Below are 144,179 nucleotides of genomic sequence, written 5' to 3' on the forward strand. Positions count from 1 at the left end.
AAGAAATTCTCACACATGTTACAGTTTCAGAACTCCTTGGTTAATGAAGAAAATCAATTAAAGGTGAAATTTGGATGTTGTAAATAGATTCAATTATCTACTATGCATTTTTTTCCTTGTTGTGTATATGTGTGCACGTTCATATGTGTTCAGGTACACATTAGGTATAAGTGTGTGTACGTGTGTTCATGTATGTGGAGGCCAGAGGACAACCTTGGGTGTCATTCTTCAGATACTGTTCATCTGTTTTTCAGGAACTTTCACTGACCTGAAAATCACCAATTAGACAAGCCTCACTGGCCAGGGAGCTCCATGGCCCTGCCTGTCAGTGCCTTTCCGCCTCTGGTGTTAAAAGTGCGCACCATGACTCCAAGCGTTTAAAATTTTTTTAAATTTTTTTTATTGACAACTTCCATAATTGTAAACAACATGCCATGGTAATTCCATCCTCCCCCTACTATCCCCTTTGAAACTCCACTCTCCATCATATTCCATCCTCCTCTCAATCAGTCTTTCTTTAATTTTGATGTCATCATCTTTTCTTCCTATTATGATGGTCTTGTGTAGGTAGTGTCAGGCACTGTGAGGTCATGGATACCAAGGCCATTTTGTGTCCGGAGGAGCACATTGTAAGGTGTCCTACCCTTCCTTTGGCCCTTAAATTATTTTTGCCACCTCTTCCACAATGGACCCTGAGCCATGGAAGGTGTGATTTAGGTATTTCAATGCTGAGCACTCTCACTTCTCAGCACCGTTGTGCCTTCTGAGTCATTCCAAGGTCATTGCCATCTTAAAAGAGAAAGTTGTCTAACCAAAAGTGAGAGTAGCATTAATATATGGGTATGAACATTAAAAGAAGTGCTTACTGGGCAGTTTTGGGAGCATAGTATATACATTTAGCCACATAGCAGCAGATGTTACACCCCCAGTGTTATGACTACCCCTGATGTAGATTTTCAGTATCAGGAATGTATTCTCTCCCATGGAGCGGGCTTCCGGTCAAATCGAAAGCAGTTGGTTTCCTCCACAACAGACCTGCCACTATTGTACCTGTTGGCTCATTTGGCCTGGCTGGCCAAAAATAAGGTCTGCAGTGTCCACTGTTGAGTATCTTCACTAGTGATTTTTCTCTCACACATTAAACTGCATGCAGCATGGCTTTTTCGAGCTTTCTGCCATCTGGTCTACATGGAGGAGGTTTTCAGCTCAGTTCCAGTAGGGTTTCTCAGTGACCTTGTAGCCCAAGTATATTGAATCTTCAGCAATAAGGCCTTACCATCTATTCTTAGTGGGAAACCCAGTGCCTTGGCAATGGCTTGTAATGTTTTGGGGGGCATCAGGGACCTCCCTGGCCAACAACTCACTGGAAAGTATCCCATTCCTTTGACTGAAAATTTTCTAGTAACAATCTATGGTTCCTATGTGTTCCATTGTCCAAAAAAGTAGATTTCCATATGACTTATTTAGATCCTCTTAGATTTCAATTAGCCCTCCCTCCACCTTTCCTTTACTCAATCTCTTCCCCTGACCTCACTTAGGCCTTTTCACCCCCATTAATCTGTTCTTCTACTTACATATATACAATATCATCCTATTAAGTCCCCCCTCCCTCCCTTTCTATTCCCTTTACATCTCCTTTCTAGCTTACTGGCCTTTGCTACTGAGTTTTCTTCCTACTCACATAGAATTTGTAGCTAGGATCCACATTTGAGAGAGAACATGCAGTGCTTGGCTTTCTGGGCCTGGGTTACCTCACTTAGTATAATCCTTTCCAGATTGATCCATTTTCCTGCAAATTTTATAACTTCAGTTTTCTTTACCGCTGAGTATAACTCCATTCTGTAAAAGTGCCACATCTTCATTATCCACTCATCAATTGTGGGACATCTAGGCTGGCTCGATTTCCCAGATATTGTGAATAGAGCAGCAATAAACATGGTTGAGCAAGTATCTCTAAGGTAGTGAGATAATTCCTTAGGATATACACCTACGAGTGGTATAGCTGGGTTATATGGAAGATCTATTTTAGCCATCTCAGGAACCACCACACTGATTTCCACAATGACTGGACCAGATTGCATTCCCACCAACAGTGTAGAAGGATTCATCTTTTTCCACATCCTTGCCAGCATTTATGGTCATCATTATGGGTTTCTTTTTACTTGTTATGTACACAGCGTATATACAATCATGATGGTACCATAGTTAGCCTTCTCTTAGTCCTCCCCCCCTTCAAAAGGACCCTCCACTTTGGGGAATGTGCAATGTTGTGCATTGTGGAGTTAGCCATCAGTTATGGGTAAGAGGCAATGTCTCTGTGCATAATGTCCCAACATGTGGCTGTAACAATCTTTCTGCCCTTCTTCCATGAATTTCCCTGAGCCATGTTGGGTTCATTTTAGGTCTGCTTCAGTGACGAGGTCTTGGGACCCTCTGTGTCTCTGGACATTTGTTAGTTAGGAGTTGAATGTTCTCTGTATCTATCTCTTTCACCCTTGTGCTGGTACCAGGTTTACCAAGAAAGCAACGCTCTTATGTGTGTCAAGGCAAGTACTTTACCAACTGAGCTATTTCCCTAGCCAGTGCTTTCATGCTAAAGGCTCAGCTCAGTATCCCAATGAAAGAAAAAAAAAAAAATCACAACAGAATTTCACAAGGAAGTCACAACTGAAGTAAAAATCCATGGGCATATGATTCACCTTGAGTAAAGTCTGAGCCATAAAAGTTTAAAAACCTGTGAGGCTGCCCAAAGACTCCACATGGAGAAGACTGTTCTCTAAGAATGCAGAACATGGCTCACATGTTGAGGCGGAACTCAGGCCTCATTCATATTGCATTACTCCTTTGGACAGTGAATGTACAAGATTTCAAGCCATAAATAATTCACTTAAACACCCAAGGATATTCTAAGCATTAGGGCTGTCCTTTTAAATAAGCTCAAACCTGTAAAAATTTGCTGAAGGCAGCCAGCCATGCCCATAAGCAAAAGGTGTTCTTTAATGAATTCTGGGGCCAGCAATAGAATTGGAACAACTTATGAAGATGAATGTCATCCCTGGAGATGAGGGGTTTTCTCATGCTCTTTCCACAGATTTGGAAGCACCTGGAAACCTCATCCTGTATCTTCACAAGAGCTTCTAGAACAGATCTAATGCAGCTCATATCTAGCTTTAGAGATCTCACTGTCTAGAACTGCAGATTTATAATTACAACAGGTCTCCCTGGCCCTATAGGTTTGTTCTTACCTGTTTCATCTGATGAGGCGGAAGGAACTGACACAAATTCTTTTTTTGGAGGTGGGATCTTCAGAACTTCTATCTTTTCTTAGAAAATGTCAATGTGTTTCTCAACTGAAAACAATGCCTCTTCATTTGGAGCCTGTATGCCTCAAAAAGATTCCCCAAATTAAGAGGATTCAGGGCTATAGAATCATGCCATGTCTCCTTGGCCCCAGAATTTGTTCATCTGTTTGGTCATCTCTGAAAGTCTCCAAAAATAGGGAATTTATGCATTATATTGAAGCCCAGAACTGTTGCAGGTCTCTTTGTTTAAAGTCAGATTAGCCTGAACCCCCATAAATTCCCTTTCCAGCCCAATTTGGGTGTATGTATGTCCTGTTATGATGTGCAGCTATCTTTTGAATTATTGTGCCCTAATTACCATGAGGGAATATTTTACTTCATCAGACCATGGGAAACTTCTCAAGGAAAAGATGTCCCTGAAGGTCACTAGAAGTATTAGAGTCTAAGATGGGAATATTCAGTGCTCTTGTGGGGAAAGAAGGATGACTGGTTGGCTTCTTACTATAAAATGAGCACCAACAGGGCTGGAGAGATGGCTTAGCGGTTAAGCGCTTGCCTGTGAAGCCTAAGGACCCCGGTTCGAGTCTCGGTTCCCCAGGTCCCACGTTAGCCAGATGCACAAGGGGGCGCACGCATCTGGAGTTCGTTTGCAGAGGCTGGAAGCCCTGGCGTGCCCATTCTCTCTTTCTCCCTCTATCTGTCTTTCTCTCTGTGTCTGTTGCTCTCAAATAAATAAAAAAAAAAATTAAAAAAAAAATGAGCACCAACAGTCATTTTTCAGTGTCCTAATTGAGTTTACTGATGACTGTGAAGATCTCAAACTTGGCATTAAAAAAAAAAAAACACAAATAAACCTACATGTGGTTGGTGCTGTCAAGAGTTGGATTTAGGGCTGGGGAGATGGCTCAGTGTGTAAAATGCTTGCTATGCAAACAAGAAGAATTGGGTTTGGATAAAATATAAAAATATCAGATAAAATAAAAATATCAGATGTGGTGAGGTGCAATTGGAACCCCAATACTAGGGAGGCAAAGACAGGAAATTTCTGAAACTCACCAGCAAGTTAATAGTCCAGTGAAATCAGTGAGCTCTAGGTTTAGTGAGAGATCTTGTGTCCAAGAATGAGGTGGAGAGAGATAAACATGCCTACTATGGAGCTCTGGCCAGCATATGATAGCACTTGATGCATACATACACGTAAACTACCACATACAGATACACGTAGTGGTAGTTTAAATTTATATGCATGCCTTCATAGCCTGAGTTATTTTTTGATTAAGATTAAGCTTCACACTTCAGTTTCCAGTAGGTAGAGCCCTGTGGGAAGAGGTGTGTCACCAGGGGCAGATCTTTAATCCAGTTCTACTAAGTGTGTCTTGAGGAAGCTGGTTGCTGGCTGTTGCTTCTGCCTCACTGTCATGGATGTGATTAAGTTAGCAAGGTTCCTCTGCTATGGTGATGCTTTTTCTGGAATCTATAAGCGAGAAATAATCCTTTTCTTCCCATAAGCTGCTTCTGGACAGGTGTTTGTCTCAGCAATTAGATGGTAACTGCAACACACATGTAAAAAAAAAAAAAAGCAGGAGGTGGTTCAAACTGAAATTATAGATTGTATACTAGCCAAATCCACAGAGAGGCTGTCAATATTCAGACCTCTGCAAACTTCTATTAATGACAAAGTGGGGGAATAAAAGACCCATGTATATCAACTGCTAGATTCAGTGTATATTACTGAAATGCAGGCATTTTCTAAGTGAATGTAAACCAAATCCTTACAGAACTTTAGGCACAGAGATGGGTTATGAGTAATATTTCTTTCAATCTCAGAGTCTGTTAAAAGTATTTCCGTATTCCTTGTATCTCTAAAACACATAAACAACTGAAAAAAATTCCACGTATTCAAAGGGCCAGTTGCATGGGGAAGTCAGCTCCCATGTTCCTGAAGAGGGATCTCCAGAGAATTTACTCAAGGAATAAGCAATGTAATAAATATTTATGTGCTCTATAATTCATATGATGAAATCCTCACTCCAATGTGAAGTATTAGGAGGTAGAACCTGGAGGGGGGGCAGGTAAGTAAGTCATGAAGGTGGAGCTATATGCAAGCATAAATGGGATGAATGTCCTTATAAAACAGATGCCAGGGAGCTCTCTTATCCTGTTTCTAGAATGTGAGATACAGGAAGTAGGCAGTGTGCAGCCAGAGGTTCCTCAACAGAATTGGACCATGCCAGCACATTAGTGTTAGACTTCCAGCCTCTAGAATTCCAGAACAGAAAGACCATTCAGTTCTTTAGAAGTCATCCAGTCGATGATGCTCTGTTATGGCAGTCCAAACTAAGACAGCACAGCAACTGCCTCAGCACACAGAGGACATCTATGTAGTAAAGCCCGAGTGTCTTTAGGAACTGAGAGTCTGTTGAACCATACTCCAGTCCTGTAGGTTACTGCTGTGGGGTTAAATTAAGCATAAGCTGATAGGTTCTCCCTTAATAAAGGCCTTTCAGAGAAACTATTTTTTCACATTTTTTGTAAAATGAAAAAGTCATATGTCTACTATAGTAACATAAAATAAAATACACTTATGAAATAAAACTAAGCTTCTTCCCTACTTCCTCCGCTGATCTTCATGGATATATGCACACACCAACATAGGAGTTGTATGTAGGATTTTAGGGATTTTATGTAAACGATGTTATACAACAAAAATACACACGTTCAAGTATTTCGGGTTTGTTTTTATTTACTTTAAAAAAAAATCAATGGAATTTTTAATTTTTTGGATTTTAATCATTTTTGAGCATATATTTTTTACCTCTTTCTCCACTCTCACTTCTACTTAACTGTTTTGTTTTCTTCTCATTAAGAAGTTAAGGGCCTTCTATAACAACCCTCCTTCCAGCACCTCTTTTCATAGTCTCTCCTGTTTCTATGACAACCAGGACATTGCCTTCTGAGGGAGTTCTTCCTTTAGAACAGGTCACTCATTCTCAGTGTTGCTTCCCATTTTATTTCTGGTGCTCTCATCTACTTTTGGGCTTTAAATGCCATAACTGCACCAATATTTCCAAGTATCCATCTCTAGAGCAAATCTCTTTTCTGAACATAAGTGTGCCTAATTGCTCATTCCAGCTGTCCACTTGTAGATTTGATAGGTTGCTCAAGCTCACTATGTCTATTCCTCAAACCCCTTCTTAACTTAGTTAGTGTTTTTATCAGGACAGCCTTGTAGTAAGCTCTACAATCTGGCATATACATGTTCCTTCATTGTTAGTTATGAACAGTTTCCTTAGGTTCTACTGAATAATGAGACATGTGCTCACGTTAAGTTTACAAAACTATTTTCCCTCTCTTAGAACCCATTTGGAGAATGAGATCAATATGCTGTCAGCATGGAACACAGAGAGACCTGACTGGAATCCAGAAGAGAACAAGACCCCAGACAGTCAGCCCATCTAGTACTGAAAGGTGCTATATAAGTTACTGGGGAAAGTGGCCAACATCTGTCCAAGCAAACTACTCAGAAGCAAAAAACCTGATGTGATGCACACACAAGTGCAATAGTGCCACACAGCTTCTGTGGGTAACCAATAGCTTTCTGATTAGCTAAGAGTCATGCTCAGTGGAAAGGAACCCATATGTGGAATTGGGAAACAAGTCAGAATCATATTCAGACAATCATTTTGCCTTCCAATATTAAGCTCCCTCTAGTTTTGGGCTAAAAGAGGTTTTACACCCACTAAATTCTCTTGAATTTAAAAATGCTTATCCCATTGAACCTGTGCTGACTTCACTCTCTATTGAAGAATCTGCTTCTCTTTTTTAGACAGGAGTGGGACCCACAGAGATAAACTACCCATCACACTTGCCTGGCCCCAGCTGAAATCACAGAGGAATTGGAGAGATGAGAAAGATTTCTGCTTTCTTGGTGAACCTGATAATCAGCGCCACATTAAGGAGATAAGACACTGAGGTCACTCAATACCTACCAAAGCAGAGATCCAGAGGCTTCTAAGAGCATATCACTAAAGTAGACTTAAAACACACCCAACATGGCTCAAGGAATTTTTCAGAAGAGGTGCTGTAAAGATTGTTAAAGTCACAAGTTGGGACATTATTCCCAGAGGCATTGCCTCTCCCCAATAACTGACTGTTGCTCCCACAATGAACAACCTACAATCTCCATGGGGATAACCTGTGACCCAATTGAGGAGGGCCCCTTTGGAAGGGGGGCAGGGATGAGGGAAAGGATGGTACCAACATGTGTTGTTTCCATACTAAGTATGTCCATAACTATTAAAATAATAAGCAATTAAAAATGGGATTTTTAAAGTTTAAAAGAGAGATGGCTTAGCGGTTAAGCGCTTGCCTGTGAAGCCTAAGGACCCCAGTTCAAGGCTCGGTTCCCCAGGTCCCACGTTAGCCAGATGCACAAGGGGGCACACGCTAGACGCTTGTTTGCAGAGGCTGGAAGCCCTGGTGCGCCCATTCTCTCTCTCTCCCTCTATCTTTCTCTCTGTGTCTGTCGCTCTCAAATAAATAAAAGAAAATTTTTTAAAAAAAGTTTAAAGAAATTTTAAAACAAATAATTTGCAAAATATACCAGGACAGTTGATGCACTTATGTTCTGCATTGCAGTTCCCTCTTTGATACACATAAATACCTCTTATTTAAATTCAAGCTCAGTCGTGAGTATATCTATCACATTTATATAGGAGCACCTCTCTCTCTCTCCTCTCTCCCATGTGTGGTGTAGGGGCAGAATTCTGGTCAGATACCATGTCATTCAGGTTTAGATATTTGAGTCCTCATAACATGTTTGAGTTTGGAGTGGTTCATCTATAGAAATGAGCGAGTTGAACTAACCCTCCACACTTACTGTGGTCTGCAGTGCAACAAATGACACAGTCTTCCTGTGGGAGACAGTTACAGACATATATCCTACACTTGCCTTTTTTTTAATGAGTATAGTATATGTGGTACAGCATGATGTTGCACATGTGGTAGTCTGTGCTCTAATTCAGAGGACAGAGAAGAAAATCAGGTATCTTTCCATGACTACTCCGTTTGTTTTCTTAATAAGGAGTTTCTCCCTGACTGTAAACCTCATGCCAGTGCTCCTATACCTATCTCAATCGCTTCAGCTTTGAACAAAATCTTCCTTAGTATCTTTAGTGTTCAGTTCTTTTAAGACAAAAGTTATATGTTTTCCACCTTATCTTTTTGCCTTTATTATTTTCTCCCTTCCATTTTATTACACAATTTTCTATTCTTCACAAAGCTTTAGCTAACTGTCATTCTCTTGCCCCACAAGCTATCAGCTGTATCTTGCTCACTTGGTATTCAAGGTTTCTTTCTAAGGCTTACTCTGAAACTCAGCTCCAAGGCTTACAAGTAGAAAAAGAAAACAAGAATCCATTCATCACTAGTATTCTAAAAGTTTATTATTTCAATGGAAGACAACTGATATAACAGGAGAAATATAGCTGATAAGAATACATAAAAGGTTACTCTCTTTAATAATCAAGAAATCCTATCTTATAACTACTATTTTTAAGCTATCAAGTTGATAAAGCTTAACATTCAGGGTTATGCAAAGTAAATGTCTTTCAATGCAGATTTAATATTATCCCCATTTTACTTATCAAGTTTGTTTAAAAATGCATAATCATATTTTCAGGAAATTTTTTTAACAAAATATTTAAGAATGTGCATGGATATTTAGCTTCAGAGATAAGTCATCACAGTGTTGTCTTTATTAGTACAGAGAATTCTATGATTACTAATAAAAACTTAAAATGATACAAATAACAAATAAATGTGAATTAGCTTCAGCTGTTTACTGTGGAGCACATAGGTAGAATGGCATTGTAACACAACATTAATTCTAAAGGATCTATTCTAAAGCAACATGAACTTTAAGAAAGCATGTGCATGCTTGTACATGTGTCTGTACATCTTTATATCTGGGATTTCAATGTATTTTCTTCTGCTGCTTTGGTACCTTCCAGTTTACCTTCAATATTTGCCATTTTTATCTTCTAAAAACAGGAATTGGAGATAGTATTGTTTACATTTCAAAGGTAAGGTCTTTCTCCAAGGCTGATACATGATGAGGAGATGAAACCTAAGTAAAGGAGGAGCTGCCTGTTTCAGCTTTCTATTTTTCCTTTTTTTAATTATTTTTATTTTTTAAAGAATTTTTGGTATTTTTATATTTGAGAGTGACAGACAGAAAGAGGCAGAGAGGGAGAGGGAGAGGGAGAGGGAGAAGGAGAGAGAGAGGGAGAGAGGGAGGGGGGGGAGAATGGGCATGCCAGGGCCTCCAGCCACTGCGAACAAACCCCAGATGCGTGCGCCCCCTTGTGCATCTGGCTAACGTGGGTCCTGGGGAATTGAGCCTCAAACCGAGGTCCTTAGGCTTCACAGGCAAGCACTTAACCACTAAGCAATCTATCTAGCCTCCTATTTTTCTTTTTTTTTAAGTTTATTTATTATTATTTATTTTATAGTAGAGAGAGATAAAAAGAAGAGAGACAATCAGAAAATGGGCATGCACTAGGGCCTCCAGCCACTGTAAAAAAAGCCCACATATATATACCACTTTGCAAGCAAGATGGAGTAAATAAAGAATTGGAAAGTAAAATAAATTTATTTTTCCATTTTAACAAACGATATAGTCATTTGAATATGTTAGAAAGACAATCAAAATAAAAAATATGCTAAGCTCACCCATCAATATCCCTGACAGGGGATAGATAGCCTTATCATTTACATGCTTACCATCCAGACTATTTTCTATTCTATGACAGATGTGTATACATAGTTTATATGACTTGAATCATTGCATACTTATTATTCCATAAGCTTTAATTCATTAAAAGGTAAGTCACTTAAGTACCACATGTTCTTTCTCTGGACCTTTTGCCAAACTAAAGCTCATCAATGTGGGTCTGAATGTAGAATAATTATTGCTTGGTTATGGGGCAACGTGGGTGGAGGAGAGGGTAGAGAAAAGGCAAGTGGATTTCATCAGAGCACCACATGCATGCATATAAAGGACTTTATTAACATGTACAATTTGTGTATGATAAAAACAATCATACTGGGTATGGTAGTACACATATGCAATTTTGCCATTCTGGCTGAGACCAGAGATAGTAAGTTAGAGGCCAGCCTGGCTCATATAATGAGAACCTGCCTCAAAAATCTAAGAACACTTTTTTTTTAAAGTCATAAAAATAGTTGATGGATTACTATTTTCTAATGAAAATGTAATGACAGCAGGAAAAATCCAGATAAAAATCTGATAAAATTAATATTATTTCAATTTTCATTGTGAGACTTGAGCTCACAGTCTACCTGTAGTAAAAGATGTTCAAAACTCTTCTACCTCAAAGACGCCCCTGTGAGCACCTTGTGGCTTGTGCTTACTCCCTGTATGTGTCCTGGCTTAATCCCTGTGTGTTCTAAGCATCTGGGAATCAACATCTGGGAAATGTGTAATAAGCATGTTGTATTTTTCTTACAGTTCCAGAGGCTTGCTGGGAAGTCCTAAATTAAGGCATTGGCATCTGACAATGACCTTCCCAAAGCATCATGACATGGTGGAAGGGCAAACAGTACAAAAGGGGGAAAGCTTACTCTTTTCAAATGGTGTTAACCCTGCTTGTATACATCTGTTTTCTTTTTGTTATTGTTGTTGTTGTTATATAACAGGACACATGCAATGATTTTAATCATCTGTCCCCCATAAACTCATGTGTTTTGAATGTGTGGTTCCACTCAGAGCAATTTTGGAGGTGGACTCTTGCTGGAGGAGGTGTGTTGCTGAGAGTGGGCCTTGAGGTTTATTAGTCCCTGCTGTGCCAATATATTACCTAGGCTCACTCTTCTTTGCTATTTTCCATGTGTTGTGGCAGAGGTGATGCCCAGCCTCTGCTCATGCCATGCTTTCCCCTGCCATTATGAAGCTACCCCTTGAGACTATAAGTCAAAATAAGTTTTTCCTCATACCAGCTGCTTTTGGTCAGATGCTTTATCCCAACAACAGGAAAGTAACTTATGGAAACTTATGGGTAACTTATGGAAAACTTATGGGTAACTTATGGAAAGAAGTTTATTGGGTTCCCAATTCTGGAGTACTGCATGGCCAGTGGGTACATCTAGGAGGTGTCCCATGCTATGCCATAGTGTGGCAGAAAAATGAAAAGGCAACTTGATAGAGAATAGACAAGACAGGGGCAGGGTTGCCTTTGTATGAAATGCTCATCCAAGAACAATGTCACTCCTTTAAGAAAGGCTCTAACCAGCTTCATGACCTAATTGTTTACTGGCTCCATCTCCCAACACCATCAAAAAAACAATCAAAGTGACAGGACATACTGTACTCAAACCACAGCACCACGCGCAAGGGCAGAGACCTGATGGCCACTTACCTCTCAAGGTCCTATCTCCCAACATCACCACATGGCAAACAGATTTCAAGAAGTATGTTGGAGAGGACAAGCATTTAAACTACAGCTTGCCTTTATTATTTCTTCACAGATGCATTCTTTCCATTCCAGTAGCTCCATAGATCTTAGCTGCACTCAGCATCAACTTAACGTAAAACTATAAGCTCCTGACTTCACATAAGGTATGTGCTTCCAAAATACACTGATGATAGGTTAGAGATTTCCCTTATAAAAGGAAGAAATGGGAGAGAAGGAAGGTTTGACAGGTCCCAAATATCTTAAAAATCAACAATAATAATCCAACATATTAGATTATAAACCTTGATAATAATCTTCTTCAATTCCATATTCCATGTCACACTGTCAGGACACACAAGAAAAGGATTGTATCTTCAAGGATCCTGGTGGCCTTATCCCCAAGACTTTTCTGGGTGCAACCCACATTGCTCTTAGTGAGGTTAGGTGCTAGCAGCTCGTCTGAGTGGGCTGTACATCCTTGTGTCCCCACAATTGTGGGGTCCCAAAGGTGACCCTACGTCTATACCTCTACTAGACATTACTGTAATGAGGGCCTCCCTTTGGCAGCTCCAAACCTCTACAGAGGCACCTGCCTGAACCTCAAGGCTCTCTATAGCATCCTTTGAAACCTTGATGGAGGAAGTCATGTTTCTACAATTGTACCTTGTCTACCTGCTCAATTAGCATCATGTAGACACTACTAAGGTTTACTGTTTGTTTCCTCCAAAGTGTTACCAAGAGCTGCACTGGAACCACTTGAAACTGCTGAGGAGCTCTGCATAGTAATAGAGGGAGCACAGTCCCACAACAGCCCTGGGCAGCAAGCCCAGTGTTGTAGTTACGTTCTCACTGCTGGGATCAAGCACCAGGCCAAAAGCAGCTGATGAGAGGAAAGTTGATTTTGGCTTATAGTCTCAAGGGAAGGTTCATGATGGTAGCAGAAAATGTGACATGAGCAGAGCAGAGTCTGGACATCACCTCTGCCTTACCAGGTGGAAAACAGCACCAAGAAAGTGAATCAAACTCTGACAAGAGGAAGCTGGCTGTAATAAGCCGTAGCCAGCAAGGTCCTCCTCCAAAACTGCCATCACCCAAGGACCAAGCTTTAAACACACATAACTTTATGGGTGACCTATGATTCAAACCACCACACCGGTGTACAGTTGTGTATTAGTAACCCCCTTGTTGCTATGCCCAAATATCATGAAAAAAATCAGTTCATGGGAGGTTTTGTTGCAGCTTAGAACTTGAGATTGCAGTCCAGCATAGTGAGAAGCCATGGGAGCAGGAGCAGGAAGTAGTTGGTCACCTTCAGTGATGAAGCAGAGAGCCATGAAAGTTGGTGCTCTCTCCTTTGAGTACAATCCAAGCTCCCAGCACATAGAATGATGCCATCCATAGTTAAGATGAGTCTTCCCACCCCATTAACCTGAATCAAGACCGAGCCTCACAGGCATGCCAGAGGCTCATTTCCTAGGTGATTGTACTTCTGTCAGGTTTGACAATCAGAATAAACCACCTCACATGGGAGGCACCACAGGCCTGTCCTTGGAAACCATTTTGCCCTCAAAGCCCTGAGACTTTAGTCCATTGCTTAACCATCCTTGGTTTATTTTCTTGTAAACCTTTCATTCTATGCTTAGTCTGGCTGGGAACTCTCAAAATCTTTATGGCTTCCATCCCTTTTTAATCACAAATTCCATTTTCAAATCATGTCTCTCATCCCAGGTTTAACACATGCAGCTCAAAGAAGCCACGCAGCACCCTGAAGCCTTTGCTTTGGTATTTTCTCTGCTAGATGCCCAAGTTCATCGCATAGTTTCTGTCTCCCCATAAGTCCTGGGACACGGACACAATTCTGCAGAGTTCTCAGCTTTTTCCTAACAGAGGTTGCCCTTCTTTCAGTTTTCCATACCTTCTTTCTTATTTTTCACTTGCAGTCTCATGAAATTTAACTTTATCCTTCATAGTTCTACCAGAACTGCATAAAACCAAGAGTAGTGAGACATTCACCTGTAATCCCGACACATGTTTGATGCATTTCCCTCAAAGCCTGTAAAGCCTGAAGAGCCCATCCTTGTAATGCCTGTCAATTAAACTTCAAAGCTCACTTGATAGCTGTGTACATTGAGCACTTCAATTTGTACATGAAGCTCCTGGGAACTGAGTGAAAATTCAAATTCTGATTCCGTGGATGCAAGATAAATTCTAAGATTCTGCACATTAATAAGCTGCCTGAGGCATGCATGAAGCTAGTTCCCAGGACACACTTTGAATGACAAGAACATAGAAATCACTGATTGATTATCACTGGATAATGGATCTTTACTGGAAGAGGGTGTGTGACAGCGGGCGGGAAAGCAGAAGAGCATGAGTCAGGGATAGAAATCCCCCAGACTGCCCTGCCGTGGAGGAGCTGGTGACCTGGGACTGAGCTGGCAAGCAAGAACTGAGGGCCTCGTGTTCCTTGGTGTGCCCTTCTGCAATGTCATATTGAGTTGATTTTTTTAGGGTGATGCTTTTAGTATACATTTTTTAGTCTTAATGGTTAAACATCCTACACTTGATTGAATTTCTCTAAATGTATTTACTTTAAAATGTTAAATATTTTCCTGCGGAGAACACATTTCCAATAGTTGCCATCCCAACAAAAGAAAATAGAAAATGAAATTACCCCATGAAAAAGTAACGTTGCCTCTTTATAAGGTCAGATGAATCACTAAGCAAAGAATGAAACTGAAATAGAGCTATGAATCTGGCCACTAGAACGTCCCTTCTATGCAGACATGGGTACTATACTTTTCTGCCTTAGGCATTACTTTTAGCAGAATAAACTCTTGTTGAATTTGGATTGAGGCAGATTTTTATTTTGTTTCAATACCTAGCTATCAATTGCTGGGAGGAGGCAAAACTGAAGTGTGGTTTCCTGTGTGTTCAAGTTAGTTAGCGATTTTCCTTAACAGGTAGAGTCTAAGTGGAACACCCAAAATCCAAAATCAAGCATTTTGTATAAAATATTATTTCTTAATAATCTCTAACTAGTAAACTGCAATGGATAAAGTTTAAAGGGCAAGCAAAGGAGGAGGAAGGGGAGGTGGCAGAGATAGGTGGCACTAAGCTTCTCAAAGTCTCATTGGGACCATTCTCACTTTCTCAGTCTGGGATCCGCTGTGTTTTGGAAGCAGCCAGGCAATGAAAGTTTACCTTTTTCCTGCTGCCCGAGTCCTGTTGCTTTTGATTCTTTCTTGGGCAGATGTGATGTGATTCGTTCTGCCAACCCTCTCCTTTGAGTCTGCTTAACTTGGGGCACACTGCTCTCATCTCACTCGCAGGGCTGCCTCTGGTTGAGTGCACTTCCTCCTGCCAAGAGCATGTCCCCTCGGAAGCGCAGGCCCGTCATCTCCTGACAGCTCACACTCCCACAGCCAGTGCAGCTCTCCTGTCTGGGGGTCACATTCAAGACCCTGACCAGCATCCATCAGCAGAAGTTCCATCTTACTGTGACAGATCAAAAACGCTGAGCATGCCAATTAAGAGTAAAAAAGGGCAGAGCCATAGAGGAAAGATCTAGCATTTTCTTAGATCACCTGTCTTTTCCTAGGTTGATGGTTTTCCATATTCTTCATGGGCCTCTCTAATTTATGGACTAGACTGGTCCTTTCCCAACCAGAAACCAATTTTATGTCTGTCTTATTTCCTTCTGCTGTCCCTGACTTTTCTGTTTCCTATAATTTTCTCTTCTTCAGCGAAAGGACTGGTCTATACTTGCTCGAGATGATTTCATATTTGCAATAGAGTAATTCCCTTTCCCCCACATATACATGCATCAGCCTGTGCACTCTTTTCTCATCGTTCACTTGATTTTTTTTTTCCTACTCCACCCATGTAGCTAACAACTTATTTTCTAAAGCTGGAAAGGGGCTTCAGTAGACAAAGCCGAACAGATGGTTAAATTGAGTCGCAGCTAAGCTGGCTTATACAGGGTTATTTGGGAGGATGCTGGACAACCCACTTTCTAGTTGATGCGCAGTTAGTTCTACTTCACAGCTACATCTCTATGCTAGCCATGTTTTCAAGTGTCTAATTTAAGATCTAGAGAGCTTCCCAAGTAGTCTACTCTTTCATTCTACTGTTCCTCAGCTTCCTCCTTCACAGAGTAACAACTTAGAGCAGTTACACCTCATGGTGTAGCCATGAACAGTAAGGATATCTGGGTTGGCTATGTTGATTGGAAACTTGATGGGATCAGAAATCAAGTACATTACAAGTCTGTGGGTAGCTCTGGGAGAATATTTCCTGGAAGAACTAACTGAAGGTGAAAACTCTTCCCAAGGTGGGTGGCAGCTTCCAGTGGTTGCTCAGACCTAAGGATGAAAAGATTTAAAGATGTGAAGGGACAAGCAGTACTGAGTTTGCTCTCCCTCTTTCTCTCCTTGCTGGTGAGTGCATCTACCACGTTGTTGCCTTCCTTTGCAGACATATGACTCCTGCTTGCTAAGCTGACCACTGTGGGCTCAAGACCATGCAGGCTTCAGTGTCAGATAAGGACTGCTGAGGCACCCAGCCTTATCTTTGGCTACCAAGTTCTCAGCCTCTCAGGCCTATAGCCACTGATGGATTAACCAGCCTATACTGTGTGAGCCAATTTAATAAATTCTCTCTGTCTCTCTCTCTCATATATATAATTTTTTTTACCCTAATTTTTTTTTTTTTTTTTTTTTACCCTATCAGTTGTGTCCTGGGCAGTTCTGACCAGTACACTCATGTTCTCAACCCTGACACATAGTGAGGTCTAACTCACTAATTACTTTCTAAGGGCAAATTGTTATTCACAGGAAACAAAATACTTCACCAAATAAGCTACAGGCTAATGTTCTGCCTAAACTGAAATGTGTCCCATGGTGGTTTTTTTTTTTTTTTTTTTTTTTTTGGTAGACCAGCAGGATGCCAAATTTCCTTTTCCTCAGAAAGAAATACAAATATTTCCTACATACCTAGTCTTATAAACCAAAGAGTAGTTAATTTTAGAGTGCTAGAAGGACATAATTTGAAAACTAATCTTTCCCCTAAAAGGATAATCCGCTTGCTTCTGAGAAGAAGAGTGTTGCCATGGACCAGGGCAGTATAAGCACTGGAGTTTACAAGCCCTTCTAACAGAGAAGCATGCATGTAGCCCTATTGCCTCCCAGCTTCCAACGTGTGCCAGAGACAGGTTACATGCAGGCATCTAAATGAATAAGCATCTTTTCAAGGTAAATAAAGCAGCTGCTGGTCACCCGGGCCTGAGTTGGTGTTCATAAAATCTGCACACAAATCCAATTTGTCAGAATCAAGATCCAAGAAAATTCATCAAATGTGGACACTAAATAAACCTAACAGAATTAAACTGAGAGAAGAGTAAACCATTTTCCACATTGCAAAAACCTATCTGAACTTCCAGAAAGTCAACAAAAGCAGTGCATGGGAAGACAGGCTGAGAGTCTGACAGAAGAGCAGCGTGAGCTGTCTAGGCATGAACTGTGTACAGGCTCAGAGTAGTCATGGCTCCACTTCGTTCTGTATTAGTCAGACCTTGCCTGGAGATGAGGTTCCAGCAGGGACAGAGACACAGTAAATCAATTTAAAGGAGGAAATCAAAAATGAAAAGCCCTGGGCTGTATTATTATAAAAGGAACCAATGACTCTTTAGGTTTCTCTCTGAAGAAATCAGCCTGGGATATAAATTGAGTTTAAGGTCAGCCTGAGTAAGAATAAGACCTCCCTTCAAAAAAAAATTGAAAAATATCATACTATTACTCCCATTTTACATTCAGGGAACCTAGGTGTGATGGCTAGTCTTCCATATCAACTTGACTGAACTCAGAATCCACAGAATTATATCTGTGCATGTATTTATCAGGGTGTTTCCAGAAAAGGTAAACTAAGTAGGGAAGACACTCAAGTGTGGGTAGCACCATCATATACGGGCAGGGGTGCTAGAGTGAATAAAAAGGTTCATATACGGGCAGGAGTGCTAGAGTGAATAAAAAGGTGAAAGCAAGCTGAACTTCAGCTATCATGTCTGTTTTGTTTCTGTGGCTGAAACATGATCAGCTGCCTCATATCTTACCACCATGCACTGAAAGTATCCAAAATGAACATATTCTCATTTTGAACTAACATCCATTTGCTGTCAAGGTGGATGGCTAAATATTTACACAAATGACCCGTGGATAACTTAGGAATCCTCATGGAGAAATTAATACCCTCCCAGGTCTGCATTCCTATAAATAAGTACAAGTACCCACAAAGATGCCTTCCTTCATGTCCTGTAATTGTAAATTAACAATTGTAAATGGCAATTTTTGTGACCTAGGGTTACATGCTTTGATGCCTCAAGTTGCCTTCCTTCATGCTTCATTCTTTTTGGTCCCGAAACCTTTTCCAAACCTACAATACTTTCTAAGTAACCACATCATTTCACCCTGCAGACTAAGTTCCTCACATATTGACCTTGTGATCTTACTGTAATATCTTCATGAATAGCTTCCTGTTCTCTAACAGTGCTACTTCCCTGACCCTAGGTCTATTCCCAGACCCAAGTTAAGGGGCTTCACGTCAACTTCTTTAACAGCTAAGCCATCTCTACTGTCACACACGCACACAAATTTATTTGCAGAGGAAGAGAGAAGAGGGAAGAGACAGACAGGAGAGAGAGACAGACAGACAGGAGAGAGAGAAAGAGAGAGAGGGAGGATGTCAAGCCTTCAGCTGATGCAAACAAACACAAAACACATACATTGTGCACCTGGCTTTACATGGATACTGGGGAATTGAATTGGGTTGTCAGGCTTTGCAGACAAGTGCCTTAACTGCTGAGCTATCTCTCCAGTGTAAATTTTTTAGTTGAAAGCAAAGACAGACACACCTACCCACCAGAGAGAGAGACACACAGAAAGAGAATGGGCATGGCAGGGCCTCTAGCCACTACTGCAAATGAACTCCAGATGCATGAGCCACTTTGCACATCAGACTTTGCCTGGATACTAGGAAATGGAACCTGAGTCCTTAGATTTTGCAGGCAAGTACCTTAAGAGCTAAGTCATATCTCTAGCCCCTTTTTATTTCTACCTCTGGACCTCCCCACTAAACATGCCCATCTGAACCTCAACACTGGATCATTTTCATCCATTTATTGCTTCTACATATGGGTTGCTGATGCAGCTGCTGAAAACCAAGCATCCCTGAAGACTGATGCCCCCATAAATGCATGGAATCCAATCACAGCCACTCTGTCAATCCGCAGCGCTCAGCAGTTCTTGCCCAGGCTCTCCATCATTCCCCTCAGCCATTTTTTTTCTAAACTGTCACAATTTCCACAAGCTTCTCAATTCCACCTATCTTAGTTTTGAAAACAGCTTGCTTTCTTCTTCATTTCTAAAACTTCCAAATGTACCCCCTCATTCTCAAAAAAGTAAAATTCCCTTCCTTTGCAGATCTGAGTGGACACACCCTGCCTTCATATTGCATGTGACCTTTCCTATGACGCCAATTCTATTCTCTATATGTACACGAATATACATATATTTTATGTATCTCCATGTACTACACAAATAATTTATGTGATCACATGTACCTTCTCTTTGTCTGGAATTTTATTCTATTAATATACAATTTCCATATTCTTCAAACTTACTGGCTATTCACACTGTTGCTTACACACACAGAATTCCTCTTACTACAGCTACATGTAACAATCCTGTGTGCAGCAGAGTCGGGGGTAGAACAGAGTGAAACATACTGTGTTTCATTGGTTTAAATTCTATTAAATATTCTCAGATAGCTATCATTAACATTTGATTCTTTTTTAGATAAACTAACACTTTCTGAAAGTATGGCATCCCCCAACTGCCCCATTCATGCAAACACTCCATTTTATTGTTTCTTTTGTATTTTAAGGTTAATCCTGTCTTGCCAGCTCTGAGTGCCCTCTGCTGGCAATACTGGAGAACAACATGCAAAGAGTTCAGTCTGGGAAAGGGAATATGTATTTATATTATTACATTAGCCATGCCTAATGGTACACAGCTGTAATCCCAACAGTTGTGAAGAAGAGGCAGGCAGATCAGGAGTTTAAGGTCAACACCATCAGTTTGAGTCCAGACTTAGCCACATGCAACTCCTTCAAAACAACAAAATAAAATAATAAAATAAAACCCACACACAACAAAACCCTCACTTTTCATAGAGCAGAGCCTACAACTTCAGCACTCAAGGGGCAGAACAAGGAGTTTAAGGACAGCCTGGTGTACACAGCCAGCCTCTGTTTCAGTAATCAACAAAAACAAAGTAGGGAGGGAAGGAAGGAAGAGCAGGAGGGGAGGGAGGGAGGGAGGAACACTTTGTATTTTTGAATGACTGTGCAGTGTGTAAAATGCTTGCACTACCATTATTACATAATATCAGCAACATGTTTAAATATTACTCATCTGTTTTCATTGGAGCTGATGTAGATAACAGGTCAGAGCTATTCAATAACCCTGAGCATTTCAAAAGTACCTAATTTAGGCTAGACATTGTGATGTACATTTGTAATCCCAGCACGTGGAAGGCAGAGGCAGGAGGATCACTGCAAGTTCAAGGCAAATCTGGTCAATATAGAGGGTCCCAGGCCAGCATGGATATATAACAAGACTCTATCTTAAGGAACTAAGTGCACACACGTACACACAAGCACACACACAACACACACACACCACAGGTGTATTGCTTGGCTGTATTGCCAAAACTCAAAAGTACTTAGATATAATTAAGACTATAACATAAAGTACATGCCACATTGGAAGATTTACAGTGGAATAAAAAGTCAAGGAGAGGGAGGCAAACAAGCTATGACACTCACAGCCATCGAATTACCAGTTCTATATCCATTACATGTTGGACCATATTGAATACCTTGTGTTAAATAAAATGTTTATATCTCCATTATATTTCATATATATTATAGCTACAAGAATATTTCAAATTACATATTTATATTTGTTTTGTCAAAAATACTGTATTTCTAAGGTATAGAACTATATAAAAATGCCAGGGTAAATAGCAAAAAATGATCACTGACTGTTCAAATCTTCATGTATATTGAGAGAATAAAAATACTAAGATTGAGAATCTACCAAGAACTCAAAAAAAAAAAAAAAAACAATTAAAAAAACACTCCAAAAGTGGGACAGAAAACTAAATGGGGAATTCTCAAAGGAAGAATTACAAATGGCTAACATGCACTTAAGGAAATGTTCAATATTCCTAACTGTTAGGGAAATGCAAATTAAAAAAGCCATGAGATTCCACCTTACTCCACTAAGGATAGCAAACTTGTCTTCCAGTAAGCTTTCCTCATTCCAGAAGCCCACTCCTTTGCAGGAGCTCTGCTTTATTTCCTTCCTTTAAGCCCTATAATCATTATCTCTGTAAACCCTATAATAAATTCTCTAAGCTCCAAAAAAAAAAAAAAAAGATCAAATAATAACAAATGTTGGCGAGACTGTGGAGAAATAGGAACACTCATTCACTATTGGTGGGAATGCAAACTGGTACAACCACTGTGGAAATCAATTTGGCAACTCCTTAAAAGGATGAATATAGAGTTACCAAAAGCTTCTGTTATTCCCTTACTAGGCATTTACCCTAAAAGCTCCACATCTCACTTCAGAAATATTCACTCAACCATGTTTATAGCTGAATTCATAATAGCTAAAAACTGGAATCAATCCAGGGGCCCATTATTGGATGAATGAATAACCAAGATGTGGCATATCTACACAATGGAAATCTATTCAGCAGTAAGAAAAAAAAATGACACATTGAAATTTGTAGAAAGATGGTCAAACTTGGAACAGATCATTCTAAGTGAACTCGCACAATCACAGAAAGACAACAGTTGCATGATTTCACTCATCTGTGGTTCCTAACCTGGATCAGCTGAAGTTGCTGACATAACTGAATAGCATCACAAGGCCTAGACAATAGGGAGGACAGGGCTTGGAGGAAGGGAACGAGTGTGTGCGGGACACAAAACTGAGCATGAATTGAACTGGTACCATAGAATTCTATATCCTGAAAGTCAGACTAAGAGCTGGACTCAAAAGGAGCACCTGAATCAAAGGGCTCTGGAGAGAGTAAGACAAAACGTAACCTCAAATTTCTCCTGTTTCTCTTTCTTCTCTGGCTTTTTCTTTTTTCCCTTGGCACTGGCCTGTAATTCCCTGTACCAGGATGTAGCCTATATCCACAATGAGCTGTTGATCAGAGAGATAAGAGCACTTGATTACCCACCAGAGGTTAATGGTAAGACCCTACTGCTGAAGACACCAAACATTGTTGGCATGGACCATGGAGACACCTGGTTGCAATCTAGAGAGCCAGTCCCCAATTAGTCCCATCTAGTGCTGGAAGGCACTACATGAGCTACCAGGGGAGAATGGTTGACATCTGTCCAAACAACTCAAAGTCTAAGTGACTCAAAAGCAAATAACTTGTCCTGATGCTCACACAAGTGCAACAGTGGCACACAGCCATGGTGGTTAACCAACTACTCTTGGATTGGCTAACAGATCTGCTCAGTGGAAAGGAAACCGTATCTGAACTGGGAAACAAATCAGAATCATAGCCAGATAATGCTTCTGCTTTCCATTGCCAAGCTCCCACTAATCTTGGGCTACAAGAGGGTCTATACCCTTTTAATTCTCTCTAAATTAATAATGTTTATCCCAGTTAACTGGCACTTACTCCACTCTCCATTGGAGAATATGCTTCTCTTTTTCAGATGGAAACTGGACCTGAGGAGATAAATGACCCAGTATGCTCCAACCTGGCCACAACTGAAAGCAGAATAACTGGAGAAAGGAGCAAGAATGCTGCTTTCTTAATTAAGCTGGTATCAGCACAAGGATGATAGATACTGAGGACACTCAACACCTAACAAACCAGAGATCCAAATGTTCCTAAGTGCCCATCACTGAAGTAGACCTAGAATGCTCCCAGCATGGCTCAGGGAATTTTGCAGAAGGGGGGCAGAAAGATTGTTTAGAGCCACAAATTGAGACATTTTGCACAAACATTGCCTTCCCTCCCTCCAACAATGCATGATCCACAATCCTAATGGAGATGACCTGCATCTCCAATGAGGAAGGCCTTTTCAGAACAGAGACAGGGAGGAGGTAAAGGATGGTACCAACATGTTATGTTTACATACAAAATAGGCCTATATCTAATAATAAAAAATACTAAGATTGGGGAAGGACATGGTTCTTTTGATGAGTTATTGGTGTGTTCAGTACCTACCATTTACCAGCTCCCTTCTCTCAGAGAGGGGAGATGGTGAGAACTTCACTCCTCATTTAAAATATACTGAGAGCCATCCATGGGCACCTATGTGTGTGCATTGCTTGTGCATGCGTGGTGTACACAGAGAGAGAAGGGCAGCTGGTCACATGGTCATTGAAAACACACAGAGTAGTGCTTGGGGAGTAATGGCATTTCCAAACTGAGTCTAGGTAAACAATACCTCTTCTTCCAGACAAGGTAGAAATGATCACCTGTGAATGGGTTAAGAGCTCTCAGTTCCTACCAGAAAGGTAAAATCTCATCAGAATATTTTGACAGACTAGACAATAAGCTTTCTTACAACAGAAGTTATTAGGGCAGGAGAGCTTAGGAAGTAGCAGCAATAGGATGGTAGACGGAGACTGGACATGGACTAGTGGAGGCTGAAAGGGCAGAGACTCCGGAATTCACAATGAAAGGTCCCCGGCAACGTGGGAGGAAGGCAGGGGAATGAAAGGCCCCAGGACACTCAAGAATTGACAAAACTGCCAATCTTCCCAGCCCTGCCTTCGCAAAACCTACAAACAACCTTTCTACTCATCTCTGGATCTGAGTGGTGTGCCTGCAAATGCAGTATGCATTTCTATCTACAAATACAACCCACAAATAAAATGGTCAGGGAAAGCACTACTTGTACTCAGGTGGCTTCCAGTCCTTTCTTTATTCTCTGGCTACTGTTTTGTTCATTGACTCCTCAGACCTCAACTAGGACTTTGTTCATTACGTGTAGGTTGCAAGACAGTTTGAAAAGACTTTCCGAGCCTTCCTTTATTGCCCTCCATTGATTTATTCAAGAAACTTGCACGCTGAGGTCCCACTGGATAACCATCTCCAGTCTATCCTTCTCTACATTGAGAAAATTCTGAGAGATGGTTCATGTATCATAGAATCACCCAGGAGCCAGGGGTTGCCAAAGGTAGATTTAGAGTTGCTGGAGTGTGGAACAGTGGATAACTTGCTGCTTCCCCAGTGCCCTGTCCAAATAGCTCCAACTGTAAGAAAAATATTACTCCATCCTGTCAAAATCTGTGAGTTTAAGCTTTTCAACACTTTCTTTTGTTCTAGTAATATATTTTTTTAAGTCTTTATGGTGACCACAGCTTTGAGTAGTTTCCATGGGACATTTTTAATACTTGACTGTCAGCATTTGTGTATCATATATTGTGTTTCTTAATACTTGACTGTCAGCATTTGTGTATCATACACTGTGTTTCCTATATAGCATCATGCATTTGGGCTTCTTCAGGCCAACAATTTTGCATCTTTCAGTTATAGCACTGAACATAATGACATTTAAAATTGCTAGAGAAAAATTTTAGGTTTAAATCCATCATTTAAACCTGGCTTACTCTTTGGCCCACCTTTTCTTCCATCATACTGATATGTCTTACCATCCCCTTTCTCCAACTACATATTTGGTTGTGCAGTACAGCTCTCTGGATGACCATACACGGACCCAATTCTTCCATTTTTATCACTTGTAGTTCTCATTAAAGACTGTGGAAAGTTCAGATAACGCAACATGCTGTTACTGGGAAGGGAATGGATAAGATATCCTGGGTTGTTTCCGCCCTCTACAAACAAGTCATGATGAATGTGCTAGACCAGTGGTCACATTCTCTGGGGTGTAATATCCCTTGGTGGGCTGCTTTCCAGGGTCCCTTAGCTTCAGTGTTGTGGGGCATGTGCAAGTGAGCCTTTCTTTACAATGGCATTTTCTCTGAGCCTCAGGGTTACAGCCATTCATGTGAATCTGTAAGCAGTAAATTGGCTTCATGTCATTTGTGTCTAAAACTGTGCTGTGTCTCTGGAAACACTGGGATCTGTGCTCAGCAAAGCAGCTGTGCTGGTGCTTTGATATTCTCTCCTTCCCTGTATATTTACCATGATGATTCTGCCCAACATGTCTCACAGTCTAGTAATAATTTACCTCTTCCTCACTACTGAAGAAACTTTTCCTCTATTCCCAAATGTTTTCCTATGTTAGCAGCACAAAAGTTGCCTGGACACTTATTGCAAAGTCTAGGGGTAAGGGAAAAGGAGTACAAGTCAAAAGATGAGGCTTGTCTTAAGAGGAAGACAGTTAATTCTTAGTTGCTGTGTGGATTTCTCTCCTACAAGAAGGTATACTGGGGCTGGGGGAGGGAGACCAGGTGACCTTTTAGCAACCAGGTATGGGTATTGGAGAGAGGACGAGAGCTAACCAGACACGAGGAACCAGCTCTAGCGACAGGGGCAGCAGGGTTGAATGCAGTCTTATACCTCTGTGGCCTTAGGCTGGGCCAGGAGTAGTGCGACAGCCCCACATCAGTGCCCTAGGATAGTGTGATGTCAACTTGTCAGGAACTAGAAGCATGTAAGAGGCAAATCTCGGCATGTCTGAAAACCACACTTGCAGATTAGGTTGAGGTTGAAACACCCACTCTAAAAGTGATCTGCACTATCGAGTAAAAAGAAAAGTGAGCTGAGCACAAGCATCCACCTCTCCGCTTCCTGACTGTGGATGCTTGAGGCCAGGTTCCTCCCATGCCTTTCCACCATGATGGAATACACTAACAAATTATAAAAGCCCTTTCTCCTGTAACTTGCTCTCATTTTTTCCATCGCATTTTCTCATCACAATGAGAAAAGTAACACAAGATGGTGTGTCAGCTCATGAAAAATGGTTGTAGATTAAGGAGGGCTAGAGGAAGTAGGATTTTCATCCATACAATCAAACCCAACATTGCTCTTCTAATGGGACAACTGACATAGTGCTAGGGTATTTTCATGCTCCATCAAACCCTGATTGTTTTACTTTAGCTACTGAATCCCAACACCAGCTGGCATTTACTTGGAATTGGATGCAATGAGCTTTTAGAGATCCTTCCCACTGTCTGTACAAAGATTTAATTATACAATATACAACACTGACCTCTGACTGTCTTAAGGGTTGGCAAAAATGCCCACGTTAAAAAAAAAAAAAACAGTTCAAGAATATAAACAAAAGAAACATTTTTGGGTAAAGAAAAGTACTCCCAAGGACCATAAAGTTGTTGAGTGAAAACCCAAGGCCATGGGTGGGGTACTTCTGTTATTTAAGGTGACCTCTGGGCCTCTACAAACCAATAAAGCTGTTGGTTGTATGCCAGAAGTTGATATACAATCCTATTGCTGAAGATCATGTTTTGGCTGCAGAACATGGATTAATTGGGCTGAGACAGTCTCCCTCCTTACTGGCTGGCATTTTAAAAAAATTTCTGGGAGGCTGTACAAGCTGCTGATTTGTCACTGGCAACCCTACTCAGTTAGACACTTTGCTCAGCACCTCCAACGTATCATTAAGATGTGTCTGCTGGTGTGATAGTGGCACAAGTGTTATAGTCACAAACAACTGCATTCTGATTGGATTGGATGTCTTTTCCGTCAGAGGGAGTCTGTTTAGTACTGTAATCCAGGACAAAAGCCTGTGCCTAGGGAGGTCATAAGGTCCAGTGAGGACTTGTTAAACTGAAATTATATGCCTGACCGATTGCTTCCTAAACATATGTGTTTATAACAGATTATTGCAGATATCAGATATCTTGGAGAGAAAAATCTTTTATAGTGGTTCTGTAGAGACTTCTAACTGGTTGATCTGCTGAGAAAGTGGCCATTGCAGTGGCATCAGGTCTGCTTGATGCACAACAATGGATGGAAGAAAAAATAAAACCAGGCACCTGTATCATCCTATCCGAGGTTCAGCAAGACTGCAGAAAAGCACATGGAAAGAATGTAAGAGCCAGAGAAAGGGTTGGAATGTTGTATAGCTATTTCCTCTGAACTGAAACATTTCTTTTGAGGGATTCAAATCTCTAGTACTCACATAAAGTCAGGCACAAAACATGGCACATGAGGTGTTTTTGTTTGTTTGCTTTTTGTATTTTTTTTTTTTTTTGCAGTGGCAAGAAGCCCTGGTATGCCCATGTACTCTGTCTGTAATAAATATAAGAATATTAAAAAAAATAATAAAGGGGCTGGAGAGATGGCTTAGCGGTTGAGGAACTTGTCTTTAAAGGCTAAGGACCCATGTTCACTCCCCAGATCCCACCTAAGCCACAAGGTGACGCATGCACAAGGTCACATATGTGCATAAGGTAGCACATGCATCTGGAGTTTGATTACAGTGGCAGGAGGCCCTGGCATGTCAATTCTGTCTCTCCTTCTGTCTCTCAGTCTGTCTCTCTCTCTCCTGCTCTCTTAAATAAAATTAAATGAAAAAGCATTTCGTGTTAATTCACTGAATGATAAAATATAGTGAAAATGATACTACCCAAAGACTTATAGATCCAATGTAATCATTATTAAAACTCCAACAGTTTTTTCACAGAAATAGAAGAGCTAATCTTCAAACTGATTTGGAATTACAAGGCAACCTCAAATAAAAAGCCAATTGTGTCAAAAATCTGCTTCAAGAGAATTAAAGTTCCAAGCCTAAATAATGTGGCTAAGAAGATAATTGCCACAGAACTCTGGGTACCTCAGTTCAGATCCTGGTCCAGAGAAGAAGTAGAAAAGCTTCTGCAACCCCACTGTACCTATGACAAGAAGGGAAGTGGATACAGGGACATTTCCCAGTAGTTTGTAAACAGAGGATGAGCAGAGAACAAGGAGAGAGCCTGCCTCAAACAATATGGAAGGTAAGGCAAGTAGAAAGGTCTCCTCTGGCCCCTATATGTGTGCTTGGCACATGTACACCCATATTCATATGCACATGCCAAACAAATGAATACAACCCTTTAAATTCAAATTAAGTTACAAAATGATATATTAAAATGATACCTGTGGTGGTTTGAATAGATGGCCCCCAATATATTCAGTTTTTTTTTAATTGTTTGTAGTTTGCATCTACAGCCACCTGGCTGGAGGCAATGTCACTACTGGGTAGATCTTAAGGTGTGGTGGTAGGTTTCAGGTTTCAATCTAAAGATATGCAAACTGTGCCTAGCAGCAGTTCCTGAAGTGTGCTGTGCAGTGTGGCTTTTAGCTAGTACTTCTCTCTGAGTGGTCCTGCGAAGGCAGGCCAGCTTCTTCTGCCATTAGGGAACTTCCCCTGCATCTTGTAAGCTTCAATAAATCTCCCTTCCTCCATAACTGTGTCTGGTCTGGAAATTCATTTCAGTGAACCTGAAGCTGTCTGCTACAATACCCAATATCAGAAACTTCCGCTTCTAGTAAAAAGAAACGTACATATTCTTTTCACATCTTACCAATAAACACAACTAAAAAAATTAACAGTGTATGCAAACGCGAGAATAAATAATAGACAAAAAGAAAACACAGGCTTTTAAAAACCAAGAAACAAGATGGTTTTCATGCATTTTCTTTTTTCACATATACATAAGATTAGAACAAAAATACTTCACTAAAAATAAATAAATGAAATAATTCAAGATGTGAAAATCCTAAAATCCCAATGCAGTAATACAAGAAGCATAAAATACAATATAACTCCTCCAAAAAATTATGACCCCCCCCATTAATGGCCTCCAGTGAGAGGGAATTAAGACAGAATATCAAACAGAATTCAAAAGAATGATCATAAGTATGTCCAAATAAAATAAATATCAAAGGAATCAAATAAGAAAAACTCTTAAAGGAATCTCAAGAGAATACAAAAAAAAAAAAAAACAACAACAAAAAAAGCTGATGAAGTAAGGAGTTGAATACAAGAGATGAGAAATAAACACTAAAAAACCAATCTGAAATACTGGAAGTGAAAAATACAATAAATCAAATTTTTAAAATCTATATAAAGCTTCATAAATAGAATGGAAAAGGAACAGGACAAAGCATTTTAGCAGAGATCTGGATATTTGAATGATGAACAAGATAAATTAATACAGTATGAGTGGGACTTTCATGACACAAACAATGACTATTACAAAGAATCAAATCTCAAAATTCTGAGCACGAAATGATTTCAGTATTTTTAGCAAAATCATGGAAATTCTCAATATTAGGGAATGACATAATAATACAGCCATGGGAGATATTTAGGACAGCAAACAGACCAAACTAGAAAAGAACCTCCCCCACCATCATGACCATAGCTCTACAGAAAATACTTGAACAAAACCCTTGGAGTGAAGAGAAAAAAAAGTATATGAATGAGGCCACAGGAGTGAAATGAATAAAACAAGTTTGAATAATAGCTTAATGTAAGAGTAATAAGTGAAAGACCAAATGCTATAAAATCAAGAATGACAGGAATTAATACACATCTTTTAATAGTAACTCTGACTATAAATGGTCTCAATTCTCCAATCAAAAGACAAAGGCTAGCAGAACATTTATCTATCAAAAAGCAAAATTCTTCTGTTAGGTACCTCCAGGAAACATCTCTGTCCATAAAAGACCAACACTATCTTAGGGTGAAATGATGGAAAACAGTATTTCAAATAAACAAAGTAAGGTAACAGGCATAAATGCTTGAAAATCTGACAAGACAGACATCAAAACAACCTAAGCCAGAAGAGATATAAAAGGTCACTTTATACTGATTAAAGGAACAATTTAACAGGAGGATAATACAATTCTAAAAGTATACACACTAACCATGGATGCAACCATTTTCATAAAAGAACACTACTACAGAGATGTAAAGTCACAGTAATCCCAATGCAATAGCAGTAGGTGACATAAATTGTTAGGTCATCCCAAGGAAAAAAAATAAACAAAAGCATCTGGATTAAATGACATCACAGAACAAATGGACTAAAAACACACATTTATAAGACATTACAGAATACATGTTCTTTTCATGAGCACATGAAACCTTCTCTAAAACAGACCATTTACTAAGGAAACAAAGTCTTAAACACAAAACAGCAAAAGTGAAATTATACTTAGTCTATCTGATCACAGTGGGATAAAATTACTAAACAACGACAACAGAGATTATAGAACACACACAAGCTTAAGGAGAGTAACAATACGCTCCTGAACAACAAACGGGTCATTGAAAAAAAAAAAAAAGAAAATCAAAAAACTACTGAAATCAAATGATAATGAAGACACAGCATATCAAAACCCTTAAACTACAATGGAGGCAGTCCTAAGAGGAACCCTTAGAACTGTACCTGCCTGTATGAGACAGCTTGAACAATGATATACCAGAAGGCTTTGGAAAAAGAACAAGCTAAACCAAAATCAGTACACAGAGAGAAACAGTTAAGATTGGGGACAGAAATTAATGAAACAGGAACAAAACTGCAAAAAATAAATGAAACAAAGATTTAGTTCTTTAAGCAAGATCAACAACCCCTTAGTGAAACTAACCAAAAGACAGAAAAGATTTGAATTAATAAAATTAGAGAAGAGAGTCATTAATGATTACCAATGACATTCAGAAAATCAAGTAGCTATATCTTCAAAACATAAATGCCAGTAAATAATAAAATATAAAAGAAATGATAAATTTCTAGGTATACATGGCCTAACAAAAATGAACCAAGATGAGGTAAACCATTTAAGCAGAACTGTAACAAGCAGTGAGATGAAGTTGTTGTATGTTAAAAAAAAGACCTCCTAACTAAAAAGTGTTTAGACCTAGATGGATTCATGATGAGTTGTACTAGCCCTTCAAATTAAAACTTCAAATGAAAACTAAAACCAATGCTTTTCAAAGTATTTTGAGATAGAAAATGGAAGAATATCACCAAACTCTTTTTACAAAGCCATGGGTGTCCACTTTCTCTTAATGTAGTATTGGTACTCAACCACAGCAGAAAGAAAAAGTAAAAGTGATACACATAAGAAGTCAAAGTATCCTTATTTTTAGTTAATAAAAGACTCAAGGATTCAAGCAGAAAACAGAATTTGATAAACATTTTTAACAAACTGGCAGGATACAAAATTTGCTCTTGTAAATCAGGATATATCATGATACAGGCATTGATAAAGACTTTCTGAATAGAGCTTCAATTGCTCAGAAAATAAGGCCAACAACTGACAAGTGAAATATCGTGAAATTATGAAAGCCTCCAAGATGGAAGAAAATCTTTACCAGCTACACATATGACAGGGGAACAATATCTAGATTATGGTTTTTGAAGGTAGGGTCTCACTCTAGCCCAGGCTGACTTTGAATTCACTATGTAGTCTCAGAGTGGACTTGAACTCACAGCTATCCTCCTACCTCTGCCTCCCAAGTGCTGGGATTGAAGGCGTGTGCCACCACACCCTATCTCTAAGAATGGCGATTTTGGATCAGGGTCCTATCCATACTGGCAAAAGTTAATAAATTCTTTTGATGGGTCACCTATATAAACACAATGTGGCAAACTGCTTAAGCTGGTTAGCCTTTAGTTTCATCAATAACCAGAAAGATAAAGAGTTTTGGTGACTTTAACCCAAAGAAACTAGTAAAATAACATTCTCAAGGTATTTCCAGTCAGTAATGTTTTATCTGATGTCTGTCATCTTGGTTCACTGAAATAGGGTGATTAGCATTAACTTTCTGTAATTTGCTATTGTATGGATAATGAATCAAAAATATCACATTGTGAATCTGATTTTCCAACAGAATTTTCAGTCTACTTATCATTAGCACCACTGCAGAAAGGACAGTGCATAATGCAGGCACAGCAGAGGGCTTTACACTCTGCTGTGATCACTGGTAGTTGCTAAAGCAGAGAATGAGAACGCTGCTAGACATACCAGAAGCTGGTCCTTGTAATCTCCGTATCACATCACTTAACTGGACATGTGACATTGTCCATGAAACATACTTCCCAAAGCTCAAGCTTTTAAAGACTTAAGTTTTATCAATTTTTGATTTATATGGTAAATGCCTGCTTATAGCCAGCCAGAAAAACATGAAATTCACTTCAAATATTAAACCTAGGAGAGAAAAAACTTAATTTAAAATATTTTATAGTACTCCTAAAATGCCTTAATCAGCATTAACTTTTCTAGCCGAAGAAATTGCCACAAAATATTTAGATCTGAGAATTTATTTTAAAATTTCCTTTTGAGATGGGAAAGAGACCTTAACTCACTTATCTTCTGCTCACAAATAACTTTTTTCTTTCTGAAACTCAAAATGAAAAAGAACAATACAGATTATACTAAGAGGATGCAAAAATGGGCTGGGAGAGGAAACAGTATTTGCTTTGTATTTCTTTTTGCTTATAGATTGACATATTGAATAAAAACATCTGAAGGCAAAAAAAAAACCTAGAAAAATGCAATCAAATAGCTCAATTAAAAATTGGCTACTAGGGCTGGAGAGATGGCATTGCAGTTGAGATGCTTGCCTGTGAAGCCTAAGGACCCAGGTTCTATTCCCCAGTATCCACATAAGCCAGATGCACAAGCATCTGGAGTTCATTTGCATTGTCTGGAGGCTGTGCCCATTCTCTCCCTCCCTCTCAATTTTTTTAAAAAAATGCTACAAGGGCTGGAGAGATGGCTTAGCAGTTAAGCGCTTGCCTGTGAAGCCTAAGGACCCCGGTTCGAGGCTCGGTTCCCCAGGTCCCACGTTAGCCAGATGCACAAGGGGGCGCACGCGTCTGGAGTTCGTTTGCAGAGGCTAGAAGCCCTGGCGCGCCCATTCTCTCTCTCCCTCTGTCTGTCTTTCTCTCTGTGTCTGTCACTCTCAAATAAATAAATAAATAAATAATTTTTAAAAAATGCTACAGAACTGAAAAGTCAAGCAACAACAACAACAAAATGCAGTGCCCAATAAATACTTAAAATGTTAACATCCTCCACCTTGAGAAATATAAATCTGAACTGCACTATTTTAATTTCATCTCATCCATACAGAACAGCTATTAAGAAACAAAGAACAGGCTGGAAAGATGGTTTAGCAGTTAAGCGCTTCCCTGTGAAGCCTAAGGACCCCGGTTTGAGGCTCGATTCCCCAGGACCCATGTTAGTCGGATGCACAAGGGGGCACATGTGTCTGGAGTATGTTAGCAGTAGCTGGAGGCCCTGGTGTGCCCCTTCTCTCTGTAGCTGCCTCTTTCTGTCTGTAGCTCCCAAATAAAAACAAATTTTTAGAAAAATTAAAGAAACAGCTGGGTGTGGTGGCACACACCTTCAATCCCAGCACTTGGGAGGCAGAGGTAGGAGGAGCACTATGAGTTCGAGACCACCCTGAGACTCCAAAGTGAATTCCAGGTCAGCCTGAGCTAGAGTGAGACCCTACCTCAAAAAACCAAAAATATAAAAATAAATAAAATAAAGAAACAAAGGACAATAAATGCTAGCGAAAATATGGGAATGAGAAACTTTATTCACTGTTGGAAGTAGGGAAAAGGTGCAAACTGGTACAGCTATTATAGAAATCAGTGTGGAGATTTCTTTTTAAAAAATGGAAGTACCATATGACCCAGCTCTATCACTCCTAAGTATAGATCTAAAGGACTGTGTATTCTTTCAGAGGTACGTGCATACCTACGTTTATCACTGCTCTATTCACAATGATCAGGATATAGCATCAGCCTGGACAACCAATGACTGATTAATGCACAATAAAAATGTAGTAAATATAGTGGAATTTTATCTAGTCATAAAAAGCAATTATAACGTTTTCAGAAAAATGTAACTAGAAAATAGTATTTATTATTATATTATACAAAGTTTCAGAAAGTTATACAGCACATGTTCTTCTTATAGCCAAGTCCTAGTTTCTAATTTTTGCATGTCTATTTCTATGAGTGTGTATATATAATGGCCCTGAATCTAAAACCAGAACCGTAAGAGGGGGGAAAGTGGAGTTATGGGAAAGGAGCCACAATCAACATAGAGTATATGGGACAGGAACACAGAGGGCGAACACTGGAGGTAGACAGGACTAAGTAGTAATGGAGAGCAGGAAAGTGGCCAAGACCAGACCTAAATAAATGGAGATCAATCATGGTCATGAAAGGAAAGATAGATGTGACAAAGAAAGCGTGTTCTCCCCAAATTGATGTAGTGATTTAATGCAACCATTTTAGAAAGTTTGATTAGTCTACAATTTACATGCTTAGGCAATGAAACTAGGATAACAAACAATTTTGAAAAATATTTAATTTCAAATCTTATACATATTCTCTCTTGATCTCCAGCCTCTCCCTTAAAGCTTCTTTTCCCTTTTTTATTGTTTCTATTCTAGATTTGTGACCACTACACACAGTGTGAGTAAACTTTAACTGACATTCCTGGGATCAAAAAGTATTTCAAGCCGGGCGTGGTGGCACACGCCTTTAATCCTAGCACTCGGGAGGCAGAAGCAGGAGGATTTCCATGAGTTCAAGGCCACCCTGAGATGACAGAGTTAATTCCAAGTCAGCCTGGACCAGAGTGAGACCCTACCTTGGAGAAAAAAAAAAAAAAAAAGTATTTCAGGCCTGGAGAGATGGCTTAGCAGTTTAGTCAAAGGACCTCGGTTCAGTTCCCCATGCATCTGGAGTCCATTTGCAGTGGCTTGAGGCCCTGGCACACCCATTCTCACTGTCTCTGCCTTTTTCCCTCTTTCATATAAATGAATAATTTTTTTTTTTAAAAAAAGTATTTCGGAGATTGTGTATTTTCAGAGAAGGTAGTATCTGTATATAAAAATGAACAATGGGGGCTAGAGAGATGGCTTAGTCATTAAGCATTTGCCTGTGAAGCCTAAGGACCCTGGCTGGAGGCTTGATTCCCTAGTGCCCACGTAAGCCAGATACACAAGGTGGCGCATGCATCTGAAGTTCACTTGCAGTGGCTGGAGGCTCTGGTGCACCCAACTCCTCCCTGCCTGGACAATGGGTATGTGAACCCGAGTCTCAACATGATGTTCTACATATACTTCATAGACGTGCTTAAAGGTAGCTTTTAAAAACCATTTTATTTGAGAGTGGGGAGAGAGAATGGTCATGCCAGGGCCTCTAGCCACTGCAACTGAACTCTAGAAGCATATGCCACCTTGTGCATCTGGCTTACATGGATACTAGGGAATAGAATCTAGGTCCTTAGGGGTTGCAGGCAAGCACTTTAACCAATAAGCCATTTCTCCAGTCCCCAAAAGTAATTTTAAACATCTTTCTTATACTTCTGTACATGAATCATCCTTAGTATGGAATTTTCCCATTATAGATAGTATTTAAGTGGTACCCCACTTTTTTTTTTTTACTGGCAATTTCCTCTAGTAAAGAATAAAGTCTACAAGCCATTGTTCAAGAATATACATGACCTGTTACTTACTAGACATCACTATACTCTTTACTGTATTAGGAGGTAAAACAGTAAACCTCCAAGGGTCTGCACTCCAGGGAAATTTAGTAGTCATTTCAGTAGTAACTGAAAGTGGTATTGTATTCTTTCACACATTTCTATAGAATATTTCTTCATCATTGTTATAACAAAATAAGACAAGAGAACAAGCATTATACAGGTAAAATACTAAATATACCAATCATTAATTTTAGCTTTTCAAACTCCACTTAGGTGCCTAACAAACACCAGGTATGGTGCAGAGTAGATTGTAGTCATGCACGCTTAACTCATGAAAACTGTCACATGAACTTCCACTTATCTGTTTACTTCCCCCAAAAAACATCAATTCTATGTCCCCACCCAAAAGAAAATGCACACAAATAAAAAGGGTACTTTTTTGATTTATATTTGGGAATATTCGTTGAGAATTTCACTATACAATACATCAATGTTTACCAAAAGCAAATGGAAGTATAATTTTTTTAAAAAAAACAAACATTTTATTAGTATTAACAAAGATAACTGGGTCAACTTTGAAAAGAAGCAAAACAAACATAATACTCTTGTGCCTTCCTAAGACCTTAAGTACAGTAAAGAAAACATGACACTTGCTGACTCAACAAATGGATGACTTTATTAAGAGAAGACCAGATACGTGCTCACCTCAAACCAACCAGGAGAACAAAGCACACAGACTTACTTATACAATACTTTGGTTTGAAAATTATTCATAACATCAATGTTAAACCTGATATTTGAAAAACGAATGGGACAGAAGGTGTAAAATACAAACCAAGAAAACACAAATTTGCATAGATGAATTAATGTAGACATACAAGTGCCATTTAAGGAAGGCTTGAGCACTGGCAAGTACCTTAGTGATATTAACCACCTCAGCCTCCCCAGACACATGAAAGTAATCAGCACCATGTTTCCCTACTTCCTCATCGAGGTTATGGTCAGGAAGAACTTGTGCTCTAAGAAGGTAAACTGAAAGACTGCTTCCATCAGCTTAGTTCCCATGGGTGCATACATATCCACCAGTGCCCAACACCAGTAACATTAAGGCAACCATGATTCACATAGTATCCCTAACAGTTTCACTTAATCTCTAGATAGACATGTGGTTTGAGGTGGCCTGCGTTCTGCCCTCAGACAAACTAACTTCTATCAAGCTTCTATTCAGCTCTATGAAATAGATATTTTCTAATATCTGCCTCCCACTCCTTCCCCTAGGGCTTGGATATAAATTGATGAGCACTTAGGATATCTTATTTGTTGTATAGAAATATCCACATTCCAAATATCTAAAAGATTTTCTCACTAAAGAAGTGCCTGAGCCCTGTGTCATCTCACTATCAAGAGATTACTTTTCCAAATTCTAAGACAAATGGAAAGTGTCACCTCACATTTCCTGAGGAACTTGATTTATAAAAGCAGATTCTTGTCCTTTTTAATTCAGCACCTTTTTAAAATGTTTGTTGGGATAGACTTTTTAGAAGAAACTTGATTTCAGAGAATTCTTATTGTGGAACATCATTTGTATATGCTATTTTCCCATGGTACTTTCTCATATGTGATTACCTAGTACGACAGGTGGGAACATAGTATTTCTGAGACAGGATATTTGGTTTTCAGTTACAGAAAGGGATGCAACTATAGCTTATAGGGATTTCAATAACAAATTCAACTAGAAGAACAAAAATTCAGATTCGTCAAATTTTGCAGCTAGAATCTGTCTTAGAAATTATGGTATGAGACTCAGTGAAAAACAATGTGTTCTAAGTATGTAATTTCCTATAGCATATTCAACATCTTTTCTGTTCTTAGTTTTTGATACTTTATGAAGGAGTATCCCTCTTTCAACTCTTACCTTTATATTTAATCTCACCATAAATAAGGATAATGGGACACTAAGAATTCATTCTGCCCTGATCTGAGATGCTGAAATCAGCACATTAGGAAAAGTTACTCAAAAAAAAAGAAACAAAAATTTAAAAAAAAAAAATTTCTAGTTGGCTGTGAATACACAAAGGCATATTAAATCTATTAGAAATATTAGTAGGCAGTGATATATATATAACTGGGTCATATATGTGTGTGTGTGTGTGTGTGTGTGTGTGTGTGTGTGTGTGTGTGTGTATTGAAGAAAATGGCTTTTAGGCCAGGTATTTCTATAAATCAACATGAGTACTCACATGATTGTATTAGTCTGTGTTATCAAATACAACCTTTAAAACCTACTTTTCTTCTACCCTGTGTATCATAGCAAAATGGTTTCCTGGTTAATCTAAAAGTAACAAAATAGGATATTTTTCACATCAGCAAATTGCCAATTTCAAGTAAATGTCTCCATTTTGTTTGGTTTTCTCCTGTTTTGGTCAATGGTAAATAAGCATTTCATAGACAAAGGTATTGGTAAATTCTTACAGATAATACGAGTGTCTTCTCCACACAACAGAACATGTAAAAATATCTTCTTCACAGTCACCATGAAAAGGAGAGCAGTAAGCTCTCAGTTGTTCAGATATTGATAACTAGGTATGGAAAACCTGGCTAGGAAATTCTTTGCTTCTACCAGTCTTTTTTGGTCATGCCTGCCTTGCAAGAAATAGTGATGATGTGCCAATCACAGCACAAGGAGAGGAAGTCCAAAGCCCCAAGATGACCAGGACGCTTGAGGATCTTCTATGGATTGTATATATGCCAGTGGAGAGTTGACAGTCATTCACATGTGAAAGTACACTAACATTGGTTGGAGTCCAACTAAATTAAGGCAAAACTGCTCTTTCACAGACATGCTGGCATAAAATGCAGAGCTCATCAGCAGAGTGACTCTACATATGGACGTCTTCCTGGTTTATACTTGCCTTCTTGGATTCTTTCAAACTGAACAGTAGTGCTAGTGACCGCAGTTATATGCCAGCAGCAACAGCTGCCTCTGGTTCTTTCTGACAGACTCACATCTTCACCACCACCACGAATCTGGATGGCACTTGCACCATGCAGTGTAAAGAGAACACTACTCTATGCCTACATTGTCTATCACAAGCTAAGAAGAAACAAGCATTCTATCACCAGTCAGATAAGCACGTATGGCTTTCAATCTCATAGGCACCAACTGATGGGAGAAAATACAACCATTTTCTAGAGTCACTTCTGTGATAATAGGTAACTGACATAGTGCATACTTTAGATATATTTTTCTTTTGCCTAAAGATCAGGTTTTATCTTTTTATGACTGTTTTTAATAGCATTTGTTATTGAGAATATGACCACATCTACAGTGACATCAAGAACCTTCTGAATGGTAATGCTCCCTACACAAACACTATCTCCAAAAGAGAAAAGCCTTTTACTTCAAGTTCTATTCTGTTCCCACTCCTTCTAGTTACTTATGCAAGCATCTCATTTCTTTATTAGGCTGTCAATTGCAGCCAATCATCAGTTACCTTTCAAGAAAAGTATTGATGAGTAACATCTTGGTATTTCCAAAATGACATTTATACAAAAGGATCACTCACTAAAAATCAAGACTGTAAAATGTTAATCACTTATGTGGTAAAGTGAATGCACCATATTACAAAAGGTTTGGCACAAGTAAATTTAGAGAAGACATGACACTACTAAAAAATTACTATCCGATAAAAGCTTATACTGACATGTTCCAACCATGAACACCATGGATAAATGTTAGAAGTGAATTTCATCAGCTAGTTCAAATTCCAGCTGAAACAAAGACAAGAGACATGGGCTTGGTTCAGAATTTTCTAGAACGTGCTCAATGAGATACAAGGTCCAGTGTCATATATTTGGACTGTGGTGACCTTGTAGCCAAGGACACTCTGTAACTCTATCTCCTGGGAGCATGTATCATTCTTTTTCAATTTAGATGTTTCTCTACAATCAAAACTATACAATATTTACTTTTAAATTTATTGTCATGCCTCAAGTTACTCTAAAATCATTTGAGACAAAAATTACAAAGGCATGAAAAGTCACTTTCAAACAATCTCCATGTTCTTATTATAATAAAGTGATTGATTATCCAGTCTTGCAACAAAATATTATAAATACCATTTTGGACCTAGAATGAAATTATTTTCAAATCAGAATATTTAATCTGACATTTTTTCTAAGATCTGTTCTAAGCAATGGTTTAACAAAACTGTTAGGCAAAGGAGACAGCACACATGCCATGTAGCCTTAAAATAAGACCCCTTCCCGTATGGACTGTGCTCACTCGGCAGTGCTGCTGTCAATGAGACCTGGCCTCCAGGCAGCAAGAATTTGGATACAAGATCTTCCAAGGCCATAAGTCTCAGTTTATATGACAAGATTATGGCATAACACACTGTTGGTTTGAAATTAAATTATATGTGCAGCAGCAAGAGCAACAAATAAATGCTTCTGTATTTATATAAAAGATAACAAAGTAAAAGCAGTGAACACAGTGAAAAGTGGCAAGGCATGACAATACAGTTTTAAGTTGCTTCTATCACCTCAAAGACACATTATTTGAATGAAAAAGAATGAGAATTTAAATGAGAACATTATATTTCTATCTTATTCATATGTAAATAATTACAATACTTTTAAAAAAGTTTTCACTTTATAAAAAAAACATAAAATAAAATAATGATAATATATCTTTAAAGTCTACTCTTTAAAAAATCTTTAAAAAAGTAATGAATTTTCAGTCCCGATGTTGACCTGGCTATCACAGGGGCAACACTACACACTACACTCTGGTGAAATGGCCTGTTATCTTTTTTGTTAAAATAGGTCCAGTTCACAGTAACGAGTATGACTAAATGAAGTATATGAGAAGCAAAAAAAAAAAAAAAAAGTTTGTATAGTGAAACTGAGCATTGACAGAAAAATAAATATTTATAAGATATAGTATGGCAAATGGGACTATCAAACAAAAATGCCAACAGCATTTTTTTTTAATCTTATTAAAACCTTATTTTAGAACATGGGGTAAAAACATCACAGGGCAGATACAGAAAAATAAGTCAGCAAGACTAAGCTATGGACACTGAACCCATGATCTAAACTCTTACTTAAGACCAAGGTTTCCATTTCCTCTCCCTTCACTAAATGAAGACTGTTCTATATTTCACAATAGGGATTCAGACCTGTTATCTTCCTCCTTCATTTTCCCCAAATATCTACACCCTTTAAATTTTTATTTCTTCCATGATTACCAATTTGCACAGAATTTAACTCTCAGCTGCCTTTTACTAAAATCCTCATCATTCCCAATTTTAATGAAACCAAAGGTCTTACTCAAAATTAGTGATCCAAATCCATTAAAAAATCTGTTCAATGTAGCTTCCTGGAATACTGCCCAGGTTTAAGACTGTCTGGAAAGATAAAGCAAACACAAAGCAGTTCTCAGTGGGGAGAAAATGGATTAAAAATACTTTCTCCACTCACTCAGAAATCTCTTTCCTAAACAGAGTAGTGAAATACCAAAACTGTCATGTCCACACGATGAAAACAGCAAATCAAGTTTCAGAAATGTGATATGAGCACGCGCACGTGTGTGCCTGGGTGTGTGTGTAGGTAGGTCTTAACTGTCATTTATCCAGTATGGGTAAATAAACATTTCCATGAATTAGCAGCTAGACAAACTCTGAATTTGCTTGAAAGGAAGGGCTTAAAAGGCTTGTGCATAAGAATACATAACCATTAACAAATTTGTGGATAAACAATTACTTCAGGATTGGGTCTAGCACACACAAGGCCCTGGGTTTATTCCCCAACACTATAAGGAAAAAAAAATCCAACTTCATGTTGCATTAATTATGTATAAATGCACAAAGCATTACTGAGGGGTTGCCAATAAATATTGCTATGTCCTCTGAACATGGCTCTATATAGCTGATGAGCTGACATCATCATCCCTTTTGAAAACATCTTCCAATTCAATTTTCCTTGGCTCTACAAGTAAATATAAAACAAATGATATAAAGTTCCTAATTTCCATTTCATTTTTCATAGACCTAATAAAAGTATTATAAAAGTGGTTGGTTTTCCCAATAAATACTAATATTACCCACTGCCTGGGGCTTCAGAAATCTATTATGAAATCCACTATGTTAGAAAATGATATCTAGGCCAATTTTTCCAGAAGGGCTAATAAGGACATGCAGTCTCTGCCCAGCTCATGTATTCAGAATCTCTAGGTTATTTATTTTAATATTTATAGCTGTGGTTTTTTTTCTAAACAGAATCAAACCATTGGCTCTATTGTCCAAACCATCATCTACTAGTTTACAAAAAAAAAAAAAAAAAAAAAAACACCTACTGTTTACATCCATTGATTTTGCACTGCATCCAAATGTTTTGATAATTTATCTCTATATAATTCATCGGGAAACAAAGCCTAGTGCCCAGATGTCATCTCTCAGTTGGCACAATAGCTCTGGACTGAGCACTTCAGACTCAGAATGGAGGTGGTCAAGATTCACAAGCTATATTTGCTTATACTGCCCTAGTGATCAGAAATAACCAAAATGTTTGAAATTATTCTTATGGCCAGAAAAACTAAGAATAAATCCCAGGAATACCACATAGAAGGAGCACAACTAATGTGGAATGCATTTTGTAGGATCCAGCAACATCTGCTTCAGCAAGTCCATTTTCAAGGCAGATTCCCATGACTTTACTGCTTGTTATGGAAACCTGGAAAGGGAAGTAAAAGAGAAACAACTCACTCCTTTTGCCCTACCCAGGATGATTCATCTTCCTTTCTATGCATTTCAAGTTGTTCCTATTTTCTTTTATCTCAAGTATAAAATATTTATATATACTGTCAATGTGTTATTTTTACATAATCCCCTCCCACCATAATATGTTATTTTAATATTATGCAGCTAGCATTATCAGAGACAGGCATACCTGCTCCTCAAAATGATGCCCACAGACGATGAAAAAGAAAAAGTGCAGACAACTTCAAACTAATCAGGGATGGTGAAAATACACCAAATGATGGAAATTATGATGGAGGGATTGTTTGGATAAGGGTATTTATGAAGATTCAAATTTAATTGATAAGGTATATCACTTTAAAATCTTTATTTAAGAGATAAGGGAGAGAAAATGAATGGGCATAACAGGGTTTCCTGTTGCTGCAAATGAACTCTAGACACACATACCACTTTGCATGTGTGGCTTTATGTGGATACTGGAGAACTGAACCTGGGCTCTCAGGCTTTGTAAGTAAGTATCTTTAACTGCTGAGCAGTCTCTCCACACCCAGCAATGGTCTTTTTAATGACTTTAGAAAGGGTGATTAAAAATCAAAAGTCTGCTGGGCATGGTGGCTCAAGCCTTTAATCCCAGCACTCGGGAGGCAGAGGTGGGAAGATTGCCGTGAGTTCGAGGCCACCCTGAGACTCCATAGTGAATTCCAAGTCAGCCTGGGCTACAGTGAGACCCTACCTTGAAAAACCAGAAAAAAAAAAAAAAAAAAAAAAAGTCTAAGAAAGCTTCAACAAAAAATAATCCATCAGATAATAAGACCCAATATTTGTACTACCTTTCATATATCATTTTTCATTTTTATTTCTTTGGTAGTGTATTACTATGTAACCCAGACTGGCAGGAAACACCTAATTTTCCTGCCATTACAAGTGTGTGCCATTGTGCCCAGTCTTCCAGTCTTTTTTTTTGTTTGTTTGTTTTTGAGGTAGGGTTTCACTCTAGCTCAGGCTAACCTGGAATTCACTATGTAGTCTCATGGTGGCCTCAAACTCATTGTGATCCTGCTCTATCTGCCTCCCAAGTGCTGGGATTAAAGGCATGTGCCACCATACCCAGCTTTGGGTACAGTGTTATTTCATTAATCTTAAATGATCCTTGCAACTCTGGATTTAATATATCATTGCCTCTATTTTGCTGATGAAAAATATTAGTATAAGAAATTTTTGACCTCATTACTCCCCCAAAAATATCTTTAAGAAGGTCTAACCTTGAAGCAAATGTCCCATCAGCATCTCTTGAAGGGCAATTCCACTTAGGATCTCCATGACATTGCCTGTTTTCTTGACCTCAACTTTCTTCCATATGTTTGGTGTGACACTGATGTCATACCATATGATATTAGATTTTCAATCTAATTCATACATTCATTGATAAGCTGTATATACTATCGAAAAAGATTGCTTGGAACTAAAACTGTTTTAGATTTCAGACCTTTCCATTGAATGATGTACATAGACTCTTAATTTTTCCACGTCTAATCTATATAAACATTGATTTAGGGGTTGAGAGAATTCCTAATCCTGAAATCTAAATCTGAAATGCTCCCAAAATCTGAAACTTTGTAAACATGTCAGTATTTAAAACCTTTCAGATTTCAGAATAAAAATGTTTTAACTGTATAGAAAAAAACATTCCAAAAAATCTACAAGTTACCTCTAATAATATGAACAAAGATAATCTCTCTCTGGAGGAAAATTTGAGATGCCTTTTTATTTTTGTCTTTCTTGATTGTGCTTTAATATGTAAAGAATAATACAATGGCATGTCTAGAGGAAGAGAACTTGGATCTGAAGTTGGACTACACACTCTTACCTTTATGTGAAGACTCTGACTTTGAGAAATGGCGTGTGGCACTATGCTGGTGTGTAACATGAGAATAATCCAGGTCCTCAGCTTCTGTTATGCCAGGTGGTAGTGGCCTGAAGGAAGCCAGAATTTAAAGAGATAACTAAGTAGTGGTTACCAAAATTTGATCTCTTATTATATTACATGGTAAAATATTTTCTGTAGAAATTCAAAACCAAAATGGTTTCAAATCATTATTTGAGTTTCCTGGACAATGGCATGACCTTGAATTCATTATTTTACCCTGTTCTTCCTTTGTTTTGATCTACTTAATTCAACTGAAACAAACTTTTTCTCAATAACTAGTCTACATGGAATATAGTGCTACAAAGAAGCAAATGTGAGGAAGACATGATCTGCCATTAGTTTACTTTGGAATGTTTTATCAAAAAGAAGAGGAAGAAATGAAACAAATAAAGAAATTAATTGAGCTAAAGAAAAAAGAATGGGAGGAAAGGAGAAAGGAGAAAGGCCAGTAAAGACTAAGAGGGAGAACTTCAATAAACAGAAAATCTCATGAGCAACATTCCTTTATCCACTAGGTGGCAAAGTAGATCGTAAAACATCTGCTGCTACCTATATAACACATTTATAATTTTTTTATTTTATTTATCTATTTATTTATTTATTTTTTTTTTTTTTGGTTTTTCGAGGTAGGGTCTCACTGTAGGCCAGGCTAACCTGGAATTCACTATGGAGTCTCAGGCTGGCCTCGAACTCAGGCAATCCTCCCACCTCTGCCTCCCGAGTGCTGGGATTAAAGGCGTGAGCCACCACGCCCAGCAATAATTATTTTATATCACAGAAAACAAAATGCTTTTTTATTGACAGCTTCCATGATTGTAAACAATATCCCATTGTAATTCCCTCCTTCCCCCCATTTTCCCCTTTGAAACTCCACTCTCTATCACATTCCCTCCCTATCTCACTCAGTCTCTTTTATTTTGATGTCATGATGTTTTTAAAACTTGGGAAATTTAAGCATTTTATTAACTACTTAATTATAGATTCTTGCAGATACTTGGCATTAACAAAATTAAAATTAAAACCTCATTATTGGTTTTGTTGCCCAAAGGTGTAACCAATTATCAATTTCAAGCATAGAACCAGATGAAATTAATGTTTATCAAATATAAAAGCATGTTAATAAAATATTTTGTATAGTTATAAAGCTAAATTGTTCTGAGGTTTATAAAGTTATAATGAGTTTGATACACTTGGCTCTGTAATATAAAAATAAAAGCAAGTGTGTTCAAATGTCTTACCCTAACCATGGCATTCTCTCTGTGGATACTAGGCATCATGAGGAATGAACAAGGGATGCCAACTTATAGAGAGTAATTGCTCCAATTAGATTATGTCAGTTACCTGCAGTTACCTACCAAGTACAAGATAGCTAACTGGTTACCATGTGAGAGAGAATGGGTTCGATCAGGTGACTGGTCCATTCCTATACACTTATTAAATATAGAACAACATGGGCTACAGAGATGGCTTAGCAGTTAAGGGGCCTGCCTGAAGAGCCAAAGTACCCAGATGAAATTCTCCAGGACCCACCTAAGCCAGATGCAGAAGGTGAGGTTTTGCAGCAGCTGGTGGCCCTGGCACACCCATTCTTTTTCTCTCTGTCTCTCAAAAATAAAAATATTTTTTTTTAAAAAAAAGAGAGAAAGAAATGGAGTTTTAAAATGTAGAACAACATAGTTACTATTATAAAACCTAGGACTTTAGGGTTCACAGGCAAGCACCTTATTTGCTAAGCCACCTCTCCAGCCTTCTTTATTTGATTTATGTAACCCAACTTAAAACTGAAAATGATGTTGACACCACCTCACCACTAAAGTTTTAGATCACAACCCCAGTCACTGAGCCATCATTACTCACACCAATGACAGCTTTCTCACTCTCCTTTTCAAGGGTCATCTTACCTTGCTGGCCTATCAATCTTGACACGGTAAGCCTCATCACTGTCTTTTGACTTTGAGTGTGTTGACTTAGCTGCTTTTGACTAAAGATAGAGGAAAAATACCAAGGAAAAAGAAAGACAAAATTAAGAAAATAGGTATGGTATGTCAAATGTTCTTTTAGAAATTTCAGGTTACAGTTATTTGAGTAACAAAATATTTTTATAGACAACCACTTAGGTCTGGTGAGAGGGGTCAGTGCAATCACATGAAAAGGCTACCTACACATGAACGTGTTTTCCCAAGCATGCAAGCTTGGCCAAAGATCACTGACAAAAGAACCATATAACAAATGGTAAATCCTGTCAGAAACAGTCAATTGGATTCTGTGTAGATGGGTAAGTTTTCACTATATATTTGACTTAAGGCTGTAATTCTACAGCCAGTCAATTAAAGAACATGCAGGTCAACTTTTCAAAGGGAACTGTCTCAGCACCAGTTACAGAATTAGGTAATTGTACAAGTCCTGATAGTAGCTAGCAATGTGGTACCTGCCTTCTAACTTTTCTGACTTACAAACCACAATGTATCTTTTTCTAGTTAACAAGGAATCTGAGTGATTGTTGCTCCTTCAATGTAGCAGAAGCCATTTGGGATTCCTCAACTAAAAGATGGTTCAGCAGTTCAAGTAGCTTGCTTGCAAAGGTGATGGATAGTCTGGGTTTGATTCCCCAGTACCCATATAAAATCAGATGCATAAAGAGGCACATGTATCTGGAGTTTGTTTGCAGTAGCAGGAGACCCTGGCATGCCCATTCTCTCCACTCCTCCCTCTGTTTCTCTCCAACTGTCAAATAAATAAATAAAAATAAATGTATTAGAAGAAATCTTGAATTACTAATGGTGGGGTGGGTGACTAAACAGATTTAATTTAAATCTGGCACTTGGCAAGTGAGCAAGAAAAAGCACTAGGATGCTTCAGCAGTACTACTGACATGGTTTCAAGGTCTTTTTCCTCATAATGATGTCTAAGACTGAGGCCAAATCAGGGTCACAGAGGAGGAATTTGTTTAGGAAAGAACAGTGTTACAGGTCACATGTATCATGGATACATACCCTATGTTTCACTCTTCCAGGAATAGTGCAACCTCTGCTTAAAGGGGCTTTGCTATATGAATTCTCTTCCTCATCGGCTCTTCTACACATGGCCTTCTATTTCTTACTTGTCTGCAATTTGTCTTCCTCTCTACATTAAATACTGTTAGAAAAAAATGTACTTTTGTGTTTCCATGGAGGTCTGGAATGGTGCCTTGAGCACAATTATTGTTAAATTTAACTTGCCACCAGCATACACCATAATCAGATGGCTTTACATCAGAGTGAACTTCTGTCTTTTCTGTGGTCAATTTCTCATTCATGAGAGGCAAGGTACCCACTGCAGGCTTCTACTAAGGAGTTCTTGTACTGAGACATAAGCAACAACTGCTAGTGTTAGCTATAGATGTATCAATCTTTCATCAATCAAGGCATCTCAAAGAAACAAGAAATAGGTACATGGTCGAGACACAGGATACTCAAAAGTACCTAAGAAGAAATCCAGAGACTTCTGAGAGCACAACACTAAAGGAGACTTAAAACACACCCATCACAGCTCAGGGAATTTTGCGGAGTAGGAGCCATAGGGTGGTAGGCAATGTCTGGAGGCACTGCCCATCTCCCGTACCACAGTGACTGACTGCTGCTCTTACAACTTATAACTTACAACTCCATGGTGAATACCAGCAATATCAATGAAGAGGACCCTCTGTGGAATGGGGGCAAGGACAAGGGAAATGATGCCAACACATGTTGCATCCATGCATTTTCTACCAAATTAAAATTAAAAAAAAAAAAACAACAATGCAAACAAAATGAGAAATTAAGCAGAAGCATGTCACTATGGTAATTCTAAAAGTATATGAAAATGTTGCCTGTAGGTACATGAATATGAAATGGTTCAGTATCATAAGTACCTGGATTCCAGTGGGTGTGAAGATTTTATAAGATACTTTTAAAATTGTGACTTGTCAACAGTTCAATAATTTTTTTAATGGTTAAAAAAAACTTTTGCACATTAGATTCACATTTGTAATTAAGATAATACAGACATCCCAAATATATCTGCAGAAATTATTTATAGACAGCATCTTGCTTTCATTTATAACTTTACTTCTAAATAAAACGCAAAGTGAAGAAAACAAAAAGCCCCTACCCTACCTTCCACTCAGCATCATTCTTTCTTTTGTCCACAGACGACTTCTCTCGCTCTTTGGCTTTCTTGTAAGCTTTCTTTTCTTCTGCCATTAGAAGTCGGGCAATTTCCTAACCAAGATCAAGTCAGTATCATAACTACAGAATTGAGCTTTGAAAATTATTTGGATGTTTCCAAAGAATATTGGTCAAGTTCACTGAGAAGTACAGACCTCATCTTGGGCTACTTGAGCTGCTCTGATGTCCACGTGGGTCGCCTGTGGAAAAGACACACACACACAAAATTGAATTGGAATGTGTGTGCTCCACTTAAAATATCTTATACAAAGTTTACTGTAACCGAAATCCCTGAAGACTATAACCAGTTCATATACTTTCAGTAGCAAGCAAGAATCAGTATCTCTTTAGCTCAAATTCTATAGCAGGTTTTAGGTAATTTCAATACTTTACTAATGCAAAGAACAGTATATACGGTTCTGTTGCTAATGATTACTGGTAAGTACAGCTGGATGTGACGGACCCTTTATTTACTAGGATACATTTCAACACCCTCACTGAAGAAAGTACCAAGCCCTAACTACCAATCAATCACCCATTGCCTACCCATCCATCGCCTACCCATCCCCTCCCCCTATTTATATAAATATAGACAGAAAGATGATAGATAAGATTACAGATATATATAGTTATGCTCTTCTACATATATAAATGCATACATACTAAAAAGTTCAATTCAGGGCTGGAGAGATGGCTCAGCAGTTCAAGGTGCTTGCTGGCAAAGTGTGATGGCCATGATTCAATTCCCTAGTACCCAAATGAAACGAGATACACAAAGTGGCACATGCATCTGGAGTTTGTTTGCAGTGGCAGAAAGTTCTAGTGTGCCCATTCTCTTTCTCTCCAAAAAATAAATGTTTTGGGGAAAAAAATTCAGTTCACAAATCAGTCACAGTAAAAGATAAACAGCTCTAACAATAGAATACTTGTAACATACATTGTACTAAAAGCTATGTTTCTTATTTTAGATTTTTCAGTTTAGAATTTTTTTGTACTACATTTGACAAAGGGGAACTGAAAACACAGAAAGAAGTGGGTAAGGATAGCTCTTCTACCCAATTCCTATTGTCTTTTGTCTTCCACCTATCAAGAAGAGACTGCTAATTATTTACTGTCCACTATAATTTCCATAATATTCATTATATAATTGAATTGTGGTTCAGTTCACACATGTACACACACAGACCTCTAGTAAATAACTTGAACTGCTGCCTTAAAATGTGCTCACCAGAAGTTCTTCTTCCTGCAGTTTCCTGGCAATTTCAGCATCATACCATTCCTGATCTTTGTGAGTCACTCGTGTTGGAGTAGAGATAGTTTCTTTCAACATTCTTGGTTTCATTCCTAGAAAAAAAATTAATGGAATAAGGTAACTCGGGATGTTTCTTTAAAAGTAGAAAAAATTAAGAAATTTTCCTTTCATATCAAACACTGAAAATACTGACTACATGCTAGAATTCAGTGTAAGATAAATTCAAAATTCATGTTTTTCATAGGCATGGAAATTGCAATGAAAATTATTCAAATATCTTAACAGAGTTATCAATTCAAGGCTGTCCGCTAAACCCCCCTCTCCAAGTTTCTTCTACAGCAGAAAACCACGCAGGAAGCTGCAAGAAAATCCTTCAAAACAACAGGAAGGGAAAGAAAAGCCACTGAAAATTTAAAAAAGAAATCTAGAGAAAAGAAGGTTACAGAGTCAGTGTTAAAGCAGCTAAGCTGGTAAGCAGAGTCGCTCCCCCTCACTCCCCCCCAGCTCCCCCCAGCTGTACATTCTGCTGTAGAGCAGAAAGGGCGCCACCTGAAAGTGACTTAAACACCTCCACACCACCATGGTCTAGCTGTGATCTCCATCTGATAAACAGCACCACTTGCTTTAGATTGTTCCCATGGCTTTGATTCACCTGTTAATGTCCTTACGAACTATTCAGAGAAACAGACAATATTTGAGCACAATGACCTCAGAATTCTATTGTTCTGGGGGAAAAGAATCTGAGAGGACTGGTAGACAATGTTGACTAATTACTTTGAAAAATAAACAGCATATATTCTTTTATAAAGTTTAATCAAATACATCTTAATGGTTATTACAAAACTATAAAAATTTTCCTTTGTGTCCTATCATAAGTAAACTTTCATCAATGCATTAATCTATCATGCTCAGAAACAATAAAATATCTTTACGGAATAAATAAGATCAGACATCTACAACAGCAACCATCAGTAAAAGGATAACAAGGGGTGAACAAATTTGCTCCCAATCAACTGTGTTTATACCAGTGGCACCAACCACTGCCACATTAGAATCAGTTGTTAGTACTTCAAGGATATAAAAATATTTGCCAACACCTAGAGATACTAATTTGAGTAGCTTAGGTGAGTACTGACCTTAGTATGTTTGTTTTAAGCTTTTCCAATTGATTCTTATTTACAAGTAGCAATGGAACAATTAATACAGACAGTAGTATATAATGCCCAAGTAACTGTACATTTAAATAATTGTAATTAAAATGTCTTACCACATTTTCTTTAATTGTTGTTAATACATATACACAAGCAAAGAGAAAACTAAAGAAGAGACATTAGTTTGTGAAGCCTACTTTTGTAGAGTCAAACTAATCTTGTGGGAAAGTCAAATGCCAGACTCATGTATATCTGTGTGTATGTACACACAAACACACACATAGAAAGAGAGACAGAGAGAGAGAGAGACAGACAGAGAGAGAGAGACAGAGACAGACATGTTTCTTTCTTAGCTTCACATTTCTCAGTGCCTGGTTAGGCAGATCACTTCAAATCACCTTTGGAAGTACTGAATTTTCTGCTGGTCTGATCTGGTTTTGCCAGAGACTTCTGACCAGTGTGGGATATTCCTTCCCCAAAGCAGATAATAGGTAAATGGAATACAAACCTTCCTTAATTATGATTAGCATGGTCATATCTAGGAAAGTAAATTTTAGGGAAAATAAGTGAAGTAGGGTACTTAACAATGGAAAAGCTCACCCTTCGATTCCCTCCTTGCCCTCCCATCCATCTTATTGTCTAGTCCATGAGGTGCTTGCTGGGTAATCCGGACCCAAATGGCAATGGTACCATAAAATTCTACTTCCTAAAAGACAGACCAAATGGCTGAACCTTCATTAGACTCTTACAGGAAACACCTGAACCACAAGACACTGGAGAGGGTAGGATCAAGACTGACCTAAATCTCCTACATCTTCCCTCCCTCCCTCTCCCCTCTATCTCTCTCCTCTCTAATTCTTGTATATTAGTTATGTTTTTCCTCAATTTCTTAGTGGACACTGACCTGTAACCCCCACTTCCAGCTTGGGCCTACCATCCACAATGAGCTTTTGATCAGAGAAACCTACAAAGTTTCCCAAAACAATGACAGACTTCTGTCAGAGTACTTGATGAACCACCAAAGGCCAGTGGTAAGACCTTATTGCTGAAGACTCCATATGCAGCTGACGCGTAAAATGGAATGGCATGGCTGGAAGCCAGAAGAGAGTCAGTCCCCAGCTTGTCTAGTGCCAGAAGGTGCTACATAGGCGACTGGGGGAAATGACCAATATCTCTCCAAGCAACACATTGTTTAACCTAATTAGCAACAAATAACCAGATGTGATGCCCACACAAGTGCAATAGTGGTACACAGCCATGGTGAGGAATCAATTGCTCTTGATTTGGCTAACTGATCCACTCAGTGGTACTAGACCCATAGCTAGAGCTGGGAAACAAGTCAGAACCATACCCAAACACAAGCCCACTCTACAATATTAAGCTACCATCAATCACGGGGTATAAGAGGGCCTACACCTATCATACTGTCTATCAAAAAAGTAAGTGTTATCTCAATTTTCCAGGTGCTAACTTACTCTCCGTTGGAGAATCTGCTTCTCTTTTCCAGATAGATGCAGATCCTAAGAAGAGAGCTGCCCCACCATACCTCAAAAGGGGCCCGACTGAAACTAAGGACAACTGGTGAAATAATCAAGGGTGATGTTTTCCTGTGAACTGGATACCAGCACAAAGGGGAAGGAGACCAACACAGAGAAAAATCAACTCCTACCAAATCAGAGAGCCAGAGCCTCAGAGGCCCCCTACACCTCAGCACTGAAGCAGACCAAAAATGAACCCAACATGGCTCAGGGAAATTTTGTGGAAGAGGGGGCGGAAAGAATGTCAGAGTCACATGTTGGGTCATGATTTGCAGAGACATTTATCATACCAATAACTGGGGGCTAACGCCACAATGCACGACCCATTTTCATTAACAAGGAGGGTCTAATGGGAAGGGGTAGATCACAGATGAGCCTAAATAATGGTACCAAACTGCCTGTATTTACTGAAAAGAAAACTAATAAATTAAAAAAAAAATGGAAAAGCTCAATAACAGGTATGCTGTTATATCATAGTCTAATATATAGACAAAGTTCAATAAAGTACCCAAATCACCAAGAATGATAGAATATGCCTAGCTTCTCGGACATATTCTAGTGGGATATATTCTTATTTCAAGACACTGAAGTTTCTTTACTAGCATGTCCTGCTATGCTACACAAAACAGCTTAACCACAAAAAAAATATTCAGTTTATAGTCTTTAAAAGCTATAATCTCATGAACAGTAACTGACAATGTCATAAGATTATAACCATTATCTGTTAAAAAGAGAATACAATTTTATGTTAAAAAGTGAAAATTTGAGGTATTATTTCTCTAAGGCTCAAATATATAAAGGATAAATGGTTTGCTTAAATCCCTACTGTGTCACTAGAATTTGTCATTCACATTAGAGACACTCATAGTCTAGGATACTGTGTTTCTGGACTGCCAGACCTGTCTTAGCTACTGCCTGAAGTGTAAGAGTACATATAAGAAGGAATAAAAGCAGAAATGTTTTAAATTACTGGACAGTGCATGGAAGGCAGCTAACAGAACAGCGGCCTCTATCATGACAAGCCAAGCTGAGCCTAGAGACAACTTCCAAGCAGCTGAGCCACACTTCAACAGCTTGCTTTTCCTGCTCCCTGTTCTCCCTTTCCCTTGCACTGTTTTCCTCTGGAGTGTGGGGTTTACTGGGGAGGCTCATGCTAGGCAAGTGTTCTACACTGAGTTCCCTCATACTTCCATACAGTCACATTTCCAAAAATTTCTTCAACTAATTTTGTTTTGATTTTCTTCTTCAGCACTCTGCAGAATGTGAGCCCAAAAACCTCAAAAATGAACACAAGGAAGGCATTCTCTTTAAATAAAATCTGATAGAATAATTGGGAGGAAAGATTCTTGATAGAAGGCTGTCTTTAAGCTTGCAGAGATTCTGCTGTCTCTGCTACCTGAGTGCTGGGACACGTGGCTACATTACTAAAAACAGGGCTCTTTTAACAGGCTTATTTAAATTAAATTTACACTGGCTTCAAATAACACTAAATAATGTCTGACTGACTGATATCATGCATGAATATTTTATAAGTCACCTGATACAGAAGACAAATCAGAGTACCTCTGACTGATATTCCACAGCCCTGAGAGATAAGAAGATAACATGCATAAACAAGCTGTTACTGTGCACTCTCTAAAGTGAGGTCTTCCTCAAAGGTTTGGTATGGTTTCATTGCTCTATAGAAAGCTAACCAATCATGCATTTAATTTAGTAATGCTATTTTACATTCCAATTTTCAATTGACTTCTGTAAGTAGTTCTGCATATAATCTGAGAACTAGTCTTGTCACCTTGATAATTTTATTATTCACTGAAATATAACTTTCGTATGTGCCATCAATTCTAAAGAATTGTACTTTTTTTCAACAGCAAGAACAGACACCAGTACCTAGTTATTTATTTTAATGTATTTCTCTGATTTACTCCAAGAAGGCTACAAAATCAAATGCCAAGAGAGATTAGGGAAGTAATATTTTAAGCAAGCTGAATATAAAGTGATAAATACCACACAGTTCACACTATGGCATCTGAAGAGCTGCCTGGCCAAACTATTTTCTAAACCTTTGTGCTAGCAAACTGAAAACACACCTGCAACTACAATTTAGTTTCATGCTCCCAACCCTGTTTAAAACACCTACAGCATAACAAAGCGCGTTAAAAGTGAACCATCCCTCAGAGTACATTTGTGAAATCAGATGCATGAATCATAACTAGAGATCAATGGTATCACCCTCCAGACCCCTTATATACTCCAGCATGTGTTCATGCTAAAAACGACTTCTTTATAACCTACTCCAGATGGACTATATTCTCTTGTGTTTTCCACAGTTCTTTGCTCATTTCCCTCATATGGTTTATCTCAGTTGGAAGCATTTATGTATCCATCTTTTTAGCTTGATGATTAACCCTTTAAGCCTCACATCTAAGCTTAAGACTCAAAGTAACAATATATGTGGTCTATATTCCATATGGCTGTTGAAGTGAATTTTAATTTTCCTTATAACCAAGTCCATTAACATGAGACACTGTGACAGGAAAAAAAAAAAAAAAAATCACTGAATCAACATGAGTCTTCATGTTGACTGAAACTTATGAGTTTTCAATCACAAATAAGAAAGTGATGATGGGACCTCATGAAATTACAAAGATTTTGCACTGCAAAGGATACAGTGATAAAAGCAAAGAGGCAACCTACAGAATGGGAAAAAATCTTCGCCAGCTATATATCTGATAGAGGATTAATATCTAGGATACACAAAGAACTCAAAAAGTTAAATAAGGAAGCAAACAAGCCAATCAAAAAATGGGCTATGGAGCTAAAGAGAGCGTTCTCAAAGGAAGAAATATGAATGGCATATAAGCACCTAAAAAAATGTTCTACGTCACTAGTCATCAGGGAAATGCAGATTAAAACTACATTGAGATTCCATCTCACGCCTGTCATATTTGCTACCATCATGAACACAAATGATCATAAATGTTGGAGGGGATGTGGAAAAAGAGGAACCCTTCTACACTGCTAGTGGGAATGCAATCTGGTTCAGCCATTGTGGAAATCAGTGTGGAGGTTCTGAAAACAGCTAAAGATTGATCTACCATATGACCCAGCTATAGCACTCCTAGGCATATATCCGAAGGACTCATATCATTTCCTTAGAAGTACGTGCTCAACCATGTTTATTGCTGATCAATTTATAATAGCTGGGAAATGGAACCAGCCTAGATGTCCCTCAACTGATGAGTGGATAATGAAGATGTGGCACATTTATACAATGGAGTTCTACTCAGCGGTACAGAAAAAGAAAAAGAAAAAAGAAAAAAAATTATGAAATTTGCAGGAAAATGGATGGATCTGGAAAGGATTATACTAAGTGAGGTAACCCAGGCCCAGAAATCCAAGCGCCACATGTTCTCCCTCATATGTGGATCCTAGCTACAGATGATTGGGCTTCTGCGTGAGAAGGAAAATACTTAGTAGCAGAGGCCAGTAAATTAAAAAGGAGATATAAAGGGCAGAGAAAGGAAGGGAGGAGGGTACTTAATAGGTTGATATTGTATATATGTAAGTACAATGATTGAGTTGGGGAAGTAATATGATGAAGAATGGAATTTCAAAGGGGAAAGTGTGGGGGGGGAGGGAGGGAATTACCATGGGATATTTTTTTATAATCATGGAAAATGTTAATAAAAAGTTAAAAAAAAAGGGGGGGGGGAGAGAGAGAATGGCATACCAGGGCCTATAGCCACTGCAAATGAACTCCAGAGGTATGCGCCACCTTGTGCATCCAGCTTTATGTGGGTATTGGGGAATCTAACTTGGGTCATTTTTGATTTTATATATATATATATATGTATATATATATATATGGAGAGAGAGAGAGAAATGGTAAGGATAAAAATGTGTATCATTATAGGCCATTAAACTTTGGGGTATCTTTTTATACAGCAATATATAATTAATACTCTTATCTGAATGATGAGATATAAATTCATAATTTCATTTAAAAAAAAAGAAAGTGATGTCACAGATTCCTCTGAGCACTCCCTTCCACTTTTGTAAAACTCAGGAAGGGTTATATACATGAAACCAGGATGACAGAGATGGCCTATTAAACTCCCAGCAATTGTGTTGTTAATACAGTTTTATAGCCACAGGAGAATCCTTCCCTCAGCAGGTCCCAGATAATAAAAAGCCCTTTACTGTGTCTGAGCTGATCTTCAAAAAAATAAAAAATAAAAAAAAAACCTGGAGGTTTATCTTATACCCATTTCATTTCTAGAGAAGTATGGAGAATTTATCTATATTGACAGTTTACAACACCAATTATTGAGTTGCAGAAAGTTCAAGCTAAGATTTTTAAGCTTTAATTTCTATGCAATACCTCTGGGTATAAAATATGCCCAAATTGCTGGGTGTGGTGGCACACGCCTTTAATCTCAGCACTAGGAAGACAGGGGAAGAAGGATGGCTGCGAGTTCCAGCACACCCTGAGACTACTTAGTTAATTCCAGGTCACCCTAGACCAGAGTGAGACCGTACGCCAAAAGAACCAAAAAGCCCAAATTGACCCACAAATGTGTATTTTTAGGAACTATCCCCAGCTGTGTCTGACAAAAATATCGGAGGCACCTATTTTTCAAACACTGTCTAGAAGGTTTTTACAGGCAATGCTTCATATTATACACAGGAAAGATGAGTTTGGGAAATTTAAGAACTTCTAGCCCCACTGGAAGACAAATACTATTAAGTCAATTATCACCAGAAATTCAGGACCTTTGAGTCACGTATACAAGTATCTGACACAAGGTCTTGACAAATTAAGAACTGAATTTGAGAGGGGAACATCCACCTGAAAACGGCATGGACAACCCCTCTAAGAAATCAATGTGTTCTTATAAAAGGTGAAAGGAACAAATATGTTCCTTCTTGGTATAGTTCTGATATTATTAACTAAATGCCTTGTATGTCTGGATCTAAGATTTGTTTCAAGCATGAACCATACAAGAAAAAAGGCTGCTTATGATGCTTACTAAATTCATTAGTTACTTTGTACATACATGATACCAGGACATCCATGGTGGCTACCCTCTGTTACCTGGGTCATGGTGGTAATGAAGCTCTTCATTTTCTGAGAGTTGAGGAGTCCTGGGCCTGTGTTTCCTTTCTCTGTGCTCACCTTGCCCATGGTCCCTCCCATATACAGTTTTCTTACAAGGAAGCCCCACTTTCTGTGAGGTCTTAGGTGAAAGTCGGTCATTGTGTCGGTACTGTTTTTCCCAATTCCGAGTGTGAGGACTACTGGTCACCTCCCAGTCACCACTTTCAACGCTCAGAAGCACGTCCCCACTGATCTTGGGAAGTGGAGGTCTCCGGGACCTTTCTTGAGCAGGCTGTTTCCTTTGTCTCGGCTCGCTAGCCATTAGTGCATCATCCCTCACACTGCTCCAGTGGGAAGCCATGTGTCTCTCAGATGGACAGTGTTCTTCTGGTTCATCCATGAGTTCCCGTAGGTGTCTTGGTTTCTCCTTCCTCATTTTTACAGTATTTCCATCACTTTGGAGTTTATAAGACCTTGAGTATGCAGAACCCAATTCCCTGGCCCTCCTTGACCTTGGCTGGTCTGAGTGGAGTCAGAGGGATGTAAAAAATAAAAATGTATAATTTAATGACAGCACAAACTCACTATACAGGGTAAATCAGGGCCCAATGTTAACATATTTTAAAACTGCACAAAATTACTTTTCAACTTTACAAATTGAGAAGGGACAAAAATTTACTGTAATTGTCCATGTAATATATAAAAGATTCTAGGTACACAGCCACAAAGGTAAAAGAAAAGAGAAAAATTAAGTAAAATAATTTCAATCAGAAAGAATTTGATCATGATTAGGAAGAGTTAACAGAGCACTTTCATATTTGCCAAGAACAAAAGTTAGAGATTAAACATTTAATTCCTCTTCAGAAAACCAATTTGCAGATCGTGTAGGTTAAAAAAGTATGGGGTATGAAATCTTATACATCAGAAAAAGATGAACTTTGTGATGTCAGTTACAGAAAACAATGCTAGTAAGTTCTGCTTAGTTCACAGAAGTAAGCACCATTTCAGTACTCCTCTAGTCCTTACTTCTATGGAGAACAGGTCTACCTTTAGTTCAGTATGGAAGAAGGAGATTGTATGAGAATTTTACATTAGTAATTGACAATTATCTTGATATAGTTCTGTTCCTAATTTTAGTGGAAACTTGGCAGGGGATAAATTTTAAATAGTAAGTCATAATAGAACACATATAAGGGGTTCACATTCTAAATATAGTTCAAAATCTTTCATATTGTCTTCTTTGTATGAAAGGAAAATGCGTACTACAGATATCTATGTCACAAGGGCACATGCATAGGTGCTTGTGCTGGTCTCCTTAGGTTCAAGTGCACTGTGAACCAAGAAGGAAAGTCACCATGCACTTCCTAAGAACATACTGATGTTAACATTATATAAAATGTTTACCACACTCTAGAAGTAACTAAAAATTCTAATTCCATGAGAATTAGATGCAGCTAGGACACATTCCCTTCTAGAAGTAGCCGTTGCTGAATTCCATTTGAAGCAGCATCCACAAGTTGATGAGACACACAGCAGACAAAGGACTGTAAGAGTCACAGTTCCTAAGGTGCTTATGGTTTAGTTGACTGGTCTGAAACTGCTAATCTGGCAAAAGAAAGACCATCAGGAAGTTATGCACTAAACGCATCATTATTACTACTCAAAATCCTCCAGTCATTTCCTTTCAGATTTTTCTGAAAAATGGAACCTTGCTTCAAAGGTAATTCTTCATAAAAATCTGTCTTTCAAACAAGTATTTGTAACAGGATTTATCTCTACAACTTATGATTAATGTGTGACAAAGTCAAACAGAACAATTGTTTTTTAAAACACAACATTCTGCTTTAAAGTTAACTTTTATTTTAGTGCTTTTCACAACAAAGAATTGTCTACTGAGGTGAATCCATGCAATACTAAGCAACTATTAAATGATGATCACATTCAGACAGCAATGGTTTACAGGGCCAAACTAATGTGCTCACAGAGAGCAATATGAGTAAAGTCCACCTTAAGCCCAAAGCAAACAAAGGCTTTTGTCTGATAATGAAGTTATGGAGTTACAATTTTGTTTTAATTCTTCTTATACAGTTAACCAGTTGAGTTTTGCTTTAGGGAAATGTGTTAAAAGAAATATTACATAGCTGACACTACAATTTCAGCATTTCTTAAGACAAAAGAAATCTGTAATTCACCTACTGTGTAATTTTTAAATCTATGATTGGGAGACAGCAGTGAGGGATGATCTTGTTTGAATCCTTTCAAACTACTCTAGTTGATGACTGGGATTGGATGTTTCTTGAGACCATGTTACTTGGCAAATATAATTAACTCCTTCATTGACAATATACATGCACATATATATGATCACATATATATATATAATACTATTTATATCTTAAATATATACCTCCATGTTTGTCATCAAAATAATACTTTTACATAAAATACACCCACATAACCTTGATAGATGTGTAAAAATAGTACTTCAATATTTACAAATCCTTCACCAAAATTACATTATTTAATCTTTTCAAAAATCTACGTGAAAGGGCTGGAGAGGTGGCTTAGCGGTTAAGCGCTTGCCTGTGCAGCCTAAGGACCCCGGTTCGAGGCTCAGTTTCCCAGGTCCTACGTTAGCCAGATGCACAACAGGGCGCACGCATCTGGAGTTCGTTTGCAGAGGCTGGAAGCCCTGGCGCACCCATTCTCTCTAGAGCTCTCCCTCTATCTGTCTTTCTCTCTGTGTCTGTTGCTTTCAAAATAAATAAATAAAAAAAAATTAAAAAAAAATCTACGTGAAGGATGTGTTTTCAGAATTTCACTTTAGAGATGAGGAAAAAGCTCACAGAAATTACAGTAAATAACTTTGTTCAAACTGTAATTGTTCTAAAGAATGGTGAGAACCTGAACAGTAGTCTTGTATGATGGATTTAAAAAGACTATCACAGGGCTGGAGAGATGGCTTAGCAGTTAAGCGCTTGCCTGTGAAGCCTAAGGACCCCGGTTCGAGGCTCAGTTCCCCAGGTCCCATGTTAGCCAGATGCACAAGGGGGCGCACGCGTCTGGAGTTCGTTTGCAGAGGCTGGAAGCCCTGGCGCACCCATTCTCTCTCTCTCCCCCTCTATCTGCCTTTCTCTCTGTGTCTGTCGCTCTCAAATAAATAAATAAATAAATTTAAAAAAAATTAAAAAAAAAAAAAAAAGACTATCACAAACATCATTACCATGCAGGGCAAGTGGCTTCAAAAGAAAAACTCATTCATAAATGATGACTACAACTGCTATATATCTGTTTGATGTTTTGGATAATTTCAAATTCACAGATAATCTATAATTGATCATTTTTATGATTAAATTTATTAAAGCTTAAGTAAAATATGAAAGAATAATCATAATGACATATTCATTATGCAGCTAGGGCAGAAATCATCAAATTGTTGGAAAATAGAGAAATACAATTAAAGAATATACCAGATGTGTTGGGAAAGAACAATTTCAAAGAACATAAGGGCTCTTTTGTAAATACAAGCTGAATTTTAACACTGTCTCTGGGGAATTTAACTTGGTCTAACTTTCAAGCATATAAATGAGGACATTATGCTCAGTAACGTGACCTACCAACTATACAACTGAGGCAAAATATCAGCATCTATACACATGTGCTCAGCTCTATACTACCTAATCCTCAATATTCTCAACCCCCCCCCCAGGCACTCTCTAAATGTTTTTAACAATTAAAATAAAAACATTTTTACAAATTTTAGGTATTCCTGAAAAACCATGAAACTGTTAACATAGTATCCTATCCTTGGAGCAGTGGTACAGAGCAAACAGGTTCTATTTATGTCTCAATTCAGGTTAGCATAGGCTTTGATAGAGGTAGGCTAATGTGAACACTTAGTTTTTTTTAAACCCCCCACCACCACCACCAAGGTAGGGCTTCGCTCTAGCCCAGGCTGACCTGGAATTCACTATGTAGCCTCAGGGTAGCCTTGAACTCATGGAGGTCCTCTCCTACTTCTGCCTCTCAAGTGCTAGGACTAAAGGCATGTGCCACCACACCCAGCCCTATTAAAGCTGTTTTTATAAACTTAAAAGTTTAAAATAATTTTTCAATTACAGTGAATATACTTTCAGGCAGAATTAAAAATAAGAAAACTGGGCTGGAGAGATGGCTTAGTGGTTAAGGTGTTTGCCTGCAAAGCCAACCTCAGTTCCATTCCCCAGGACCCACGTAAACCAAGCCAGATGCACAAGGTGGCACATGTGTGTGGAGTTCGTTTGAAGCAGCTAGAGGCCCTGGCATGCCTATTCTCTCTGTGTCTGCCTTTCTCTCTCTCAAAAATTATTTTTTAAAAATAAGAAAATCAACAAAACAAAACCCACCTCCACCAAGACGACTGTATTTCTAAGACCTTTTTTTTTGGTTTTGTTTTGTTTTTCAAGGTAGGGTCTCACTCTAGCCCAGGCTGACCTGCAATTAACTGTGTAGTCTCAGGGTGGCCTCGAACTCGGGCGATCCTCCTACCTCTGACTCCTGAGTGCTAGGATTAAAGACATGCGCCACCACACCCGGCTTTATTTCTAAGACTTTAATTGAGGCTAAAGAACAATAACTATCTTTTGAGCTTTATGTAAAATGGTAGCAACAAATTCTTTTAGAAATGATATAGTATATAATTTCATTAGAAAAATTACCATGAGGAAGATGATTCTCAGGGAAAGAGCTATGCTAATGGAAGAAGAAAGCGTCAAGCACTCAAGAATAAACCTGCTTACTAAACAGGCCATAGATCTGCTCTAATTATAGTAAATAGAGGGCAAAACACAATGGATGGGCAACGTTATACTCCCATTATAATCAGCCTACCATCTACACAGGAATTCCTTTCATTCTGCTCACCAACAGCACATCATACTCACCTTCTGCAATTAAACTGCAGAAAAGCAGTTGACAACAGATTCTCAAGTCTCTTCAGTATCACTTATCTTACAATTTTCCTCCCTTGAGATTATCTTTAGGTTTTGTTCAATAGTAATCCTAAAGTATAGTCATGACACTGACTTTCAATAAATAGCACATAAGCCTACAGAAAATATCTTTCCTTTTATAAATCTTGAGAGGGACTGAAATATGCTTTCAAATATTCATTTCCCAACACACTTTGAGACAAAGATTTACCACCACCACACAGCAAAAGCATCCCTCAGAGAATTTGGGAGGGACTTCTTTCCCTCACGTATGATTCTATAGGACAGCCAAGCCACAAAGAAAGCACCACATCCAAAACTCAAGAGTGGATTTCCAAGTGCAGCAGTATGTCCTTAGCAGAATAGACCACTGGCCAAATTTAAAAGACAAGGTAGGAAGGAAAAAGCTGTTAGCCAGGATTGATGCACGCTGTGCCTTCTTAAATCCTATCACTGTGTATGGCAAGGAAGAAAGAAAGGTCAAGTCCAGAGACTCACCATTCTCCCAACACATTTTGTAGTTAGCACCTGCAGCATAGAAGAATTCCAGCTGCATTACAATGCCATAGTTAAGTTCTCACAGTCAAAGAAATGGCTTTCACTGTATAAATCCTGCCACAAATCTAAATGTACTTGGTGGCTGAGAAAAGAACTATCCCCAAATTCCTAAGGTCATTTTATGAGCAACATTTAAAGGGTATCTGGTAGCTAAGGCCAAGGACAGAGTAGGTCATGACATAGGCATGGACTGTTACCTCTGTCTTCATAATAGTAACTCTCTCCATAAGCAGTGCCTCCAGAGAACTCGGGAATGTGTTTCTTCCGCTTTTTCTCTTCCTGTAACTCCTTTTCTTGCAAAAGTCGAGCTATGTCCTACAATAGCAGAAAGAAAGAAAAACAAGTATTACCAGAGAATAAACATATTTGATCGAGTTCCACTTTCTACTTCCAGGCATTCATCCTGCATGAATCTCATGCTATTAAATGCCACAGGTGATGGATGGATCAAAAGGAGTGGCATTTAATCTAAACGAGCTAAACAGGGCTTTCTTTTCTCCAATTAAAATTTAACTAAGTCTAACATGATTCAAATTTAGTATAACAAGGTAGCTGAACATCATAATTTTTAAATATATTTTTGAAGACCTTCCTCCAAGCTGATGATCTGGACTTGGAAGGACACAGCAAACCAAAAAGCACTAGGAATTGCCCCTATATGTGTAGAAATTGAAAAAAGTAACTCCTTGGTAAATGTGACTTAGCTTTGCATGGGAGAACCACTGTGTGAACAGAGAAAGAGAGCATGACCTCCCTCCTGTACTCCACCTCTTTCATCCCCAGGCAAACTGGTAAGAGTAGCTATGTACAGGACACTGTCAAACAGTAAATGGTATTCCAACTGAGGTCCCCAAAAGATCACCCTTTGTTTATGAGAACAAAGGTATATACAAGTAACCCCAATGAACTGAAACTGAAAAATACTCATGAAGTACCACAGAGAGAATACTGTTTTTGCTTAAAGTAATTAGTGCCAGACTTTGTACTATGTTAAGCTTTAAATAAAGACAATTAAAACAGTCATCTGTATCTAAAAAGTAATACAGCACTGTGACTGGCTAGGCAAGAACAAGGTTGTGAAGGTTCTAACAGGCCTCACGAATGGCCAACAGTTCACCGTGAATCTAAGATGTGAAAAGCTAAAGAGAAGAGTAAGGTTAGGAAAAGAATACTGTCAGATCACATGTACTCAGTGGACAATCTTCCAGAGTCTGTAGCCTATAATACAGGAAGTGAAATTACTAAACATTTTGAGCTAGACAGTGGCAGTGTTCTCAATTTGAAGATCACTTTCATAAAAGCCTCATAAAATAGCATGTAACCATTTTGCTTTAGTATACTTTTCTAGAAAGAAGTTTCATATACCTCATCAGATTCTGTGATAGTTTCAATCAGAAGTCTCCTATCAACTCATGTGTTGTGAATGCTTAGTCCCCAGGTGGTAGCAATTTTTGAAATGGAGCCTCGCTGGAGGAGGTGTGTTGTAGGGGATGGGATTGTAGATGTTAGAGGCAGAATCTGGCTTGGTCTTTGGCTGCAGTTTTCCACCCTTCTGTGGCAGAAGTAATGCCCCGCCTTTGCTCATGGCTTGCTTGCCCCTGTCATCATAAGCCAAAAAAAAAAAAAAAAAAAAACCCAATCTTCCCACCAGCCACTTTTTGTCAGTTGTTTAATCCCAGCAATAAGAACCTAACTATACCAGACTCTTACAGGCTCATGTAAATAGACCAATTATATTCACTATGCAAATGGCAATTTGAACTGCTTTAATACGACAAGAGATACCAGGCAGAATTTACAGGTTAATGACACACATTTATAGAACAGAATACTTTTCTTCCTTTTGAATTCCCTGAGTCTGCCCAAAAGAAGATATTGACACTGCAACTACTTCAGGTCCATTAAACTAGAATCACTGCATCCTCAATGTTTTCAATGTTCACTAAAATACTCTTACAAATCTGACAATGTAAGGTCAAAGCCTAATTTCAAGCTTTAAATATTAGCACATTGTTTCCAATGGATTTAAACTTAATAGTGTATGCACACTTGCGTGTGGGCGCACGCATGCACGCACACATACAACCTGGTAAATGCTTTTTGCTACTCTATTTAAAATCTTGTGCTATGCAATGTGAGATACTTGAGAGCATTTACAAAATACTGCAGCTCAGAGTGAGTCAAGGACACATCCTACTTTAATTCTTTCATGCACAGAACTATACATTTCTAGCACTTTGATGGGAAACTACCCCTTAACTATGAAAGTTATTTCTTCCCCTACCAGTTCAAGCCAGGTATTTCTAAAGGTGACAGTGGGTCAGGAATAGCAACTACTAATATGAATTTTCTTAGGTTTCCATTCAATCCTTTATCTATACAGCAGAAAGTCTGAAGTGTTCACTTTAAAGTCAAATGTTTTTGACTCCTTATCATCTTACTAAATATGTACATGTTTAGCAGCTGTCAATGCTTATGCTACATCACTGCCTTTTATGTCTAATAACATAGCAATCAGAGAAATAGGGTTAGTACAAAATTATACAGAATTCCCCAAATTCCGATTCTGTTGACTATAGAAGTAGAAAGAATCTTGGAATTATCCCCTTTACTAAGCACCCCAAAACAACAGTTTCCTAAGTGCTGTGCTCTATAGTACACAAGAATGTTGCCTGTAAAAACTGAAGGTCCAACTGCCAGCAAAAATTATTAAATTCTAGGGAGTTTATAATTGCTTTCCTACTGTTCAATTTAGTCCTAATGAAAATGTAGCAATGAGCTGTTCTTTGAAGAACTAGGAGAAAGCAATAATTAGACCTTTTTACAAATGCATCAGCTAGTCAAGAAAGTGCTTTTAGTTAAGAAAAATATGCCACGTGTCTCAATCTGAATCCCAACCCTTTATACATTCTTGTATGTTCTCATCCATCTCTTCTCTCTAGGTAAGAAATGGTTTGCTGGGCTTGAGGAAGAGGACAGAGTCAAGGGAATACTGCCACTCCAGTCAGGCAAGGCTCATCACACAGCAAAGATTCCTCTGATAGGAAATTCTCCTCCTCATCTTGCACTGCTGTGCAGAGTACAGTTAGGAAAAAAGTTATTTCCTCTAAAACAAGCAAAGGTGGCAATTAGACCCTGTATTAGTCCTTCTCCTTGCTGGGACAAAATACCTGACAAAATCAGTTGAACAGCGGAAGAGTCTACTTTCACTTATAGTCCATCATGGCAGGGAAGGCACAGAGGATGGAGTTTGAGGCAGCTGGTCACATTCAACCCGTGATAAAGCAGAGAGCAAGAATGCTGCTGCTCACCTAGCTTTCTCCTTGTTATGTACTATAGGATCCCAGGCCATAGAACGGCACTCACCTTAATCAACCTAATCAAGATAATCCCTCACGCATGCACAGATGCTAACCTAAGCTACATAACACCCAAACAGGTGATTCCAGGTCCTGGCAAGTTGATGATCACTAAAACCACCAGAGTAACTGAGCTTGAGCTTAAATATAGCCAATCAACTTAGTCACCATTGGACATAAACAATCCTCTTTATTCTTGGCTCCCTCCTGCCCACACATAGTCTAGAATAGCACTTTCTAAGCTTGTTCAGAGAACACAGTCTCAACAGATTCTCCAAACAAATACAAGCACTCCACATAAAGCACATTCCATATCTAATGTGAGGATGTAGCTCAGTGGAAAGTACTTGTTTAGCATGTCTAAGGCTCTGGGTCTCAGCATTGAAGAAACAAGAAGACACACTAAAATGTGGATTAATATATTTTAAATATTAGATAAAATGAACCCACTGTTTCTACAACCTGAGATTCTCTCAGTTCATGATTTTTATATAAAAACAAAATCTCTAGAGTGTTCTATTTAGCAAAATGTGCAAAAAAAAATCTCCAAGAATTCTTAAGCCTTTTAAAAGTTATTTCAATTATGTTTTAATGCATCACGTAGATTTACTTTGGACAAATGTGTACAAATACTCCTGGCTCCATAGAGACAACCAACTAAATAACTGGAACCGAAGTCTACCATTATCTCTTCCCTCTCCCTCTTCTATTATCCAAGTTTACTCAACTATGGAAAATCTAGAAATAGAACCCTAAGACAGGTCATAGTTAAGGCTCTTTAGATAAAAACAAAATAACTTCAAGGAAAATACATATTTACAGATTCTCTCGAAACGGTTGTAGACCAGTGGGAAACATGCCTATTCTCTCATATACATATATATTTCAAATAAATGAATAAAATATTTTTTTAAAAAAGAACAGAGCTATGTTTTTTTCACTTGGACCTGTAAATCACTCAAGACAGTGGCCACCAAAATTTCTAAAAGATTTAGGTGAGAATGCCAACAGCAACTGTCCACAGCCCTCCTGCTGAACAACTAATGCTTTCCCAGACATAAACCAGAAGATTTCACACTACTGCCTAAGTCATTCTCCATTTCCTTTAAGGAATCCTGTTCCATCTATTAATGATAATCTGGATTACTGCAAATTTTGTTCATTTACTATTTGGTAATACACTAGTCAAATAAAAGTCTCATTTGTTTATGAGAAAAGAATATCTTGGCACACTACCTCTCTCCTAATCTAAGGAATGAGTTTGAAAGATCAAAATTCTGAACAAAGATTTTAAGGGCTAACCTCATCTAATTACTAAACCTCTCTGTATTTCTCCTTTACTTTTTCAACTCTATTGGGGGAAAGTATAGGCAACTAACTTGATTGTCCCATACTGCAAGTTAAGGGTCTACATTCTGCATGAGATGGTAAAACTTAACATAGCACCCAAGGCAGCCTCACCTAAAAGGCCGCATGTTTTATACTGTGCCACAAAAGATCTAAGTCATAAGCCACCAGTCAGAACTAAATTACACAAACATTTCTTTGGCTTCTTATTGTATATTATGATTAGTCACTTCTTGAAGACTTGCTTTCTTCATCACACAATGGAGCCAATCACTACACTGTTTCCTTGAATTAGGATTTTCAGATGACTTACTGTGACTAGTATTTAGATGCTACATGCCTAAAAGTGTTTTGGATTCTTTTTCAGTCCTGTGTTATTTCCCCAAATGTGTGTATGGGAGGCACTAGGGGAAGGCACAGAACCTTAGTAGCATTTATAAACAGTCAATTTATTCATCTGTTATTTTAAATATAGAAGCTTTCCTGTCTACAAAATATAATCACTTCTTTCAGTTGGTAGTTTCATATCCAAAGCAAAGCCCTTACTATAGATAGGCAGGATATCCTGTGACAAGAAAGAGCCTCTTGTGTTACTAACAAGGCAGATCAAAAATAATCCCAACTCTTATTTGCAGTTGTGATTATCGCATAATTATGGCTTGTTTCTTGAACAAACAAGTACACACTGGGATGTCTTAATTCAGTCATGGAACAAGGAGTCTCAGAGGAAAGAACAGTGTGTATAGACCTTGATCACATCTATTTATTACAGTGAATATATATGCCAGTTAGCCCAATATAGACCCAGTTTATGTAATTATTACTTTATCTCTCAAAGTTGTTTCTGGGTACATAACGAGTCATACCATCATACTTCTATTACAAAATGACAAATTATTTTCTTTAGTATTTATTTTAAGTACAGATACTAAGCCCTTTCAACATAAGAGGTATGAAAGAAAAGAACTGATGTAAATTGAAACTGTACAAACCACCGCAAATATGTAACACACCAATATTAAGTACCAATTCAAGTCTTTTTACAAACCAAGGCCTATTGCTTACTTCAATCATTTTAGCTTTAAAAACATTTAAATTTGAAAAATATGTAAAGAAAAGAATGGATTAGTGACTTAGGCTAACATACCAAGTAAAAGACAGAGAAATAATTCCAGCTTCTGGCTCCTGACTCTAGTTTTGGTTCCACTCGAGGTTTACTCTCCAAAGACGCAATAGCCCAGACACAGAAACCTGCAACAGGCCGAGCAGAGCTCCCAGTAATTATTCACTTCTACTATGAACCTCACAATGGAACTTTTCTTGAAAATAGGGTCTTGTGACTATAATTAGGTAATATCATAAAGGAATAGAGTAAGTCCTCAAAGACAACAAGATGATACATCCCAGGTGGAAAGTCAGATATAAGACAATGAAGGTGGACACCGACATAACATAAGCAAATATAAGCCGAAGACTGCCAAGAGTCACCAGGAACTAGGAAGTGTCCTTGTTAACAGGACATGACTCAGACAGCACCTTCACTTTACACTTCTAGCCTCTCAACTGTGAAAGAAGAAGTGACTGCTGGGTGAAGCCACCAAATTTGAGGGGATTTAGTAATCCTAGAAAACTACTCCACATTTTAGATTACTGACCATTATCACTGCTCCAGGGTTCACCAGGCATACAACCAAGAGGCACTAAAAAGTGGCCAATGGAAAATGGTGCCTGGCTACTGCACTGCAAGTAAGAAAAGCTCAGCTGTCCACTCAGAAAGCCTGCTAAAGCCAGTGGACAGAAAGGTTCTTGCTCAAATACTGCAGGCAAACCAGGCTTTGAAAGACAAGGCTAAGGTGAGAAAACAGAAACAACAACGAACAAGGCCACTGAGTTCCCAAGGGAAAAAAATATGTGCAAATACTCAACTCAGGGACTTTCATAAGCAAACACTTGAGGAGACTGAGCACAGATCACAGAAAGCAAGCCCCTTCAAAACACCTAAAACAAAATAAAATAATCAATGAATCTGGAGAGTATCATGTTAAGTGGAATAGGCCAGGCTCTCACATCTAGAATCTAGAGTAAAAGAAAAGACATGAAAATAGAAGCTGGATGATTATGGAACAAGAAAGGGACCAGTGTGGGAAGGAGGAAATAAGGGGCAGGGTTGAGTATAGTCAAAGTGGGCTACATGCACGTATAAAAATATGACAATGAGCCACATTATTTTGCACAGTTAACATATACTAATAAATACAAGTTTTAAAAAAAAACAATTTTAAAAGGGGCTTTCACTTCAGAGCTGAGCACCTCCTACCCTATGGGGTGAGGGGCATCAACTATATTATACCTCATCCTTCTTCTCCTGAATACGTCGTCTCTCTGCCTCAATTGCCAACTTCTCCTGGATCTCCTGAGCAATTTCACAGTCTTGTTGTTCACTGAAAACCAAGGTGAGAGTCATATCAACAAAGAGCTGAGGGATAAGTGTGGTGATTTGATTCAGGTGTCCTCCATAAACTTAGGTGTTCTGAATGCTAGATTCCCAGATGATGGCAATTTGGGAATTAACACCTCCTAGAGACAGTGTATTGTTGGGGGCAGGCTTGTGGATAATGTACCCATTTTCCCTGTGTCAATGTTTGGCACACTCTCCTGTTGCTGTTGTCCACCTTATGTTGGCCAGGGGGTGATGTCCACCCTCTGGTCATGTCGTCATTTTCCCTGCCATCATGGAACTTCCCCTTTGAGCCTATTAGCCAAAATAACCCCTCCCCACCCCCCCGGCACAAGCTGCTCTTAATTGGGTGATTTCTACCAGCAGTGAGAACCTGACTGCAACAGATAAATTTTCCTATGTGTAAACTATGAGCTGTTACCTGTTTACTTCACCCAGTATGCATGGCAGTAACCCAAAGGGACAGATATTATCAAATGTCACAGAAAATTAGGGTCCAGGGAAGTTACATTATCACCCCATGACCGATCATAAAACAACTGTGGTGTAACAGCATCTCATCCACAGATACTATGATGGAAAGTTCTAGCATCTTCTGCCCTATGGTAGCAGTAGCAAATCACCCCTCTAGAGCCACTCTACATGAAGGCTAGTTTTCTCGGAATTCTACAGATCTATATTCTGTACCCAAATACAGAGTGAGCAGAAAAGTTTGTAACCAAGCTCACTGAACAGTAATTTTGTGTGTCTGGGGAGATGGTTCAGTGGGTAAAATGCTTGAGAACATGTGTTTGAATCCCCAGAACCCACCCAAAATGCTGAGAATTGGAAAGTATGTCTGTAATCCCAGTACTGGCAAGAAGGAGACAGGGAATCCCTGGGGCTCTCTGGTTAACTTGTCTAACTAATTGATATGCACCAGGTTCAGAAAGACAGCCTCAAAGAATAAAAGCGGAGCCTGAGGAAGGCACTTGGGAACCCCCTTTGGCCTTCTCATCCATATGAGCAAATATGCACATGTATCCACACACACAATGATACAGTTATGAACGTGCATCCACATAAATGTATATACACTATTTATACATACACACCTATATAAGAAAAGAAAAATAATTTTGTGGTTATCTAGAGATGTTAGTTTGACTATGAAATTAATTTAGTAACTAAAATATATGAACAAAATATGTGTGTTATGGTTAAGTTTAAACATAAAAAAACTGGGCTGGAGAGATGGCTTAGTAGTTGTTAAGTGCTTGCTTTTGAAGCCTAAGGACCCTGGCGCAAGGCTCAATTCCCCAAGACCCATGTTAGCCAGATGCACAAGAGGGTGCATGCATCTGGAGTTTGTTTGCAGTGGCTGAAGGTCCTGGTGTGCCCATTCTCTCTATATATATCTGCCTTTCTCTGTCACTCTCAAATAAATAATAAACAAAAAAATAAATAAATCTTGCTTTAAATATGTTCAGTGGTTCAATGGTGCCACAAAGTTTTGGAGTAACCATTTGCTTTTTGATCACAGCTAAAGCCCATTCTACACAGGGGAATTTATGTCTGGTGCTGCATGCCTGGTCAAGGACTAGGGAGGTCATAGGGGTAGCTCCTGCTGTTGTTTTGCTGAAAGGACATTACTGCTGCTTTCAGCTTTAGTCAAAAAAGTTCCTTTCTGCAGCAGGCAACAGTGAATGTAGAGACTCATGCTTGGTCCAAATACCAAGAAGAGGAGACTGCTGAATGCTTGGCATGAACTCATCCCACCCTCTCCTCTTCCAAGGCTGGACACATGCAAGAGGAGGGATAGAATGCAAGAGCCAGAGGAAGGGATGGAGTGTTAAACAACTCTAGCTGTCTTCCCAGCATGACACTCTTGAATGCTCAGCTGTTTTTACCCAGACAGAACCTGTACAAGAGTGAGCCTGTCCACATTCCCTCATGAAGTACACAGGAGCTCACCAGATCCCAACCCTCCCTGACAGTTGTGTAGCCACTGGTTACGTTTCCCATGCTCCTATATGCTCCTATAAGTGACTTTTCCCTGTTGTGGCTTTAGATAATGTCTATTCAAGTGCCTGTAAATAACCCTAACAAAGCTCACTGGCTCACAAAACAAACATGGAAGTAGAAGCGGGACTATTTGGTAAAACAGGATTGAGGGAAACTGACAAGAGAGTAATGTGGGTAAATACAATTGAAGTGTATTATACAAATGTATGAAAATGTCAGAAATCTGTTACTATGTATAACTAGTTTAACTTTGCTCAAAAGAAAGAAAACAAGTGTTTATATTCCTCAGCTCCAGGTCCCAGTAGGAGCTTCCTTGGCAGATGCCATTTTTCTCAACATTCTGACCATTTAAGAAAACCAAATGTTGTCACACTGGTGCTCCAGAGGTTGACCAGTTAGAAAACCAAATGTAACATTGCTGCTCCAAACTTTCTTGTTTGGGGATTTCTGCTTACATGTTTGATTTTGTTGTTTGTGCATTCAACAAAAATGTAAATGATACCAACTATGACCAGATACCAAGCTAAACACGGATGGTGCAAAATGAGCAAACTGTTCTCCTCCCTTTAAATAAAGCTGGTAAGACTTTCCGATGGGAGAAATCAGGGAAATCATTTGTGTAAGAAAAAGAACCTTCAAAGCAGCATCGCTGGGCTCGGCTTGGTGGTGTACACTTTTAATCCCAGCACTTGAGAAGTTACGGAAGGAAGATGGCCATAAGTTCAAGGCCAGCAGAGGGCTACAGAGTAAGTTCCAGGTCGGCCTAGGCTGGAATGAGACCCTAACAAAAGATAAAAATAAAAATAGAACCAGAAAGATGGCTTAGCCATCAAGACATATGCCTGCAAAGCCAAAGGACCCAAGTTTGATTCTCCAGGACTCACGTAAACCAGATGCTCAAGGTGGCACATGCATCTGGAGTTCGTTTACAGTGGCTAAAGGCTCTGGTGTACGGTTCTCTATTTTCTTCTTTCTCTCTCTCTCTAATTAAATTTTAAAAATAATAAAAATGGCATTAGAACAGCAGTTTCCACAGAAAATTGAATTTGATTTTTCTCAGAAATCACTGCAAAATGTGTCTGTGTAAATCTTCAGGTTTCATGTTTTAACAAGAATCAGAAGGTTAAAATTCTAGAATGTGATAGCTATAGAGAGCCATCTCTTATACACAGCTGTCATCTAGAAAAATGAACAAAAACATGCTTAGGCTTGACTACCTAAAGCCATAATGGAAGTTCAGCTGTAATAAAGACACCTTTTCATTCTTCCCTCTCAACTGGACTCCAAATATTCTATGAGTCTTAAGGCTTGGTTGTATAGTCCAGGTCTAATGTCAGTTAATTAAAGTTAGGATAATTAATGTAAGAACAATGCCATAACTTCTTTGAAGAAATTGAAAGAAAATTTCAACAAATGAGGTGATAATCATTCTCATTTGTAATAAACAGAAATTTTGAACATGCTTGGAAATAGGTGGATACAGGTAAAAATAAGTTTGTGGGGTTGGAGGGATGGCTTAGTAGTTGAGGCACTTGCCTGCAAAGCCAAAGGACCCAGGTTTAATTCCCCAGGGCCCACGTTAGCCAGATGCACAAGGGGGCGGATGCACTTAGAGTTCATTTGCAGAGGCTGGAGGCCCTGGTGTGCCCATTTATTCTCTCTCTCTCTTCCCCTTCTTCTGTCAAATACATAAAAATAAAATATTTAAAAAAATAAGTTTGTGCACATACATAGCAATGCAAAAACACACAAGTCAATAAGTAAACAAGAAAATATAAGAGTATGTGCCAGATATTTTAGAAACAGTAGAAAAAAAATCATTAAGTGAAAATTTGAAGACATGACTTTGTTCTACCACTAACAATCATGAATCACTCCTTCTCACATCAGTTGGTCAATTATAAAAATGTCACATTACAACTCATAATAAACTAGGATTCTTATCCATGCAAAGCAGAGAAATTAAATAGACAATTTTTTTAAAAAGCACTGAAAGAAAGCAGAAGCACAAGGAAGACAGCAAACTGCAGGAAGTGCTCAAAGTCACAGTGGCTGAAGATGTGTCTCCTGGAGAAGATGCAAAAGGGAAGTTTCAGTTGAGCTTCAAGAATGACAGCTCTGGCTCAGTTAGCTAAACACAAAGAACCATGAAGTAGTCAAGCTATAGGAGAAAAAAGCAATGTATGCTGGTAAGCCCGGCTTCAGACACTAGCTCTAAAGTCCAAACTGAGAACAAGGTAGCAGTTCATTAAAATCTGCAACCTTCCATCCTTCACATTACCCTGGTGAGCAAGACTTCCAGGGAATGATGAGGGAAAGGCTCCACTGCCAACTTACTAGGGAATTCCAAAACCTTGGGGTCTTAAGAAGAAACACTATTCCTGGTTCTATTTTACTCAAGATTTACAGACTATTTATTTATTTATTTATTTTTGGTATTTCAAGGCAGGGTCTCACTCTAGCCAAGCTGACCTGGAATTCACTGAGACTTCAGGGTGGCCTTTAAGTCACAGTAATCCTCCTACCTCTGCCTCCCGAGTGCTGGGACTAAAGGCATGCACCACTACACCCGGCTTTTTATTTTTATTTTATAAAACATTATATTCTTTCATCCCTTTGCCCCCATACCCATTTCCCAGGGTGTCATCCTCAGTGGGGTTGTTGGTATTCACTGTGGGGTCATGAAGGCCTTAGTCTGTATAAACTTTTATTCGTATGTGTACTTACATGGTATGCAAGCATGTGGTTCATATGTGTATGAGTATGTGTGCACATGCATGTGGATGCAGATGTCAAAGGTCAATATTGGGTTTCTTCCTCAATTGCTCTTCACCTTATTTTTTGAGACAGCGTCTCTCACTGACTCAGTAAGAAAAACGGGCCACCAAGCCCCAAGGATCTCCTGCCCTTGCCTCTCCAGCACTGGGATTACAGGTATGCACCACCATGGCCAGTTTTTCCATAGGAGTTAAGAATCCAAATTCAGGTCCCCATGCCTCCCAGTCCTAAAACAGACAATCCACCACACTACAACCACTGATTTATACTTTAAAGTGGTTTGTTGTAATTATCTCCAAATACTGTCATTATACTCTGACATTACTATAATCCAAGATTTTCAACTTCACATCAACCTTAGGACTGGTCACCTTAACAAATGTGAATCATATAGAGTGTTCTCTTCAATCTGAAACATCCTAGCTCTGGCTCTCACCTGACCTGCATATGGGACACAGGAGCTTCAGACTGTCTCAATTCCATTGCTTCTCCTTTTAATCCAGACCTCATCATGTCTCCATCTGACTACTGCTCAGCAGCTGCCTACATTTTTCCCCTGCGATCCCTTATACACCAGCCCCTGAAGTGGATCCCAGTATTATCACTATACTCCTTCAAAGGTTCCCTACTATATAACATTGAATCTATAAAACATAATTCCTCAACATAATTTAACTTTTGGTCTAGCTCTTTTTATTTTGTTTTTGGTCTCATCTCTTACTTAATTCCCCCATCATACTCTGTACTCCAACAATACTTAATTTCTTGTAGCTATCATGGAATTTCAGGCCCTCTTACTTCCTGCTCTTCTACGTAGTATTCCTTCTGGCCAGAATAGTTTTACACAATTTTCATTATAAAAATCCTTTATAACTAAAGATCATAATTAGGATATGAAGCTTCTCCACTCTTCTCTTCATATACATATGAAATTAATAAGCCAACTTTCTGTAATGAATGTGTATACTTCTACCAATAGACTATTCCGGTTATTTTCATGAACAGTATGTCTTGTTCATACCTATTGTCTCCAATACTGCTGATGGTGGCAGGTTTAAGTCAATAAAAATGCTTACTTGCAGCATACAGCAGAGTGTGGTGTCAAATGTCTTTAATCCCAGCACTTGGGAGGCAGAGGTAGGAGGATTGCTGAGAGTTCGAGGCCATCCTGAGACTACATAGTGAATTCCAGGGTCAGCCTGAGCTAGAATGAGACCCTACCTCGAAACCCTCTGCCCCTCCCAAAAAAAGTTTACTTGCTTGTGTACACACACACACACACATACACACACACAAATGTATAGTAAGAGCAATGAATGGAAAGATAAAGCCTTCCTCAAAAGTAGTAAAAATGATGGGCTTTCCCATTTTCCTTTCTCTTTTCTCATGTGTGTATGCATGTGCTGGGGAGGTGCATGTCTGTGTGCAGGGGCATGTGTATGTCCTCATATGCTGAGGCTACAGGACAGCTTTGGGTGTCATTATTCAGGAATACTAGTCTCCCTTTTTGACACAGGGTTTCTCATTAGGCTGGAGCTTGCTGGTAGGATTGGCTGGCCAACTGGCCCCAGAGACCCTCCTATCTCTCTGCCTCCCCAGTGCACATGCCATCACATGTGGCATTTTTACTTGGCTTCTAGGGAAATCAAACTCAGTCCTCATGAAGGTATGGCAAGCCATTACTGACTGAGCTATCTTACCAGCCCCAGCTTTTCTATTTTACCTGAATGTGACATTAAATTAAATTATACAGTCTCTTCATGCCTCTCTTTACTCTTTCTTCCTCAACATAATTACTTTGTACTTAACACTACCATTAGATGTTGAGATTTAAAAGCTACTTTAAGAGAAGAAATGGACCCTATGAGTTTTAAAATATTACAAAAGAGTAACAAGTCCTGCTGCTGGAAGGACCTTTGAAATAATCATTTCCATGCATGTGTCCATTATTGGAGGAGACAATTTGTAGAGATATTGAAGTGATGTAAAAAAAAAAAAAAAAAACAGCATACAGTTCAGTTCAGGGTTTTCTAGAACAATCTGCTTCTTAAAAAAACAAGGGGCTTAAGCAGGAGCAACAAAATTGGATTAAAAAATAGTAAACAATCCCAGTGTTATTCACAAACTTAGTTAACACCTGTGTGGGGTGTGCCAGGGTCTCTTGCCACTGCAAACAAATATCTGTCTACCTTTACATGGGTGGCTGGGGAATGGTATCCAGGCCAGATAGCTTGGCAAGCAAGTATCCCTAACTGCTAAGCAATCTTCTTAGCACCTCATAGGTTTTAGGTCTTGCTTTATGTTTCTATTTCATAGTATTCCATAAAAAAATCTGCGAGTCAGAAGAGATTATTTTCTTCATGTCATGGGTAAGGAAAATGGGTCAACCAACTGGCTCAAAGTCAGAGTTCTTAGCATGATCCATAGGACCCTATTCAGTGTTCTAATGACAAAGATAATTTTCAAAGAAAACTACAAGATCTGTAATCCAATCTTAAAACAGAATTAGAGGGACAGGAGGAGTCTCCTCCCCTGCCCTAGCCTCTGCTCCACAGACATTCCTCATAGCAGGCCCACTCCCCAAATCCTCACAGATCTTTGTGACGCTTCTGGAGCTGAGCCTGGGCTTTCAGGTCTTCCTCTTGGAGCTGCTTAGCAACCTGGAGGTCATGCTGGACCAAACGGTTCCGCTGAATGTTTGATGCCAAATGATGCTCAACTAGGACAGAGGGTTGAGAAGGAGTTACAGTGCTCTAGCTTGTTAATAAACCCATTAACTAAGAGGACTTCAGCAGAAAAAAGCCCTTTATACACACAGTTTCATTTTCAGTAATACTTGCTAAAAAACATAGGAATTATTCCATTTTTTATTGAACAAAGAGAACTAAAATGAATAATTTAGTTTTAGTCATGTGACATTAAGAGTGGCACTGCCAGGCCTTCTACACAAATACTCTATGCCAGGTCCACTGTTCTTTCTGTTACTGAGTGTTGCCACTCTAAGGATTCACAGATCATGAACTCATAAATGAGGACTCAGAAATCCACAATACTATTGCCTGGGAATAATGTCAGGTCCATATTCAAAGGGCAAAAATCATTCGTACACAAGCCTGACACACCCCAAATAGGTTTATATCTTTTCCTATGTGCTCAGCACTTTCCTTATCCTTTACTGTCTTACTTCAAGGCACTGAAGAATTCATTCTTTGTTCAGGTATCATTTGTCTAGAAGAATTCACAGAGGTGGTTATAGGGTGTAACCTAGTGAATCCCCACCTCACACTTAAACCAGCCTCAAGCTACCATTACAACTAACTGAAGGCCTGTGCATAAGAGCCATTACTCACTCTCTTGTTCCTGAAGGCTGTGAGCCAAGGTGTGATCCTCCAAGACAGCAAAATCTCGGCATACTGCAGAAGGTGAGGAAGAAAAAAATAGACTCATTAGTAATACTTTAATATAAAAAGCAATTTGTTTAAAACAATTCAATTTTTGAGATGACCCACTTGATAAAAATGTCTAATGAAATATGGATTGTTTTCATTCACAAACCTCCATAGTGCTCAGTATTAAGCACGGTGCTATGAAATAAATGTGAGTTCTCATCCCTGTCTCAAGTAAAGATAGTAACCACAGCAACAGAACCTGGGCATCTCAAAAGCTCACTCCACTTCTCTAAGGGAAGATGAGAGCTATGAAGTAGTATATCAGCAAGGGTTTTCACATTGCCACTCAGCTGAATTCTGGCAGGGCTCCAGCCCATACCTCATTCTTTAGTTCAAGGGATCCTCTCCCTGAGAGTTTTGAGTTGTTCGAGTCCACTGACATTAAAGAAAAGGATCACTTTGGTTAGTACTTCAGGTAGGAACAGATCAAATTTAATAATTCTGTTCTTTAATGGCTATACACCATAGGACGTTAACTTAGAAATAAGTCTCTAACCTAGAGAGCTGCTCACAAATAATCTGCGAACCCAGAGAAAAGAGGAAACAAAAAGCCTGCCCCAGCTTAGTCTCCATGGAAAAGATTCAAGTTAGGGTACTTATGGGCCTGTTTAGTTAGATTGTCTCCCAGGCCTAGTTGACCTCAAACTGCAAGTTAAATGACTACTTCTTAAAAGAAACATATAAAAGGGAAGAAAGCACAATGCAAAGTTTTTTTCTTTTTAAAAATTTAAGCTTTATTGAAATCTAATTTACATAAATGATATTCACTCATTAATTCACTAATACTAAACACACAATTTGAGGTGGTGGTTGTTTGTGTTTGTTGTTTGTGTGGGTGGTGGTTTTTTTTGTTTGTTTGTTTTTTGAGGTAGGATCTTACTCTAGCTAGACTGAACTGGAATTTACTATGTATTTACTATGTAGGCTGGTCTTGAACTCACATGATCCTCCTACCTCTACCTCCCAAGTGCTGGGATTAAAGATATGCACCACCACACCTGGCTTCTTAAAGATTTATAGCAAATGCACAACCATCTCCACTGCCATAATTTATCATAGTTCTAGGATTTCATGTTAGCAGCATCATGCCATGTGTGTGTGTGTGTGTGTTTTTTTTTTTTTCCCCTGACCTGGAATTCACAATGGAGTCTTAGGGGGACCTCAAACTCAGGGAGATCCTCTCTTTGCCTCCTGAGAACTGGGATTAAAGGTGTGTGCCACCATGCCCAGCTAATGTTTTCTCTAATATTAAAAAATTAATACAATAAAAAATAAGAGAGAGAGGCAGTAAAGTAACAAGCATTGCCAGGGATAGGATACCTTCCAGTGAGTTACTGGCCAGGAAGTTCCCTGATGCCCCCAATACATTACAGACTACTGCCAAGGGTCTTGGTCTTGTTAGATAAGACAAGAGTCCCAAGATAGAGTTGAGATGAAGGAAGAAAAGGACAGCAGCCTGACTGGTGCAACTTCAAATGTTTACATTGCCTAGTCATCACTCCCCTGAGCTATCAATGTACCCGGCCACAGTTTTCCTGTCTAGACAACCTGGCTCCTCTTCTGCAGATGGCAATCCATTCTCAGACTGTTACCTCCCTTAGCTTGGTCCCTGCTCTCCCTGAATTCCTCAGTTCTTTGTCTTCTACATCTCCCTCCCAAAAAGAAAAACTATAAAAACCCAAATTATCCAGTCTCATGCCACGCCCCCCCATGAGACAACTTGACAGTTTGGACCCCCAGTAAATAGCTCTTGTACTGCCTCAGCGTCGTTGTGTGTAGTCTGGTATTCACGAACCTTACAGCTTTCCTACCAGAACTAGATGGTAAGACTATTGCTGAAGACTCCACATGCTTGGGCTGCAAGGTCACCGAGAAATCAAGCTAAAGATGAGCTGAAAACCTCTTCCCTATAGACCAGCTGACAGAAAGCTGGAAAAATCTATGCTGCATGCAGCCCTATGAAAGCGAGAAGTCAACAGTAGAGATAAACAACAGTGGACACTGAAAGCCTAAAGTTTGGCCAGCTAGGACAGATGAGGCAATGGGTGCAATAATGGCATGTCTGCTATAAGAGAAACCAACCACTATCTAATTGGATTGGAGGCTCACTCCACAGGAAGGAATACATGTCTGGTACTGAAAACTTGGTCAAAAGCCTATGAAAAGGGAGGTCATGAGCCCTAGGGGTATAATGTCTACTGATGTCTGGCTAAATATATATATTATGCTCACACAGGCCAGGCATGGTGGCACATGCCTTTTATCCCAGGAAGCAGAGGTAGGAGGACTGCCATGAGTTTGAGGCCATCCTAAGTCCAGCTCAGCCTGGGCTAGAGCGAGACCCTACCATGATAAAAGAAAAAATATATAGATAAAATATATATACATACGTGTATGTGTGTGTGTGTGTGTGTGTGTGTGTATACGGAGAGCAAGTGAGAGTGTGCTTGTGCACTCACCAAACTACCTGGTAAGCACTTCTCTTCATGTTCACACCATGATATGCATGCTACTTTCACTTTTGGTAAGAGAAGCTTCTCTTTTCGGATGGCAGTGACCTAGGGGATGACTCAGAAGGTATCAGAGAGCTGAGAAGAAGTGACAGCGGAGCGTTCAGCACTGAGACATCACACCGTTCACGGCTCAGGGTCCATTGTGGAAGAGGTGGTAGAAAGAATGTAAGAGCCAAAGGAGGGGTAGGACTGCTTACAATGCACTCTGCCAGACACAAAATGGCCTGGGCATACCTGACCTTGCAGTGCCTGGTACTACCTAAACAAGACCCTCAATAATAGGAGGTAAAAACGATGACAAAAATAAAAGACTGGGGGGACATGATGGAAAGTGGATTTGTAAAGGGGAAAATGGGGGAGGGAAAGGAATTTTCATGGTTTATTATTTATAATTATGAAGTTGTCCATAATAAAAGGTTAAAAGGAGAATATTCCCTTGCTATCTCAGTACTTACATATGTTCACAGTATCCATCATGTAGTCCTGTCTCTCAATGAAGTATTATGCAATTAAAAGAAGAAAGTAGTAGGGAGATCGTGGAATGTCAAGGTTATTGAAAATGGCTTTACAGAGGAGGAATCATTCCTGCCCAAGAACAATGTTAAAAATCAGTATTACTCAAAATGTAATACAATAATCCCAATAGAATCCTGTCCTTTTTCATGAGATATATTCTCAGAAGATTCTAACTTGAGGCCCAAGTCCAAGTTGTTCTATATTTCACAGATTTCAACATGAGCTTGGTAACATTCTCATTTAATGGTTAAAAAAAAAAAAAAAGTATTATCTATTAAAGTAAATGGCCAGAGGGAAGAAAGGTGTTACTATGTTTCACACTTCCATGGGTATAACTATGTTCAAGCATCTCTCTCTATAGACAGATAGAAATACACACATACATATACACATATATACATACATTCTATGCAAATTATATGTACTATATTGCAACATAAAATGAATTCTGTAGATTAGGTCAGCAAGATATGCCAGGCAAATATTTCATGTGTTTTGAATGCCATACTGTGATAAAAATCATAACATTATTGCAGTTCTCCATGTGGGGACTTACAAAGATAACTACAATCATACACTTTTATTTTAGTACAATATTCAAAACAGAAGTTACATTGTTTATGGATAGATATACTTGTAGTAAAAAAGAAACCTTTTAAGGCTTGAGATGGTTCAGCAGTTAAAGGTTCTTGCTTGTAAACCGTTAAGACCTGAGTTCAATTCCCCACACCCACTTAAAACCAATGCACAAAGTGGTGCAGGTATGTGGAGTTCCTTTGCAGTGGCAGGAGGATCTAACATGTTCATGTTCTCTCTATCTCTCTCTGAAATAAATAAATAAATAAAAGATTTTTAGTTGTATTCAATGGCAATGATATAAATTTAATTCAAAATGGTACTTATCTCCGGAAAAAGAAAAGTGTTACGGTTGCCTCAGCTTTTGTGAGCACCTATCACTTTACAAGCAGAAGGAGGTAATAAAAGCCAAATGTTAACATATGCATAATTTGGGTGGGAGCTTAAAGGGATTCTTAAGAGAGTGGGACTTGCGCATGGAAGACAAGGGCTTTAACACTGGGCTATACTCCTCAGCTCACGTTCCTGAGTTTCTATATTTCCTGTAGTTTTTGTTGTTGTTTTCTTCCAAAGTAAGTTCTCATTCTAGCCCAGGCTGACCTGGAACTCACTCTGTAGTTCCAGACTGGCCTCAAACTCACAAGGATCCTCCTACCTCTGCCTCCCAAGTGCTGGTATTAAAGGCATGCACCAGGAAACATGCAGACTAGAAGCTGTCTCCATGTGACCCATTAGTAAGACGAATCAATGTATGAACAGACTCTAGGGGCTAAGAGGCTTGCTGTGTTGGACACACAGTGAAGGTATCTGTAATTCCAGCATACCTACAAAGAGAAACAGAGGTGGAGACAGGAAAGAATCAAGAAGTTTGAGTACCAGAAAAACCCTGGCAAATGCATCTGTGAATAAGGGTGGTGGGGCGGGGGGACAACAACAAAACAAGGTAGAATGCAAAGACCAACACTAAAAAGTTGTCCTCTGGCCTCATCATATACACATAATAGCATATATGTGCTTATCATGAATGTCCTCTCACATTCTCAAACACACAATAAAAACTTTAATCATTTTTTTGAAAAAAATAGACTGTATTCCAAAGAGAGAAAGGGGCAGTATTTATGGTCCAGTGGTTAGCACAGCTGCCTTCCAGAGACAAAGAGGAAGAACTTCAGATTCAGATATTCACAAAGGCAGTTATAGAACAGGTGAAAACTGGAAGGAAAAAAAAAGACAGGTGATGCAGCTAAAAAGCTATCCAAAGGCAGCCAAGCATAGCTCCAGCAGCTGCAGTTATCTGGGACGAGGGTATAAGAGGAAGCAAAAATCCTGTCCAAAAGTTAACCCAGCCATCCTGGTGAATGAAGAGAGACTTGCAATGCTGCCCTCAGGACAAACCCACAGACATCACATGCCTCAAATCCAGTCATGGGTTTTGGTGATCCAGAGATGCTTCCCCCAAGATGGTTCTGTCAGTCTATAGGACTTTAGTGGATGAAAACCATCTTGACAGAGATCCTATTACTTTAAAATAAGCTACCCTGGGGGCCTGAGAACAGGGACATCCACAGGTCAGGTCTGAGAGCTGGAAGTGAACCTGCCACAGCCCCAAAGTGAAATACAGGCCAATTTAGCAGCTCTGGAGAGCAGGTGGTACAATGACTGAAAAGGGATGGCTGGAGAGACTCTGCTCAGACAGGTAAGTGTAGCAGCCTGACTTCAGCAACCTGGGACAAATCTCTTCAGATGATAATCACACTGCAATTTGACAGTCCTGAGCCTCCCTGAGGTCACTAAGTAGATCTCCCTTGAGCAGTGAGGGAGATTTAACTTAAACTTGAGAGTATGAAGACAGGTCTTCTGCCTGTTCAGATCTCAGGACTGTGGCTATTTCTCAGAGTACCAACACATTGACTCGGGAGACCCTCATCCAACCTCGTTACAACATTAGCCATTCCAGTGGACAGAAAAACTCACTGTGACCAGCAGGGGTCCCTGGCATGCAAAAATAGGAAAGCTAATACAGTGAAGACAGGTTGGACAGACATGTGACCAATACGGGCTGTCCACCAAAAGAACCAAAGGAATGAGAGGTGTCCACAAATGCAGCAGACGCTCCATGCCCTTTGGGTGGAACTTGCAATTTCCAAGCTACAAAGCCCCAGAAATTAGCTAATACAATGTTGTGTCTTTTTCCTCCATTAGAGTTTGATCCTTGTATTTCTCTTTTTATTTTGTTTCATAATTAGCAATGTTTTCTATCTACTTATTTTATTTACTTTATTTGAGGAGAGAGAGCGAGAGCAGATAGAGAGTATGCCAGGGTCTTCAGCCCTGCAATCAAACCAGATGCATGTACCACCTTGTGCATCTGGTTTAAATGGTCCTGGGTAATAGAACTTGGGTCCATTGGCTTGTAGGCAAGTGCCTTAACTACTAAACCATCTCTCCAGCTCTAAATTTTCCGGTTTTTATTCATATCAAATATTTATCTAATACTGTTTAGGAATTTTTATATTGTTAGAAATTTTTCTTTTCATTCTTTTTTCTTCTTCCTTTTTGCCCTATTTCACCTTTTATCCATATTTTTAGTATGTTTTTATTTTTAACATTTTGATTTTATCTTATTTTTAAACACATGGCTTAGTGGTTAAGGCATCTGCCTGCAAAGCCAAAGGACCCAGGTTAGATTCCCCAGGACCCATGACAATCAGATGCACAAGGCACGTGTCTGGAGTTCATTTGTAGTGGCTGGAGGTTCTGGCGTGACCATTCTCTCTCCCCCCCTCCCACCCCCTCTTCCTTCTTTCTCTGTCAAAAAAAAAAAAAAAAGGAAAAAATAAACTCATTAAAAAAAAAAAAAAAACTTTAGTCCCTGTTGCAGTCAGGTTTGTTTTACTGGCAGAAAACATTTACGCAATAGCAGCTTGTGGGGGAAAAGGGGCTTACTTTGGCTTACAGACTCAAGGGGAAGCTCCATGGCAGGGGTAAATGATGGCATGAGCAGAGGGTGGACATCATCTCCTGGCCACTATCAAATGAACAGCAGCAACAGGAGAGTGTGCCAAACACTAGCAAGAGGAAGATGGCTATAACATCAATTTAGCCTGTGCCCAACAATACACTACCCTCAGGAGGCATTAATTCCCAAATTGCCATCAGCTGGAACCTACCACTCAGAACACCTGAGTTATGGGTGACACCTGAATTAAACCACTCAGTCCCTTTTTCTCTGTATGTGGTATGTATGTAATGTATGTATCTGTGTGTGCATGTGTTTCATCAAGCATGCCTGTATATGCATGCACATGTGAGTAGAGCATAGATTCATGTTAAATGTTTTCCTCAATCATTTCCTACCTTGTTTTTCACCCAGGGTCTCTCAGTAAACGTAGAACTCACTGATTTGACTATCCTCCCAGGTCAGGAAACCCAGGGATCCTTTCTGTGCTCCCCAGAGCTAGGATTACAGGTAGCCTGGCTTCTTACACAGGTGCTGGGGACCTAAACTCAAGCAAGTCACCAATTCATTCTTCTCCTCAGTCTTTATTTCCATGCTTACACATATCTAAGTTTACTGCTGAGCATACTCATTGTTGAGAGTATTTTGTTTTCGTTTTTATTTTATTTACTATTACCTAATCTTTATCTTCCTTTCCACTTCATTAGTCTTCTCACTCTTTTCATTTAATCTTCCTTGGCTTCTGTTTTCCAGATTTCTTGGTCTCTTTTCTTTATATCACTCATTTAGTATTACTACATTCACTCTAATTTTTAACTTCAAAACATAAATTTGCATTAGTTTAGACATTTTTATTTTTAAAGTTGTTATTATAGCCATTTGTTTTTTCCTAAGTAGTACTGGAGTTGGAATTCTTAAAAACAGGCTGCCCAATAAAAAGATCTACAAATAAAACTATACGATAAAAATGCAGCACATATGCATATCATAAAACAGGAACACAAAATTTAAAAATACAAGGTAAGATGACTGGTCCAGAATGTTATAATGCCACAATTACTCAATTCAAAAACATTTAAATAGGTAAAAATTCTTGGTGAAGTCTTCAAGAGTTTACTTGTAAAAATTAGTCAATGACCTTAAAAGGCTACAAGAGAACAGATGAATTAAACTGATAACCTGGAGGGGAAGTAAGCAGAACACAGGAAAAGGGCAACAAGCTGGATGAGAATATGAGCAATCTGGATAAAAATGTCACCAACAAGGAAGAAAAGTTTAGCAAGGAAATTGAGATTTTTTCAAAAACAAATAATAAAATAGAAATGTTGGAGATTAAAAAAAAAAAAAAAAGGAAAGCATCCCCAAAGCCCATTAAGACGTCAACCCTACAAATCTGTAGGATACAAACTTAGATGAAAAGCTAAAGACAGGACAGATGGCTTAGCAGTTAAGGCACTTGTCTGCCAAGCCTAAGAACTCATGTTCGAATCTCCAGATCCCATGTAAAGCAGATGCACACAAGCGGTTGTGCACATGGCTGAAGTTCATTTGCAGTGGCTGAAGGCCCTGATGAGCTCAACTCTCTCTAAAACAAAATTAAATTAAATTAAATTAAAAGAATAACAGCTAAAAGCATACACTATTTAATGAAAACATAGCAGAAACCTCCCCAAATCCACAGAAAGAAATGTTTATAAACAGAAGAGTAATTTAGAATTCCCACAGCCATAGCTAGAACACAACATCTCTCTCAACATGCTATAATCAAGATGTTGAAAACACAAAACAAAGTAACATTAAAGGGCCTAAAGGGGAAAATGGCAATTCAACTACAAAGACAACACTTCAACATAAGATCTTTAATTAGCAACCCTAAAAGTCAAGAAGGCACATACCTTCCAACCAAGATTACTGTATCTAGCAGAAATAAGGACATTTTAAGACAAGCACGAAATAAGGCAGTTCAAGAGCACCAAGCCCGCACCATAGAACATGTTTTTTAAATAGTAATAATATACACAGGAAAACAGACACTCTCACAACAGCATAGAAAAAAATTAAATTTCAAGAGGGAAAGAAATGAACAAAGGAAGGCTAGGAAGTAATCCATGTTCAGCACAGTAAATCAACAAACCCCAGCTACTAAGGAAAAGAAGAAAAAAAAAAATCCAACAATCAGTAAAGCAAAGAATAAATTACAAGAATTAAAAATAGTTCTAAATAATAACCTTAGTATAAGTGGCCTCAACTGAACTCACCACTAAAGACACATAGATAAACTGACTGGATTCAAAACAAGATTCAATTGTCTGTTGTCTCCAAGGACCACATCTCACTGGCAAGTATAATCACAGACCAAAAGTCAAAGGATGGACGTGATCTAGTAAGCATACAAAAGCAAAACACAAGCTACCAAAGCTATTGTTATATGTGATAAGACTTTAGACCAAACTTAGAAGTGATTTTTAAGAATACCATCACATATTAACAACAATTTATCCAAAAGATTGTAAACATATGTGTGCCAATTGTTAGAGGCTCCCAATTTCATAAGCATTGACGGGCATAAAAGCCAGGTAAGTCCTGATGCAATAATGGACTCTCACCTTTAGACAAGTAATCCAAACTAAAAATAAAATAAAACTCAACCAAGATACTTCAGAGCTAACAATGGTCTCTGTCATATGTAGATCCTAGCTACAAATGTGAGTATGAATAAACTCAGTAGCAGAGGCCAGTAAAGTAGAAAGGATATAAAGGGACTAGAAAGGGAGGCCTTAATAGGATGATACTGTATATATGCAAGTAGAATAGACTAATGGGGTGAAAATGCCTAAGTGAGGTCAGGGGAACAGACTGAGTAAAGGAAAGGTAGAGGGAGGCTAATCAAAACCTAACAGGCCACATGAGCCAACATGTAAAATAGTGGCATGTCTGTTATGGGGGAAACCAACTGTTCTCTAAATGGACTGGAGGCCCACTCCGTGGGAGGGAATATATCCCTGATACTGAAAACCTACAAAACGGGTGGTCATGAGCCCTAGGGGTGTAATGTCTGCTGGTGTCTGACTAAATGTGTATAGTATGCTCACCAAACTGCCTGGTAAGCACTTCTGTTCACACACATATTTATTTTATTTATTTGAGAGCTAGAAAGAGGCAGAGGGGTGGGGGGAGGCAGAGAGAGAGGCAGGGACAGAATGGGCACACCAGGGCAGGACCTCCAGCTACTGCAAATGAACTCCAGATGCATGCACCCCCTTTTGCATCTGGCTTACGTGTGTCCTGGAAAAAAAATCAAACCGGTATCCTTTGGCTTTGCAGGCAAATAAATGCCTTAACTGCTAAGCCATCTCTCCAGTGCCCTCTCCTTTTTAATTTCTTTATTATTGACAACTTCTATAACTGTAGACAATAACCTCTGGTAATTTCCTCCTCACCCCCACTTTCCCCTTTGAAATTCCACTCTCTGTCATATTCCCTCTCCCCTCAGTCTTTTATTTTGATGTAATGATCTTTTCCTATTATGAAGGTCTTATGTAGGTAGTGTCAGGCACTGCGATGTCATGAATATTCAGGCCATTTTGTGTCTGCAGGAGCATGTTGTAAGGAGTTCTATCCTTTCTTTGGCTCTTAGATTCTTTCTGCCACCTCTTCTCCAATGGACCCTGAGCCTTGGAAGGTGTGATAGAGATATTTCAGTGCTGAGCAATCATCTGTCACTTCTTCTGAGCACCATGGTGCTTTCTGAGTCATCCCAAGGTCACTGCCTTCTCAAAAGAGAAGGTTCTCTAACCAAAAGTTTTCTCTAACCAAGAGAAAAAAGCAGATGATATGATCCTATACTTAATACTCCAACAGAAAACTTCTCTTTATATTCCATGAATACATGTAGTAAATTTTTAGTAAACAAAAGCCAACATTAAAAAAATTAATACCTTGAGATTTGCTGAGAGAGAAAGTGGTGAAAGCATATCAATAACTTTAAAAACAAGCTAGGAATCATTTGAATCAAAGAAATGAGTGACTGATAAAATGAAAACTTTAAATCACTAAACAAATCTATGATGATACCAGAAGATGTAAAGACCTTCCATGTTTTATGGATTGGCAGAATTTACATTATAAAATAGCTATTTTACAAAAAAAAATTACATATTCCACACAACTCCCACAAAAAAATTCAATAACATCACTCACAGTACTAAAAACAATTCAAAATTTACATGGAAGCACTAAAGATTCTGAATAGTTAAAACAATTCTAAGCAGAAAGACCAATACTAGAAGTATCACAATATTTGATTTCCCATTATGTAGCAATGCCACAGTAACCAAACCAACACAGTACTGGTACAAAAATAGACATACAGACAAATGTAAAATAGATGACCTAGAAGTAAACCCATTTCTATAGCCCACTAACTTTTGACAAAGATCTTCAAATTATGTATCATAGAATGGATAACTTTTAAACAAATCGTGCTGCAAAACTGGATGTCCACATGTTATCAATCTCTCTCATCCAGCATACTTACAAACAGTATTCCAAAAAATATTTTCCTAGTTACTAATACCAGATGATCTCCTAAGCCTCCTATCAATAAAGAAATAAATGACTACATTTTACATAAAATGTGTTTAAGACTGCTGTTTTAAAAGGCCAACTTAAAGCATATTTCTCCCTTCCTCTCTGAGAAGCCATGTATGCTTTTTCAAACTTATTTCAAAGTGGTGATCTATGTTTAAAACTGATTAAGGGTACATACCTTTGAACTCCCTTGTTTTTGGAGGAAAACCCGAAGTGTCCCATAGTCCTCCACCATAAGCATGTATGAATGTGCACACACGCACGCACACACACGCACATACACACACCCTTAATTGTATGCAAAAATTCTGTATTGTGCTTTTACTCTTCTAAGTGAATTTTTTCTCAAGTTTTATAGCCAGGAATAAAGTATCTAATTTTATTTTACAGATATACTCACAAGAAAAAGGCTAGTGAGGGAAACTTTTGCAGAACTAATTCACCTCAAAAGCTTAAAAATTATGAAATACATTTTTCTAGTAAAAACTCTTGGAGGCTGGAGAGATGGATCAGCAGTTAGGCACTTGCCTACAAAGCTTAACAGCCAGGGCTGGATTCCCCAGCACCCACATAAAGCCAGATGCACAATGTGGCACATACATCTGGAGTTTGTTTGCAGTAGCTAGAGGCCCTGGTACACCCTTTCTCACTTTGTCTTCTGTCTCTCTGCTTGAAAATAAACTCTCTCTCTCCAGTGTAATTTGCCAAAATTAATATACAGTATCTAATCACCCTATCCCAAGCAAAGCCAGAATTTTTCTGTCCTAAGGCATGACTACATAACTCTCAGACATTACCCAAGTAAGGTGCACATTTCCAACTCTCACAGGTTAACAAATGCTACAAAAACTAAAAAAGAAATAAAAAGTCATCTCCTCTATCATTCTTTTATATACACACCAAAATTTTCTGATAATACAATTCCTATCGCTCAATTTTTATAACCTTTTAGTACATAGTAATGCCTAGATTAAGTATTCATGTGAGATTGTTTCTTTCAACTGTGACTATTTTCCTTTTATAGAATGGTAGACTTCTATGCATTGTCTTATGTCTATCTAAATGCTATTTACACACTCACTGCTTTGAGAGAAGGGGTTATGTTTAATTCCATTTATTTTATAGATATAAAAACACCCTCTATGAACAATGAAGTTATTCTAGATACTTATTTTGTATTGAGTGTGTATGATAGGCAGCCACTGCGCATGCGTAAGTGCACACATACACACACAGCACTTAGTGGATTACAATGTACTTTCATGGGTTTTTTTTCCTCTTAATCAACTAAAAGAAGTTTTGTTTTTTTTTTTTTATCAACGTCCTCATTTTATTTATGAAGAAACTAAAACACAAAGAAGTTACTTAAGCAAACAAATTATAAATTAAACCCACCTCTACTGGCTTCAGATCTTTTTGTACAAAGTAGAAGAAACTGTATGTCAGAATGGAGTGGAACTAGTAGATGCTAATCAAAATAAGACAAACATGCAATAGATTTTTTGAATGGAAAATAAATTTCAGAAAAGGTAGCAAATGTATTCCAAAAAGTGAGCTTTAGTCCCACTACCCCTTGCTTAAAAAAAAAAAAAAAAAAGTGGGGGAGCAAAGACAGGACATAATTTACTTTGTCTATTTCCCATGAATTAATTGTCATTTACCCATGAAAGTCAGCCTATATTCACTCTTGACAAGCAGGAGCAATACAAGTCTCTTTCACTTTCAGTGCTTCAGACCTTCCTGAAAACATTGCAATAGGAAGTTTCAAGTAAAATCTCTTTGGGAATCTAAGCACCTGCTTCCATCATTATGGCCCTCCACTTAACATTAATGAGTTTCCCTCAGGGAAAAGACAGCATTAATGAATTTTAGACTAATGTCTAGCAGGTACCAAAGATACTTTGGGGGTCTTGGAGAGTTTTCCCTTATGCTAGCCTAACGTACCCATCCTCTGCGGTCTTGAAAACTGATATTCAGCTTCCATTACCCCACAGTTCAAACAGCATCTTTCAAATACGAGAACCAGAGTGCTTTGAGTGCAAAGGAGCTTTCCTCAGTTCTTGGGTGGGCAATAATTCTAAGCTGATAGACACACAGAACTTCCAAAATCCACAGACCATAGATAGAGGGTAAAGTTTGGAAAGATTTTCATAATAGAGCTTAAGAGGAGGAAATGGGGCTGAGCTCCTGCTGTAAGACAGGAGGGGTTCCAGGAAATGGAAAAGACCAACTAAAGACCCTGGTTGGGGTCTGTTATGGGAGTTTACTGGATGGGGACTGAGCTAGTCAATCTAGTTCTCATGCCATGTATTTAGGCACTTCTTAGAAGGGGTAATTTTCACTTCTAGTAAAGAAAAGGAAAACAAAAAACAGACGCCAACCTTATGTACCTGATCTCTAGCAAAGTGGAGGCTGCAAGGTCTCGAAGGAAAGGAGGCAAGATCCCCCACAGACTCGAGGACATGTATCATCTTCAGCCACTTTAGTATGCTTTCAAGTACTATGTTACCCCTAAGTTGCCCCGGGGGACAGTGATTCATACAAAACATCACATATGAGGTATGTGAGTGCTGCCAACAGGACCAGTAGATAACCACTATACATTGGCAGGCTGTGTTAGTCTGAAAACCCATTTGCCTTGTTACTGAAAGAATGCTGTTTGGAAAGGAAATCAGCTCATGTAGCTGAAGGATTTAACAGAAATCCATATCGCTGTTTGGACTATAAGGCTGTATTTAACAACTACTAAAACCTTTTCTCATAATTAATGTTTAGTATAACTTGGAGAAGATGGCAAATGGATGATAATCATTAACTGACTAAAGCTTAGAAAAAATTGGAAGCAGCCTGAGAACCTAATCTATCCTTTATTCTTGAAGAAACTTCCTTGGTTAAAGAGTCTTGATATTGTTAGATTTAAGGATTAGTATAGAGGCACTAAAACAAACCTTTATTTCTTTTTAGTTTAAGTTTTTATAAACAGGGAAGAAAGAGAAGGTGAAGAGAAAGAAGCAGAGAGAAGGAAAGAAGGAAACCAAGAAGAGTGAAAAGGGGGTACACACACCAAAGAGAAAGCAAGAGGGCCCACAAGAAGGACAGAAAGAAAGTGGGAGTAAGGGAAAGCAGGAAAGAGCAAGAAAGAAGTACCTGGACAGTGAGCCAAGACAAGTCCACAGAGGAGGAAACTGCCCTGTGAAGGAGGGGCCTTGTGTGATGTGCTGAGGTAGACGCTGGGGACGGAGGGTGACATTCCTTCTCAGCCCAGCAGTAAGGGATGGAGAAGAGAGGTGATGGGCAGAGAGCTTTGGAACTTGCAGTACTTTGCAGAGGATCCTCAGTTACACTACTCTTGATACTTGTAAATTTTAATGAGCAAAGTAGTTTTTTATCTCTCTGCATTGTGTATACAGATCATTAACCATAAAAAAAGTCTGTTTTATGTGGGTCGTTTGTGTGTGCACACTGTTAGGGTGTTAGGGGCGCCAGTTAGTAAACTAGTTACTGAGGCACTCACCTAGCAATGATGACATCACCATGACAACCAGAGGCCACTGCCACAGCCAGCTGTGCACTGATATGCACATGAGCTAACCCTAAGGTGGTTAATAATAACCATAGTAACTGAGGATCAGGACTGGAGAAAAAAAGACTACAAAAACCCTCAAGAAAGCTGAAGAAGGGCTGGAGAGATGGCTTAGCGGTTAAGCACTTGCCTGTGAAGCCTAAAGACCCCGGTTCGAGGCTCGGTTCCCCAGGTCCCACGTTAGCCAGATGCACAAGGGGGTGCATGTGTCTGGAGTTCGTTTGCAGAGGCTGGAAGCCCTGGCACGCCCACTCTCTCTCTCTCTCCCTCTGTCTTTCTCTCTGTGTCTGTCACTCTCAAATAAATAAATAAAAAACATCATTAGAAAAAAAAAAAAAAAAGAAAGAAAGCTGAAGAAGCTGTCACTCAACCCACAGAGACAGACTCCACGTTACTCTCCATGTTGATACCCGCCACAGGACCACGCAGCCCGTGGGAGCCCCCATTTGGAGTTGGCTGGCGGATGGAGAAGGGCTGACCCAAACACTGCCCACAGACCAAGAGCTGTGCGGTGATCTGTATCGGGACTAGGCTATATTTGAAGGAATCAGAGAAGACAGAACTTGACCAAACTAACTTGTTTCTGGAGTGAATAAAGTGTGGCAATTGAATTAACGTATCTGCCTCTTGACTACTTATTTAACTACATACTCCTAACATGCACACACATGCGTGTACATACGTATGTAGCCTGCTAGAGCACCTGTACAAATGTGGACGTGTGTATGCAGGCTAGAGGACAATCTTAGGTATTATTCCACAAGGACACTTTTCACCTTCCCCCTCCCCTGCTTTGCTCATTCCTTTCCCCTTTTCCTTTTCCTTCTTTCCTTTCCCTGGTTTCTTGTCTCCTTCCCCCCCTTCTCCTTCCCTCCTCTCTATTAGGTAACAACTACAAAGGAAGTATATTTTTCTTAAATCAGGGACACAAAAAATTGGCTCTTACACTGCCAATTCCTGTCAATATCTTAGCACACAATGCATTCTCTGTATTAAAATGCAAGGTGCATCCTAAGCATATTTGCTATACAACCTAATAAACTTTGTATACAAAATATATGTAACATGCATACCCACATATTAACAAGTACACATACAGATACACACACAATTTTGTACAACTGAGGCTCTGGTTTGGGCAATGACTTTTTAGCAATATGATCTTGGGAATATTCTATATCTTCGACCTATCGGTTCTTCATAAATTTGTTGCTGTGTTTTACTGTAGTTCATAGTGAATAGCCATTGACATGGCTGCCTACTTGTGTATACCACTAGGTATACTCTCTAGGTATTCTAGAATCCTATCAGGTGACATTCTGCTCTATTATACTACATCCTGATATTTGGGGTGCTGGAATTCACTGTCATTTGAGGTATTAGTCCTGTTGTGAGAGAGCAGGAGGATGTGAATCCATATTCTGGATAGATGTGCATGGAACAATTCAATATTTCCTGGGATTGTAAATTATTCTCATTTCAGGAGCCATGAATTTTACAATCAGCTACTTGAAAAAACACAGCCCAGGTGCTGTATAAATATTAGAAATATAATGGCCCATAAAATATTCCCTCCTCAAGATATATAATATATATGGAAGAAAAAGTGAATACAAGTATACTGTGATTAATAGATAGTACTATCACATATACAGTTATACTGTGACAACACTAAAACATGGGCATGACAGTTGGGTGCTCAAGAGTGACTCTGCTAAACTGGTAGAAGGTTGGATTAATAAAAATGAGGTAATTTGGTGGTGGTAAGGTTCCCGAAAGTTAAAGTAAGTAATATCCTTGAGCCTGTAGGGGAGAAATGTCCTTAAGCCTATAAGGGGGAATCTAGATTTTTCCTTACCTCTTTTCCCTAAAATTTCACTGGAGGTTGGAATAGGCACCTAAGCATATGATATGGGACCTTGTCTTTCCTTATTTCTTTCTTAGAAGATAAAATTAGCCCATCTCCAAGCTTGGAATGTGCAGTAGACAGCCTCAGGTCATTGGGATGAACTTCCAGACTAGGTGGAGTTATGGACTATGGGATTCATTGAAGATAGAGGGGAAGTTCCCTAATGACAGAAGAAGCTGGCCTGCTTTCACAGGTCCAAGCAGAGAGAGAAAAGCCAAAGCCACACCACACAGCACAGTTAGAAATTCCAGGCAAAGCTCTGGCACTGTGTATATCTTTAAACTGGAATTCCAAATCTACCTCCACACCTTAAGGCTGGAACCTAAGAGCTGCCCATTGATACCTCCCTCCAGCCAAATTACTTCCAGTCCTGAAAACCTTGAAGTGCCTAGACCCCTGGCATGGGGGCTGGGCTAACCATTTCAGCCCCCATCCAGTAAATTTCTATGAAAGACCTCTACCAGGGTCATTTAGTGAGCTTTCCAATTTCTGAAAACCCTTTTTGGGCAAGAGCCCTGCCTTCTCTCCTTAAGTTCTATCTGCAAGGAAATTTATCAAACTAAGTTTCTAGATTTTTTTTTTCCTAATCCTCCAAACTCAGAGTTAAATGAAAACCCTAAGTTAAACCACTCATTTGACAAGGAGATATATTGTAGCTAACCACAAACATACCAGATTGAAGGCAAATGGGTTTTGAAAATGCTGAGAAACTATGTCATTAAACCAGAAGCACTACACTTCAACATCACTGGCCATCTCCTTCATTATCAGAGACCACAGAGTAACTGGGAAACACTGGAAAAGAAAAACAGCTGAGTCAGAAATTTACATCTGTCAGGAGAAATGGTTGGGGATGAAAGCAACAGAGAAAATTAAGAGGGCAAAGTAGCTGAGTGAAGAAGCAGGGCCGTCTCATGGTAGCATTGCTGGAAAGCAATAAAGCTTTCCATAAATAACTTTAAGAAAAACAGCCTCACAAGCTGCCTTTATGACAGGTGTAAGCTTTATGGAGTTGTGTTAATAATATGAAGTCCAAGCCTTTGTAGACAGCAATAACGAAGCAGACTACTCAAGAAAAGAAAAAGCTTAGGTCCTGTTTACTCTCAGGAAATATAGATGCACATACTGATACAAAACACCCAAATTCCCATAATCCTAGAACTCAGGAGGCTGAGGCAGATGGATCACCCATGAGTTCCAGGTCAGCCTGGGCTATACAACAAAACATCCTAAACTTGCCTTCTACTCAAAGAACATCCCATAATCTACTCAAGGTAAAATCCCACAAATGAGAGTTCCCACCAAGTTGATGTTTGAGTTCCATTCTTTTAGTCCCATCATGTGAAGCAGTGACTAAGGTTCCTTCAAAGCAGCAAGTGAAAGGTACAATATTAGATGGAATAGATACTAGTTAAGATTTTATGATGTCCTTAAAATATGACAACATCTAAATGTTCTTCTATACTCTTGGGTCACAGTTATTTTCCTGTATACTGTACTAGTAACCTGTGCGTACTGCAAAGTTAATTTCAACCGAATTTTAAAGCTTCAATTTTCCTCAGTTTCATGACCCACATTTCCAGTGCTGGTGGCCACTATTTTTGACAATGAATGGACTAATTACATTGTTCTAGACAATAATTAGTAAAATGAACAGGGAAGTGCAAATTTAGACAACTGGATCATTCAGTGAAGCTGAACTGGGGTTGAAAAGATTTAAAACCACTATCGCTATCTGTGTATTTGGCGTGTGTGTGTGACCAAGAGCACATGGAAGTACACTTATATTTTAACGGTTTTATTACCACTTGCCACTATGGACACCCAAGATTCTGGAACACTACTCTTGCTAGCCACTAATTTAACCTCAAGTGCTTAGCCCTTCAGCTGACAGTAATTTTGCTAACTTCAGCAGGGTGAACAAGACAAGAGGCATTCTACATTTATGAAGCAACCACAGAGATAAACTGACATAACTCAACTTGGAAAGGGAACTAGATTAAAAGAATTAAACTCTTAAAACACAACTGCTACTGAGTAAGCCCATCACACTGCTAATTCAACACTAATCAAATACTTCCCAAGAACTTTGGAATCTAACTAGCAAATATATGTATTTGTGAATTTCAAATGACTATGACAATCACACTTACCATTTTCCTCCTAAATTCTCTTCCCTGCCTTAAAAGAATGTTCACGTATTGCATGTGTAATCTGTTTTAGAACAAATGTGAGCTCACAAGGTATCTAAAGTATTCCATCACAAAAGTAAGTTTAACAAGAACAGTCCCACATGAAAATTTTCATTTTCAGATACAGACAAAACTTCATGATTAAACATAAATGATTATCAAACCTACATTAAAGAGATAAAAGATGAAACTCTTACAGTGACTATGGTGCTCCAAGCAGACACTAGTTCCATGAGATCTTGTGTGAATACCTAGCACACAAAAAGGCAGATGGTGGTAATCAACTCTGGTTCTACCACTCTGACTGACTTACACATGGTTACATGTGTAATATGAGAGACATAGCCATCAACAAGCACATGAACAGTGGAAGGCACCTATTTTTTAAAGGTTCTGCTAACTTATTTGGATGGAAACAGTCACATCGTCCATGTAGATGACAAAGAGACTACTGCTAGCCAGAATCCTCAAAAGAATAAACAGCACCATGTAAGCAATAGGGACTAGTTTGTCCAAGGCATACTTTCTCTAAGAATACTCATGGTAAGCATCTGCTCTATTTTAAGTCCACGTGTATCCCTGAAGAAACTCCATCTGTCTGTTGTCTCTTTGAAGGGGACTTTTCCTGGCACTTAAGCCAGCCCTCAGATGGTTTGGCAGCCAGTTCTCTGTTTGCCTTAGCCTAGAAAGAAAAGTCACTCATCCCCTAAAACCTCTGTGGAGTAAACCCAGTGGTGCCCACTAAAACCCAAAAGGGCATATCCAACCCATCTTACCAGGGGAAGAAAACCATCTTGTTTCATTGGCTTCATATGACTAGAGGTCCCTTAAATAGTAGTGACTGTTGAGTTCTATTTAGCCCTGAGTCAGAAATTTACACTTTCAATTTCTCTTCTGCAGGGAGCTACTTTGGCTAGCACATTCTTTTCTATTAGGATTAATAAAATAATTTTCATTTCAAAAAAAAAAATCAATATTCAACATTTACATTTTTACTATAAACAAAAACCACAAGTGGACAAAGTAAGATATACTTAGGTTTTTGCTCTCATGTACTATAAAACTCAAAATCCCACTTTGGTAACTATTTGATAGAGTTCTACACACATTTCTAGTAACCTTGGAGAATGTAAATAAATTTTAAAAAATAGGAACAGGGCTGGAGAGATGGCTTAGTACTTGTCAGCAAAGCCAAAGGACCCAGGCTCAATTCCCCAGTACCCATGAAAGCCAGATGCACATGATGGCACAAGTGTCTGGAGTTCATTTGCAGTGGACAGAGGCCCTGACACACCCATTCTCTCTCTCTCCCTCTCCCCCTCTCCCTCTCTCCCAGTGCCATATTGGGTTCGTTTTAGATCTGGAGAAGCTTCTTTTTACAGATAGCAGAAAAAGGCAAAGTTGAGTATCTACACAACACGTGAGCAATAGTATGCACCCAGATGTATACCACAGCCTTTCACAAAATGTTTCTGTATGAAACCCCATGTATTTGACCTAATAAATATCTCCGATGAACAGATAAAAGAATTGGAACCAAGAGATGCTGATCTGAGCAGCTGCAGCCAATAAATGGTTTAAAAAAAAAAAAAGGAGATACAAAAACTAGGTCTTACAAATCTAGGCTCAAAGTAATTCCCTTCATAAACATGTTTCTCAACTGGACTCCAGCTTTGTACTCAGGTTATATGTCAAACTGAATGAACTGATGTAAGCTAAACCCAATATTGCAAAATAATTCTAGGAGGAGGTCAATTATTGAAGAGATGCATAGCAAAAAAATGTGTCAATTCAGAGTAGTCTACACTTTAAAATATAAAAGAAAATGGTACTTGTAATACATGCTGCCAAGTAAGAATCAGAAATATCTGCATTTCTGATCCCTCTTCCAGTACATGAATTAGTTCAACAACTACACTCAACAATGTTGGAGACTAAATAGAGAAACCCTCAGATTGAGAACAAGAAAAAAGCTAACTAAAGGAAAACTGAATTTTGGTAAACTTTATAATAAAAATACATGAAACCCCAAAGATTTCTACTTGGTTTTGTTTAAGACAGGGTCTCTTGGACTGGAGAGATGGCGTAGTGGTTAAAAGCACTTGCTCACAAAGCTTAACTGCCCAGATTCAATTCTCCAGTACCCATGTAAAGCCAGATGCAGGGAGGCAGAGGTAGGAGGACCACCATGAGTTTGAGACCATCATGAAACTACATAGTGAATTCCAGGTCAGCCTGGGCTACAGTGAGACCCTACCTGGAAAAAAAAAAAAAAAAAAAGAGGGCTGATACATCCATACTCAAGTACAGTCTGCCAGCCCCTCCCTCCCCCACCCCCTTTATCCCCCCTTGTAAATAAATATTTTTTAATATTTTACTTTTACTTATTTGTGAGAGAACATGTCAGATGACAGATGGAGAGAGAAAGAGACAGAGAGAATGGGGGCATCAGGGCATCTAGCCACTGCAAATGAATGCATGCACCATCTTGTGTATCTAGTTCAGGTGGGTCCTGGGGAATTGAACCTAGGTCTTTTGGTTTTGCAGGAAAGTGCCTTAACCACTAAACCATCTCTCCAGCACTAAAATATTAAAAAAATAAATAAATAAAAACACAAGGAAGGTCTCATCTTGCCAAGGATATTAAGCATCATGTAGATGAGGATGACCTTCAATTCCCACCACCAAGTGCTAGGATTATAGGCATGTTAGTTCTTATGTTATTCCAGCATTGTCCTCTTTAGTTAATCATTTTGTAAAAGATCAACTCTACAGAGATTTTGTGGGAACACAATAAAAACAACAAAAAGAATGCCTGGCACAAACAATAAAGCCCAGTTTAAAATGAGGCCAGACCACAGACATCTGGGCAAACAATAGAAGCAGAAGTGGCAACTCAGATTCCAGCTATCACTGACTAAATAGGGAACATTTTGTAGAAGCCAGAAAGTGATCTGTGAATGAATGCAGAGACTGATACTGAACAGTCCTTTCTAAAGGAGCTGCTCACCAAGACATGAAGGCAAATAGCTAGTAGATGGGGAGTGCCAGGACCTTAAGTCTGTTCTTTCTTTCTCCATTTCAATATTTCTAGTACACTCAATATTAGCAACTGTGATACTTAAAAAAAAAAAAATCATAGGTTGTCTTCAATAGTCAATAAAACAAATTTTGTTGATGGGGGTGCAGTAAAGAGAAAACCATAAATTATTAGAACTTTTACTTTATGCACTTATAAGTCCTAGGGTAAAATTAATGGAAATTGACTCAGTCTTTATGACTCATTAGAAAAGCAAAAGTCAAACATCCAATGGAGACGCCCTAGTTATTTGTCACTAAGCAGATTCATCACAAATAGAAATGTTCACTACACAAGCTTTTACAGTTTGCTGAGAAACTGGCCTATGCTGCTTCAGCCAATTTCTCAGAAGTCATCTCATCTAAAAATGCCCATAATGGATTTTGAACAGAGACAGTTATTAAGTAATAAGCTAAAAAATAAAAGCAAAAGATTTAGAAACTAGATCTGATGGTACTAGGGATGTAGCTCCGTGGTACAACACTCACCAAGCATTTTTAAAACCCTGTGCTTTATATTAAATGAAGTTTTATGACTTAGCGTTCATATTGACAACTGCAATATCAAAAAGCAGTTTTCTTAAGGTTTCACTGAAAGCAGTCTCAAAGAATATGTATTTATTTGTTGGTTTATTTACCTAAAGTACAAGACAGCACCACAGGGTCATATGTTCTGTTACAAGTACTCATATCTACCTCTTTAGGAGAAAAGCAGCCATCAAAAAACAGAAATGAATGAGCATGGCTCTATTCCTATAAAACTACACACTGCAATTTGAAGTTCATGTAACTTTTACATACTACAAAATATTCATTTTTGACAATTGAAAACCATCCACATCAGTCTTTGAATAAAGAAACTGAAGTATAGACATAAAATGGAAGCTTACCAAGCAATAAAATAAAATAATCAGTAATATACATAAAAATCAGACCCTATGCAAAAAGAAAAAAATCAGGTTCAAAATAATATTTACTATGTTATCCTATTTTGATAGGCAATACTAAAGTGACAGAAATCAAATCAGTGCCTAGCTGGCAGGAACTGGGAAAGGAGGTGAGAATTGAGGGTTATAAACTCTTGTGACTACAAGTATCAAAACTCAAGAACTATAGAATAAAAAATGATTTTTTACTGTATATAAATTATATGTCAGTGAATTTAACTGAAAAATACAGGGGGGGAAGCAAGAAACTGACATATAAACAAGAATGGTTATACAACAATATGGTCTATTATAAAGTTTTCACAGTTCTTATGACAGTATATGGTTACCAAATGCATATATACACACCTGTGTGTATATGTGTGTGTGCGCACACTTTTAAATGAAATTTTAAAAAAACCAAAAAACAAATGTCATGTACTGAGACGTTCTTTCCAGTAGTTTTTAAATTCAAGCATGTGGAACATTCTAAATGCAAACATCTAAATAAACATCTTTCTGAATATAAAATGAATTACCCTTTGTAAATCATCAAACCAAAGATCTAGGATATCCTAATTCTCTATTTTTGAAGCACAGGACACATTTTAACAGGTCATCAGGCAAAGGCACTTACATGCCTACCTCTGAACGTGTTTTTGGTATCTGAAGTAAAATTCATTTATCTCAAAAATACAAAAAGTAAGAAAAGACCATGATCTATGGTTTTGAGTTAACTTCCCTAATAAGTTTTAGATTTCAATTCCTTAAATATCTGTCCCTTCCTGAAGTTTGAGTATACCAGGAAAGATATGCAATTTTCTGCATGGCTTTTCAAACAGAAAAATACTGAGGCAAGTATAAGATTTCTTGTGATTCAAGTAGTAATTCTTTTGTTGAACCAGAAACGAAATTTCACAGTTATGGATATGCAATATACTGAAAATAACACCTTAGAAAATCTGAGTCTTGCCATTCACAATTTTCTTTTTTTGTGTGTGTCTTTAACAATAATATTAGATGAAGCACTTCAGAACTAATTTCTATGTATCTACAAAACTATTTATAAGAAAAAAGGAGAAGGAAGGCAGGAGGAAAAAAGCATATAGGAGGGAAGACTGAACTGTTAACTTGTCTAATTCTAGGCCCCTAAGTGGTAATTCTTAGCTAATAAACCTGATTTCCTGACTCTGGACCAAAAGTTTTCACATGGAAAATGAGGAAACTGGCCTGGACCAATAATTATTTTTTCCTTTTTTTTTTTGCTCACCAGTTTCCCCTAATACAACTCATGGACCAATAATTTTTAATGTTTTTCTTCTCTATTTTTTCCTCAAGTAACAGTGGGCTCTATATAATTTCCTACATGAAAACTATCAGTGCCTGTAATTTATCGTGTGTGTGTTTGTGTATGTATTACACAGACAAAATTATACCTATTTGGGGAAATTTTCACTTATTCAGAGAAATCTTACATGCCTACATACAACAAAAAACTTACAGCATTTTTTTTCTCCTTTAGGCAAGGGACATTTTTGGTACACATATGAGTTTATATTTATAAGATTTAAAATTTGTTTTATTTGTGTTTCTGACAAAGGGTCTCACTATGTAGTCCAATCTAGCATCAAATTCATGATCTTCCTACCTCGGCCCCCAGAGTATTTGGATTACAGGTATGTGTCCCCTTGACCCATTAAATTAAAACATTTTCTTTTACAACCCATGTATTTCAAGTTGTGATCAGGGTCATTGCCACATACCCCAGAAGTTTTATTTTAATATACACAGTACTACCCACACATGCTATATGGCAATTAGCAGATAATTATTTTTTTAAATCTGTATCAAGATTCCTTTTAGCTCCTTAACTATGTGATACTACTTTGAAGAAAATGTTTTTACTGTAACTGAATTCTAATAATAACTTCCAAGGCTATGATAGAAGGCAAGGAACTATTTCTTTTTAAAAAATGTGTATTTGTGAGCACAGAAAAGGAGGAAAGGAAGGGAAGGGAAGAAGGGAAAAAGAATGGGCACACCAGGCCCTCTTGCTGCTACAAATGAACTCCAGATGCATGTGTCACTTTGTGCAACTGACTTTCCATCAGTACTGGGGAAGAGAACCCCAATCATCAAGTTTTGCAAGCAAGTGCCTTTAATTGCTGAGTCATCTCCCCAGCTTCTCTTTATTTTCGATGCTATACATCTATTAGATGAATATAACATAGAAGACATGTGTACATAAATTAAACATGAGACAAAATTAAAATGGAGTCCTTTCTCCATTTCTTCATTCAGTTACTGACACAATGAAATATCTGTTATTTGCTAGCTACATGACAGCTATGAAGCCAGATGAGGAAAGAAAACCAAGAGAAGACACAGTTCAAGAAGATATAATCAAGGTTTCATGAGAACAACAGAAACTGCTGTGGAACTCTGATGAAAAAAGGAAAGCAAACTCACCATGAACCCAGATAATACACATCTTTTATGAATACTGACTCAGTGACATCATACTAGCTTCCTACTATCCAGGCAGTAAGTCTTAGCTATCAAGGACTACTGAGTTAGCTTACTGTACCAGACATGCTTTTATCTTTCATCTTGAATTTCTGAATGTACACCATCACTTTAACTTACCTCAGTATGTGGCCTAGGTGTTCTACACCTAAAATCAATCACTCCCTTCTATGTAGGATTCCCTACAGACATTTCTAAAACTGCATTGTATTTTTTTTTTTTTTACTATTTTATTTGTTTTTTTAGGTAGAGTCCCACTCTAGTACAAGCTAACTTGGAATTTACTATGTAGTCTAAGGCTGGCCTCAAACTCATAGCAATCCTCCTACCTTGGCCTCCGGAGTGCTGGGATTAAAGGCATGCACCACCATGCCTGGCTATTTTTCACTATTATAAAAAAAGAACTTGTTCACAAAATAGCTAGCCAACTAAACTTCAAAACATAGGTTACTCCTAAGGTGGCCTGATTTTAAATAAACATAATGAATGGGTACACGCATGCATGCAGAATTCACCAACTCTGGGAATGGTGAATCTTGCCATTTGAACAACAACAATACAAAACAACACACACACAAAAAAAAAATGGACAAGACTTGATGAACTGCTGAATGGACAGAAAAACAAGGTGTCAGATTTTTCAACATAAGACCAACATGATTTTTCCAATACATTTCAACCAGCAAGAACAGCAAGTTGACATTTAACTAACTTAAATCCTTTCACTGATAAGAACTCAAATTTCTGTCTCCTAGTTGGAGAGATTTCCTGAGGTATACACTATGCCACAGTTGTTTGTGCATGTGGAAAGGTGTTTAAAAATAGGCCTTTCCCAGTACTGAAACTCTTTGTCCTTCATAAAAACTAAAGAGGCAAGAATTACTTTAATCTAGGAAAGATCTTCAAATAATCCATTACCCTGGTGTCAGCCACTACCCATGACCTCTTTAGTATGGTCACAACAAAGGGCAGAGTGTTCCAACCTCTTCTACTGAAAGACAGTGGGAAGTGGCATTCACTGCATTCTCAGTCTACTGAAACCTACCCCGTGATGTCAAATGTAACAAAAAAAATTTAAATTTAAATTAAAAAGTGGAGAAGACAGAGATAGAGATATTTTTAAGGAACGTTCAAAAATCTGAGCCTGAATATTGAGCAAGTTACTACCTTACTCCCTTGTACTTGTTGGAGTCTCAGTTATTACCACAGTCTAAAAGTTTGTGCATGTTTCTATTAAGGGCACCAGCTTTATTCTCTTTAATTAGGGCAAAGCTATTGTTAGAGGGTAACTGGGCCACAATTAAAAAGTGTCACATTTAAAAAAAGACATAATTTACTAGGCCTGGGCTACCTCCCTAATCAAACATTTGCCACTGCAAGGATGGTCCTTGTAAATACACCATTCTTGTTGCTGAGAGGACTGGAAAAAAGAAAAAAAAGAAAGAAAAATGACCCACAACCTCCTTCAAAATAAATGTGTTAAATACTCAATTTAACAAAGATGAGTGAAGAGCCACACCGTATCATTTTATCAGAATATGTAAAACTGAATTGACAGTGTATTAGACAACATGAAAGTAGTTTGCATGCATGCATATACAGAATATGAACGAATATTAGTTTTACATCTTTTTTCCAGGCCACTGATATGGATCCAAGGCTGGGTGCACACAGCACACACTGAATGACTGATGGCTTTCTTCAGGCCAGACTGTTTTGAATTCATCTACTATCAAAGGAACATGAACAAGAAAGCATTTTTTTTTCCTTAAGAGGTGCAACACACACACACACACACACACACACACACACACACACACACACACACACACACACACACACACACACACCCTCTCTTCCTCCCTCCTTCCCTCCCTCATATTCAGAAGGAAGGAACCACCAGACAATTGCTAAGACTCAGACTCTTGAGGTAAAACTCATCTTCCTATCCTATCACTGAAGACTGTCCATCGTCTTCACAATGAACAGAGTAAGACAGCAAGATGAGAACAGTCTTACCCAAAGCCAGGCTAGGTGGAGACAGCATTATTGAAGTCTTGGCCTTGGGTGTTCAAACTTTGGGAACAACAGGGCAGATGCAGCCCATTAAATTGGACATAAAATCAGTGACTACTTACTAGTCACTAGGTTTGGGAAACACTGAGACAAAATAATAATAATAATCAAGTAGTCACTAGTTGAGGGGTGGGATAAGGAATTTCTTGGTTGGCCTGAACTAGACCACTTGCATCAAATAAAGTTGGCAATGAAACATACACTTCTAAACAAGCAAAATCTTTCTTTCCAGTTCCACATTCCCAAGACAGCGCAGGCCACAAACCACAGGTGAGACAAATGGTACCCACAACAAAGGCGGCTGTTTGAAAGTCCTAGTACCAGTCAATAGCAGTCAAGATCTTTGGTGCTTCCAGGTTATAAGTAAGGATAGCCAGTTAGCTAAAGCCCAAGGTGTCCAACACCCAAAGAAAGAAACAAACAAAACAAATCAGGCCTCAGGGCATCTGCTGTAGACAAGGAAAGGTTGGTCTACTTGCAGTTGACCAGGCCACGCTAGCGCGACTCAATCCACTTTCCTGGGCATCAATATGGGGAAATAAAAAAATAAATAAATTTAATAAAAAAAAAATCAAGGTCACAAGGCTCCCCTTTCTCACAGACTGTATTCCCGGGAAACAAAAGGAAGGGAAGCAAGGTTCTTAATGTTTTTTGGGGAAGGGAAGCAGGGAAGGGAAAAAGGAGTGAAGGCATGAAGAAGATAGAGGACGGAGGGGAGAGATGGAGAGGAAGGTGGCTAGAGAAGAAAGAGGGAAAGAGAGAGGGAAGAGGGGAGGGAGGGAAAGAGACAGACAGACAGAGACCTACTTCGCCTCTGCCCACTTAAGGGCCATGCCAAGCCCAAACTTTGAAACCTAGAGGAAGGTGGGGAAGTCAGGACCAGGATGCAGGGCTGGTAAAAGCGGGGAGAGAAGGAGGGAAAGAGTCATGTTTCAAAACAAAGGTTCCACACGGAGTTGGACGTCAGCCGCTCCCCAGCCCGACAGCCTTCAACCAGCTCGGCTGGGCCTCCGACTTTAGGAGCCTGGAGCCACACGCAGCGGGCTCGCGAGCGTCCCTGAGGGCTGAGCATCAGCCCAGGCTCTCGCTGCGGCTGGCTGCGGCGGCGCCCGGCCTCCCCCAGCCCCAAGCAGCCCAGGCCGGGTGCAGCACGTGAGGATCCCCGACCCCCTACCCTCCGCCCGCGGCCGAGCCCAGCTCGGCAGGCGTCCTCAGATCTCCCCCGACACAGAGCGCTGCCGGCGGGCCCTACCTTCCTTCACGCCGGGAAGCTTGGACTGGTCGATGCTCACTTCGGCCATGTTGGGCCGGGGTCCGCCCGCACCGCGCAGCACCGCACCGCTCCGAGCGAGCGCGCGCCCCGACGCGGCGGCGGCGGCGCCGACGAGGATGACCGGGGCCGAGCGCTCGAGCGCGCGCGAGGTCCGGGGCTCGGCGACGCGCGGCGGCCCCAGCGCACACCCCTCTCCCCCCCGGCGCGGATCGATACCCACGCTCCCGGAGTCCGGAAATGGACCCGCGCCGTCCAGTACGGAGGGAGAGAGGAGACAGAAAGACGAGACGCGCGCGCGGGAGGGAGGGCGGACGCGCCGGGCGTGGAGGGGAGGGGAAGGGAGGAGGGAGCGACAGGTCTGGAGCCGCAGCCCCGAGGGGCGGACGAAGACCGGGCTCCCGGCTCTCCTCGGTGCCGACACGCGCCGCCAGGCCCCCGCCCGGCCTCCGGCCACGACCTTGTGTCCTGAAAGCCTGGGCCTCAAGGCCACGCGGGTCACCCTGAGCAGGCGCCCCTGACCGCGGTGGAGTCGGGACCTCAGCTGACTGCGCGCCCAGCCCTGCCTCCAGCTCAGTCCTCCGGCCCAGGCTTAAAGGGTATTATATGGTGCGTGGAGAGGAAGGGGAGCCCACTAAAAGAAAAACACCTGAAGCCAGTGAATACAATGAAAAGCAGCTGGTTAAGATTCTGGGCCCTTGAGGGAGGAAAGAATATTCACAACCAGCTGGGAGAGCTGAGTCATTCATTCATCAGAAGCGTGTAGCTCGGGGCCGGCTTGGTGGCTCACGCCTGTAATCCCAATCACTCTGGAAGCAGAGGTTGGAGGATTCGCAGTGAGTTCGAGGCCAGCCTGGAGCAGAGCAAGAAGCTACCTCGAAAAACAAACAAAAAAGCGTGTAAATGTCTACCCAAATTTCATATAGAGGATGGGGGCGCGGGGCCTCATCACTAACAGCAAGTCTCACATCAGACTATGATCATGTGTGTCTCTCCCCTCAGCAGGAGGAAACCTTTCCAGTTCATCCTCCGGCCAAGGAATTAACACTCTGCCCCTTTCCCCCTCATCAGCATTCCTGCCCTACACTTGAGTCACCACGGATCTTCTCATCTTCCCTGTCCACCAATTCCCAACCCACCCACGTTTACCAGAGAGTGGGTATGTGACCAAGACAGGTTAAGCAGAATACTTCCTTGGGCTTCCTACCTAAAGAGCCAAAGAGTCAGTAAGTTTTCTGTTTTCTATTTCCTGAAGAGGAGAGCACCCTCTCAAGTAGACAATGGAGCCAAACCGAAGATAAGTAAAGATAAGAGAAAGGGAAACCGAAGAGGGCTGTTAACATGGAAACATAGTAGCAAACCGTTTTCATCTGCTGGGCTGCTGGGATTTCCACAGCTGCTGGGATTTACCCCATTTACCCTGTTTCACTTCGGTCACACCTTTAATGTTGATTTTCTGTTACAGCTCACAGGTCCGGTATGAGAGGCCAGGAGGTATAATTTTAACTTGACATTGACAGACTTTTAGCTAACAAAAATTAAGACTTTCTTAGGCCTGAGGTTGGCAAGTTATGTCGCAAGCCAAATCTACCGCGTAGAATTTGAATGACTATTTTATATTTGCTAAAAATACTTCATTCTCAATGATCCTATAGATGTGACCTATTTTTTTAGTTTTAATTTTATTTCTCTTTATTTACTTGACAGAGAGAGAGGGGGGCAGACAGAGACAGAGAATGGGTATGCCAGGGTCTCTCGACTCTCCAAATGAATTCCACATGGTTGTGCCCTTGTCTTACCTAGGTACTGGAGAATTGAACCTGGATCCTTAGGCTTTGCAGGCAAGTGCTTTAACTGCTAAGCCATCTCCAGCCCAATATGACCTTTTTAAAAAATTTACCTTTAAAAAAAATTTTAGCTTTTATGTACAAAGTCCAAAATATTATCAGAGCCTTTATAGACAGGCTTGTGCTAAGCAGACAGAACATTTGATTAGTTAAATATGTGAAATAAGGAAGAGAATAGAAGAGTAAGTTTGAGGGAATTTTCAATTGTTCTGCCATCTATTGATGTCTTTTTAACTTCAAGTGAATGGAGAGAACATTTATAATGCCAGTATTTCTTTTTCTCCTCTTGTCAATTATCTTTACTTCTCTGCCAACCTCTGCCCTGGGAGATTGTCATCTATAGTAAATCATTAACAGATTTGTGGCTTCTTATGTTGGACCAATGAGAAATTCTGGAAGAACAGGAGGAAAGAGAGAGATCAGAGCATGTATTATCTTCTTTCACTATACAAAATCAAGATTTAGCCATGGCCATGACCTGTAACTAGATAGGAATACTGTTGGGTCATAAATGAATTCACCTGTCAGACCAGAGGAATGAGACACATGTTTACCAAGCACAACATATGAAAGAAGTAAGTAGTAAGAACAGAAACAGAAGAAACCATTTGTGTAAGATAATGAGAGGTGGCAGCTTTTATTTGGAAATTTGTCAGGTTTTAGTTAGGGTCTCCCAGCATGCAAATGAGAACACACTCTATTGGATGATTTTTGATTGTAGGCATTCTAGATGTTGGGTTTACAAGGGAGCATCTCTTGGTGTAAGGTTGCAGCTGCTGGGTCAGTTCATTCCAGTTGGCCTTCTTGACCTGGCTTGCTTGCACTCTGGAAATTCTCTCATATGAACCCTTTTCATTTCTGATCTTTCTATCGTGGTTTTCTAGACATATTCCCTCTCAGAAAGACAAAATGTGAAGACCCCATCCTGGGAAGATGGTAGGAGGTTTATTTTTCTATAGCTTCTTCAAGCTGAGCAGGGGTCACTCTATCTGGGGCCCTGTCATGTGCCATGAAAAGGTGTCACACTTAGGAGTGGTTTGGGCAGAAGTTCAAGTAGTTTGGATCAGGGCCTAAGGGAAACGAGGTGTCCAGTGGTAGTTGTTGAAAGCCATGAGGAAGCCTCACCTGGAGATGGAACTTGACAATAGGGTTAGAATGCAGAGCCCAAACACAGACAGAATGCAATGAATGGTTCCAGGCAGGGAAACAGCCAAGAGAACCAGTATCCCACATCTATTTAAAATATTTGAATATTTTAAATATTAAATATTTAAAATATACTATTAACGCTCCCCCACCCCCACCGCCACCTTTTGTTTTCTATTCTTGCAAACCACTGGTGCATTTGATGATATGCTGGAGGTTTTATTGAACTAGTTTATGTTTGTTTATGTATAAGCAACATTCTTTCTTTAGCATGACACTAGTTCTACTTTGAGCAGTGGCCAATAAAGCTAGGACCCAGGAGTTCTGACATACAAATGCAGTAAGTGAATTTAACTGATCCTATATTATTCAATGTTCTTAGGCTAAAGTATGGTTATTTGGCATATAAGGATATAAGGAAAGATGTAGTTCATAAGGCATTCCCATTCCTGTGCATACATAAGATCTAAGAGCTACTAACAGTGAAATAAAATCTGTTCTTTTAGCTTGGCCTGAAGAGGAATATATATATGCATGCATATATTTTTGATTAGATATGATTTGGAGATAATATATATCAACATGCATATTTATATCCACTTGTGGGAAGCAAAGATAGACTCAGGCATCACAAAGAACATAGTTATTTCCCTCAACATTTAGACAGGCAGCCAAGGAAATACTGAGCTGTAGAATGTTTTTAATAGTGCCCAACAAAGTAGAGGTCACGGCTGCCCATATAAGGGGAGTTAATGTATCCTGTAGATGAGGACATTGTAGGAGGTCTTGGGTAGGGATCCTAGTCTATATCTAATTGAACATATTTTTACCATTTGAAGTTGAAGCTGTTTAATTTTGGAAGAAGGGCTAAAAAGGTAGAGCGGGGATTAAGAGGAGCCAATCATGTAAAACAGCCATCTAAATTATGGCTAGAGAAATTGACAGTAAAAGCAAAAACAGAGAAATAAGACTGACATGAAGAAAAAGTTTTACCTACTAGGTAAGATATCAGGAAGGCAAGAGCCTGTTATGCCATAGGGGTGGAAAAACAGGTTTCTTAGAAGCCTCCATGAGACAGGAAAGAATCAAGATAGGATACACAGTTAGATGTGGCTAATGAGGGTGTACCACTTGCCCAGTGATGTCCTGGGAGGTTATTTGTTGTCTGAGATGCATAAAAGGAGTTAAGACTGAGGAGAAGGACATGCACTGTAGGCTGAAGCTGAGGATGGCTCTAATAGACCTATGGCAAGAACAGTACCTGTCTTGAGAACTCTTTTCCATAGCTTCAGGCAGCATGTGTCTCTAGTACCTTTTCCTTCCAGAGCCTCTTGAGCACTATGATAGTCATGGCTTCCCATGGTTGGAAATTGCCTTAATCCTACCAATAATTCCTGAGAATAGTCCTTTACTTGCATTTTTTTCAGTTAAATCATTTCGATTGTGACATGTTTCCTGCTTAGACTCTTACCAAGATTTGAAAAAGGTTATGGCTTTGTTTTCCTTAAAAATGTCTGCATTTCTGGCCAAGAGAAAAATGAAAAAAAATATATTAAAGTCATGCCTATTGTTTAGGGAATCCGCTACTTTTAACAGAAGAAGAAAAAATAAAAATAAAAAAGGAATAAAAAGAAACCAGAAACCCCATCTGGTGTGTAGCATATGTAATCTGAAAAATCCCCCACAGTGCTGGGCTTTCCTTCTGTGACTCACACACATACTGTACCTGCCCCCTCCCAAACAGAATCAGCATCATGTGACCTGACACCAGCAGAGGACAGAAAGCAACATGGGCAGGATGTTATTTTTTTTAAAAAAAAAATTGTTAATTGTTAATTAGTTTTGTATTCAGCAAATACAGTCAGTTTGGTACCATTATTAGGCTCATCTGTGACCTACCCCCTCCCCTTGGCCCCTCCTTGTTGAGGTATATGGGTCCTGCATTGTGGAGTTAGCCCACAGTTATGGGTAAGATAATGTCTCTGCATATCATGACCCAACATGTGGCTCTGACATTCTTTCTGCCCCCTTTTCCACAAAATTTCCCTGAGCCATGTTGGGTTCATTTTTGGTCTGAATCAGTGATGAGGTGTTGGGGGCCTCTGGGTCTCTGGATATCTGATTTGGTGGGAGTTGATTTTTCTCTGTATTGATCTCCATCCCCCTTGTGCTGGTATCCGCTTCACCAGGAAAACAGCCCCCTTGCTTGTTTCACCACTTGTTCTTAGTTTCAGCTGAGGCCCTATTGAGGTATGATGGGGTGGCTCTCTCCTTAGGACCTACATCTATCTGAAAAAGAGAAGCAGATTCTCCAACAGAGAGTAAGTTAGCACCAGGACAAATGAGATAAACCTTTTTTTAGAGAGAATTTAATAGGTGTAGGCCCTCTTTTAGCCCACCATTGGTGGTAGCCTGATAATGGAGAGTGGGCTTATGCTTGGATATGGTTCTGACTTGTTTCCCAGCTCCAGCTATGGGTCCCATATCACTGAGGGGATCAGTTAGCCGAATCAAGAGCAGTTGGTTCCCCACCATGGCTGTGCGCCACTATTGTACTTGTGTGGTCATCACAACAGGTTATTTGCTGCTAAGTAGGTTAGAACATGAGTTTCTTAGACAGATACTGGTCATTTTCCCCCAGTCGCCCATGTAGCACCTTCTGGCACTATATGCACTGACTGTCTAGGGACTGACTCTTTCAACTTCCAGCCATGCCATTCCATTTTACTTGTCAACCACATAAGGTGTCTTTAGCAGTAGGGTCTTACCACTAACCTTTGGTGGGTCATCAAGTACTCTGACAGAAATATCTCTTTCTTTTAGGAAACCTTGTAGGTCTCTCTGATCAAAAGCTCATTGTGGATGATAGCCACATTCTGGTACTGGGAGTTACAGGTCAGTGCCCACTAAGAAAAGGAGGAAAAAATTAGCAAATATACAAGAGCTAGAAGAAAGAAGAGAGAGAGAGGGAGAGGGAGGGTGGGAAGCTGTAGAAAATTAAGGTTAGTCTTCATCACACCCCCTCCAGTGTCTTGTGGCTCAGGTGTTCCCTGTAAGGGCCTGGTGAAGGTTCAACCATTGGTCTGCCTTTTAGGAAGTAGAATTTTATGGTACCATTGCCGTTTGGGTCTAGATTTGTGTTTCCCACCCCTCTGTTGTCCTCTCCTCCCTCCCCACCCATCTTAGTGTCTAGTCCACGAGATACTTGCTGGGTATGTAAGGTATCGGGTAAATTCAGGTTAGGTGCTGTAGATGGGTGAGACTATGTGGCACTCTTTTTTCTGTGATTGGGTTAGTTCACTGAGAATGGTCTGTTCCAGGTTCAACCATTTTTCCTCAAATTTCATTGTGTCATTTTTTTCTTACTGCTGTATAGAATTCCATTGTGTAGATATACCACATCTTAGTTAAAGGATGTTAATTTTTGATAACTTAATAAGGAATGAATAGATGGTGAGTTCGTATAAGCAGCTGCCTCTTTTAGTGCCTGAAATGTCAGTTTTGCAATAAAAATAATCTAAGAAGTCTTCCCAGAGGGAGTAGAAATCCCTGATTTGGGGCAGATCTCAAATAAGTATAATTCAGGGCAAAGTCACAACCTGAATGTCATAGTGTGAAATATTTTTATTTTTTTTTATTTTTGAAGCAGTATGGAATCACTAATTTATTTTTAAAATTAATTAATTAGTTATTTATTTTCCAGAAGAGAGAGAGAGAGAGAAAGAGAATGGGTATGCCAGGGCCTAGTGCTGCTGCAAACCAACTTCAGAAACTGCACACACATGCTCAACACTGTGCATCATGCTTTACATGGGCATGGAGGAATTGAACTCAGGGTTTTAGGCTTTGCAAGCAAGTGCCTTTAACTGCTGAGTCATTTCTCCAGCCCACAGACATATTCATTTTTTATTTTAATTTTTTAAATTTATTTTGTTGCCCTACTTTCATATATAGGTATGTATTATTTTTAAATAAGTAACAGTTTTTTTAATATTTAATTTATTTATTTTAAAAAGAAAGAAAGAGACAGAGAGAGAAAGAGAATGGGCACACCAGTACCTCTCGCCACTGCAAACAAACTCCAGAGGCATGCGCTACCTTGTGTATATGACTTGTGTGTGTACTAGGAAATTGAACCTGGGTCCTTAGACTTCACAGGCAAGTGCTTTTGCTGGTAAGCCATCTCTCCAGCCCTATAGTTTCCTATAGTTTTGTATTCCTTACCCCTAGCCCCTATTTCTCTGAGGACCCTCCTTTGTAAGGTGATACTCTTTCCCACCCTGTGGCTCTTATAAGCTTCACATGCCCTCTTCCACAACAGTCCCTGAGCCTTGGCAGATGTGTTGGTGTGTTAGCAGTTTGTTTTCAGTGTTTGTTTTCAATCTCTGTATTTCTGTTATGCTGTGTTTTTGATCATCTCCATGATTGTTGCTATTTACCTGGAGGCAGTTGTCAGGCTAGTGTTGGAAGCAGTGTTGCTGCTTCCTGTGTGGGTTCTTCTGAACCCCGGTGAAGGTAGAAGGCATGAGCAATTGGATGCCTTGTCTTTTTGGATTGGTAGACCTTGGATCTCTCCAGTATTCTTTGCCATCTGTGAAATAAAGCAGATTTTCCAACAAAGAATGAGAGCAGCTTTGCTTAAGGGGGATATGCATATACTTTTGAGAGACATTTTGATGAGGATGCCCACTCTACTTGTCCAGAGAACAGTGGTAGCTTCTCTCTGGGAATATGAGTTTCCTAACTTGGTTCCCAGTACCAGTTATGAGTTATCTCCCCCTGAGCAGGCCTCATGTCCAATTGGAGGGCAATTGATTACCCACACAGGCTGTGTGCCATGAATGCACAAGTGTGCACTTCTTGTCCAGGTGGTGATTGCATAGCTTCCAGAGTCTCCTGCTTATTTGTGCTATTGATTATCATCATCACACAGTAGGTCCCATAGCACTTTCCAGCTCCATAAGGGTTTACCAGGAGAGGACTGAATTCCCTCTCAGTTCCCATATGGTCTCTTGGTGTCCTGAGATAGCAGCTGTGGCGTCTTTAGCAATAAGTTCTTACTTTTTATCTCTATTGGGTAACCAAGTGCTTTGAATTGGCCTACATTATTTTGTGGACCTTTCAGATCTCCCTGGACAACTGGTTATGGGGTGGGGATGGGGGGTAAACTCCAATTCTGGTCCTGGGAGTCATAAGTCAGAGCCAGTGATTTTAGAATTAAGCTTTCTCCACCTTCTACTAGGCATATTGTTCTGGTCTGTATACTTTCCTTAACTGGGTGTTATAACTTGTATATTTGTTCCAGAAGGAAGGTTCCTAATGTGCTAACTATTTCCTTCTTTAGTTTTGTGTAATTCCCCTCCCCACCTCCCTTGCCCTGGATCCTGCACCCACCCATTCCCAGTATGATTTCACCTGTATTAGTTTGTCTGTTATCCGCTCCTCTAGTCCATGTTCCATTTTTGCTTTTTCCTGGTCTCATTCTAGTTATATGTGCATAGTCCTAACACTTACTGCCTTTTGCCTTCCTCTTCAGATGGTCTGTCTTAGGAGCCATATATGAGAAAAAAAATGTGTTCTTTGTCTTTCTTAGACTGCATGACTGCATTTAATGTTGAATTTTCAAAATCCATCCATTTTCCTGAAAATGTTATTTCCTCACTACTGAGTAAAATTCCATTGTGTAAATATACCACATCCTCATTATCTATTCATCAGTGAATGGGCATCTGGGTTGAGTTCAGTTCCTAGCTGTTGTGGAGTGGTGATAAACATTGTTGTGCAGGCATCTCTGAAGGAGAGTGGCGCCTTTAGGGAACATGACCAGGAAAGGACTAGCTGGGTCAGATGGTAGATATAAGTTCATCTTTTTCAGGAATCTCCATACTGATTTCCATAGTGGTTGTGTACGTTTGTATTCCCACCTGCAGTGAACAAGGGTTCCTCTCCCCCCACCTCCTTGCCAACATTTGTTGTCGTTTAACTGATGAATGCCATCTTGACTAGAGTAAGCCGGAATGTAAAAGTTGTTTTAATTTTGCATTTCCCTGATGACTAAAGATGTTCAAAAATTTTATTTCTTCCTTTGAGAATTCTCTGCCCTGTTTGTCGCTTGTTTGTTTGTTTTTGTTTTGGGTCTTGCTTTCAGGGTCACCTGGAATTCACTAGTAGTCTCAGGGTGCTCTCAAACTCATGGTGATTCTCCTAACTCTGCCCTCCAGAATGCTGTGATTAAAGGCATGCCCAACTGCCATGGATTTTTGTTTGTTTGTTTGCTTGCTTGCTTGCTTTGTTTTGTTTTTTTTTTTTTGAGGTAGGATCTCACTCTAGCCCAGGCTGATCTGGAATTCACTATGTAGTCTCAGGGTGACCTTGAACTCACAGGGATCTTCCTACCTCTGCCTCCTGTGTGCTGGGACCAAAGGCGTGTGCCACCATGCCTGGCTAGCTGCCATGTTTTTTGAGTGGATTATTTGATTTTTTTTAATTGCTTAATTTTTAGAGGTCTTTGTAGATTCTTGATATTAAGCCTCTTTCAGTGGTGTGTGTAGCTGGTGAAGATTTTCTCCCATTCTTTGGGTTGTCTTTTGGCTCTGTTTATGGTATACCTGCCTGCCCAATAGCTTTTTAGTTTCATGAGATCCCACTGATTGAATGTTTGTTTAATATCCTGGGCTAATTACTCTCATATTTCCCTCACAGACCTGCCCAGAGGTATTATCTTTTATCTGATTCCAGATTCCATCAAGTTAGCAGTCAAGATTAATCACTTACACATCCAAAACATTATGTCCTTCCTTCCTTTCTCCCTTTCTTCCTCCTACTCTCCCTCCTTCATTCTTTTCCTCCATGTTTCTTTTTCTTTCTCACCCACATTTAACCATCAACACATTTATTTTACTCAAGCTGTAAAACAACTAAACCTCATTCCCTGACTGCTACCACCATAGTCTGAATCTTACCCATTCCATCCCATCATCTCTCACTTGAATTTTTATTAGATTCCCTCTCCAGACTTCTTATTTCTGTTCTGGCTGTCCTAGATATTTTTATCTACCCAGCAGCTAGAGTGACTCAAAATAAGGCAAAGTATGCCATTTTTCTATACATAAAACTCTAGTGGCATCTTATCTTCCTCAAAATATAATACAAGATGTTTATCATAATCTACTAGGGTCACATTCCCTCTTCTGGTCACATTTCTTCCTCTCAGTCAGCCATTTACTGTTTTCCCATCACACCTGGTGTTCCTTGAATAAACTATGAATGTTTATGTCTTAGGGAGTTTTACTGATTTTTTTGTAAGCATCTTACCATACCAAAAACTGTATGAAGCACTCCCACAATTTCAGTCACCTAAATACTCAAATGTCACTCTCCCAGAGAGAGACCTTCCCAGTCCCTATGTAAAACAGCAATTCAGCCTCTGTCACTTCATATACTTTCCATTCTGTTTTTTCTCTACAAGTTAGCTCCTTCTGCAGAAATATGTTTATGATGCTTATATTTTGCATTTACCTTACAGGTTTACCATTAGGACTGAGTCTTTGGGGCTTACTACTGTATCTTCAGTACACAGGATAGTGGTGGCATGCAATACTGGCTCTTAAAATATATAGAGAAGGGTCAGGACATAGCTCAGTATTATAGTGCATGAAATCCTGGATTCAATTCCCAGCTCCATTCTTGTAAGTATTGAATAAATCATTCAACAACACATTTGATAAAAGTAAACATTTAAATATTATCCTGACCAAATCCATTTAAAGGAAGCATTTAAGAAAAAAAATAAAGAAAAAAGAACTAGATCTTAGGGTAGCAGGCATAATTTAAGATTAGAAAAGCAACAGGGTTAAAGTGACAGACATTTCATGTTCTGCTAAGATGACATTTTAGCTATACCAATTAAAGATAAAGGAAACAAACTCAGCTTCTCTTAGATTCCTCTCACAATGCTTACCAACAAATGTGATTCCAGAAGTGTTTCTTTCTTCCCCTAAAACATAGCAAGCAGTTTTGTAGCAGATTCTTCAGTGAACAAGTGTCTTCTGACTACCAGGGGATGTTGTTGAAGGCACCATCCCACAAGACTGCCCTCTCCTTTGGTGCAGTCTCATGCATGGGTTGCGACCTATGCTTCTGACTTACTGGCCATAAACAGAGATCCATACAATAACCCCCTGAGCTGAATCAGTTTTCAACAATGGCTCTCAGAACTCAGGGAAGCCCAAAATCTATTTATAAAGGATAATTCTAATGGTACAGCTGAGCTACCAAATGTAAGGGATGCATAGAGTGAGATGTTACAAGGAGCATTTCTGTCCTTTCTGGGCATGGTGCCATTGCATAATCTCTGCCTTTTTAACTATCTGGAAGTCCCCTGAGCCTAATCCTTTTGTGTTTTTCATAAGGGTGTCATCACTTGGCTATGATTTCTTACATCACTGGCTATTAGAGATCAACTTCCAACCCTTCTTTCCTCTGTAGAGGTACAAATGAAGGGGAACTGAAAAGTTCCAGCCTGTTAATATGCTGTTTCTTTCCTGTAATAACTGCATTCCATAGAGGACTCCCAAGCCATTAGTTAACTCAGCAGCACACAGATAAATACTTGTCATTTTGGAGTTTTGTCCTGTGAACTTTCCTGGGGAGGCAAACAAACATCTGTTCACTCCAAATAAGGCACCAATGAAAGACCAAAGGAATGATTCCACCCAAGTGTGGAATGATGGAAACATGAGTTTAATGGGGATTACTTCATAAGCATGGATAAGCGGCTACTTACAGGAGCGTGGACAGCTTCCATGTAGCTACATTACTGAAGAAAATGTGTCTCGGGTGTTACTAGTTGCCTGTGGTATCTTCAAGGAGAGGAGCACCCCTCCCTCAATAGAACATCAAAGGGCCCAAGTTTGTATAGGTCTCTTACAGGTGTAACTCTTGTCTGTTGAGAGTTCAAGAAGGCAAGGGCCATATCATGCCTGGGGGGACAGTGTTTCATAACATTTCAAGGATTTTCAGAGTTGTGTACTGGGAAACAGGGACAAAGATCAAATGTAAATTTCAAACTTTTACAGCCAACCATTAAAGTATAGTTTTGGTTAAGGGTCATTTGCTTATAAAGGATAAATACATTTATATTTTTAAAAGTAGGAAACATAGATTTGCTGACACCAATGGTCTTTGAGAAACTTTTCCACATTACCATACAAGTGGAAGCAAGAAAATTGGATTAAAAAACAATAATAAAATGAGTCTGTATGAGGCTGAGGAAGGGAATCTTAGGTAAGGGACTTGGCGGGTAGTAGGGTAGGATGTTAACATTTTTTATACTCAGGATTACTAAGGTTCTAGCCTCAACATTGATTAGTGGCATAATATACAAGGACAATAAACATTAAGCTAGAGCAAGATTCAACAGAGTGTGAGCTATGGCCAAAGATGCCACCCTCAAAACTCTGCACATCTTACAGACTACAGTTGTTACCATACTTTCCACAAACTCATATATGCATCAAGAATTATCTACAGACTATGTCAGGGATAAAACTTTCATAAAGCATGTCTCAACTGTTTAAATGACAAGTACGGTTTGATTGATAAATATAAATTTATTTGCAATACCACAATTCTGAAATTTGTAATTATATACTATTTATCAAAGTCTCTTTATAAATGGAATTATTTATGGAGGGAGAGCTTACTTAAAAGATCTTTAAACTGAGATTTGTTGAAGGCCATTATGGTGGCTGAGCCACATAGCCAGAGCAATTATAAAGGAGGCCTTATTGCCAAGGCTGCTCTAGACCTAACAAAGTCTAAAACCATGCTTGACAGAATGAAGAGTTTCTAGAAAATTAGTTGCCTGGCAAAACAAAATTTAAAAAATTTTTAAAAGATAGTCTACTCCGAATTATATGTATCATATTCTTTTAAAAACTTTTTGATAATTTTCACATATATTTATAATATATTTTGATCATAATGCCTCTCTTCCACTGATCCCTTTATTTGTTTGATCCAGTCACTCTTCCATCTTGGATTCTTTCTCCTTGTTCCCCCACCCCCTGTCTCTTATCTGTCTTCCTTTGTCATCTATGTCAAAATGTTGATAGGTCTAATATGGTATAAGTCTGGTGGAGATAACAGCTACTGTGAAGTCATGAATCCTACAGCTATTTCATGTCTGGAAGTAAAATATTTATTATATATATCTGGGTCCAGGCTGCCTAATAAGTGAGGGAGTAATGAGATTCTGTAATTACCCCACCACTGGCATTTGGTATGCTGTTATCAAATTAAAGATCTCTGTACTGTGGAGGATCAGATATAGTTTGATTTTACACACCTATGTCTCATCTCCTTTATATAATCCTCAGGTATTGACTATGTTGATCCAAATCATATTTTTGCAGAACACAATAATAAACTCTCACTTTATGTCTTAGGCAAGCTTTTGTTGTTATAACAATATCAGACACCAGGGACTAAGAGATTTACCAGCATAGGCACAGGACTCAGGTTTGATCCCCAGTATCCATACCTATATAACGTCAAATGCACATGCATTTGGAGTTTGTTTGCAATGGCTAGAGGCCCTGGTGAGCCCATTCTCTCTCTGTCTGCCACTCTCTCTCTCTCTCTCTTGTTCTCTCTCTCTCAAAAAATAAATACATTAACTAAAACATTTTTAAAAAAAGAATATCTGGGCTGGAGAGATGGCTTAGCGGTTAAGCGCTTGCCTGTGAAGCCTAAGGACCCCGGTTCAAGGCTCGGTTCCCCAGGTCCCACGTTAGCCAGATGCACAAGGGGGCGTATGCATCTGGAGTTTGTTTGCAGAGGCTGGAAGCCCTGGCGCGCCCATTCTCTCTCTCTCCCTCTATCTGTCTTTCTCTCTGTGTCTGTCGCTCTCAAATAAATAAATAAAAAATTTAAAAAAAAAAAAGAATATCTGACACTGGGTAATATATAGAGAAAAAAATATTTATTTGGCTCAAAATTCTGTTTGCTGGAAAGTTCAACAGTGTGGTGTTTTTGTCTGATAAGAACCCCCTTGGCTGCCAACATGAGGGAAATGCAGAAAGGAAACAGACATGTGCAGGTGAGGCACAAGTATGGCCAGGAAGCAATAATGGAGAGGGTAGTCACAAATCCACTCCTGTGGATCCTGACCCACTTCCATGAACACCCTTCATCCATCCATGTGTGTGGACCCTCTAGTATCTAGTTACCCTCCTCCAGGCCTTACCTCTTCAAGTTTCTACTACTTAATATTGCTACTCTGGGCACTAACTTGCTGGCTCATGAACTGATGTGGGACAAATCATAATAAAACCATACACTCCATTAACAAGAAGTGGCAAGATTCATCAATGACCTAGTAAAATAAATATGCCTCATAAAAATAAGATCCAGGGCTGGAGAGATTGCTTAGTGGTTAAGGCATTTGCCTGAAAAACCTAAGGACCCCAGTTAGATTCTCTAGGTCCCACATTAGCCAGATGCACAAGGGGGCACATGCGTCTGGAGTTTGTTTGCAGTGGCTAGAGGCCCTGGCATGCCCGTTCTCTCCCTGTCCATCTCTCTCTGTCAAATAAATAAATAAAAATAAGATCCAGACAGCTTTATGTATGTGTGTGTATAACACACACATACACACACACACACACACACACACATATATAGATATATAGATATATCATAAATATATCTCATCCAGGTACAGAGACCCAAGAAGAACATGGATGTCACCTTGCCTGTCTTGGCAGGTCTAGAACCCACATCTGATCCAGTCTCATTAAAGGTGGCTGCAAGCAATTCCTCAGCATCAATTCCCTGCTTCTCCTTCAGCTGAGCACATAAATCTATGGGCTGACCCCCTCCTGAGTCAGCCTCTTGAGTCCACCAACCAGTCAGATCACTCCCTTACATGCCTGAGTCTGATGATGAGGCTTATCCTAATTGAATGTTTGTTCCATATTAAGAAGCCTGACCACAGGTTTAAATCTCCTTTTAGCCCCCTTCTTTTCCTTTGTCCAACTGCACATGAGTTTCTTGGTCTCCTCTCCTCTTAGGGGTGGTGGGGGGGGCAGAGATTTTATTTCATCCTTGCACACTCTTGCCTTGTTAATGGAAGCTTTCCTTTTTTGCTACACAGTGTGTTGTCTCTTTAAATTCTGGCCTTTGCGATCTCTTAATCCTCTTTGATCCCACCCTCATGAGAGGTCTTTTTGGCTTGGCCTCTCATGCTTTGGTTTTCACATGTGTTTGTGTGACAAAATTTTCCTATGTGAGGGAGATTCTCTCCATCTTCCCTCCCCATACCCAGCATGGCTGGGAAGGAAGAACACCTCTGATTGGCTCATGCTTCCCTGCTTGCCTTCCCTCTGGATCCTAACTTTCCATACAATAAACCTCATAATTCATAATTCACCCTTCTCTCAATGTCCGAGTTTTCAATTCTTTGCTCATACAGATAAGGAGCCAACAGTTGGTGTCCATGGGCCTCTGATCTCCCCGTGTCTTGATAGAATTTAATCCCTCCCTGGGCCCAAAATCCTGTATCATAAGCAATGATACTCAGCCAGGGATAATATTGTCTCAGCAACATTTGACTGTGTTTAGTCAAAAAAATCAGAGAATGTGGTAGCTTTACTAGGTAGAACCCAGAAGAGCAACTGAGAATCCCGTAATGCCCAAGCAGACGGTGCTTCCACAGTAAAGAATTCTCCAACCCCAGTCTCTATGGATGCTGAGGCTGAAAAGCCCTTGAAATTTCTAAACAGATGTGGTACAGTTCATGAAGTCCTATTGGAATCTTGGAGGTAGTGTTTACAGCAACTGGTAATACTGCTTTGACCCTTTCATTAAGTGATCTAGACACTGCAAGGTGTGAATATAGTCCTGTTCAAGACAGGTATTTATGTGGGTCCATATTACAGGGCAGAATCCCCGCCACTTCAGAGGCATTCCTGTGGTTTAGCTCCCCTCTCACTCAGGCTCCTAGCACTTGCCTTGATTGCTAATCACTAAGGTTCCTGAGCAATAGCTCTTCTCATTCTTCTCAATGATTGTCAGGTCACAGCCACTGGTAGCCCCACCCTCCTGTAGCACCCTCCTGTCTCAAACAGGCTCACAAGCTAACATCCTCTCCTCTCTCCCTGCTGCTTACCAAAGCCAAGTAAGGTCCAGCTGCCAGGGACCCCAGGGCCACTTGAGATATGGCCATGAGTCTCCTGATTTTCCCCCCTTATCCATGACACCTAGCATGTAGGTCAGGTCTTGAGATGTGGAACTTTCCTACCCTTCTTCAAAAGCCTGTAAGAAGGGGCTGTAGAGATGGCTTGGTGGTTAGGGCATTTGCCTGCAAGGCTCAATGACCTGCGTTTGATTCTGCAGAACCCACATAAAGGCAGATGCACAATGTGACACATACATCTGGAGTTTGCAGTTGCTGGAGGCTGTAGTGTACCCATCCCCTCTTTTTCTCTCTCTCCTTGCAAATAAATAAATAAATAAATAAACTTTTAAAAGTAAAACAACAACCTAGAAGAAGGGCCACCTCACTTTGTTGCTCAGAACTGAAAACTTTCTGGCTTTTTGGAAGCCTGTCACACACTTCCACAGTGTAACTCCCTATCTCAATAAACCTCTCCCCTAAAAGAAATCTGTCTGAGCATCTCTACCAAACCTGCACAGAATCCTCCTTTCAGTAAGATTCTGGGGACACAGGGCCAAATCTTTCTGCTTATCCCAGCACAAAGACTCTACATAAGACACTAACAAAGAGAGACAACTACAATAGCCTTCCTGTAGGATAACGTTGAGGAGGTTTCATCCTCCCTATACTGGATAACTCAGAGACAAGAATGAGAACAATACTTCCTGAAGTGCAGGGAAGTTCACACTTCACCAACCTGTGAGATCTAAGAGATGAGATGGAAGGAAAAGGGAACTCCTTGTGTTACCTTCCTAGACTGGGACTATTCTGAGGGGTGACTTCCTGTTTCAGATTTATCCTCTGAGCTGAGTGGCTGCCTGTGCTCTCAAAGACTCAGGAACAGCCTATTGTGTTGACTTTTCCTCTGTCCCTGCTTCATTTTCCTCCTTAGTGTTCCTTTGTGCTGTGCATAAGCATGGGATTTTGCCTCTAGCTTTTCCCTTTCAAGACTTGGGCTAAGATACAGTGACCTAGAATGTGGAGGGCACATTTAATGTGGCTGGTGGGGAGACTGCTGGATTATGGAGACTCTTCTGTGTTAAGCATAGAGTCAAAAGTTTGCTTAATTCCATGGATGTGCAATTCTGTAGTCACACTGAGTGGCAAGAACAAGGCTCTGCATGAGTAAAATGACTCAGCACCTGCCCATGCATTCATTAGCTAATTAAATCGGGAGATTTCTCTTCACGTGATTTCTATGAATCTTCTCATTTAATTGTATGAACTACATTGTCCTTCCTGCCAGTCACCCGCCTCTCCCATGCAAGAGGGAGAAAAGGTCTGCCAGAGGTGAGCCAACATTTGTGCGGGAAGATGTTTGGAACGTTTGCAGCAGCCACAAGTTGAAGCATCTGCCTCACCTTTCTGTTTGGTATAGATGTAACATAAGAGCCCCAGAGCAGGTCTTCTGTACCTCAGTATCAATGTCTTTACAGGGCTTTAGTCAAAATTTGAAATTAACATGGACTCTGATTATTACTTTTGCTTCTGACATACATTGTTCTGTGGGTGTGTTTCAGTTACCTTCATTGCTGGGACAAGGCACACCACCAAAAGCAGTTGGTGAGAAGAAATTTAGGGAAGGGGGAAAGGTTCAAGGTAGAGTCTCATTCTTGCCCAGGCTGACCTGACACTTACTCTTGAACTTATGGAGATCCTCCTATCTATGCTTCCTAAGTGCTGGGATTAAAGGCATGCACCACTATGCCTGGCTGAGAGGATTGTTTTTTTTTTTTTTTTTTTTCTGGCTTAAAATTTAAAAGGGAAGTGAAAGAAGGGAAGCTCCATGATGGCAGGGGAAAGCATGACATGAGCAGAGGCTGCAATCAACTCTGCCTCAGCAGATGTAAGTAACAAGACAGTGAGCCATATGTATATATATATATATATATATATACATACACACACATTTCAAGTTGATTACACAGAGATACTATGAATGTCCACATACAAGGGAATGGCTTAGAATGTCTGTCACTTTCTATAGGAGGTTAACACCTGTAAAGTAAAGCTACATTAGAAAAGTAAACAGCCAGAGGCTGGAGAGATAGCTTAGAACTTAAGGCACTTGTTTGCAAAGCCTAAGAACCCATATTTGACTCTCCAGATCCCACATGAGCCAGGTGCATGAAGGTGATACAAACACCAGGTTGCACATGCCTACTAGGTGGCGAAAACCATCTGGACTTCAATTTCAGTGGCTGAGGCCTGGCACTTCAATTCTCTCTCTCTCTCTCTCTCTCTCTCTCTCTCTCTCTCTCTAATAAAACATAAATATATTTTCCTCTGTTACACATACTCCTTTTTCTGCCAAGGTAAGATTTCACAGGAAATAGTTGGTCCAGACTCGTGTAACACAGACAGCTATTTTCTGGGAGATTTTATCTGCATAAACATCTACATGGCATCCCTTGCTAAAGAAACACTTGCTGCCAGCAACTTTATAGTCTGTACTATCTCCCTCATTCTCAGAAATGTTTGTCTTCTTCTCTCTTATCAGTTGTTTAGGTGTAAACTGTCCATACATCTTTGAGTCTTAGACTATATGTGATTAGCTTCTGTCTTCATAATGGTATATTTCTTTGGCTTTGTCCCCTACCAGTCTGTCTATTACCAGTCTATCTACTTAAATCCTCAAATATTCAGCATAAAAAGAATAAGTTCAAATTTCTTCTATAATAGTCATATCGTATTATATATGTGTCCTAATTTGCTTTCTGTGGAAGTACATCTTCAGACAAGGAGTCCAGAAGTAGTTCATTTAGGAGGAAATACCAGGAGAGAAGTTACACATACAAGTCCACATGGGAAAATAAGAAACCAAGGGACTGCAAAATTATCAGTGAGGGCACCTTTAGTATAATCCTACTGAGAAACTTGGGTAACAGTGGAAAACATGCTTTAAAGCTGTCCAAAACAACAAAAGATATTTATTTTCCAAGTCCTTCTATCCATTGAATGAAAGCTGCTGCAAGGAGCTCCAATTTTCTTTTAAAACCATAAGCAAAGCTTATCTTCTATAATAAACATAAGTTCCCCAGTGAATGTCAGCTACAAACTGGACCTAAACAAGTATGCCTCATCTGATTCTATGTCTGGCCACATGGAAAACTACACCTGCTAAATGGCATGAACATTTATGTAATATATTTTCAGGGTAGGATCTTAAGGTGTTAGGTGTGGCTCTTAAGACTCTCAGAGTATCTACAAAGATGTTCTTAGGGGTTGAGTTTCCCTGCTATAGGAGTATTGAAGCAGGCTGAGTGGAATAAAATACAGATAGATTCTAAAATTTAACTAAACACTGTACACTTTCAATCAAAAACAGCCCCGAGTATGTATGCAAGAGTAGTTATTATAATGACCAGATCCTCTATCAACAAAGAGGTTTAGATTTCTGGTCTGTTGAGGGATCCAAGTCAGCTTGTGACCAAGTGAGACCCTTCCCTGGTGCAATCCCAGTTACCTTGGGTGATTTTGGTCTCAGTCAAGTTGCTGCCTGGGTCGTCGGGCTGCTGTTCTGATTTCTGGAGCTGGGCACTTCCTTTTCCTAGGGGGCAAACTGAGCCGCTGCTGCTGCCTCTGCTGCTGCTGTAGCTGCCACTGCTGGAGCCACCACTGCTGCTGAAGCTGCTGCTGCTGTGTCCACTGCCGCTGCTCCCCCTGAAGCTGCTGCTGCCGAGTCTGCCGCTGCTGCCGCTCCTGGGTCTGCTGCTGCTGGGGCCGCTGGTACCGGTGCTGGAGCCGCTGATGTTGCTGCCGAACTCTGCTCCTGTTTGGGTCCCGTTGTCAGCCCAAGTTGGCATGGCCGGGTCCCGGGCCGCTGCTCTGTTCGCTGGAGCTGGGTTCAGGCGGTGGGGGAGGGGAGGGAGCCGCGGCTGCTCTGGTTATCTCGCTGCTCCACGTGTTCTTCTACCTCACGGTCTGCTCCTCCGCTGCTCGCTGCCGCTCTCCCCTCACGTTTCCCGAGTTGCGGAGAGCGCGGTGTGAGGGGAAAATCCCGCACCTGGCTTTTCCTGCGGCTTGAGCCGAGTCTGGCAGCTTTCTGCTGTGCCGCGGCCGCAGCCGCTTTTCCCGCCTGTGCAGGCTCTGGATGCTCTATAACTCTTCTACTTCTCCGTTGCAGCTTCAATTTCCTATACACCTCACTTTTTAGTAAAAGTGTGTATTTTGCTGAGTTTTTTTGGTCTTTTTCCTCCCTAGGCCACTTTGGCGTGGTACCTACGCCGCCATCTTAACCGGAAGATGGCATGAACATTTAGATGATTTTCCATAGCTACTGTTTATTTCACTGTCAACATTCAGAAGAACACAGGAAAAAGAGGAAGGACACAAAGAAATCAGGACTTAACAAATATCACAGCACTGGTCATAGTGTGTCCCAGAGTGAATCTAGCTATTCTGAATCCTGGAGATAGTCTCCCTCCAGCATGGAACAACAGTTTTTTTTTTTAAATAATTTTCCCATTTCATAGCACTTACATCACTGAGGGTTATAGTTTGGGGTTAACAGATACTTAATTATTAACTGCTAGGCTAAAAAAAAATTATCTTCTTAGGTACTATTGACTCCTTTCCTATCTTTTATTCCATTTCTCAGAGGAAACATCTGTTCAAGGGATGTAAGGGATACCTGATAGAGATGTTTCATACCAGATTTAATATTTCCAGAGTCTTAGGCCAAAGTCTTCATTGGAGGTGGGTGGTTCTCAACAGACCAAGTTTGGCCAACTGCAAAGTTCAGTTAGAGAGAGAGAGAGGTCACTTAAAGGAGGAAAGATCCATTTTGGCTCAGTATCAAGATGTGCAATCCATCATGGCAGGGGAAGCAATGGTGACTAGAATGGCTCCATCTGTTCCTGCAGGCGTGGGTGGCAGCTGCATGTTGTATCTTGGTGAAAGCAGACCACAGTACCAGAAGTAGACACACTGAAATACTCATAGGCCCACATCCAGTAACCCACCACTAGCAGCCAGGCTCCAGCATCCTACCTGTTTCAAAAGCTTCCAAAGTAACACCATCATCTGGAGACCAGGTGTTCAAACATGTGAGTTTGTGGGGGAACAATTTATATTCAAACCACAACAGACAGTGAAACAGAAAAGGAATTTATTTTGCTGTGGTAACACTGGGAAAATTTAGGTGTTGTGACCAACTAAGGATACAACAAACTGCTGTTCCCATACTGACAATAGTTCCAGGATTGTTCAGGGAAAGGGCACATGGTTAGAGGGTGGAGTGGCAAGAGGTGTGCAAAGCAAACTTAGGCAAGCTAGCTTTGGGGTGATTTTGTTTGTGGGGTCCTGCTAGCAGCAGGGCTTGAGTGGTGGTTTCAGTTTCCAGCATGAGGTGATTGTACAGCTTGATTTTCCAGGAATCTGAGATAAGCTGGGAAGGAGAAATAACTTCAAATGAGACAGCAGGCTAGAGGGACAACATGGACTGCGTGAAGACTGCTATTCAGAGATAGCAAAGGATAATTTCAAAAGCTGACCCTCAGTAGCCAGAAAAACTGATGATTTTCGTATCTTCTACCTTTCAGGGAATTCTTTCCTCCTCACCCACACCTCTCATCAAAGCTATTAGTAGTGACAATAAATCTGAGTTCTTCCGGTTATAGTAGCTAATGGACTAAGAAACAACTGAGCTGAAAACTCATACTTGGGCAAAAATTACAAATTACACATGTCTTGGTAAAAGCTTCATAAATATTGACTTCTCCTAATGGTTTCTGCCAGAGGAAGAAATCTCATTGTGATAATGACTATTTCTTCTTAAAGCACTGTTCTTTGATGCATTCATAGTACAAAATTTAGTTTAAAAAAATCTGAATTGTTCACCAAATAGCCTCATTTGTTACTCGACATATTGATAACATGGAAGATTTTTCATGGTGAAACTTTGGAAAATATTCTGGTGGGAAGCAAAGTCAAGTCTGTGGAGGGTCAGATGGCACTGTCACTTAGGACTGAACAAAATCACACTGTCTTATAAACACTGGTACTTTGCTTTTCCTTCAGATTTTTGTGCCACCAATAGATTTAGGCAAATTCTTCTTCTGGTTTGATTAAAGCTTATATAAAATCTGGAACTTGTGTGGCCCTTCCCCAGAAAGAGGGTTGAAATCTACCTAGAAAAGGGCTCAGTTAGTAAAGGAGATGAAGATGGCATGCTAATATGTGCCAGGCATCACGCTAGTTTACATCCATCTTCTCCTTTAGTCCCAACTATTGTCTAGAAGGAAATAATACAAAGAAAGAGAAAACACTGTTATCCTTTTGCTCAAGCAACATGCACAGAAAATGCTCATTTGGCTTATATACTAACAGAATGCAACAAGTAAAATTGTAATGTTAGCACAAGAATATGAAAAATGAAGGCCAGGCACGGTGGTGCACACTTTTAATCCCAGTACCTAGGAAGCAGAGTTAGGAGGATCACTGTGAGTTCGAGACCACCCTGAGACTCCATATTGAATTCCAGATCAGCTTGGGCTAGAGTGAAACCCTACCTTGAAAAATCAAAAAAGAAAAAAAAGTATGAAAAATGAAACAATTCTGACTTAATTCAAAGCTCAGTGAGTTTTTTTTAACTTGTAAAATATTACCTTCAACCCATTTTTTAACTTGTTCATTGATATTGTCCATAAATATAGACAATAAATCATGATAATTCTCTCCCTTACTCCAATTCTCCTACTTTCAAATCCACCCTCCATTGAATCCCATCCCCTTCTTACAAATAACCTATCTTTTGCTTTGATGTTGTGGTGGTTTGATTCACGTCTTCCCCACCCTATACACCAGCAGCAGGAACACTGAGGTTTCAGAAGAAGCTACTAAACCCTTCCCACACAGCATCAAATTGTGTCTCACTGAGAAAGCACCAAGGATAATTGAGTCCTCAGCTTAGCACAGGTGGGCCAGAAACTCACTTCAAAAAGTAGTTGTTCTGCATTCCACAGGGACAAGGCATATTACAAATCTAGTTCTATAGGTTTAAACTAGACATCCAAATTTCACCTCCTCTATTAGCGTAGATTGCCAAATGAAACTTTACAGGGAGGCAGTGTATTGTTGGGGGAGGACTTATGGGTATTGTAGCCAGTGTTCCCTTGCCAGTGTTTAGCACACTTTCCTGTTGCTACTGTCTTCCATATGTTGGCCAGGGGGTGATGTCCACCCTCTGCTCATGCCATCGTTTTCCCTACCATCCCTACCATGGAGCTCCCCCTTGAGTCTATAATGTTGGTACTGAGGAGTGGGATTGCTGCTAGCCACCTGTGTGGCTTTGGTCTTTGGAGCTGATTTTCAAGAGGAATGTGGAAGGATTTGAAACCTTGGCCCAAAAGATGCCTTGAAGTGTTTTCTCTTTCTTTGTATTATTTCCTTCTAGACAATAGTTGGGACTAAAGGAGAAGATGGATGTAAACTAGCATGATGGACTTGATGGACTATTCTGGGCAGAATTGAAAGACCTGAATGTAGTAAGAACTATGGATTGTGAGGGTGAAAAGGAGCTTTGTTTGTACTGGGGTAAAAGCAGTTTGGGTGAGAGGCTTGCTGTTATGCTCATGTCCTGAGAGCTTGTGCAGTGTTATGTACATACAAATGGACTGGTGTATGCAGAGTGATACAGAAAGAAATCTGCTGTCTGTTCAGCTGCAACTATATGAGAGATTACAACTATTGAGATTGGGCCAGAAGACCTGAATTGGGAAAACAGAAAGAATGTAGACTCTTCTGAAAGGGCCTGAATGCTCAAGGAATGCCCTGTTCTTCTAAATCTGCTTTATTCCCTCCTGGATTAACAAATTGGCACATTACCTGGTATTATGGAGTATAAGAAATGCAGTAAAGAGAGGATCATTGAGTTTTCAATGTGGTCTTGTGTTTTGGAAATGGCCATGGACAGTGTGAAGCAGGTTTGCTGGATGCCTGCATGGAGACCCAATGGAGCCATGAGGATGAACAGTTGCTTGCAATGGAGACCCCCAGTGGAGATGCTGGGACCATGAGATGGCTCCTAAGAAAAGATGCAGAGCCAATGAGGTTTTCCAGGACTGTGAGTAGCCTAGCTGGAGGGGTGCAATTGGAACTCCAGAGACTTGTTGCTGGCTAGAATTATTGCACTTAGAGACTTGTCTCTGACTAGAATGGTTGGACTTGGAGCTACAGAGTTTGATACTTGCCCTGTTTAAATCTTGCATTTTTTGAGTATTTCTTTTCTATGATCAATGCCATCTTTTGCAGTGTGAATGTTTATTCTGTGTCATTATGGGTTTGGTCGGAGGGTTGATGTTATGGCTCACTTAAAAGACCTTGGACTGTGAGGATGTGTGAACATCATCAGGATTAATGAAAATATGGAGACTTTGAAAGTTGGAGGGAATGCATTGTATTTTACATCATGAATAGTTATCAGTTTATGGGGACCAGGGTTGGAATGCAGTGGATTGATTCAATTGTCCCCCATAAATTTAGGTGTTCTGAATGCTAGGTTCCCAGTTGAAGGAGATTTGGGAATTAACGTCTCTCAGAGGCAGTGTATTGTTGAGGGTGGGCTTATGGGTCTCATAGCTAGTGGCCCCTTGCCAGTTTTTGACAAACTCTCCTGTTGCTACTGTCCACCTTGTGTTGGCCAAGAGGTGATGTTCACCCACTGCTCATGTCGTCATTTTCCCTGCCATCATGGACCTTCCCCTTGAACCTATAATCCAAAATAAACAACTTTTTCCCACAAGCTGCTCTTGCTTGGGTGGTTTCTGCCTGCAATGCGAACCTGACTACAACAGATAGCATCACCTTTTACTCCTATTATGATCAAACGATGAAGGCCTTCTTTATATGTGGAAGTGTAAGAACAAAGGAGTGGTCTCTTGAGAACATCTTTTCTGTCCACTAAGCAGTAGGGCAAGATCTAAGGCAGCTCTCAGAGTAAGAGAAAAGTAAAAACTGAAATCAAGGTCACAGAGGAGCAAACAAGGTTTCAGAGAGTAGTTCCTAAAAGAGCTAAGAAAGTGGCTAAGTACAGCTGTATTGCCCTGAGTCAGACACTTCTAAAGACAGAGCCTTTTGATTGAAGATGGTAGCAGCAAAAGGAGATTTTTTTCCCTTTCAACCTCCTCCTAAACATTTCTTTACTTCATACTTTAGGTGAAAAGGCCTAAAATGTAATGACTTTTAAATCTCTCAATTTCAGTGCAGTTTTACCTAATAGACATTGACATTATTTCTGAGTATAACTTCATTATAGTTTACTGCTCAATCTGTGTACACATGAAGGTATTCATGAATTTGTAGTTTACCTATATGCCAGTCAACTATCATATTTGTTACCCTCCACCTCACTCACTCACTCAATAACAGTAGACTAATAGGCATATCTGCCAGCCTCTAATATTCATGTTTCCTAGGCACCATGATTCTAAATTTGAATGTCTTAGTTCTGCCTGGTTTGGAGGACATTCATCCTGCTACTTTCCTTCGGATAACCCTGCTCTGTGCCCAGAATAGTCAGTACTTACTTTCTCTAGAAATCAAGGTTTGAATCAGTGAAACTATTGGAAAGGAGTACTGCAAACAGACACAGATTCATTTATCTAAGCATTAGCTGTCTCTGAGGATAGATGCAGGTCAGCAATTTTGTTTGTTGGACATAGATATAGTTATGAATAATACAGATGATATATAATGCAACTGATAAAGGCACTACAGAAAAAATACATGTATACTTGGGACATGAGCTTTTCAGGAAAAGTACATAGTTTAAAATGGAGAGAGAGAGAGAGAGAGAGAGATAATATGCTTCTTTGCAGATGCAATGTTCCTGTGGCAGAAAGTAGCTTGACAATTTTGAAGAACTGAAAGAAGGGCCCTGTGGAAACTATGGCAGATGGAAGATAGATCTTGTGGAGACTGGAGAAGTAGCTGGAGGCTTATAATGCAGGACCTAGACTGGACCATATTTATCCTGTTGATAATAGAAAATGCTGGAAGAATTTTAAGTAGGAGTATTACATGTAGGTATTTACATTTCCCAAAGATTACTCTAATAGCCCTATGGAGAATGGCTTGAAGGAGAGGCATATTGGGTAGAGAGAGACATTAATGACGACATTCTCATAGAGCAGATGAAAAGTGGTATCTCCTTTGGTCTGAAGAGATGGTAGGAAACCAGAAGAAAGTGGAATGATTTAATAAGTTAGGAAGTTTAACTGAAGATGTTGTGCCTGCAAAAGGAGCAATGAAGAGAAAAGTAGGGTTCTTGAATAATCTATGTAAATAGCTATGGCATTTTGTAAAAGAGTAAGTACCAAAAGATAAATGAAATATTGAGGTCAAGGCAAGTAGTTCAGTTTGGGGCATTACAGAGAAGCTTGTAAGAATCTCAGGAGGGAAAGCATCATTGCAAATATAGATGTATTACTAAAAAAAAAAAGAACTGAAAAGAGAAGTGAGTTCTGGGGTTTCACTGGCAGATGGGTAGTAATTAGGCAACGGTCTCCTAAGCATATGTTGATTATGATCATAAAAGGAAATGTAGAATTAACCCTGAGAAGGTTCCCCTTTTAAAGCCATGGGTGAAGGAAATGGTAGAAGAAGCTTTGAATCAGTGATGAGAAAAGTAGCTGACAACTAGGTTTTTTTTTTTTTTTTTTTTTTTTTTCAGAAAAGGATAAGGTCAACAATGGAGGAGGCCATGAAGATATCCAGAAAAGAGAGTTAACATATGTTGGATCTAGCAAAAATAAGAGTTTTGAAAAGGATGTTGTGGTGGAATTGTAAAGGAAAGAAGAATGGAAGATTGAAATGAGCCAAAGAAAAATTATGTGGGAAAGGACTAGGCAGGGAATTTGGCCTTGATATCACAAGCTCTTTAAAAACACAGGTGAAGAAAAAACTTTTCTCAATTTAGTCTATTCTGATAACCAAACCAAACAATGACAGAACAAGAAAAGAAAACTATAGAACATCCTCTGTAAGCACAGATATAAAAATCCTCAGTAAAACGCTAGCAAAACAAGTCCAGCAACACCGAACATGATCATCTACCATAACCCAACAGAGAGAGCAAGGTACAAGATCAATGTACAAAATTAATTACATATTCACATAATCAGTGAAAAGGAATATACGAAAATATTTCTGATTATAATACCATCAAAAAAAAAAATAGGGCTGGAGAGATAGCTTAGTGGTAAAAGTGTTTGGCTACAAAAGCAAAGGACCCAGGTTCTATTGCCTATAACCTACGTAAGCCAGATGCAAAAGATGATACATGTATTGGAGTTTGTTTGCAATGGCGTGCGATCTCTCTCTCTCTCTCATATATGTATGTGTGTATGTGTGTGTGTGTGTGTGTGTGTGAAATATGCCACTTTCTCTCTATCTCTCTCAAAATAAATAAAAGAAAAATAGAAATTGGGCATAGTGGCACACTCCTTTAATCCCAGCACTAGGGAAGCAGGGGTAGGAAGATCACCATGAGTTTGAGGCCACCCTAAGATTACATAGTGAATTTCAGGTCAGCTGGGGTAGAACAAGACTCTACCTCAAAAAGACCAAAGTAGATAAATAAATAAACAACCAAACAACCAAACAACCAAACAAATAAAATACTTATCTAGGCATGGTAGATTCCAACATTAAGAAGACAGAGGCGGGGGATAACAAATTTGAGGCACCTTGTACTACATAATGAGCTCCAAGCCAGCCTAGACTACCTAGAAGACCTTGTGTTCCAATGACCCAAGGCTGGAGACAAGCAATGGTAAAGAACATAACAGTGAAAACCAACGAAAAGAAAATCTAATGAGTAAATTGAACAAAAGAGGGACAGAACTTGTTCATCAAAAAGCACAAATCAACGTTGAAAGACATAAGTTATCTAGCTAACTGAAAAGATAAAACTTGAGTTCACAAATTGGAAGGCTTTAATGTTAATATGGCAATATTCACTGAATTGATCTACACAGTCAGTGCTATATCTCTGTTCAAAGCATAAATTTCTGTTTTGGTGGTGAATAGACACAAGTCCATGAGATCATCCTAAAAGTTATGTTAGAAATATACAGATCTGTAAAAGGGAAAATACGTTTGTCATAAAAACAAAGTGGATTTGGAACTGCAACCTACTTTAAACCTTACTACAAAGGTCCATCAATCAAAATAGCATTGTTATTAGCATAGATTTAAAAAGTTGATAGCTTGTATAGAATTATGAATTAAGAAATAAAACACACATATGCACATGGTTAAGTTTAACAAAACGCCAAGAAAATTAGATGGAAGAGTTTTCTAAAGAAGTAGTTGGGAATAGCTAGATACCATATGCAAAACAAAATGGATCAAAGAGTTATATTTTAGGGCTTAAATTATAAAGTTCCCACAAGAAAACTTTAGAAATTAGTGTTGGAGGTTTTGAATTTGGCTATTATTTCTTAAATATGTTACTAGAAAAAATAAGAAATGAAGAAAAACATATCATTAGACTTTATCAAAATAAACATCTGGGCCTTTGCTCCATGTTCTTGATTGAATGGACCCTGGATCCCCAACTTTCAAATGCCCTGCTCTAGATAGAGAGTGCTCACCAGTGAGTAGGCCAGATCTCCTTGTTCCCCCCTCTTCCACCAACTCCCAGTTCCCTGGTCCTGGTTCCCCTGCTGTTAGCTCTGCGCTGCCTGTACGCTGAGTTTTCTGGGGAAGCAGCCCCCTCGGTTCACCTTCCTGATGAATGACCCCTGGATCCCCAAATCCTGGATTCCCTGCTCTGAAGGATGCACATGCAGTAAGTAGGCCAGACCACCCTATTCCTCCACCTCCTAGTTTCTTGGTCTCAGTATCCCTCCTGTTGGCTTGGGGCTGCCTGGACTCTGCTACCTTGTTAGAGAATCAGGCCCCTTGCTCTGACTTCTTGACAAAATGGCCTCTGGGCCCCTAACTCCAGGACCCCCTGCTCTAGAGGGTGTGCATGCAGAGTGAGTATGCCATAGCTCCTGGTTTGTTCTCCATCCCCCAGTTCCCTGGTCCTATTACCCCTGCTGCTGGCTGGGGGTGGTCTGGTCCCTGCAGGTGGGCTGCAGAAGCAGGCATTTTGTTCAGGTTTTCTGATTGACTGGCCCCTTGGTTACCTAAATCTCTTTTGCACTGAGCGGGAGGGTGCAAGGGCGAGTATAGGAGCTGTGCTGTTGCTCCTGGCTCCCTAGCTTACTGGCTCCTGGTTTCCCAACCCCTGGAAGAATCACCAGCAATACTTTCAAAACCATGACTCCACAAAATTGGATAATCTGGAAGAAATGTATGAATTCCTCATCATATGCCACCCACAAAAACTAAACTCAGAGCAGATTAACCTCCTAGAAAGACCTATCACATCCATTGAGATTGAAAAGGTAATCAAAAGCCTCCCCCAAAACAAAAGGCCAGGAGAATATGGCTTTTCACTCAAATTCTATCAAACCGTCATTAAAGAACTAAAACCAATTTTTTTTAATTTTAATTTATTAGTTTTCTTTTCAGCAAATACAGGCAGTTTGGTACCATTGTTTAGGCTCATCTATGATCTACCCCCTCCCATTGGACCCTCCTTGTTGATGTAAATGGGTCGTGCATTGTGGAGTTAGCTCACAGTTATTGGTATGATAAATGTCTCTGCATATCATGACCCAACATGTTACTCTGACATTCTTTCCACCCCCTCTTCCGCAAAATTTTCCTGAGCCATGTTGGGTTCATTTTTGGTCTGCTTCAGTGCTGAGGTGTTGGGGGCCTCTGAGGCTCTGGCTCTCTGATTTGGTAGGAGTTGATTTTTCTCTGTGTTGGTCTCCTTCCCCTTTGTGCTGGTATCCAGTTCACAGGAAAACATCACCCTTGCTTGTTTCACCAATTGTCCTTAGTTTCAGTTGGGCCCCTTTTGAGGTATGTTGGGGCAGCTCTCTCCTTAGGATCTGCATCTATCTTTCTTTCCCTGGTATCTGCAGCACAGCTAGGCGGTCGCCATCTTGGCAGGAAGTCAGTTTCCTAAAACCAATTTTTCTCAAACTGTTTCACATAATCAGAGACCAGGGAATTCCTCCCAACTCTTTTTATGAAGCTAGCATCACCTTAATAATAAAACCAGACAGATATACAAGAAAAGAAAACTATTAGCCTAAATGATTGATGAATTTAGATGCAATGATCATGAACAAAATCATCACAAAAAGAATTCAACAACATATCAAAAGCATTATCCATCTTGATCAAGTAGGCTTTATCCAATCCATGCAGGGATGGTTCAACATATGGAAATATGTCGTAGATAAACTTAATCACAAGAACCATATGATCATCTCAATTGATGCAGAGAAGACCTTTCACAAAATAAAACACCACTTCATGATCAAAATGCTGAAGGGTGTAGGCATGGAGGGCTTTATATCTCAACACAATTAAGGCTATATTCAAAGTACCTAAAGTGAAAATAATACTTAGGGAGGAAAAACTCAAGGACTTCCCATTGAGATTAGGAACAAGACAGGGGTGCCCACTCTCACCACTGCTCTTCAACATAGTACTAGAAGTCCTAGCCCAAGCAATAAGGCAGGAGAGAGAGATAAAAGGAATACAAATTAGAAAGGAAGAAGTCAGGTTAGTGCTATTTGCAGATGACATGACCCTATACATAAGTGACCCCAAAGTATCCACCTCAAAGTTTCTAAAGGTGATTAATTCCTTCAGTAAAGTGACAGGATACAAAGTCAACACACAAAATAAGTAGTTTTTCTCTATGCAAAGGACAAATAGGCAGAGAAAGAATCAGTGAGGCTATGCTTTTTTTTTTTTTTTTTTTTTTTTGGTTTTTCGAGGTAGGGTCTCACTCTGGCCCAGGCTGACCTGGAATTCACTGTGTAGTCTCAGGGTGGCCTCGAACTCTCAGCGATCCTCCTACCTCTGCCTCCCGAGTGCTGGGATTAAAGGCGTGCGCCACCACAGCCGGCTGGCTATGCCATTTTTAATAGCACCAAAAATAAATTAAATACTTGTAATAGCACTAACCAAGGATGTGAAAGACCTATATAAAGAAAATTCAAGAAAGAAATGGAGGAGAACTTGAGAAGATGGAAAGACTTCATATGCTCCTGGATAGGTAGAATGAATATTGTGAAAATGGCAATTCTACCAAAACCAATATACAGATTTAATGCAATACCAATAAAAATACCAGCATCATTATTCACAGAGATCAAAAAATGATCTCAAAATTCATATGGAATGGCAGAAGCCCTCAGATATTCCAAACATATCCTCAGCAAAAGAAACATTTCTGGAGGTATCACCATACCTGATCTAAAGCTATATTACAGGGTGAAGGAGACAGAACCTGGGGATACTGAACAATTACCAAAGTAGAGAGCCTGAGGCTGCGAAGAGCACATCACCGAAGTCGACTTAAAACTCACCTACCACCACTCAGGGAATTTTGTGGAAGAGGAGGCAGAAACATTGTAAGAGCCACAGGTTGATACATCATGCCCAGAGGCATTCCCTCCCCTCAAAATAACTGACTGTTGCTTTCACAATGCATAACCCACAAACCCATGGGGAATACCTGCAACCCCACTGAGGAGCATCCCCAATGGAATTGGGGCCGGGGAAAAGGGAAAGGAGGGTTGTTAATAATAAAAAAATTAAAACTTGGGCTGGAGAGATGTCTTAGCATTTAAGGTGTTTTTCTGAAAAGCCTAAGGACCTAGGTTCTGCTCCCAAGAACCCACGTAAGCCATATGCACAATGTGATGCATGTGCATAAGGTTGCATATGCACACAAGATGGCAGAGGCATCAGGACTTAATTACAGTGGCTAGAGACCCTGGTGTGCCAATTCTTGCTCTTTCTCTCTCATAAATAAAATAAATAAGCATAAACAAACTATAAATACAAAAAACTTTGGGGGTTGGGTTTATGGCTTAATGGCTAAAAGTGCTTGCTTTAAAGTCTGGGTTTGATCCCCAGTGCCCATATAAACTAGGTACACAAAGTGGTGCATGTATCTGAAGTTTGCTTGCAAGTGGCCCTGGTCCACCCATACTTTCTTGCTCTCAAATATAAATAAAAATATATTAAAAAAAACATTTGTGCTTTCAAGAACAATATTAAGAAAATTCAATTATAGACAGAATGGGGTATGACTGTAATCCTGGTCTTGGGAGGATGAGGCAGGAGATTCCAAGTTCAAGGTAATCTTTGGGTACATTATGAATTTAAGGACATACTGGGCTTATATTGAGACCCTGTCTGGAAAAAAAAAAATCAAATGAAAAATAGCCAACCCAACAAGCAAAAAATCCCATACAAATCATAGAATGTGAAAAAAAAAAAAAAATCAGTGTGACCTAAAGCAAGTCACAGCTATTCCAAAAATTTTCTTCAAGGTTGACTGATTAGAACTTCCATGACTGTAGAGAGCTGGAATGTTGGAATGCGGCAGGCCCAGAGCCAAATTATCTTGGGTGATTTTTACCCCTTAATAGCCCATTGCCTACATCTGTGTTTGACCCAACACCCTTGTGACTAATAGGTAAATCCTTCTGGAATGTACTAAAAGAACACTAGCTTCCACAAGCCCAGAAGCTAAGAATGTCATCAGATAGCATCTGAGGCCTATAGCAGAGATTTTCCCACATTACTGTAACCTGCCTACCTGATATATTTACCAGTGTATTTGAAAAGTGCCTTAATTTATGAATTTCTTTAGTTCTGCAACGATATAAACATCATACAACTGTTACCACATAGGAACTAATATTTGGGGTAACTCAGATCCCTTTTCCTGAGTCGTGGTTACTCTCATATGGCTTGAAGATAATAATCTCTTAGCCCTACGTGAAAGCTGTGGTTTTGCACCATCAGTGTTTGACCTCTGAATGTGAGCACCACAAATGGCCCACTTTCGCTGGAAACTATTTTGAAGCCAAGTTTTTGGGACCAAAGTATTTTATTACAACACAAATGTATAAATATAATTTGAATTCAGGTGCTCTGTAATATATTTAGGACAATAGTTAATCTCTATGCCTTCAGCATTAAAGAGGGTTGAGATAATCTAAGCAGATACTCACTAAATGATTAATATCCTTACTAAAAGGTGACCTAAAAGTAAAGGAGACAAAAACAGGTACTGAGAGAAAGAAATGCCTGACTTTAAGTCTATTTTTAATTGCCTTGTGGCACAAATAAGAAGATCCTTTAGTCAAAGATAATTTCTAGGTAAGTACCTGTTATAACAGAATTTAAATATCTAACAAATATATTTAAGTTAAATTTGGGAAGAGAACACAGGAACATCTGTACTTACCACTGTTGGATATTAAAGATATCATGTTCATGTTTTCTATGCTTCAGATACAGTTATCTTGGTTTTCATTGGGAATAGATGTTTATTCAGAAAGGCTTTATTTAAAAAAAAAGGAAGGAAGGAGGGAAGGAAGGAAGGAAGGAAGGAAGGAAGGAAGGAAGGAAGGAAGGAAGGAAGGAAGGAAGGAAAACGTAGGAGCAGAGCTGGGAAAATGGCTCAATGTGCAAGTGTGAGGAATGAGGACCTGAGTTCCGTCCCCTGTACTCACAGAAAAAGCCAGGTGTGATCATGCATGACTGTAAACCCAGACTTCTGTTAGGTGAGGGAGGGTAGAGATTGAATTCTTGGTTGATTTTTAGTTCTACGTTGAGTGAGAAGCCCTTCTGATGAAAACAAGTGGACGAGTGAGAGACTCACCCAGTGTTCTACTTTGTAATTTGCACATGTGTGCATAGGGCAAGTTTATCTGCATACACGTGTCCTTATATTATAAAAACACGCCAAAAATCAGGAGCTATCAAGTAAGAAAAAAAATACATATATGAAAGTTACAGATATAAAGATATAAAGGAAAAATAAACTGCTTTTAAATAAGAAAGTATTTTATAGGATTTTGTTCTTTTTAAGGCAAAAGGTTGTTCCAAATAAGAAATAAAAGGGGATAAAACTAGAAGGTTAAAGTATCTCATAAAAATGCTATGGAAGTTAAAACTTAAAAAAAAAAAGGGTATGACTAAGTTCACTGTAATTAAAAATTATTACAAATTGTTAAGGTCAGGCTGGAGAGATAACTCAGTGGTTAAAGATGCCTGCTTACAAGGCCTGATTGCCTGAGCCGGATTCCCCAGTACCCAAGTTAAACCAGACTCGCAAACTGGTGCATGTGTCTGGAGTTCCTTTTCAGCAGCGAGAGGCCCTGCCATGCCCTTGCTCACTCTCTCTCCCTCCTTTTCTCTTTAATAAATAAATAAATAAAATAAAATATTTTTAAAAATTCTTAAGGTGAGAATTGGATACCCTAAAGTTGAACTGATTCCTGTTTCTCTGTTTACAACAATACAGTTTTCTAAATATATCTATCTGCTTTTAGGAAAACTTGCAAAAAAAAAAAAAAAGACTTAGAGAATGAGGATTTTATACTTTATCCTTTTAGTAAATGGGTCACTTAAAACTTCATGATTAGATCTTAGGCAAATGATAAATTTGTGTGTTATTCAAGTAAAGCTTTCATCTACCAGATAGCCACAGCCTTGCTAGTAGGAAAAATTCTATTAAAAAGAATTATGCCTACTTGTGACATTCCTGTTCAAAGCATAGTAACTCGGAAACCTCTTAGTGAACAAGTACTTAAATCTATTTGTAAAATTTGGCCTATTGTACAGCATCTCTATTCTGCCTATGATCTTCAATCTGAATTCATAATCCAATGACATTGTCAAAATTGACCAAGACTTTGGCTTCTTTAGCCAAAGACATTCCCATTAGTTTGCTCTTGTAAATCTAAGATCTACTCTCTTTGGAAAACATACCTTATGTTTTTATAAAGTATTGGGATTCCTGTGAAATGGACAAAGGACTCTGTGAACTATCTCTGGTAAAAGGAGACAATATTCACTATAATGAGCTCTTTCAAAATAACAATTACAGAAGCTGGGTGTGGTGGGGCATGCCTTTAATCCCACCACTCAGGAAGCAGAGATAGGAGGATGGCCATGAGTGTCAGGCCACCCTGTGATTACATAGTGAATTCCAGGTCATCTTGGACTAGTGTAAGACCCTACCTCAAAAAAACCAAAAAAAAAAAAAAAAAAAAAGACAACTAAAAATTCAGAATCAATTACAATATTCCTACAGTGAGCACCTAGGAATTGAACTAGAAATATGTCAGCTAAAATCAAAGAACTTTAGCCATTGAAAAGGAAACAGCACCTAAAAGGCTCCCTGCATTCCAGAGAGGAACCCCTTCGGGTTCTTCTAGCTACTCTGTGCTGCAAAACTTCAGGAAATAAATGCCTGATCCACAGTTCCCATCGTAAACTTGAGAACTTCTGAGAGGAAATTGCATGCATGTTAGGAAAGCTGTGTGATACTAATTTTCACCTACATTGAAAATTGAGCACCTCATATAACTGAACTCCAACCCCTTGTAATAAACAAGGGTTTCTACTACCACCCACATACACACACACACTCACTCACTCACTTTAAACCCTTTCAGGGGATGGAGCTTCTAAAGGCACTTGCTTGCAAAGCATGAGGGCCTGGGTTCAATTCTACACTAGCCACTTGAAGCCAGATGCAGAAAGTGGTACAAGCATCTGGAGTTTGCAATAGAAAGAGGGCCTGGTGTACCCATTCTCTCTCCTTCTCTCTCTCTCAAATAATAAATAATAAATAAATATATTTAATTATTTAAATGGATAATAATTGAAAATTTTCTTTCAATACGTTTAAAATGTTTGAGATATTTGAAATTTTCATGGCTTATTCCTAAATGATAAAAGCAATGCCAATCTTGGCTTCTATAAATAAAGACAATGATAATAAGTCTTCTTATTAATCACACACTTGTTATGATTATTTGCACAAGCAAATCACCTTATGATTTCTGTGGATGCCAGATATTTGTACCCGTTTTTTGCATCCAGCTTAAGTGGGTGACCTGGGAACTGAACATGAACCATCTGGTTTTTCAAGTGAGCACCTTTTAGAGCAGAGACACCTTCCTGGCCCCTATATATTCTTTTATAACAATTTATTGATAGAAAAGTTCATACTTGTATATAAGGTATTTTGATAATATTCATACCCTATAACCCTCTCTTCATTTCCAACTGCACTACCTTCTCTTCCCAACAAGTTCCCCTCCTGCTTTTATAACTTTTTAAAAATTATTAAATAGGGCTGGAGAGATGGCTTAGTGGTGAAGTGCTTGCCTGCCAAGCCTAAGAACTCAGGTTCACTTCCCCAGGACCCTCGTAAGCCAGATACACAGGGTGGCACATGCATCTGGAGTTCATTTGCAGTAGTTAAAGGCCCTGGTGTGCCTATTCTTGCTTTTTCTATCTGGTTGTCTTGCTTTTTCTTCTTTTTCTCTCTCTCTCAAATGAACATATAAATACAAAATTTTAAAACTATTAAATGAGTTTAATTAGGGTTGCATGCATGAACATAAATAGGGGATTATTTATTAGAACATGGGCAAATTACAAATGACGACACCACTGAAGAAAATCTCTTCCCCCAGGAACTCTTAACTGCCCAAAGCTCCTCAGGGAGAGGTGGATCCCTCTGAGCCTCTCCCCATCCATGATGGAATGCTGATGGGTTCCATCTTGTGCTAGAAACCATTGCTGATATGAGCTCATGAGTGTGATGGCCAGTTGTGTTCTGAAGCCACTGAACTTTTCATTTCTGGGAGTCTTCCTCGCCTTCATTTCTGAAATACAGCTTGAGACTTATTTTTCATCACTGTCAATATTCTGTAAGTATGACAGGAGAAAAGATTTGTGAGCTTGCATTACATTTTCTAAAACAAAACTGTGTAATAAAAGCAATGAAGAAAAATCATTTGTTAAAAAAACAGACATTTGTTAGAGTGAATCATCTCATTCACCTTTTTGAGGATAGTTGCAATTATTTTAAAGCAACTATTAAAACATTCCAAGTTGAGTGTGTATCCAATTGGTGGAACAGTAGCATGCACATAGTCCTAGGCTTGATACCTACAGGAAAGAAGCAGAAGAAAAGAAGAAAAAGCAACAGCAGCA

At 39.4% G+C, this 144,179-nt stretch overlaps 1 protein-coding gene across 3 annotated transcripts; it reads right to left on the bottom strand.

Annotated features, from left to right (window-relative positions):
* Window positions 1-35,959: 35,959 nt before the first annotated feature.
* Window positions 35,960-106,943, bottom strand: Ccdc50 (coiled-coil domain containing 50). Of its 3 annotated transcripts, XM_045149294.1 has the most exons (13): window positions 106,839-106,943; window positions 78,044-78,106; window positions 77,286-77,412; window positions 69,804-69,894; window positions 62,945-63,062; window positions 62,688-62,717; window positions 57,217-57,741; window positions 49,406-49,521; window positions 48,333-48,377; window positions 48,127-48,231; window positions 45,895-45,974; window positions 43,934-44,040; window positions 35,960-42,040 (listed from the first exon to the last, which is right to left on the bottom strand). In XM_045149294.1, the coding sequence occupies exons 1-13, from the start codon at window positions 106,885-106,887 to the stop codon at window positions 42,021-42,023; spliced, it is 1,476 nt and encodes a 491-aa protein (XP_045005229.1). In that variant the 5' UTR covers window positions 106,888-106,943; the 3' UTR covers window positions 35,960-42,020. The 3 variants fall into 3 exon arrangements, with proteins under 3 accessions (XP_045005229.1, XP_045005230.1, XP_004654320.1); XM_045149295.1 differs by lacking the exon at window positions 62,688-62,717; XM_004654263.3 differs by lacking the exons at window positions 57,217-57,741; window positions 62,688-62,717.
* Between the last annotated feature and the right edge of the window lie 37,236 nt (window positions 106,944-144,179).

Source organism: Jaculus jaculus, chromosome 5 (assembly GCF_020740685.1).
Source record: "Jaculus jaculus isolate mJacJac1 chromosome 5, mJacJac1.mat.Y.cur, whole genome shotgun sequence".
NCBI lineage: Eukaryota > Metazoa > Chordata > Mammalia > Rodentia > Dipodidae > Jaculus > Jaculus jaculus.

Excerpts from the sequence above, each read along its gene's own strand:
- Ccdc50 (XM_045149294.1), bottom strand. The coding sequence starts at position 106,887 with ATGGCCGAAGTGAGCATCGACCAGTCCAAGCTTCCCGGCGTGAAGGAA. Across the intron at positions 45,975-48,126 it reads AGAATGATGCTGAGTGGAAG|TCAAAAGCAGCTAAGTCAAC; the intron begins GTAGGGTAGGGG and ends CTCTATCTTTAG. Across the intron at positions 44,041-45,894 it reads AAGATTGATAGGCCAGCAAG|GCCACTACCACCTGGCATAA; the intron begins GTAAGATGACCC and ends GGCTTCCTTCAG.